The sequence below is a fragment of the Podarcis melisellensis genome (genome assembly GCF_964234715.1).
Source record: "Podarcis melisellensis genome assembly, chromosome: 4".
In the NCBI taxonomy this organism is placed as follows: Eukaryota; Metazoa; Chordata; class Lepidosauria; order Squamata; family Lacertidae; genus Podarcis; species Podarcis melisellensis.
The window spans coordinates 85113858-85248136 of record NC_138531.1 but is presented as its reverse complement, the minus strand read 5'-3'; the positions used below and the strand labels follow the sequence as shown (position 1 = coordinate 85248136).

The 134279-nt window shown below is 44.1% G+C and overlaps 5 protein-coding genes and 1 long non-coding RNA gene across 11 annotated transcripts; 1 reads left to right on the top strand and 5 right to left on the bottom strand.

Annotated features, from left to right (window-relative positions):
• Positions 1-1894: 1894 nt before the first annotated feature.
• LOC309369374 lies at positions 1895-6591 on the bottom strand. Its single transcript, XR_014168060.1, has 2 exons — positions 4310-6591; positions 1895-2571 (listed from the first exon to the last, which is right to left on the bottom strand). It is a non-coding gene; the product is annotated as an uncharacterized lncRNA (long non-coding RNA).
• A 697-nt stretch (positions 6592-7288) lies between these two features.
• On the top strand, positions 7289-20347 carry BIRC2 (baculoviral IAP repeat containing 2). 5 transcript variants are annotated; one of them, XM_081909842.1, is made up of 9 exons: positions 7289-7556; positions 11070-13160; positions 13285-13384; positions 13904-13982; positions 14846-14891; positions 16449-16502; positions 18185-18436; positions 18659-18700; positions 19555-20347. In XM_081909842.1, the coding sequence occupies exons 2-9, from the start codon at positions 12185-12187 to the stop codon at positions 19746-19748; spliced, it is 1743 nt and encodes a 580-aa protein (XP_081765968.1). In that variant the 5' UTR covers positions 7289-7556; positions 11070-12184; the 3' UTR covers positions 19749-20347. The 5 variants fall into 5 exon arrangements, with proteins under 5 accessions (XP_081765968.1, XP_081765967.1, XP_081765966.1 ...); XM_081909841.1 differs by having other exon boundaries at positions 7293-7556; positions 12262-13160; positions 16260-16502; XM_081909840.1 differs by having other exon boundaries at positions 7293-7556; positions 12205-13160; positions 16260-16502.
• Positions 20348-25650: 5303 nt separating this feature from the next.
• On the bottom strand, positions 25651-52784 carry TMEM123 (transmembrane protein 123). The gene is made up of 6 exons (XM_081910129.1): positions 52418-52784; positions 41971-42027; positions 36134-36343; positions 34390-34543; positions 28010-29713; positions 25651-27954 (listed from the first exon to the last, which is right to left on the bottom strand). Exons 1-5 carry the CDS (start codon positions 52767-52769, stop codon positions 29689-29691), a joined length of 798 nt encoding a protein of 265 aa, XP_081766255.1. The 5' UTR covers positions 52770-52784; the 3' UTR covers positions 25651-27954; positions 28010-29688.
• An 11427-nt stretch (positions 52785-64211) lies between these two features.
• On the bottom strand, positions 64212-73644 carry LOC309369307 (interstitial collagenase-like). The gene is made up of 6 exons (XM_081910144.1): positions 73409-73644; positions 71725-71945; positions 71492-71637; positions 67925-68050; positions 66635-66796; positions 64212-64901 (listed from the first exon to the last, which is right to left on the bottom strand). The coding sequence occupies exons 1-6, from the start codon at positions 73511-73513 to the stop codon at positions 64888-64890; spliced, it is 774 nt and encodes a 257-aa protein (XP_081766270.1). The 5' UTR covers positions 73514-73644; the 3' UTR covers positions 64212-64887.
• An 8090-nt stretch (positions 73645-81734) lies between these two features.
• LOC309369289 (collagenase 3-like) lies at positions 81735-88337 on the bottom strand. The gene is made up of 6 exons (XM_081910102.1): positions 88159-88337; positions 86123-86343; positions 85625-85770; positions 84073-84198; positions 83245-83406; positions 81735-82299 (listed from the first exon to the last, which is right to left on the bottom strand). The coding sequence occupies exons 1-6, from the start codon at positions 88264-88266 to the stop codon at positions 82286-82288; spliced, it is 777 nt and encodes a 258-aa protein (XP_081766228.1). The 5' UTR covers positions 88267-88337; the 3' UTR covers positions 81735-82285.
• A 16905-nt stretch (positions 88338-105242) lies between these two features.
• LOC309369187 (matrix metalloproteinase-20-like) lies at positions 105243-122222 on the bottom strand. Of its 2 annotated transcripts, XM_081909949.1 has the most exons (10): positions 122086-122222; positions 120996-121240; positions 117392-117540; positions 115744-115869; positions 115429-115590; positions 112854-113004; positions 111086-111222; positions 109114-109270; positions 107218-107321; positions 105243-105851 (listed from the first exon to the last, which is right to left on the bottom strand). In XM_081909949.1, the coding sequence occupies exons 1-10, from the start codon at positions 122209-122211 to the stop codon at positions 105751-105753; spliced, it is 1458 nt and encodes a 485-aa protein (XP_081766075.1). In that variant the 5' UTR covers positions 122212-122222; the 3' UTR covers positions 105243-105750. The 2 variants fall into 2 exon arrangements, with proteins under 2 accessions (XP_081766075.1, XP_081766076.1); XM_081909950.1 differs by lacking the exon at positions 109114-109270 and having other exon boundaries at positions 105747-105851.
• Positions 122223-134279: the final 12057 nt, after the last annotated feature.

The following is a 134279-nucleotide window of genomic DNA, read 5'->3' as shown; positions in this document are numbered from 1 at the left end:
TCAGCCTCCCTACTAGAGAACTGGAAAGTAGCCAAAGCAATACCAATTTTCAAAAAGGGTAACAAATGTAAGATAAAGGACCACTGGACAGTTAAGTCCCGTCAAAGGCAACTATGGGGTGCAGCGCTCATCTCACTTTTCAGGCTGAGGGAGCTGGCATTTGTCCACAGACACCTTTCCGAGTCATGTGGCCAGAATGACTAAACTGCTACTGGTGCCATGATGAGCACACGGAAATGCCATTTACCTTCCCGCTGCAGCAGTACCTATTCATCTACTTGCACTGGTATGCTTTTGAACTGCTAGGTTGGCAGAAGCTGGGACAGAGCAAGGAGAGCTCGCCCTGTCACATGGATTCGAACTGTCAACCTTCCAATCAGCAAGCCCAAGAGGCTCAGTGGTTTAGACCACAGCGCCACTTGCATCCCCTTTTTAAAAGGGATCTATTTGGGGATCCTGGAAATTACAGGTTAGCTTAACGTCCGTCTAGGGGAAATGGGTGGAACATGTATTTAAAGATAAAATAAGTAAACACGTAAAAAAAGAAATATTGTTGAAGCAGAACAGGCATGGTTTCTGCAAAAGCAAGCCCTATCTCCCAAACCTATTACAAGTTCTTTTAAAGTGTTAACAAGCATATAAATAGACATGATTCAGCTGACCCAGTGCACTTGGTCCTTATCAAGGACTCCTGAGTAAGCTTAGCAGTTAAGGGATATGAAGAGAGATCATCTTGTGGATCAGGAATTTGTTAAGTAGCAGGAAACAGAGAGAAGGAATAAATGGACATTTAGTCTAGAGAGACCATCACTTTGGCAAAAAATCTTAGTGCATTATTATTTTATATTTCTAAATTATTTTAAATTTGAGGGTCATTTCTTAACATAAGAATGAATGTTTAGTCATCTCAGGAAACTCAAAACACACATTATTCATTTCCAGTTTCTTTATTATTACTTAATATTTATCCACAAGAATTTCCCCACCACCAGTTGGAGAAGCAGAAAACAATGTAAAAATTGTGCCTGGGGTTCATTTGTGTGGGAGGATTTGACCTGCACTGCAAGACATATAATGGAAAAATTCCTAAATCTGCCTCTAATGACCTTTTGGGTGGGCAGCAAATACTTGTGAGACTATGTGGAGCTGACTAATCATTATGGTATCCCTGTCTCCCCTTCTGCAACCAGTGAGAATGGCTAATGCACAACCATGGAGTCTTTATGCAAATTTGTATGATGCTTTCCCATTTGTCATGTGCCTTAATGCTACTGTATTAGGAAGAAGGCCCTTGGCTACAGCCTAAATCACTTAATATTGCTTTACATTTTCCAGAACTACACCCCAGGAATAAACAGTTCTATCTCTAATCTTTTGTTTGCTGTGGCACAAATTACACCCTGAAAAGAAATTCAAAAAGTGAAAAGGCAAAATAACTGACTCCCTAAAATTCCTACCCAGAGGTCATTTCTTAGAAACATTACAAGCATGCTTTAAAACTGTCATCTGCAACAGTGTGTGTGTGTGTGTGTGTGTGTGTGTGTGTGTGTGTGTTTAAAAGAATAAGGACAGCTATTTGAGGCATCTATTTCCTGGATAAAACTCTAGAATTTTTTAAAGCCTACTCTGCACAGGTACAGAGACCACAGATAAGGATAGGCAATTGTTATACAGGTAACATGAAAGCAACACTGGATTTTGGAAGGCTGGACCAAACATACCTGAGAGGTGGCTATTCTAGGCATATGGACTGGCATGTTTGCTTGTTTATTGTATTTGTTATGTCTTTATTATATTCATTGTTTTATTTAAATGAAATTTTAAAACAAAAAAAACCCATATGCACAAAGATGAGACCGAATCAGTAAACCACAGACCAAAACTGGCACAGAGAGTAAATATAGATTATTTATTTATTTAAAAGCATTTCCAAACTGCTTAATATTAAAAAAAAATCTACATGGTAAACAAAAAATGCAACATTTTAAAAAATATACACCATAAAGATCAGTAATGAAGATAAAATCAGTATCTTATGAGTTAGGTAGTCTGGGCAAAAAGCAGTAAGTCTTTACAAGACATCTGAAGCAATCAATGACTAATCAAAGAGAATGAAAACAGCATTTTAATGCAGGGGCTGCCATCCTGGCACCCATGAAGACTTACATTAGTGACCCAGGGCAGGTGCTCCAGACTCTGAGCTTTCATTTTTTTTAAGTGTCTAACTTTCCTAGAAAGAAAGAAATGGGGGCAAAATATGCAGGCACCTTCTTAGTGATTTTGTGAAATGAGTGAGTGAGGTCTTGGGCTGCCCCTGCAGCCAGGGTGGCTTTCTGGCAACACATAACATCAGCACTAAACTTCACCAACTGCCACTATGTTACTGAGCTAAATGTAAGGTCTTACTGCTAGTGTATAAAGCCCTACATAACTTGGGACCAGAATGTGAGAGATTACTTTATCCCTTCTATACCTGCCTATTTACCGTGGTCGTCTAAGGAGGTCTTCCTTGTGGTGCCGTGCCAGAGGTTCAATCCATGGTGGTTGCTCCTTTAGTTCAGTGGCACCTGCCTTGTGAAACACAGAGCATTTTGAAATTAGACAATCTCCAACACAGTAGACCTTCCACTGGATACTAAAAGTTCTATTTCTGCAAGCTTTCTCAAAAGGATGAATGAGTGTGCAGATAGTATCAAATTCCTCCTTGGAAATAGTTTGTTTTGCCTTATATTTTCTTGTTGTTGTACACTGCTATATGTTGCTATATTTCAAATAAATAAAATGACAAAGTTGCTTCCTAGCAAGAAATGTACAATAGAGTGTACGGTTTTCTGCTAGTCATTTAACTGGAACTCACAGCAATGACGTTAAAAGTTCCATTTCCTTTGTTTCCTCCTTTTCTGTACTGCACCATGTGTGACCCTGTTGCTCTTGCTTGCTCCCTTAGCAGCTTTTGATACCATTGACCATGGGCTAATACTGGACTAACTCCATGAGTTGGTAGCTGGAGGAATGCACTGTTATACATTTGTTCCTCTCCTACCCACTGGGTCAGTTCCAGAGTGGCGTTGGGTAAGTCTATGTCAGGCCCCTGGCGGTTACACTATAGGGTATCACAAAATGTCATTTTGTCCCCAATGGTGTTTAACATCTATATGAAACTGCTAGGAGGGACCATTATGGGAATTAGAACACGGTGCCATTGATATACTGATGACACTCAGCCCTATTTCTCTCTTCCATCTGAGTGAGGTGAGGTTGTACAAGTTCTGGACCAGAGCCTGGATGCAATGGAAGACTAAATCCCAAAAAGATGGAGGTCCTGTGGGTTGTGGTTCTCTTTCCAGGAATTTGGTAATTTCTTCAGAAATGGGGCTGCAATTCTCTCTAAAGGAGCAAGTACATAGTGTGGGGGTGCTCCTGGACCCATCATTGCCACTGGACATTAAGGTGGCCTCAGTGGCAAGGAGCATTTTCTACCATACTTGGCTGGTTTGATACACAACTATAATCATCCCTGGACAGAAATGCACTGGTCACCTCCGGACTAGATTACCCTGTGGGGCTGTCCTAGAAGCTGCAGCTAGTGCAGAATGCAACAGCTATTCTACTGACTGAGGCACCTAACTGTGACCATGTTACACCACTCTTGAAAGAGCTGCACTAGGTACCAGGTTGGTTAGCTGTACTTAGGCTTAGGTACAGTTACAATAGTGTACTACGAAGTAAATTATTTACAGAAATTGCTATTAGGCAATACTGAAGAAGCTCATCAAATTTTTGAAAGGTCACTTATTCTAACCCTTTGAATCTACAAATAGTGTATTGGCTAGACACTTGAAATCTGCTACTTCATTATCTATGAAAGAGTGTTTAAGTCATGTCTTAGGTACATCTGAGTTGGGCAAACCTACTGTCTGTATTTTAAAGAGATATGGGATTTGGCCTCAAGTATCAGTGTCAAATTAATAGTCACAGAAAATTACAGAAAATTACATTGTGATTTTAATTATCTATACAGAATCATTGACTTTTAAAAATGTCCCTTATTTAATGATTTAAAAAATACACAATTATTATCATTTACCTATATTGAGCTCTGTCATGGAATTTCCCCCAAATCTTACATGCAGAAAGAAATTTTGTCTAAAATATTCACAAGATTGCTTTTTCTATTTTACTGGATTTCTCATTTTGATATTTTACAGTGATCCTATTAAAAGGTTTATTGTTGATCAAAATTCCCCTTATGGGTTGGGGGGGGGGCAATAAGGACTGATACTGTGCCAGAAGGATTAAAGTTCACTACATGGCAGCAAAACTCTCTTTTCCCTCTCCTAGGCTTCCTGGCAATATGGGCTGAGAAATGGGTGATTTGCCTCAAACCACATCCTTGTCCTACAGATGCATTAAAATTTAAAGGATAGTAAAAAAAGTAAATAACAACAGCAGCAGCAGCAATTAAAATATTGCATTTTTAAATTACTGTAACCCACTCTTGGGCCCTATAAAGGGGAAGTATGAAATGGAATAATAACAATAATTCACAACTAGCATGAGAGATCTTAAATATACTTTTCACTGTTGCATATAAAACCCCATAAAGTCAGATACTGAAGGAAGAAAAATGATTGTGAAACCAAAGGGATAAGGGAAAACTGGGGAGAGTCCAGAATTTTATTAAAAAGAAACTTTTAGTAGTCAGACAATCTTTTTGTATGTCATTTCAAACAAATCTTCAGCATTGTAAAAGAAAAAACCCCAAATCTGGCTGTCTGCCAGAATGACATGACACACAGGAAATAGTTCAGGGAGTGGAATTCCCCCTTTCGTAAAAGGTCATGTGAAGTGAAAATATAGTTCAGCTGGGTTTCCCCTAGACAAAAAGTACCTAATGTCCTGGACAAATACTGCCAAGCTGGTACAAGATTAATTTGCATTGATTTAAAAGAAATAATGGTGTTTACTTTCTCAATTGAATTTCCCCCATTCTTTGTTTTACTATGTAGCAGTGACAGATTTTCACTGTATTCACCCAAACTCTTCTCAGTTTCTTTTCCCATACTGGAAATTTTCTGAAAGGAAAATTTCACATGAACTCACTGGGCAGCCGTATGTAAGCCACTCTTTCACTGTAAGCCCCATCCCATCTATAACATGCAGACAGTAACACTGGCCTACATTACAAGGTTGTTAGGGTTATGGAGAATGAAATGTCTTTGAGCACAGAATAAATATGCTATAGGGGCATAAAAAAATATTGTAATGACTATCTTGTTATTACAGTGATTTACAACTACAGATTTTTGAACTGCACCAAGAAATACACAGGTTGCACCTGTCAAGGTTGAGCTATCCTGTCCATGTAAATAATCACTGTTGCCTAGGAGCATTACATCCATAGAGTCCTCCCCCTGCCTCTCTTTCCTCCAGTTATGTCACAGATACACAAAATTAACAACTGCACATGTCTCCATTTGTAAACTTCATGCTTTTGGGCATATGCAGAATTCAGGCAACTAAAAATTGACTGTTTTTTCAGGTATGCTGCAACATGGCAAAGAGTTTTGCAACCCACACAAAGCATTGACCTTGCTTCCAAGCTGCTGACAGAATAGCAGGAAGGCTGACGTGCGCAGGGGATTCTAGGTTCCAGGAAGACCCTTGCACCATTAGCAGGATGACACAACATGACTAGGCTAACTGCTTCCTTATCTCCTAAAAGCAGAAGATCACCTCCCACTTCACCCCTGCAAGTGTCCACTCTTGGGTCTTGTCCTTCAGTCTGAGAATCTGACAGCCCAATCCTATGCATGCTTATTCAGTAGGGGTTAACACTCACCAAGGTTGAGTGCAATTAGCCTTAACTGATAAAATATACTTTTAATCTCTGAAGTAAAGGGGTAGGGAAAAGTGGACAGGAGTAAGAATTAGAGCAAGTGTGTGTTAGACTGTATTTGTTTTTCTTGTCGCTCATAACAACTTGTGGTCCTCCCCGTGCATTGCCAACCTTAATTTAGCAAACATACACCTCCGTCCCCCTAAAAAGAATTACAGCACAATCATGTATGTGTCTATTCAGAAATAAACCACCCTGATTTCAATGGGACCAGATGCAGAGGAATTTGTGTCCCAACAGATGTTGCTGGACTCCCATCATTCCTGACCACTAGCCATGCAACCTGAGGGTGATGCTCCCAATCCAAAGACTCTGGAGGGACACAGACTCCTCATCCTGATAATACTGGAATTCAGCCTCAAACCACACACACACACACACACACACACACACCAGACTAAAGAGGAAAGCCATCACCAAAAGAAAGGGGAAAAGACTTGCACATTATACATTTCGGAAAGGCCACAGCTCAAGGGCAGAGCATCTGCTTTGCATGCAGAAACTCCAAAGCAGGGATGGGAATGTCCCCCTGCCTGAAACCCCAAGGGGAAAGCAGCTGCCAGTAATGCAGAACAACCCTGAGTTCGAGGCCCCAACAGGTCTGACTCCGTATAAGGCAGCTTCCTGTGTTCCTCTACGTCTAGACACAAATGGAGAAACAGCAACTGCAATCCAGAGAGAAGCGGGATATATCTCACCACGGAGGGGGAAGTGTGTGACCTGCATGTGGCTGCGGAGTCTGCCGTCCAGCTGGTCACTCATGATGGGCAACATCAACGCCCTTCCTGCTTCCCCCTTGCTTATTACGGCTTCTATCTTTTTTTAAACGTGACTGGGCACCAGGGCCGGCCCACCCGCGAGACAAGGTGAGGCGACCGCCTCAGGCGGCAGGGTCCGCAGGGTCGACTTCCGCTCCCCGCTTCTTCCCTGGCGGCGGGGCGGGAGAGGCGCCATTTTTGTGGTCCGCCTCAGGCGGCAAAAGGTCTTGGGCCGGCTCTGCGGAGGACGACCCCGACAGCGCTTCTTCATAAACAGCTTCCGATAAATAAAAGACTCCCCTCAGAAACGGAACGCCTCCTGGCCTAAACAGGGTTCCCGTTACAAACGCAGCAGCAGCAGCACTCAGGAACTAGCAAGCAAAGCAAAACATAACGTGAAGGCAAAATAATAAAACAAAAACATAAAACCCCACACACCACCGTCAAGCGTCGTGTGCAAAGGCCTGGCGTCCACCTGAGGGGACGATACTTCAGCTACTGCCATGACCCTGGACGCCGCCGCTGTTGCTCCTCCCTCGGATCCAGCCAAGCCGCCGCCTGAGGTAAATATAAAAACAGGCCGGCCTCCCGCAAGGCGCTTAACCGCGCATGCGCCGCAACGGCCGCAGAGCCTGGCTTGTTCGGCTGCGAGGGGCTTTTTCCGTTTGTGGAAGAAACCCGAGGCCTGTGGAGGAGGAGGAGACCGCGGTTGATGACAGCAATTTCCGTCCTCGAGTTATTTCCTTTCCCTCCTTTGGGGCGGGCCCCGCTCGGCTTTCTGGCCCCGCTCCTTGGTTCTTTCCGACCTTCGTGAGCTTCCCTTTCCCACCCTCCCCCAGTATATAGGGGCCGGGAGGCGGCCGGCGGAGACTTCCAAATCCGTCTGGGAGGGCCTAGCGGTAAGTGGGGCCGAGGGGTCGGGGTGGGGCCTTATTGTGCCGCCTTTATTGTGCCGCCGCTGCTGGAGGGCGTTTGTGTGTGTGTGGGGGGGGGGGTTGTTCTTTTTACACTTTTGCTACTGCTGCTGCTATCATTATTATTATTACTTTTATACGTTATTTCTGTATAACAACACGCTCATATTACTGTATAACAATATACTAGTAATATTACTGTATAACAATATACTAGTAATATTACTGTATAACAATATACTAGTAATATTACTGTATAACAATATACTAATAATATTACTGTATACTAGTATACTACTGTTCTTCTTTTTATCATTATAATGCTGTTATAACTACACATTACTACCATTACTACTACTATCATCATCGTCATCATCCGTAGCTCGCCCGTTGTTCACACGACGGTCCCAGGGCTTTAAAAATGCGAAAAATTCGGTTTAAGTGCAGAACAGTGCGATGTATCTCCTTGTGCCGCTTCAGCTTTAAAAGGAGGAACCTCAAAGCGTTTTGCAAAAAGAATTAGGGCGATGAACTCGGCCGTTAGGAGCAGTTTTATTTTTTAACACGCACACGCAGCTGCTTAAGCGAATATTTTTTTAAAAAAATCGGGCCACTGCCAACTATCGCGATTTAAACCGGGCGGGGAGCTGAAACTTTAGGCTCGTAGGAGGAGGACACGTAAGTGCCCGATCAAAACAGGCGTGGTGTGCATTTATATTTTTTTTGCGGGGGGTGGGGTACGAAATTAAAGCCGCAGAGCTTTGCCGCAAAGTTGACAAATCGGCAGTGCACGGCAGTTGATGGAGAGAGAAAGGGGTGGGGGGGGGGTGGGACTGCAGTCTTCAAGCTGCCCCGTGAGCAAAGCCCCATAGAGCACAGTGGGGCTTAGGTGAGTAAGCATATTATGTAAGGGCTGAGCTTACTATTTTGTTGAGTTCCCTCAAAGTAAGCTTACGAAGTTAACTTGAACATTTATTTACTTTAATATAATTTATATGCTGCTTGATTGTTTAAAAAGCCCCCCCCCCAGCAGATTACAAACAGAACTGGGCAGTCATTTGAAGACTAGGGTCTTAGAATATAGCCTCTCTTTCTGCAGTTGTTGTACATTGCAGGAAAATGCTAGTTAGAGGTGGTCAAGTTCCTTTTCTGAGAAGTTTGTCTGTAGTTAATGATAAGTTTCCTAGAACAGTTTGAAAGTGGTTTCATGTTACTGTGATGACTAGGGAGAATTGCTAGGAACGGGACATGAAAGTGGAAGACATAAATTGGAGGCTACTACGTATTGATGCGACAGCTGGATTCAGAGATGAAAAGAAATTGATGTGCTAATGCTAATGATAAAATCAAGGGATGGCCAAGCACTTCAGACCTGGGTCTATCAAAGTCTGGCATTCTGTTTATAAACAGCAGCCAGACGGATACTCTTCCAGTGGTCAGAGCAGGACATGAAGATAGCAGTAGATGATGGGTACCTTATCACTTCATTCCTATCCTGCTTTAACAACTGCTACTAAACTTTGCTGGTACTTTGATTCCACTGTTCCCTTTAGTTATTACTTTTGGAATGTAACTATTGTTTCTCCTCATTGTCATCTAGCACAGTCTGTTGACATTTTATTCATTCCTCCTTTAATGGCCTCACACTTGTAGTTTTCCATTTGATCACACCAGACCTTTAATCCTTTTGTTTGATGTTCCTTTGACCTATGTGGACTGCACTGTTATTTTGCAATCCTGCAGTGCAAGTCTAATAAATAGGTGCTCTTTTATATCTTAGACTGCTGTTCCACTTAAGTTCAGCTGAGTATACTTAAAACGTCTTAAAATAATATTATTAATTTAGTTATTGAATTTATATACTGCCCTATTGGAGGCTTCAGGGCGGTTCACATAGTAGGAACACAGTATAGGCAAATAGGTATATACTTGTAGTACAGCCAAAGTTACTTGATAGACTTGTCATATGTCTGTTATTGTGGATATTAATGTGTGCTGTTCATCTTTTACTGTCAGCCCATTACTAGTTTAGACATTCTGGATCTTTTATTGTTTGTCCCTAAATCTCATTTTGTATTCTGTAAATCATCCCTTGTAACTTTTCTCCTTTTGACCTCACTTTGTTTTATTTTTATAATACCTTTTTTTCTTCGCACACTGTGCTTTATATACCTATCCTCTGAAGTTGGCTCTTCAAACATCTGATGGATGTATGAAAGGTTATGCTGCAGTACATGTGCTAGCCTTATGGTGCCAAATAATAGAATAGGCTAATAAGTGTCTGTAATTTAATTTGAGTATGGGATTTTATCTAGACTATCACAGACAGATTCATAGGAAATAAAAAATAACTTTATTTGAAGATGCTAAAAATCCAAAGTGCCATTTATTTTTTAAAGTCTGACATAACCTTAGAGTTGTCTGTCATAGGAAAAAATGGATCCCTGCTGACAGCCAATGGTGTATTGCTATGTTAAAATGATTTGCTAATTACTCAGAAAGTGTAGGTGTACAAGACTTGAGTATTATGGATGCCTACCCACATCAGGCACTTAAAATATGCCTTAGCTCCTCCAAAGAGGCAGTAGCTGAGATGCACTTAATTTACGGCTGCTAGCTCATTTAGATACTACTTAACAGACTGTTTAGTTTTCTAATTAACTCATTAATTTTCTGTGTTCCCATACTTCAGAAATGCTATTTTTTGAGTTCTGAAGAACTGTGAACTTAAGATCTCTTTCTGCCCTGGAAATAAATATGCATGTGTTCACTCCATGATGGTGTGTGATACATCATGCAGCACAGGCACTTTCCTAGATGGAAAGTCTGTGTATAAAAAGTCACATGTTAAGCATAATGGAATTCTGAAAAGTATTGATTGTTTGTGACCAAAGCACTGTGAACCAAAATAATTTTGATATAATAATACCTGTAGTAATCGGCAGTCAATTCCAGAACAACTTTTGAAATAGTTAAATACACTGCGCAATTGGAAGCGTTGACCTCAATGTCAGTAAGCTTTCAGAGGAAGCATTGACCTCAGTGTCAGAGCTTTCAGAGAATGCCTTGTTTTCCACATAAAAATCCCTGCGTAGAAAGCTTACACACTGGCAGATATGAGTGCTTCCTATGTGCAGGTGAATATCAATTTATGGGAGCCTTCATATATGGCCTTCTCTTGTGTACAGTTAGCAGGGAATCTTGATCCCCGCTCCCCGCCACCTGAACTGCTCAACTCTACATCAGTGGTGTTAACACTGATTCCTTTATGGTCTTTCAGTATAGGCACAAAGGATGCTTTGTGGGCTAAATTGGCTTCAGTTCAACACCAGTCCATTCTAACAGTTGGCATAGACAAGTTATTAGACTCTGGCTAAAAATATAACTGTGAAGTGAAGTTTATTGCCATTGAATATTTGTAGTGCTTTACAACTGTGTACAGACACAGTATACTGTAACTTTTTAAAGAAGCTCATATATCTTTTTCTCTTCATGCAGGTCTTGGTAACCTTGTGTTTATCACACATTACATTTACTGTTTCTCCTTGTGGACCCAATATTGCAATATGGCTGCCTAAGCCCCTTAAAAGGGACATGAGTCTGAAGTCTGGGAGATAGTTTTGTGCATAAATACTAAAATTATTTTTGCTTTTATTAAGGAGAGACATGGCTTGCCTAAATATTTTAGCTAATGAGTATTATTATTATTATTTATTAAATTTCTATACAGCCCTACCAATGTTCCATTTTTCCTCTCCTAAGCAATATAATTATGTTAAACACAATAAACTTCTAATAATAGTAAAGCAACCTGGATAAAATTATGCTATAAAACTTCAGCAACAACATAAGGAAAGAAAATGTTCCAGGGCTGATTAAAGCTTGTTGGTGTCCAGGGCAAGAGCAATAGTGGTTTGCAGAGATCACACTTAGCTTAATAGTTCCAAAACTTCATGGATGTATTTGAGGGGAAATCCTTGAGTATCTTCTTGGCAAGAATTAAACTAATCTTTAGAGGGAGCAGATGTATTTATGTACCATAGTTTCAAAACACAGGGTGGTATCCTATATTTGTCATATTCAGAGTAGCACCACTGAAATCAATGGAGATTTGCATCCACTACTTTCAGTGGGTCTACTTTAAGTAAAACCTAGTTGGGTACAACCCATACATTCCTGGTTTAATTTGACTTTAAAGGGGAAAAGGCTTCTCAGCATATGTAGCCAACTACAAGCAAGTCATACATATGCCTACAGATTTATCTTTTCCTTAATACCCTACATTTCTGCACTTTTATTTTCTACATAGTAACAGGATTTGGAAACTAATGCTGCAGCCTGATACTAACTTAATTTATTTGGACTTCCTTTGATTTGGGTGGGACTCACATCCAAGTTTACAGGCTATGGGCTAAATATTTAGTTTTCTTCTTCACACTTTATTTTTAAGGCTTTCTCACTTCTGCCATAATGAGAAAGGGAACATTAGCACTTGTAAGAAAGAAGGAACTACAGTGTTTTAAGGAAGTGTGCATTTTGAAAAAGAGAACAAATTATGTTTAACCAGAAAGATGAAAGTACTGAATGAAAGAGATACTTTATAAAGAAATTGCATGCAATGTTTTGCTTTCAGGTTGTTATTTTATTATGGCCTGGAAGTTAATCAGATTTGCACAAAACTATCTCCCAGGCTTCAGACTCGTCCCATTCTCCTATCTTATTTCATCGTCATGAACATATATGATTCATTACCGTCCAAACTGAGGAATAGCAGTGATGTAAGTGAACTGACGTACGATCTGTCATGTGAACTCTACAGGATGTCTACCTTTTCGACTTTCCCTCAGAATGTACCTGTATCTGAAAGGAGTCTCGCCCGTGCTGGTTTCTATTACACTGGTGTGAAAGACAAAGTAAAATGTTTTAGTTGTGGCTTGATGTTGGATAACTGGAAAAAAGGTGACAAGGCTCTGGACAAGCATAAGCAACTCTATCCCAGCTGCAACTTTGTAAAGAGTTTGACTCCATTGAACAATCTCGGTTCATCATTTAATTCTGCCTTTTCACCTCCAACTGCCTTTGGCCTTTCTTCTTCACATTCCCCGACACCAGCAACAAACATGGATCAAGTTGGCTATTTCAGTGGAAGCTTTTCAAGCTTTCCTCATGATCCAGTCACATCCAGGGCAGTTGAAGACTTGTCCCATTTGAGACCTAAAACAGTCAATAATGCAATGAGTGCAGAGGAAGACAGACTGCACACTTTTGAGTCATGGCCACTGACATTTCTGTCACCATCTTCTTTGGCAAAAGCTGGATTTTATTACATTGGGCCTGCGGACAAGGTGGCTTGTTTTGCCTGTGGTGGTCAACTGAGTAACTGGGAGCCTAAGGATAATGCCATGTCGGAACATCGGAGGCACTTTCCAAACTGCCCTTTTGTGGAACAAATGTGTGACCAGACCAGTTTCACAGTCTCCAATATGAGCATGCAGACCTACATAATGCGCCTCAACACTTTCAAAAGCTGGCCAGCTGCAGTTCCAGTTCAGCCACCGCGGCTTGCAGATGCTGGCTTCTATTATGTGGGTAAGTGAGCTGCCTATTTTTGGTCACTTGGACTCTATTTAATTTTTTTTAACTGTTTAATCAGTGACTGCTGAACGTATCTTTAAAAATATTATATAAACTGTTTTTCCCCTCCCCTCTTCAGGTCGCAATGATGATGTTAAATGTTTCTGCTGTGATGGTGGACTCAGGTGTTGGGAGTCTGGGGATGATCCATGGGTAGAACATGCTAAATGGTTTCCAAGGTACATCTAAACTTCTTTGAAATAGTAGCAATTATGGTCCTAATCTTAATATATTTGGAGCTGAAAGGCAAAACTAGTATCCTAAAGAGATCTATTTTAAGAGGAGTATTGTTTTTTTCCTGCTGAGAGTTGTACTCCTCTTGGGGCAATCTGTTGGGGGCAGATGCTAGCAGTAAGCAGACTATATTCTATTCTCTTTTTTCACCCTTCTCATTTCTCCCTCCATATTTCCCCTGCTTATACCATCCAGACTTTCCCCTACCCACATGAAATTAGACTGAGGGCTGCATGTGACCTTTCAGACATAGATTGACCGACCGTGGTTTAAACGGAGCAGATTCTCTGTTAATATGTTATGTATCTGGAGGAGTTGTCATGTCAGATTACAAACTCCACTTCAAAAGTGAACATTTAGAACTGGGCATGCATACGGCTTATCTGAGGCACTTCGGTCTGCATGTATCTGGAGCAATGTACAATCTGTATATTAGAATTGAAACACTGCATTTTATCTTCTAGATGTGAGTACCTGCGGCATATGAAAGGACAAGAGTTTGTCCATCAAATTCAAGTAAGATTCCCCCATCTTCTTGAACAGGTATTCAAACAACTACTTTGCTCTGATTTCAGCAGTATTCTTGTGTATTACAGTGGTACCTCGGGTTAAGAACTTAATTTGTTCTGGAGGTCCATTCTTAACCTGAAACTGTTCTTAACCTGAAACACCACTTTAGCTAATGGGGCCTCCCGCTGCCGCCACTGCACAATTTCTGTTCTCATCCTGAAGCAAAGTTCTTAACCCGAGGTACTGTTTCTGGGTTAGCGGAGTCTGTAACCTGAAGCATCTGTAACCTGAGGTACCACTGTACCTCATAGATTTTTAAATTGGACACTTTCAAACTAAGCTCTCTAGAAGAGCCTTTAATTTTAATCTCTTCCCCCTAACCACATAAAAGCCGACCATGTGTTAGGCATGCTGAAAGTGGCTACAAATAAAGGTGTGAACTTGATTAAATGACAAGATCAAAGGATGTGGTCTTTTAGAGAGCATCTGAGTTTTCTATGATTCAGTAGAAACTTGTCAATTTCACATGGCAACTGTGATGGTTTCCTAAGATAGTTTGAGTGACTAAGTGGCTAATTGAGCAAATTGCTTGACGTGTGATCTGTTACTGTGCTCACTGCAGCTAACAATCAAAATTGCATATAGGAGCTACAAGCAGTGGTGATGATGATGAGGCCTTCCCCTTTCTTCTGGCAGTTGACAATGTATTGTGACAGCAACAGTCGGCCCTCAAAGTGTCTGACAAAAACATTGCTGTGGTGTTCAGAACATAGTGCATGCAGATGTTTAGGGTGGCTGTTTAAGTGGTTTAAATTTTGGCAAACTTCTTGTGTTCGCTTCTGTTTTGATACACAAAAATTACATTCATTTTAAAACACTCTTTCTGTGTTTTGTAGCTGTTATCCACCTCAGATACACCTGTGGATGAAAATATTGATCCAAGTAAGTATTTTTTACAAGATATTTAAGTTGGTATGGACACTTGGAATATGAAAGCACTGTTTGTTAATTAGGGAATACCAAAAACACTTAGCACTATCAGGTTTTAATCATTTATCTAGAAGTATTGTGTCTTACAAAGCAACTTAAATATGGATTCTCAAAAATAACTTTGTTGTCACTTGGTATTGTACTCTCAAAGTGAAGAGACTTCTGTTTGTCTTATTCTCATTTGCATTGCCTTGCTTACTAAGTGGAATGTTGATGCAGTTCATATCTTGCCACAACTTGGCAAGAACATAATGAATAACTTTTCCTGCTCTTCCACCAGTAATTGGACCTTCAGAGTAGCTTACAGCAAGTATAATAAATAACAAAAACTGCAAAAACATTCAGCAACAATGGCAAACACTTCAAAAAAAATCCAAACTCAGTGTGCAGTTCCTGAAAAAGCACACTCAGATAAGACTGTCATTTTCTTCTTAAGGTCTTCATTGAGATTGCTAGCAAAACCTCTCTCAACATTTTCATAGGGGCCCCCTAGTGGTGCAAAAAATTATTGTGGATAGCTTTGAAATTACTGTTGGTGATCCAAATAAGTTATACTCTGGGTAAAACCAATGAAATCAGTAGACTTGAATATGATCCACATTAGGTATCATCCTGTGAATTGATCTGACTTAAGTTGGAGAAAGCCAAGATCACTTATGGAGACTGTATAATAGAGGCTAGAAATCTTTGTTTGATAGCTTGCTCTGGACTTTAAAAAGCTACTGTTCCAAAGTAATACAGCTAGTGAATTAATTAGTGTTGCTGTCAAGCATAGTTCCTATATCAGCTGCTGCAACTTACAACCTATCTAGTAAGTTGATTAGTGAGTCTACTTATGGAGTAGAAGCTGGCTGGTTCTTGTCTATTGCAGCAAGATATAGGGTCTGTATGTTTCTGAAGAGGAGGTCTCATTGCTTTGTAGGTGAGCACATTCTTTGTGTGCCTACAGTTCCAGATTCAGTCCCCGGTATGTTTAGTCAAAACATAGTAGTGTACAAATTGATAGTACAATTCAGAAAAGCCTTTGCTGAGATTTTGGATTTCTCTTCTGAGTCGCTGCTAATCTAAATGGATCCGTGGTCTGACTTAGTATAAGACAGTTTAATATGATCACATCTGTAAGCTTCTTGTGTGAAAATGCCTTTAGTATAGCCTAATATAAAAGCGAATTTGCATAAGAGTAAAGCAAAGGTTTTTTCAATGTTGGGCATGGAACCTGATGTAAACATGATCTTATTCTGTTTTAATTTAAATTTAAAACATATTCTTCAAAATCCATATGCATCTAATGAGCAATGCCATGAATTTTTCTCTGAGCAGTTATTCATTTTGGACCTGGTGAGAATGCTTCAGAAGATGCAATCATGATGAAAACCCCAGTGGTTGAAGCTGCCTTGGAGATGGGATTCAGCAAAAGACTAGTTAAGCAGACTGTTCAGAGTAAAATCTTAACAACCGGAGAGAATTATAAATCTGTAAATGATCTTGTGTCCGACCTCATTGCTGCAGGAGATGAGAAGAATGAAGAAGAGAAGGTGGTGCAAGCAGAGGAAGTGACATCAGGTATGTAAAAAGCTCTAGTGATAGAATCTGGTATGTTGCTTCATTCTCTTCATAATCATCCTTGAAAAATGGCTTTCCCACCTTCCACTTGAAAGATTCCCAGAAGGGAAGAGCCCACAGCCCTCAAGGATTTCATTATCAAATTGCTTTCATTAGATCTAGTCCTGTCATCTAGGGTCGCTGGATGACAGTCCATCAGGTATTTGAATTGTGTTACTGTTTCTCCATTCAACCTCTGGGCTAAATACTGTACTTTTCCGTCTATAAGACGCCCCCTTGTATAAGGACAGCCCCCCCATTTGGGGGGACTAAATTTTAAGAAAGTGAGGGGAGATGGCCCAAAGTTGTTGAGCCTCTCCCCCCATGCAGCTTCAGGCAGGAAACACTCCCTAGATTGTTTCCCATGCACAGCGGCATCAGGTGAATTTGCACTCCCTCCAGCCATCCAGTTTGCAGGAGTGCAACCTCCCCCGATGCCTCTGTGCATGGGAAATGATCCAGGGAGTGCTTCCCGTGCGCAGTGGCATCGGGTGAATTTGCGCTCCCATAAAAGAGCTGGCTGGCGGCGCGCAGCTTCTCCCCCCCCCCCCATGCAGCTGTGGCCAGGAAACACCCCCAGATCGCTCACCACGGCATCGGAAGCCATGCTCCTGCCAACCAAATGGCTGGTGCTGCGCCGCTCCCCCCCCCCCCGCTGCCCCGCCATGGCACTCTCTGTGTATTGGACGACCCCAGTTTTTTGACGTGATTTTTGAGTCGAAAAACCTCATCCAATACCCGGAAAAATACGGTATATCCAGTTCCATCAATTTTTCTGCGTAGGACCTACTTCCAGTACCATTAGCCATCTTTGTTGCCTTCCGATCTCATTATTATTTTTTCTACATTCTTCTTAAACTGTGGTACCTGGCATTGGACTCTGTGTGTCAAGTGAATGCAAAATAAAGTTGTGACTTTTACTTCCTGTAACTTGGAAACTATTATTCTACCTTTGAGCCTAAATGAAATTCAGTTCAGGCACGTTGGAGGTACTGTTGTTTGGTGGCTGGTTTACCCAATTAGGTAGTGATCAGTCTTCTCTGGATGGCATTGTACTAATCCTAAAGAAGCAGACTCATAACTTGAAGTGCTCTTGGTGTGCCTTTTGTCATCTTTCACTGATTTGCCAGTGTCAGCCCTATTTGGACAGAACCTTGCTACAGTTATCCATGCTCTGGTAACCTCATAGTTGGATTATTGCAATTTATTAAATGTGGGGCTGCCTTTTAAAATGGCCTGGAAACTTCAGTTGGTCTAGAATAGGCTAGCTACGTAAATATGATACAATGCAAATGCTTTGTTCGCATTCACTCCCAATCCATTTTATCAGTACACCAGACAGTATACTCTTTTTATATGCTAAGTTAACACATAAGAAAATTGTTCTTAAAGCATAATTCAACTTTCTTCCAACCTTTTGGGACATTCATTTTTCAGGTGAAGGAAGGCTGGGGAGGAAGACCTGCAGGCTTTGTGAACGTTGAAATGTTGTATTTTCTTTATCATACCTAAACTTGTTTCAGAAGCATAAATTATTTTCAATTCCATTCTCCCCCACCCTCTGGTGATTTCAAAATTTCTCCTTAAATCTTCCAATGCTAAACAAATTGAACTATATTCATTTTTCATTATTTATATTTTAGATCTGTCCTTAATCAGAAAAAACCGAAATGCATTGTTTCAGCGCTTGACATGTGTGCTTCCTGTCCTTGAAAGTTTATTAACATCCAAAGTAATAACTGACGTTGAATACCATGTTATTAAACAAAAAACCCAGACACCACTGCAAGCGAGAGAACTGATTGATACCATCTTGGTGAAAGGAAACACAGCTGCAAACATATTCAGAAACTGTTTACAAGAGTGCGATTTTGGATTATACAGAGACTTGTTCGGTGAGTTTGAGAAAAGAATGTGCTGGTTAACATCTAATTGCCACTTCTCTGAGAGATGACAGCCTCAGCATGTTATAATTCAGAGCAGTAATAGAGGTCATTGGCCTTGCTTTAGGGATTGTATGCCGGACCCATAAAACCCTGTCGATTAGTATGGCAGCTTATTGCTTGCAGGAAGTCTTACGTTTATTGAACAGAACTATTTTTTATTTATTTTTTTAGAGGAGAAGAAAATGCCTTATATTCCGACAGAAGATGTTTCAGGTAAAAACTGAATTCACTAAAATAACATTGGGCACCTTTTGAAATAATATGGATTGCTTATAAAAATAAATTTTAAAACTCACATTTTAGTTTCAGATACTTGGTATAGAGAAGCACCATATACAGTGGTACCTCGGTTTTCAAACGCAATCTGTTCCAGAAGACAGTTCGACTTCTGAAACGTTCAAAAACTGAAGCATGCATTTCCGGAAGCATTTACATCCGGAAAACTCAATATGGAAGCCACATGGCACGTTTGACTTCCGAAAAGTGTTCAAAAATTGAAGCAGTTACTTCCGGGTTTTCGGCGTTCGAAAGCCAAAACGTTTGACTTCCGAGACGTTCGAAAACCGAGGTGCCACTGTATAAAAGTTTTCCTATTTCTGCAGTTTGAACTCTCAGTTTAAGAACTCTAGGCAGGTGCCATGATTGTGAGTAAATTCCAGTCCTTTCTTCTTGTAACAAGAATGAAATGGAAACTTGCCTTCTGCACATCCCTGGTAGTTTGTTATCTGGAGCATCCACCTCTTTCCCCTATAGGAAATGCCGCCTTCACATTTGCTGCAAGAATAGCATCATGAAGCACACTTTCACATTTGCTTTTTGACTCATTTTTGCGAGCAGTTTCTGAATGGGTACACCTTTGGGCATAGACACCAGGAAAACTATATAGCTCTGATTTTGAAGTCTCTTTGTCAGTTAGAATAACTCCAGCGTGTATTGGTGGATGCAGAAAAAGAAAACAAAGGGAGTTTTTGAGGTGGAGGGGAAGAGACTTGGAAACAGTGGTATTTCTTTCTATTGTAAAATACAGCAATTTGGAACATATATAACATATATTTTCTCCCCTGCAGGCCTGCCCATGGAAGAACAGCTGAGACGATTGCAAGAAGAGAGAACATGCAAAGTTTGCATGGACAAGGAAGTGTCCATTGTCTTCATCCCATGTGGCCACTTAGTTGTGTGTAAAGAATGTGCCCCTTCCCTTAGAAAATGCCCTATATGCAGAGGGACAATCAAGGGCACAGTGCGGACATTTCTTTCATGAAGGGCATAAAATGAGTTTGATCAGCAAGATCCTCACACTGCAGCCCAGTGGGCACTTTTTTGGGTCAGTTATTGTTTCTCAAATGACTGGATTGCTAATCCAGCCTAGCTTTCTAGTGCCTTGGAGCCAAATGTTACTAAAGATGGGGGTGAGCAACCTTGCAGGGTGTGTTACAGTTTGTGGTTCACAAAAGTAGTTGTTGATTATTTGTTAACCTATTGGGAAGCTTGCTGACATGTATAACTGGTTAGTCTGAAATATATTTTATATAGACCACATTTGAGGAACCTGTAGCTAGACCATATTTTGTTTTAGTGTAGCTCCCATTAACCTTAGCCGTAGGCCCTGCTAACTGTGAGTGACGGGGGAGCTGGAGTCTAATGGCTCCCAGGAATTTGCAGGTTCCCCATCCCTGATAACTGACTGAATTATGAGCAGAAGTTTGATAATTGAAGCATCTATGCAGGATTGCTTGAGTTGGTCATAGGACAAGCTATATACCACCAAGATGCAATGCAAAAGACTTGTGCTACGTTGCTTTATACATGATCTGATAATGTTAAAAAATTATTTGTGAAATAAACTTAATATTAAAAGTTGTTCAAGGAACATTGTTGGAATTTATTTTCAGCCTCATTTTCATTACCATCACTAAAGGGAAGGAAAAACTGTTTTTAGACACTGTCCGTATTATAGTTCTATACATGCGTTTTTAAAATCTTAAGTAGGATGCAGCTCCCAAATACTTGTGTTTAAACAATAGCTAGTCAGTACAGTGCCCTCACCCTTGTGTTCTCTTGATTTCAGATATTTGCCTTCTAGTGGCCATATAGACTTTCCAATATTGTTGGAATTGTGCTCCTTGATCATAAAGTCCACTTAAAAATAGCTTTTATAGCATCACCCCCCCGGGGGGGGGGGAATTGATAGCCAATGTAGTATATAATGCATTTGGCTTGCCCAATTTGAATCCCCATCTAGTTATAACATTGTTATGCTGAGACAGCCAGTGACCCATCTTTCAGGCCCCTAAGTGAGGATAATACGCTAGGGCCAGCTAGCCTGTGGTTCTGCAGCTGCTGGACTCAAACCTCCCATCAGCCCCAGCCAACATTGTGAAGAATAATAGTAATTATTATTATTATTTATATCCAGCTCCTCTGGGTGGCTTTCAACTTAAAAACAGCCAAACATGAGACATTAAAAACCTTGTCAATAAGGGGCTGCCTTCAGAAAGTTGTGCAGTTGTCTTATCTTTTTGACACCTGGTGGATGGGTGCCACTACCAAGAAGGCAGTAATGATGGAAATTGCAGTCAAACAGCATCTGGAGAGACAAATGTTAGCCACCCTTGATGCATGCTGTCAGATCATTTGGAAAAGCAGGATTCAGATGTAAGCAGTCATGACCACGTACTGCATCAATTAAACCCTCTTCTGTCTCCTGGGAAGATGTGAGAGATTTGTGTGAGAGATATATGAGAGATATATTTTAAGTCTTGCTGGATCAGAGTAAATGATCAGCTACTCCAATAATTGTGCTCTTGACAGTGGGCAGCCAAATGCCTATGGGAAGCCCACAAAGGGGACATGAGTCCAATAGCACTCTGTGTGCAATGTGAGTGAAAAATTGGAACGGATCCAAAGGAATTTAAGTATAATGTCATGTATGCTACATTGGGCTCTTGCTCATACATATAAACAGTGGCATCGTCATGTGTGACAGTTGCTGAGGCCTCTGGTGCATAAAGGACACGAGCCAAGTAGCTAGCAGTGCATAAGGACAACTTTGAAGGCAACAAATGATTCTAACTCTGAACTTTTTGCTGAACTTCTTAAAATGTTTCTTAAGCACCTAACATTGCTAGATCCTGTGGAAAATTTAAAAAAATTAAATGAGGTGCTGCATCAGGGTGTCAGAAACTAAATAATTCCGTGTTTGTTCTACTGCTACTGCTGCAGCTGCTTCCCCTTATCACACCCTATGTGGTTCCAGTTTAGCACATGCTCCATGTGACAAATTGGTGTGTGGGGTGTGTGTGTTTGGAAACAGTAATTTAAAGTGTCTGGACACTCCTAGACTTGTTTGGGGAGCACCAGATGCATCTATATTGTCATCTTTTAGCTGCCTGCCATTATACTTGGTTGCAGCAGAGGGAGTTCTGCTACTATGAGACCAAATCTATTTGGTGGCTAATCTCCCTCCACTATTTCCAGTCAAAAGAGGTTGTTACAACCACTTTTTAACTTTAACAGCTGTTGCGTGTATGTGTCCCTCTATGGTCTCGATTTTAAGCCTCAGAAGAAAACTTGCCTTCGTTGTTCTTACTGGCTGTGTCAAAGTGTAAGCAAACATACTTTTCTGCATACGTGTCAATAATATTTGCATCCCTATTAGCTGTGATTGCATTAGAGCCACAGAGAAACTAAGAGGAATATATGCTCCTACAGCCCATGTTGCATATTAACAGGGTGTGTGTTCTTGTTAAACTGGTTCATCGCCTAGCAGAATCTACCCTAATGGAAGATGTATCTTTTTGCAAAGTCTTCATATTATATGAGGATTTTTTGATGCTTGAAGCTTAAATTAAAAGGAAAAACTATTTTGATGTTTCTAAATACAACTTAAGTTTTGAACTGCTTTTCATCCCACGGTCTGCATTAGCTCCTGGGCAGCATTTAAAATGTTTCATGCCACTGGCGGAAGAGATGGAAGTGGGTGGAGCAATGAATGTCACTTTTACCTATACTCCAACCATGCAAATGTCAGTGGTTTCTCAACCTCCACCTTGCTCTGTGTAGACAGGCGAGAGGCATCACATTCTAGCCAGACGAAAACATGTAAAAGGTGCCAAAGAGGGCAAAACATTTGCCCCTGCCCTGTGGTTCCACTTCCCTGATATATGTTGGCACTATAAACACACACACAGCCTTTTAATTGAGATCATCAACAATTAAATGAATCACATGAGTTCAGTTTATTCAGTCATTCAGCTCCAAATCTTGAAGGCTTCTGTGTAACTCAGAGCAAGTGACAATCCGAGTAATAACATCACTATCTTGGAAAACTGCCCTAGATGAACTTGGTTTCAAAGGTACTGCCTGTGCCTTTGGTGATTATTCGTTCCTTGTTAATTTCTATCTAATATTCCATGTCTGATCTCAATGGAATATAATCTGTGTTTGTGTTTTCTTTGTGCAGTCTGCATTGGCTTTTCTCCATCAAGGACAGAATAAACACAAGAGCATGGGTAGGCAAACTAAGGCCTGGGGGCTGGATGCGGCCCAATCACTTTCTAAATCCGGCCCGCGGACGGTCCGGAAATCAGCATGTTTTTACATGTTTAGAATGTGTCCTTTTATTTAAAATGCATCTCTGGGTTATTTGTGGGGCCTGCCTGGTGTTTTTACATGAGTAGAATGTGTCCTTTTATTTAAAATGCATCTCTGGGTTATTTGTGGGGCCTGCCTGGTGTTTTTACATGAGTAGAATGTGTCCTTTTATTTAAAATGCATCTCTGGGTTATTTGTGGGGCATAAGAATTCGTTCATTTCCCCCCCAAAATATAGTCCGGGCCCCAAGATCTGAGGGACAGTGGACCGGCCCCCTGTTGAAAAAGTTTGCTGACTTCCACCTAGCAGACAGCTATGTCCTGCACCACCTAGTGGCTAAACTTTATGACACTATCCATACAAGGGGCACGTTTCCCCCAAATGTGCAGGATTGAAAATATGCACATTTATAAACATGAATTTGCAACACTTCCCAGTCGCAGCCTTTTGAGTTTGAGCAGAATGTTGAGCATTTTGGCAGGGAACGGGCTGGAGTGGGAGGGAATGCAGGAATTAGAAGCCTCTTGGGTGTTTCAAGAGTTGGTATGTGGATATATAATCAGTGCTTGGATGAATTTAGTCCCTTATAGCTAGAATGAATAACATATTTAGCTATAGAAATGTTTGTCGTAACTGGAACAAAGTGAATTTCCTTCCCACTCACACGGATGTTGAAAGCTTTGAAAATAAAGTGTCAAAGCTTTGAAAATAAAACAAACCATTTCTGACAGCCCTGCTTGAGGAACTGCTGCAAAAATAGGAATGCTTAACTGCTGTGCAGGACTGAACTCCCTGTGACCTTTATATATAATTTTTTTGCACAACAGTTTTGAACAGACCCAGGCAGACAAAAGACAAAGATAAACACCAGTTTCCTAAGCAAAGGCTGAATGGCTGGGGAAGGTTTCAGAAAGTCAGCATCATAAAACCTCCTGTTTATGTTAAAGGGCAGGAAAGATTAGGCCACTAAGAAACCTCATCCTGAGTGACCATTTCTCAGCTGCTCTTTAATTCGTGTGAATAAGGGATGGGCTGTAGCTCAGTGATGGTCGTGCTGTGCAATGAGGACCCAGATTCCACCACCAGGCAGGGTTTGAAATGGCTTCAGACCCCAGAAAGCCACTGCCTGGCAGTGCAGATATTAATAATATTAGCTCAGGGGTTGGCCAATGTGGTGCTCTCCCGATGCTTTGGACTACAACTCCCATCAGCCCAACGCAACATGGCCAATTGTCAGGGATGATGGAAGACATAGTCCAAAGTATCTGGAGGTTCTCAATGTTGGCTACCCCTGAGATGGTCCCTTGGTCTGCCTTGGTATATGGAAACTTCCCAAGTTTTTCCAGAACTTCCTGACTTCTTCCTTTCCTCCTGCACCCAAGAAAGGTCTGGCTTTCAAGGATGGAAGAGTAGGGTTGGTTCATGTATGGAGAGGCAGTCCTTGAGGTATTGGGGCTTCCTGCATAGAATGAGCTGAGTTGGCATGGCCCTTACAGAAGTCCAAAGAACATTGGGGCAGGGCGGGGGGCTCAGCCAAGCCCGGCTCAGTGAAGACTGAGCATGCTCCGTGAACGTAGAATGCTTACTTGACAACTGCCAAAAGTGGAAGGGGAAAGGCTTGGCTGAAACCCTGAGAAGGGGCAATCCATGTTGTAACGTGTCATTGCAGGTCGCACTTGTGAAACTCTGTACTTTACCTGGCCGCAATACGTCTTATCTTGCCACACGAGGGAGCACTGAGATGCACCAAGGTGACCCATAGTGGCTCTGCATAATTAGCAATTACCAATATGAGAATCAGGCCTTACACAAGATTGGGGTAGAGAAACCTGTTGTCCTCCAGGTTTGGTTTGGCTCCAGTCCCCATCAGTCCCAGCTAACATGGCTAAAGGTCAAGAATGACGGCAGCATGAGTTCAGCAACACCTAGAACACATATGGACACCTCACTCTCTTGAGGAATAAATGTGCTGTTGTTGGCATCAGCCTGTCTCAGGATACAATGGAGGAATGCGCCTTTGGGGATGAAGTCACATTCTGTTGGATGGAGCGACCTGTCTCCAGGCACTGTGGTTGTCTGCAAGGGGTTCCCACATGGTGGGGTTGATGTTGCCAGCCTTTATGAGACGTTTGCAGACATCTTTGTAACACAGAGTTGGTTAGTCAACGCTCCTGGTGCCTGAAGTCAGCTCCCTCTAGAGCACCTTGGGGATTCTGCCATCTTCCATTCTGTGGATAGGACCAAGCTGGCAAAGATGTCGTGAAGTAGTAGTAGTAGTAGTAGAAGTTTGGATTTGATGGCTGGAGCCTTATCACTACCCTAAGGAGTCTCAAAGCGGCTAACATTCTCCTTTCCCTTCCTCCCCCACAACAAACACTCTGTGAGGTGAGTGGGGCTGAGAGACTTCAGAGAAGTGTGAAGCTGCATGTGGAGGAGCGGAGACGCGAACCCGGTTCAGCAGATTACGAGTCCACCACTCTTAACCACTACACCACAGACAGGAATGCAAACATGCTGAGAAGGCATGGGAGTAACCTCTAAGATCCCTTAAAACATTCAGATTGCAAACAAAAGTTTTCATTAACCTTTATTTCTGTGAGCAAAGGGCATCAGGAAAAAAAATGAGATATATCAAATATATATTGCATGTAGGTGACAACAAAAAACCGTCAAATACAGAAACTGAGTATTTCTTACCAGCTGTTGCAAAATGTTGAATAAAGGCCCTCAAGTTTAATTGAATAAAGCAGTGGTTTTCAAACAGTGTGTCTCCCTTCCCTCCCTCCTCGGATGCCCTCTTGCGTCTGCCTCCCAAAGGCTTGCACAGCTGTTTGTTGCAGCAGCCCTGGCTACAAGCTCCCCAGGCAAATGGTGTCTCTAGGGCTGGCCAGGGGGTGCTTCCCAGGCCCCTGTGGGGCAGTGTGAGGAGGCACCTCTCTTTGGGGGGAGGGCAGCTCAGAGATGGGGCAGCAGCTGTGGCAGCTCAGAGGACTCCCAAGGAGAGGGGAGGGGAGGCTGAAGGAACAATCCACAAGGGAGGGTATTCGGAAAAGGGTGAGAGGCTGCCAGCTCTGCAGGCAAGGGAGGACATAATTGGGCTTCTAAGGCTCAGAGAGCATTTCTCCCCAGGGCAGATGCAGAAAGAATGTAGTTGGTCCAGGGAGCCGTGGACTCAAAAATGTTGAAAACCTCTGGAATAAAGCTGGCAACTGTTTGGTAGAAAAAAGAATGTTGATTACAATTACTCAGAACAATTTGCATCCTTGTCACATCAGGAAAAAAAAATGGGGGGGTGGAGCTTCATCTATCTGATTGTTTCATCTTTTTAAAAATAGATGGAAACCTAATCCCCAATCTTCTTGTTCAATGAACAGACTCCATCATTTTAACAGTAAGCACTCTTGCATATTAAATATTAAACTTTTTTTGAGGGAAAGGGGGGGGAAGAGGATTAAAAAAAAAAAACAACTCCCAGAAGCCTGTTGACGAACAGAAACCAGCTTTACACCACTTCTAAAATTTAGGAATTGCAATATGGGGATTGGGAATGGGAGATGTACTTCCTAGTTGCCAAGATTATTCAGGAAGAAGCAATGTCCGTTGAACTGGTTTAAAACTGCTAAATAGAGCAAAGGGTTTTCTAAGTAACTCAAAGGCACTTGCAATATTGAGATATGCTTACTGGAGGGATATTTGTCAATCATGAATATCCATCCCTTAGCAGTGGTTCCTATGGGTACATGGAGACTGGATGCATCCACAACAATCACCATTACACAATGCTTCTATATATAGTGCCAGCTGCTTCCCTTGGGAAGTGTTTGTTCAAAATTCACAGACTCGCCCATGGTAAGTATAGCATTGCTCGACAGCCTTTAGCTATTAACCAGCCCCGTGATGCTTTCTTTTGCTGCTTATATATTGGAAACATTGCAGTAGTTTCAATAATCTTCCACCGCAGATGTGGTGAAAAGCTAGTATGTCCTTTTCTGAGATGAAACAGATGCATCAATTGCCCCCCACCAACTTCAGAGAACTTTCAATATGCAATCAGAGACCATCAAAACAGTGGGCACATTAACAGCAAGCAAACAAACAAGTGCATTGGCTAATTACTCTTTGTGTTTGTTTTTAAAAAAGAGAGATTTCAAAACAACTTAGGTATGAACTCCACTGCAATCTGTACAGTTAAAAAGGTAAAGGGACCCCTGACCATTAGGTCCAGTCACGGACGACTCTGGGGTTGGGGCGCTCATCTCGCTTCCAGGGAGGCAGCGTACAGCTTCTGGGTCATGTGGCCAGCATGACTAAGCCGCTTCTGGTGAACCAGAGCAGCGCACAGAAACACCGTTTACCTTCCCGCTGGAGCGGTACCTAATTATCTACTTGCACTTTGAGGTGCTTCCGAACTGCTAGGTTGGCAGGAGCAGGGACTGAGCAACGGGAGCTCATCCCGTTGTGGGGATTCGAACCACCGACCTTCTGATCGGCAAGTCCTAGGCTCTGTGGTTTAACCCACAGTGCCACCGGCGTCCCATAATCTGTACAGTTACATCCATGCAAAAAGGGAGGGAAGTAGAAAAAGCCTTATGTGCACCTGATGTCGGAGTCATGAAGGCAAGAGAAAGTTTGCTGGCTACATTCACAAGCTTGGGAGGAAGTTTTGTGTCCTAACTAGGAGGAAGAGATATCCCACCCCTAACAACAACAAATGAAAGGAGTTTAAGCTTCCCTTCTCTCTGTGAACAATGCATAATTTTTCTCAGTAGCAAGCAAGGCTGGAGACAGAGAACAGCTCTTTTTAGAGAGTTGAAATTACTTTGGTTTGCACACTATGCTAAGCCATAGTTTGTGACAGCTTAATCGTCAATGTGCTTCCCAAACAACTTCTGCTGGTTCCTGAGGGTGCAGCATGTGGCACAACTAAGCCACAACATGGCTGGACATGTCATGCAAACCCAGATCGTGCTTCGATTGTTCCAAACACAACGTGAGCGAAAAGCTGGAAATAAACCCAGAACAAATATTGGCTTTCCCCCCTTCTGTTTCACGGCTCGTGGTTTTAGGGATGGGCTACGGCTCAGTGGTACAGCATCTTGCTTTGCACACAGAAAGTCCCAGGTCCAATCAGCAAGAATCGCGCCTCAGATTAACCTCATTGGCTACGATGCTGTCACTGCGCAAAACTAGAAGGTCCCAAATCCAATGACTGGCATCTGCAGGAAGAGCTGGGAATGTCCCCCGTCGAAACTCTGGAGAGCCAGCTGAGCTTAAGGCACCACAGGTCTGAAACAGCTTCCTATGAAGCACAGTCCTTGTTTGCGCAACACAAGCCATATTATGGCTTATTTATGGTAGCTGCTGGGGTCTGCGATGAAGCCACGGTTTAAAACAAACTGTGGCTTAGCGTGACAATGCAAACTAGTTCATTGGAAGAGGAATTACGGCTCATGGACAAGCCTGCACTCCCCTCTTTTGCATCTGGTAAATGTTACGCTATGAAATAAAAAAAAGAACAGAGGCAAGAGCAGGAAAAGAAATATATATTGTGTACGCCACACAAAGCTTCTCTCAAAACAGTGATTCGTCCTTTAAAAAACACCCCCAGAATGTATTCAAGTTTAAATAATCCCCAGTGGAAGCTTTCTTACGAATCTGCCTTTCTTCTCAACGACATTTAACAGACACAAGCCTGAATTCAAGCAATGAACAAGTCAAGGAACTGTATATATCAGGCAGGCTGGCAACATGTATTCCACTGCCCCACACAGCCAATTCATATGACACACTGTACTGAACCTGATAAGATTTCACCACACACGGAACCAGCGGAGCAATTATTCTGGTGTACCTTGCCAAACACGTCTTTGCTTTTGTGGTGCAAGGTTGCGCTGAAAATTAACTGGAATTATATACCTCCAACCCAGCAGGGACTAGCACATAGACGATGCATCATTATAAAAAACACACTCAAGGTAAACGAAAGAAAGCAAACAATTCTTCTGCCTGAATGAAAAAACCCTTTCACGCACCCTTGTACATGCTAAAAGTAGAAAAATATTTTCCTCAAAAATTCAAGGCACATGCAACGTCAGATCATTAACAAAAATACTTGCCCAAACAACCTCATTCCACAAATTGAAGAAGAGCCACGTGAAAAAGGTTGCTTTTGGATTCACCTGCCATCTTGAAAACAAGAAGCTTGGTTTATTTGCTGAACAGAAGGACAATGTAACTTTAAGAGTGGTAGACATAAGCATGTTCACAGCATTGTGTTCTGTTGTGGAGCCCACATCCCCTGATTTTCAGCGTGTAATGGCTAAGAAGTCGCAACTTTTAACTAAGCTCATGTCTTCAGTCCCCACGTAGGGACCAATTGTGTAGACGGTCCTCAGAACTCTCCAGTGAAGGCACTTTGAAATTTCCAGCATCCTTGCGGAATCTGGGTGCCCCATAATTTTACAGAAAGGTACACCCCCCAAAAAAAGCAATTAAGCACCCAGTGTAGGCCCTGGACAGTTTAAGGCTTGTTTTCCATAGGGGGAAGAGATTGCTTCTAAAAGCAGGAACAGGAGTGGGGTTTCATCTTTGTCTTCTGAGCGAAGGCTTTAAATTATGGCATCGTGTTCGTCACTGGAAAAAAGAAGACAACATTAAGTATTAAATTTACACTGAGGAAGCATCACTCCATATATTGTGTGTAGGAGACCTTCTTAGTATATGGCTTACTTGTGGTGTTCTGGCTTTTTGTTTTTCATTGTTTTTATTTTTTAATTCCCCCCCCCCCCCCAATTTTTCAAACAAACATCCAATACAGTGGTACCTTGGGTTAAGTACTTAATTCGTTCCGGAGGTGTGTACTTAACCTGAAACTGTTCTTAACCTGAAGCACCACTTTAGCTAATGGGGCCTCCTGCAGCCGCCCCGCCGCCGGAGCATGATTTCTGTTCTCATCCTGAAAGCAAAGTTCTTAACCTGAAGTACTATTTCTGGGTTAATGGAGTCTGTAACCTGAAGCGTATGTAACCTGAGGTACCACTGTACAAATATCCCATTTGGCTTCCCTCCCCCGACTTTTGTGGTTCCTTCGGTTATACTTTTCTTACTGCAACTCCTCAATAGTCCAATTTTCATTTATTCTCTCACTATTTCTTAGTCAATCGTTTTAACTATGAGTTTTAAGATGATTCTATTTGTACACAATAATTTTCCAAACAGTTTACACAATCCCCCCGTTCTTTATTAAAAGTTGTTTCTTCCTGGTTTCCGATTCTTCCAGCGCGTTTTTGACATTTCAGAATAGTCCATTAGTTTCATCTGCTACTCTTCCTTGGTTGGAATGTTTTCCACGGTTTTTAACTGGTTTTAACTGTTTAGGGAAGCTTTTAATGTTTAATAGGTTATTGTATTTTGGAAGCCACCCAGAGTGGCTGGGGAAACCCAGCCAGATGGGCAGGGTATAAATAAAATATTATTATTATTATTATTATTATTTTTTCAGTGTTAGTTGCTTACACTGTGACTAAAAATGTCATAAATAGGAATAGACTCAAGTTACCTAGGGTATCTGTGACATCTAAGCAGTGAAGTCTTTTTTATGATAGTCTTTCTCAATGCAGCGCTTGCCAGATGTTTCGGCGTAGAACACACATCAGCCTCAGCTAATGTAGTTGTAGTCCAAAACATCTGGAGGGAACTCCCTTGGGGAAGGCCACCTTATGGGTTCGAGCCACAGCCCATGGTGAGTGACCACTGTTCAGCAGTGTGCATTGTACAGTTGGACCCAAACCTTATTCTCTAACACTTTCAAAGATCCAGTAGCAGGGAATCCCAGAGGTTTACCAATGGACTAATTATGTGATCTGGTATAAGGCAGCTGCTCATGTTTCTCAAGCCAAGACATCTGGAGATAATGCTGCACTGTGAAGTGAAAAAGCAGGAAGTCACTGACCGATCAACGATGCTCAAGCCTGTAGGAAGGGAAGGGACTACCAACGGAGATCGAACCCAATTCATGGGTTCCCTTTCTTACAAAATTGGGTGGGGAAGGGGAGAGCAGCAAAATAGCCCCCCTGCGTCACAGTACTGTGTGCAGCCTTGTTGATGGTGCTCCCACCAAGGTCTCCCTGGTTGGTGCCAACCCATGACAGGGCCTTTTTAGTGGTAGTCCTCTGCTTGTGGAATGAGCTCCCTAGTAAGGTGAGTCTGTCTTCATCATTATTAACCTTCAGGAGGAATTTGAATTCCAGTTTACCCAGGCATTTGGCAGCAGAAAAACACCGTCCCTGGCAAGTGGATGGAAGAATGTTTATAACTTCTTTTAGAATGTTTTTGCCTTGTTTTTTTCCTCAATATTTTGTCTGTCTGATGCCCTGGGCTCCTTAGAGAGGAAGGGCGCGATATAAATTCAATAAATAAATACTGCCATGTGTGGTTCTTCCCTCTGTCCACATACCCTCCACAATCCTTGGTATTTTCCTACTTAATATGGGGGCAGAGGTAGCGGACACATGAGGGATTTTTAAGCATTAATTAAAAAAAAGAAAAGGGGGGGGGGGAGTGGATGACAGAGCCAGCTACGTTAACAAGGAAAACATGTCAATGATATATACATGCGCAAGAATGTCGGAAAGATCTTGCACACAGGCGTACAAATGTGCATGAATGAACTGGCAAAACACAGCTTGATAACTACAGCACATCAAAGCGAAGTGCAAGGAAACCTCTGGATGGTTGAGATTAGATGGACCCCCCCACTACTGAAGGCTAAGCCTGCCTTGGGCTGAGCATTCCATGCATAAATGGGAGTCCGGAACTGCAAATAAACAAATGCAAAGATAAAACAGGCTGCGTTCGCTGAGAAGGAATGGCAATGTCCGGCATGCCAATTCTTCTTCCTTTGTCCCAAAGATAGTTGACTTTGGAGCAAAGCTCCAATTCTCCCCGCAGAAGAACGAGGAGGAGGTGTGCCCGGGACATGGCTTTGCACATTTTGAAGCAAGTGGAATAACACCCCTAAGCATCTAAAGGTGTGGGGATTCGTTGGCCCTCCAGATGTTGCTGAACTTCCCATCATCCCTGGCAGTATACCTGAAGGAGCGTCTCCACCCCCATCGTTCTGCCCGGATGCTGAGGTCCAGCGCCGAGGGCCTTCTGGCGGTTCCCTCATTGCGAGAAGCAAAGCTACAGGGAACCAGGCAGAGGGCCTTCTCGGTAGTGGCTCCCACCTTGTGGAACACCCCCCCCCCCATCATATATCAAAGAGATAAACAGCTACCTAACATTTAGAAGACAACTGAAGGCAGCCCTGTTCAGGGAAGTTTTTAATGTGTGACATTTTAATGTATTTTTCATCTTTGTTGGAAGCTGCCCAGAGTGGCTGGGGAGACCCAGCCAGATGGGTGGGGTACAAATAAATTATTATTATTATTATTATTATTATTATTATTATTATTATTATTATTATTATTATGCTTGCTAAGGCTGATGCGAGTTGTAGTTCAGAAACACCTGGGCATAAGATGAACTTGTTGGTCCATCTAGTATGTCACAGATCAGGCTTCCTCAAACTCAGCCCTCCTAATGTTTTTGGCCTACAACTCCCATGATCCCTAGCTAGCAGGACCTGTGGTCAGGGATGATGGGAATTGTAGTCTCAAAACATCTGGAGGGCTAAGTTTGAGGAAGCCTGTCATAGATGACCCTTGGGTCTCTTCCACCTCTTATGATTCTACGGCATCCTGTTCTCAGTGGCCAACCAAATGTATGGGGCAAACCTGCCAGCAGGACACGAGTGCAGAAGTACTCTTTTGTGTGGTTTCCAGCAAACTGGTATTCAGAGGTATGCAGCCTTTGACCAGAGAGGCTGAGTATAGCCACCATGGCTATATTATTATTATTATTATTAGGTTACCCCGGCCATTCTGGGCGGCTTCCAACAAAATATCAAAAACACCATGAAACATCAAGCCTTAAAAACTTCCCTGAACAGGTCAAATAGTTTTCTATCTCATTGACATCTGATGGCAGATGTCATCAGATCCTACAGGGTGGGTGCCACTACCGAGAAGACCCTTGGAGCTGGACCTCAGTGTCTGGGCTGAACGATGGGGGTGAAGATGCTCCATCAGGCATACTGGGCCGAGGCCGTTTAGGGCTTTAAAGGTCAGCACCAACACTTTGAATTGTGCTTGGAAACATACTGGGAGACAGTGCAGATCCTTTAGGACCTGTGTTATATGGTCCCGGAGGCTGCTCCCAGTCTGGCCTCCAAGAACTTATGCAAGAAATCTGGAGGGCCGAAAGTTCCCCACATCCAATCTAAAGAGCTCACCAACACACTCCTAAACGTTCAGAGTCCAACAGCACTGCTGAGGAGTTTAGCTTTGTTCAAGGGCTAACGCAAGAAGCGATTCTGCACCAAGATGGGACTACGTGCACATTCGTAAGGTGGGGTTTTTTTACGAACAGCAGGGAGGGACGGAAGTTTATCGCTGATAAGCAGCAGAAGCTAAGAGGGCAGCAAGGTGGCTGAGGGAGTTCAAAAGAGGGGATGTCACAGAGAGTCTGGCCTCTCCTGATGCCGAGAAAAATCAAAGGAAGGCATCAAACGAGGCAAGCAAGCAAACAAACAAAAAAAGGGGCTTTCATGGTTAGACAGGAGCACAAAGCAACGTGGCATTCGTGCCGCTCTTGCCTAGAACAGGGACAAAAACTGCAGCATGGATGAAAACACAGACAGGCATTTGGGTCACTAGAGAACTTGTTCCTGCGCTGCATTAAACGTGTGAAGATTGTGAGCCCAGTCCAAGGGGACGCCGGGAGGGTGAATCTGCAGTCAGAGGCCGTATAATGCCATTTTGGGGGCCCAGGAGTTCTGCAAAAATGTCGCAGGAGGATACTAGCACAGCACTGCCAGGGCACACGCAATGGGCTGCATTCAACTAACTACAATTCGGAGTAGACCCACGGACCTTAAGTCCTGCCCATTAACTCCAGTGGGTCTACTCTGAGTAGGAGCAGCACCGAATACACCATATGCTTTGGATGCTCACAGGCTATGAATGCAGAGTGTTGCCTTACACCGTGCCAGACAATTTAGATCCATTTAGATCCGTTCGTGGGCAATGACTCCCCAAGGTTTCATACATGGAGCTGCCAGGAATCGAATCTGAGACCTCTTAGGATTGTTTTGTTGGAACTTATTAGTCACAAAAAAAGTGAACTCAAAGCGACTTACAATGCAATACAAAAATTAAAACCAACATAATCTAGGTCAGCAAAGAAACACTCCACTGACTTCTACATACATGGTTCGGTACTGGACGCCCCGTTTCGCGTGGTACGTCCTGCATCCGATGTAGCCAACCGCAAGAAGTCCCAGCGTCAAGACGATGCCGCCGATGAAGCTGCCTGCGCTGAACCCCGAGGATGAGACTTGAGCCGCTGCACTTTTGGGAGTGACTGAAAGAAGACACATAACCAGCCGACATGCTTATTATACGAGGCGCATTCCCCAAAGTTTTATGCCCCAGAATGCTGGGCGATAGTCATGGCACCAGGGCACTACTTCACACCGTCATGGCTTCCCCCAAAGGATTCTGGGAAGTGTAGTTTGTGAAGCATGCTGGGAGTTGTTAGGGAGACCCCTTAGACAGCAACAATTCCCATAATTCCCTGTGAAGAGATGGTTTGTTGAACTATTCTGGGAATCTCAACAAAAATGCCCTCCTTTTAAGAGATAGTCCTGCCCTTTGGAGCAACGGAGAACAAGTCTTTGTCCTCTTCGGTGTGATGGTCTTTCAGGTATTTGGAGGGTGCTATCATGTCCCCCACTCCACCCTGGTATTCATCTTCTCCAGTCTGAACATGCTGCTCCTTCAAACCCCCTCATAAAGTAAAGGTAAAGGGACCCCTGACCGTTAAGTCCAGTCGCGGACGATTCTGGGGCTGTGGCGCTCATCTCGCTTTACTCTCCGAGGGAGCCGGCGTTTGTCCGCAGACAGCTTCTGGGTCATGTAGCCAGCATGACTAAGCCGCTTCTGGCGAACCAGGACAGCACATGGAAATGCCGTTTACCTTCCCACCAGAGTGGTACCTATTTATCTACTTGCACTTTGATGTGCTTTCAAACTGCTGGGTTGGCAGGAGCTGGGACCGAACAATGGGAGCTCACTCTGTCGCAGGGATTCGAACTGCCGACCTTCTGATCGTCAAGCCCTAGGCTCTGTAGTTTAGACCACAGCGCCACCCGCGTCCCTTGAACCCCCCTTATAAGACCACTTTTATATAGCATCTTCACTGCCTTCCTATAAGCCTGTTCAGATTTGCCTATATCATTCTTAAAGTGTGGCATCCAGAACCAATTACAGTACCCATGACAATGTCTGATCAGTGCATAATGAAGTCTATCGGTTCGCATGACTTCTTTTACTGCAGTCAAATCACACCACTGACTGGCTACAGTCCTAAGAGCTTTATGACATGTCTTCACCCCTGCTTTTAATCTTGTCTTTATTTTTTTTTCCACCTCCCTTTTTCTGAGGGGCTTAAAACTGATGAGCTCCTCAGAAGACTGCCCAAATGAACCTTATTTCTCACAACCAACTCTCAACCTGGCCTATGTACCTGAAAGAGTGTCTCCACCCCCATCTTTCAGCCTGGACACTGAGGTCCAGCTCTGAGGGCCTTCTGGCGGTTCCCACACTGCGAGAAGTGAGGTTCAGGGAAGCTGGCAGAAGGTCTTCTCGGTAGTGGCACCCACCCTGTGGCCATCAGATGTCAAGGAAATAAACAACTATCTGACTTTTAGAAGACATCTGAAGGCAGCCCTGTTTAGAGAAGTGTTTAATGTTTGATGTTTAATCGTGTTTTTATATATGCTGGAAGCCACTCAGAGCGGCTGGGGTAACCCAGTCAGGTGGGCGGAGTACACATAATAAAAATATTACTATTATGATGGAACAATTCCATGGAGGATAAGTCTACTGAGGGCTACTAGTTTTCAGGATCTTTTCCTTTCCTACTGGACCGTAGCTGCAGATCAACACATACCTGTCACAGAAGCAGAAGGCAAAGTAGCCTTGGAAGTCGCTGTGGTCACACTAGGAGACACAGGTTTCACTGTGGTGGGCTTTGCGCTTGTTTTATTTTCAGGGTGGGCACTGGTGCTCATGTTGGTGCCGACTGTGGTGGCAGGTGCAGTCGGGGTCGTTGCGTTTGTCACATTGTGGGCAGGAGTGGTAGTGTTCGGTTTAAGAACACCTGCGGACATGGCAAAACAGCAGGGTTTTTTTTTCTTTTTTCTAAGTTTTTATTATTATTATTATTAAATTTTAGTAATACAGAAAAAGAAATGTACCCTATCAGTGCAAAGACATACAAAAATAAGGCTATTTACATATACATAAATCCTTCCCACCCCCTTATCTTCCCACCACCACTCCCTTTGACCCCCCCACAACATCTCGACTTCCTTATCTTGCACCTTCAATACTATCATAGCAATTCTTAAATTTTGATCTCATTATGACATTCCTAATTAATAATTTCTACTTTACTCCTTTAATCTAGGCATATCAACATAGTCTTTCTTGAACAGTGTTTGTCCATGTATTCTTCGAAACACTACCATTCTAGTCTGAGTTTTTGGTTTGTCTGTCTTCTTATGTATGCAGGTAGCTTTGCCATTTCTATAAATTGACTTAATTTGTATAGCCAGTCTTCTTTTGTGGGTATTACTTCGCTCTTCTATTTACTGGCATATAGTATTCTGACAGCGACTGTAGCATGTAAGAAAATTCATTTCTTTTTCTGCGGTATGTCTTTTCCCAATAAGCCTAATAAATATGCCTCTGGTTTCTTTTGTAAGTACAGTGGTACCTTGGGTTACAGATGCTTCAGGTTACAGACTCCGCTAACCCAAAAATAGTACCTCGGGTTAAGAACTTTGCTTCAGGATGAGAACAGAAATCATGTGGCGGCGGCACGGCAGTCCCCATTAGCTAAAGTGGCACCTCAGGTTAAGAACAGTTTCAGGTTAAGAATGGACCTCCAGAACGAATTAAGTTCTTAACCCAAGGTACCACTGTATGTTTTTAACATTTTTTTGAGTTCTTCATGAATCATACCCCAGTAGATCTTGGTTTTTCTGTAGTTCCACCAGATATGGAACAATGTTCTTTCCATTTTTCCACATTTCCAGCATAAATTAGACTTCTGACAAAACAGTAGCTTTATGACTACCCCCGTAGCCAATGTTAAAAAGAGACTGCATGGGACTCGATTTAAGCAATAATTCATTTTTTAAATATTCTGCAGGAATTTATTATTATTTTTTCAATTTGCCTACTGCCCTACAGGGGGGCCAACTTGAATAAAATACTGGGGGGAGCGGAGATGCAAAACTGGTCACATGACGCAATGCACGCACACCATTTGAATACAGAACAACTGTGCTGGCTGGAGCTGATGGGATCCAATAGACTGATCCACCATAATACTCATGTTGTGTATTTAGAGACTGCACTCCACATTTTGACTTTCCCCAATCTCACCCCCCATGGCATTTTGCATATCAAACTGTTGATTACCACTTAGCAAGGACTCAATGAAGATAAAGCATCAGATGTCAACCACAACTTGTGAAACGCATTCCGTTCCTTGTTTTAACCTTGGAGAGCCAAGCTGAGCCTTTGGGAAGGAGACCCACAAACACCTCCCCCATCCCTCTCTGCTGCAGCTGAAAATTTTCATCAACGGGAAGAAGATGGATTGCATCAATGCTCCGAGAGCAGGGAATGAAATTCACACCAAGTATGCATTCCTTAGTGATGTGTTTTGAATAGCAGGTAGAAAATAGCACAGCAGCTTGAACAAAGGTATGCGCTGGCTGTTACACTAAAAAGCAGCCTTGGTGAATGTTGATTGATTCCTGTTAATTATCCACATTTTGGGAGGATACTGAGGAAAATTCAGTGGATTCTCAGGAATTTCCAAGTATCTTTTGCCGATCCTCAAATTTCTTTATTTTTGCTATTATTTACATCAGAGGTGGAGAACCTCAGACCTGGAACTCAAGGCTCTATCTGACCCTTAGGGTTAGCCTAATGAAAAACAAAACAAAACATTTGTTGCCTCCCTGGCGTGTGACCACCGGGGTTGTTCAGGGCTCATGTGCCTAACAACACAAATACTGAATTAGATTTTAATTGTTTTGGTTAAGTTTTCTGTCAAGATGGCTACTGTTTGTATGTTCGTTGCTATATTTCAGATAATGTACCTTTAAATTTCCTGTAATTCTATATGATTCACTGCACCTGTTGAGAGCCATTATAATGCCACTCGGGTTTTGCCAACAGCATCAGCTTACTACACTTTTTAGTGATACCTGATCCATGGCCATTTTATGCACCTTTGGGGCTATTAATTTGGTATGTATTTATTATTGGTTGGTTAACACTCAGGCCTGCCATTTCTTTCACTAGGCTGTGTTTGACTGTAAAGGTTTTCATTTCATATTATTACTAGGTGATGAAGATTTATCACTAAAACAGTGCATTATCCTGGAAGAACTGTATTGTCTGCTGCTGTGCAAAGAGAATCCTATTGTGACGTTTGGAGCACCCATCATCTCACATTTGTAGAATATTGACTGTGGAAAGGTATTCTACCTCCATTTCAGTGATCTCTGACAGTGACTTACCACTCCTACCATTCCTGTTCATGGAACGTTTATTTGATTCTTAGTCGTTTGTGACTCCATGAACATATTATATGTCTTCTGTTTGTGAATTTTGAAACAGTATAGCGTTATAAAAATATTGTCAGTATCTTATTAGCCGATGTGTTGCTTGTTGTTGTTCTTCAGTGTGTTCGGTTTTGCAACACAGGGCACTTTCTTTGGTGCCTAACAACACAAGCCTGAACAAATTATTGCATGCCAAGCCGAGTTCAGTACAGTGGTACCTCTGGTAAAGAATTTAATTTGTTCTGGAGGTCCGTTCTTAACCTGAAGCACCACTTCAGCTAATGGGGCCTCCCGCCGCTGCACAATTTCTCTTCTCATCCTGAAGCAAAGTTCTTAACCTGAGGTACTATTTCTGGGTTAGCGGAGTCTGTAACCTGAAACGCCTGTAACCCGAGCTACCACTGTAGACATGTTTTAGTGAGGGGGAAAGGCCTGTTTTCAAACGAGAAGCTAACAGGCCTGTTGCAGAAACTGCTCTGAGGCATTTTGAAGCAAACCTTTAAAAAGGAAGTACTTCAGCAACCTGCAAGCTGAGGTTTCTCAAGTGAAACTGCACACATCCTCAAACAAGTCTCATCCCATCCATCTCTCGCGTTGTACAAGAGTGTGCTTAATGACACCCCCCCATGCAAAAGACAGTGTTAATTAAGGCTTGCTAGCCATCGGGCTCTTTCACTGATGTACTCACCTTGCAGCAATTAGGAAGCGGCGTTCCTTTGCAAAGCATGCGTGAAATATAGGAACACATCAGATACATGGGGCAGACATGGAAAGCAAAACTCTCCAGAAATAGGATGGCCCTCACTAACATTGAAATGTGCTCTCTTTTTGGGGGGTCAAAACGTACTTTATTTCATGCAGCACTTTCAATGCTCGTGTTAAACCCGCAACGAGTCACGGGTCAATGTAGATGCTTGAAGCTCCTCAAATAGGTGTGAGAACATTTCACAGATAGACTCATCGATGCTCTTCACCTAACATAGGCAATGTTTGTGTTTGTGAAGGAAGTGGAACCATAGTTTCTGCCCCTCCCTCACTACTTTTATTTATTTTATTTATATCCCAGCTTTTCTCCAAAGAGCACAAAGGTGGTATACGTTGTTCTCTCCCTTGATCAATTAACCCCCAAACAACCCTGTGAGGTAAGTTAGGCTGAGAGGCACTGACTGGCCGAAAGTCATCCAATGGCTGAATGGGGATTTGAACCCGGGTCTCCCAGGTCCTAGTCTGACATCTGAACCACTACACCACACTAGGTCTCCAAAACAGATGTGCCAGAAATGCAGTTTGAACCCAACCCTCCATCTGGAGACCTGAACACCCAGCACTGTGATGGGAAGGCCTCTGTGATCTGCCTTGAGTCTGGTGAATTTGTCCATTCAGCCCTTGTGACACATTCAGAGCAACTCGTAAAAGAGCCTGAGCATGTACAGAGGGCTTGTGTGTAGGCTCTGTTTGTACAATTTGGGAATTTGCAGAGTCAAGCATCCCCAGTTGCACAGAGGTTCCTTCACAGGTTAAGGCTGCCTCTTGGTTCCCTCTTGGAACATGTGCAAAGTTCTGAGATTAAAATATCAACATTTAGCACGTGCACACACACACACAGCCTTGAGGAATGGGGCTGTGGGTAAAATTAAGCTCAATACTTTTCAATTGCCAAGCTCGTTTTGCAAATACAACGCCTCAGTCACATAATAAAACATCAAGGTTTACAAAAGCAGCAAAATTAACCCAAACCGGACTTAAGCAGCAACACCAAAAGTAGCACCAGAGCGTTCAAAAAGGAGGGAGGACAAATAATAGAATATAGAAAAGAAAGCATTTCACAAATAAAAGGCAACTTTTGCTTTTTGCCAGTGAAAGGCACAGGAACGATGACTTGCGCCCCATCTTGCCTTAACTCGCACATGGCAACATGCCCAGCTGTGGTTTCTCCGAAGCAGGTACTTAATCTATGATGAAACATTCAAAAGCTGGGCTGTTATGAGTTGGGGGGGTTCCCTCCCCCCTTTTCGTTTTTTTGCCCCCCCCCAGTACCTTTGTTCTAGGTCCAAACACAGAAACGGGAGATAGATGTTTGGAACCAACAACTCCAAAATAAACGTTTCTCAAAAGTCAGCAGAATATTTAAAAACGAACCAACCAATCAAGCCTACAACTTTAGATCAGGGTCATGGATTTGAGTCTCCCACTGGGAGAAATTTTCCTGCATTCCAGGGGGTTGGAATAGATGATCCCGATAATCACTTCTAACTCTATGATTCATGGGGCTGGGGTGAGAAAGAAAATAACTTTTAAAAAGTTCTTCTGAATAACAATAAGGTCGTTGGAGTGCCATGTGTGGATTTCATTGGGTGCTGGGCACACAGGGAACTCAGTTATTCTTAACTTGTATGTATTTGGGCTTTAGATACAGAAATGCATATAATTAGATCGTTTTCAATGTTCTTAATGTTTATATTTCTAATTGCATTATTTTATTATGCTTTTGGTTTGCTGCCTTGGGCTCCTTTGGAAGGCAGGATAGGATAGGATAGGATAAATAAAGCTTAAAATACAACTGCAGATGTCACTCCAGAATATACCAACACACCATTATTTCAGGCATGCACTTTAAACCATCATGGCTTCCTCCAAGGGATTCTGGGAGATGTAGTTTGTGAGGGGCGCTGAGAGTTGTTAAGAGACCCCCATCCGCCGAGCTGCAATTCCCAGAGTGGTTTAATGATCAATCTCAGAGGAAACTCTGGAAATTGTAGCCCTGTGAGCAAGATATCTGCATCCCAAGGCTCTTGCCATAGGGTTGCTCCCTAAATGGAATAGCTTGCAAGGGTGCTTTATTGGAATTGCAACCTTAAGACTCTCAGCCAAATAATAATAATAATAAATCTGACCTGCCCAATGGGTTAAAAGTATATCAGTCATTCCTGAGCAGCAACTCCAACAAGGATGTCCTTGACTTCTTCAACACAATCCAATTTCCCAATGCCAGTTATGCAATTTCTCAGAACAGAGAGGCAACCCCCCCTGCCACAAGCCGTTTGGATAAGCAAATCGTTTGCCTTGGATTTGGGGGCCACATATGCAAGTGCTTTCATCTTAGTAAAGCAGAAGGGGAAAAAAAGATTAAGTAGAGACCTACTTGTTATTGAACTTGAATGAGGAGCTGCGGAGGTCACGTTCGGTCCTTCAGCAGTCACTGAAAGAAACACACATAACATAGTGATAAATACATTTGCATTATTTTACCCTTCAATGCCCCATGTCTGAGAGGTGGGCAGAACCCATCCACCTATCAAAGTTACCTGCCAGAGGTGGGGGAAGCTAGGATTCAAAGTGTTGGTGCTGACCTTTAAAGCCCTAAATGGCCTGGGCCCAGTATACCTGAAGGAGCGTCTCCACCCCCATCATTCTGCCCGGACACTGAGGTCCAGCTCCGAGGGCCTTCTGGCGGTTCCCTCACTGCGAGAAGTGAGGTTACAGGGAACCAGGCAGAGGGCCTTCTCAGTAGTGGTGCCAGCCCTCCCATCAGATGTCAAGGAAATAAACAACTATCTGATTTTTGAAGGCATCTGAAGGCAGCCCTGTTTAGGGAAGTTCTCAATGGTTGATGTTTTATCGTGTTTTTGATATTTTGTTGGGAGCTGTTGGGTAAGGGCCAGCCTGTTTCTCTGGTCTGCGTGCCGCTCCTGAAATCCATCATTCTTCTTCCCGATGAGATTCTGTGACTCATGTCCAGAGACACTGAGCACACGTTAGCAGAGAAACAACATCAGCAGAAGCCAGGCCTGAGGTGTGAGCACTAAGCTAGTTTATTTACATATACAAATCAGGACAAAGCAAAACATGGCTCCTCTCCTTGCTCTTGGAGGGAAGAAGGAAACAAAAGCAATACAGAACGGAACTTCCGCTCACAAGACTCCGACAATCAGTGCTGGATTGTAAAACACAGACATGTAATTAAAACAATCCCACACGTCTGCACAACGGGGGAATGGAATGCCAACAGGAGCCGCCCAGAGTGGCTGGGGAAGTCCGGCCAGATTGGGGGGGGGTATAAGTAATAAAATTTTATCATCATCATCATCATCAGATCTAGGTTGCCAGCTGTATCCACATCCTTGGCCCTGATCTTGCTCAACCCCATGCTAAACACAAGTACCTTGCAACTACAAGTACTATGGTAAAAGGCTCATAAAGCTTGGGATATTCACGACAATTTCCAGGAGCTTGGAATTGGCAACGTTAACACTATGAACCGAACCGGTCCGAAGAAACATCTTTACGCCTCCAGCCTAGGTCTTAACGCTCTGAGATTTTGTACATACACTGAAGCTGAATGTCCACTGTGTCATATGGAATGTCTTGTGACAGTTATCGTGTGATGGGATCTGTCATGCCCATGAAGAGGAGTTCCTTTGGAAATGTATGCTCGATGACTATCCTGTTTGATGGGCCTTTCACCAGAGCAATGCAATCTTACACACACTTAAGATCCCATTGACCCCGGTGGGATCTATCTGGGGCTACGTTGAGTGAGGCCCAGTTCAGACATCACATCATTTATCATCCTTTCTCGGAAAAAGCCTTGCGTCTTCGTGCTTTCTCCCCATTAACCATGGGCCCCACACTTTCCTTTGAGAAGATATTGTGGTTTGCTGAACTGTTGTCAGTGACATCCGAATCAGGAAACGGATCAGATTTAGATTTCTTACCCTTGTTGGAGATGGGGAACCTGTGCCCCTCCAGATGTTGTTTTGGACTACATCTCCCATCTTCCTTGACTACTGGCTGTGCTGGCTGGTGCTCATAGGACTCCAGCCACCTCTGCAGGAGGTCTACCTGTTCCCCAACATAAACCACTGTTTCCCTGTTTGGTTGCCACTGGAAACGTTGGCTGAACAAACCACAATATCCTCCCTAAAGCCAGGAACACGAGGGGAAGGGCAGAGCACATAGACATTTCACCCCCAATATCTCTCTCCTAACGCTTTTAGGAACAGAGGGCAAGGAAGGGGTGCCCGGGCAACCTCCAGAGATCAGCTTTGGGATAGACACAGCAGCATGCAGATCTGAACGTAGGGAGTCTGTTCTCCTGCACTGCTTGCTAAGAGCTTCTGCAACCCACGCTAGGTGTGCGGTAAGTGGACTGTCATGCCCTGCCCTCAAAAAACGACTAAGCGGAAAAAGGAAGAGATGCAGATTAGATAAAGGCTATATGCAGAGCATGTATAAGGAGAGAGGGCAAAATACTGCAGTTAGGAACCGGCACTCTGCTAAACACAGATTCCTATGCTGGCTGGGACACTGGGAAAGCAACAGCATCCCTCTTCCCTATGCCAGGAGAGGGGAACATGCTGTTTTCTCCAAAGAAGTTGGTAAAAATAAAGAAATGAGGGTTTGGGGAGGGGGGGTAAGTCTGAGAAAAGAGCGAAATGAGAAAACCTGGTCACCTTTTGTAAGGTATATGAAGCAGAAAACTGCCTTCTCACTGCCAAGATTTTAAAAAATGAGACATGTCATCATGTCTTGGTCCTGTATACCTGAAGGAGTGTCTCCACCCGCATCGTTCAGCCCGGACACTGAGATCCAGTGCTGAGGGCCTTCTGGCAGTTCCCTCATTGCGAGAAGTGAGGTTACAGGGAACCAGACAGAGGGCCTTCTCGGTAGTGGCACCCGCCCTGTGGAACACCCTCCCTTCAGATGTGAAGGAAATAAGCAGCTATCCTATCTTTAAAAGACATCTGAAGGCAGCCCTGTTCAGGGAAGTTTTTAATATTTAATGCTGTACTGTTTTTAACACTTGATTGGAAGCCGCCCAGAGTGGCTGGGGAAACTCAGCCAGATGGGCGGGGTATAAATAATAAATTTATTATTATTATTATTATTATTATTAGTGTAGATGTGTATATGTTAGAGTCACCATATTTCAAAAAATGAAAATCTGCACACAAAGGATATTGAGCTATTTTTAAGGAATTTTGCCAAAATCTATGCTTCCGACGTGTGTGTGTGTCTGGGAATCAATGTGTTTTTACATGATTAGAATGTGTCCTTTTATTTAAAATGCATCTCTGGGTTATTAGTGGGGCATAAGAATTCGTTCATTTCCCCCCTTCAAAATATAGTCCGGCCCCCCACAAGGTTTGAGGGACAGTGGACCAGCCCCCTGCTGAAAAGGTTTGCCCACCCCAGTTATAAAGGGTTGCAGCCTAAGTTATAAAAGTGATTTGCTTATAGTGATGTGTTTATTTATACCAATTCTTAAATGAAAAAGTTAGAACTGTGACCACTTTCATACTATATGTGAATTTTATAAGTGCATGCATATTAGTATCTATTTGTATGTTTATGACAACACAAAATAAAAAAAGTAAATAGAAATTAGGAATGCTGGCTTTCTCGAGAAGAGGTTCAGTGTCGTTAATCATTCTGATGATTCATTCAACTGGTACTTTCCCAAACACAGAAACGACACCTGTTGCTTTTCTCCACCTGTTAAAGGTACAAAAAGCCTGCCCTCCTTTTTAAGTTCTGAAGTGTCTGTTGACACTAGGAATCTGGGGCACCGTCTTGTTTCCATACCCACAGAATAAGGTGCATGTCTTGCCCTCATGATGTTTGTGTCTATATTTTGGAGATGTGGCGAGGGATCAAGGGTCCAACTTATGCCGCAGGGCACAGTGAAATTGCAGGCTGGTATGCTCCATATCTAACCCACCCCTTTCAAATACGTCTAACATTCTCTAGGCATTTTTGGTAATACTCATGGCATGCAGAAAATCTCTCCCCCACCCCATCACTTTCCCCCTTGCCCTCCCCCCCACTCAGGAATCTCTAAAATTAAAATTGCTCTCCTGGCTTCTAGCCCTCCTTCTAAGGTATAATATATATTTTTCCCCTTAAAGAAAACTTTACCTAGGTACCTGGGACACCTGTGAAATGACTGTAGGGTGGCCCAGAGACAAATTAAGCAGGTGCCACTCACCCTATCAGTGCAAAATCACCTTGGGAGAAGCTGCAAGGTTAAAAGCAGACAAAGGCAAACTCGGCCCTCCAGATGTTTTCAGACTACAATTCCCATCATCCCTGACCACTTGTACTGTTAGCTAGGGATGATGGGAGTTGTAGTCCCAAAAATATCTGGAGGGTTGAGTTTGCCTATGCCTGGTTTAAAGCAAAGAGGGGGCAAAGCTTAATTTCAAAATACAGTGGAACCTCAGTTTTTAAGCATCTCAGAAGCCGAACGCTTCGGAAGCCAACTGCCAAAAACCCGGAAGTAATTGCTTCCGTTTTCGAATGTGCCCAGAAAGTCGAACGGCTTCCACTGCAAGTTTTTCTCTTTTTTCTCAATGGATTTTGCCAACCGCCCATTGCTCCTCAGTTTTCGAACGTTTCGCAGGTCGAACAGTCTTCTGGAACAGATTACATTCAAAAACCAAGTTTCCACCGTTTGGAAAACTGGTTTTAAGAGGGGTTTAAAAATGCAATGAACAATGTTCTCCAAAATAATCTGCAGTGTAAATCTTCCATTTCCTCCTAAGGCTGTTTGCTGCAATTGTTTCCCCTACTGCTTTCTAACGCTTTCTATGCCTATGTGGTGAGCAAGACCACCTCGCAATGCTACCCAATTCGATTTGGCTACCTGCTGTTGTTTCTGAGCACGGACAAAACCAGTTCAGAGCACTATTAATACTTCCAGCACTGGTTGCATGAGAGATCCTACTCAATCAGGGATCATTATTCTCCCCTACCAGTCAAGGATACCCATGCAGAGTGAGAGCCGTGCTTCCTAAAGAGGCAAACTTTTCCGTTTTCCTTTGCAGCAATTCGGGGAGTTACCCAAAGGGATGCCTTTCTTACACTGACGAAAAAAATCACGAGATATCCCCCTTTGGCTCAGCCCTACTAACAATGTTTCTGCAGTTCAATGAAGTGGTGAAAGTATGATTTTTATCAGTGCTTCTCAAGCTATCTGATGTGCTGGAGTAGGATTTCCCCCACCCAATGGGCCAGGAACCAGTACCAGTGAGAGCCAGTGTGGTGTAGTGGTTAAGAGAGGTAGTCTCGTAATCTGGGGAACCAGGTTCGCGTCTCCGCTCCTCCACATGCAGCTGCTGGGTGACCTTGGGCCAGTCACGCTTCTTTGAAGTCTCTTAGCCCCACTCACCTCACAGAGTGTTTGTTGTGGAGGAGGAAGGGAAAGGAGAATGTTAGCCGCTTTGAGACTCCTTAAAGGGAGTGAAAGGCGGGATATCAAATCCAAACTCCTCTTCTTCTTCTACCAAATTTGGTCCTTGAAGCATCCCACCCAAACTGTAGTGAAGACATTGCGGACCAGCACTGGTCCATGGATGACACTGTTTCACAATATGTAAGAATAGCCACCCTGATGGATCTGTTGGTTCCTATACAGATGCTGCTCTCTGGCACACAAGCTTGAGAAAGATTGTTGGAACAGTAAACTAAAATACCCGGGGAGGGTGGAAAAGGAGTAGAAAGACAGAGGGAAGTATATCAGGAGCCAAGCATAACATTGGATTTATCGTTGTGGTTTTCAAAAGTTCTAGCCAAAACTTGCAAGCTGTGTTTAAATTGTCTGTTTACCTCTTGTCAACCGGGTTTCCAAACGAAACCTGCAAATCCCCAAACCTTTTCGAAGCCACTTGACTTTTCTAGTAGATGTTACAGGAAATGAAACCACATAAAATGGCTGATGCACATCCATTTCGTTCCGTCTACTTCACCTTGTTTACCTTGTGTCACGATGTTCTGCACTTGCCTGCATATGAGGCTCACATTATTATCTGCTAATTTTGGGGGTGGGGAAGATACAACAGGCCACGTTATCCCCACTGAGATGAGTTCCATTAAACATCACCTAGACTTGCAGTGGCCGTTTACAACCCACTGGGCCTTGAGATGAGCTCAAAGGGTCATAAATTCTTTTCAGATACAGGAAGGCAAGTTATGTTTATTACTAGCAAGTTCCCCCCCTTTTCACAAATGAATCCTGAGTCAGTGTTAGAAACTCAGATATAAAAATTAGGCGCCAAATGGCTCCTTCAACCAGGGTTGCTGTCGCCAAAACAGAATGCCTAGTTGCCATTTTGGGGCCAGACGGCTCGAATGTTGTATTTTTCAACAGGACTTTTTGGTTCCTGTAATTAATTCTGATTGTGCAGATAAGCTACCACTGTTAGAATTCTACAGGATGTGTAGCTACTGTGTGAAAACAGCCCAGATTCAAGAATCCCCAGGCACACACCTCCAGATGGTAGAGACGCCAGGCACTATCCTGACACCCAGGTATCTTCACTTGGTTGCAAGTGGCCAATAGGCAGGTGCAAAAATGTGCCTGGCAAATTTCGAAAGCTGCCTGAGATGCTACATTTATTTCAGAGCAACTGTGCTACCTCCCTCAGCTGCTAGATATTTCACAGCACATTAAATTTAGCACAGTTCCCTTCAGGCTTCTCAAGGGTCAAGGAAGACTGATTTACAACCCAGGAAGAGATAAAGTTATCTTGAACTATCTTCTTAGCCAATATTTTCTACCTAGTTCTTTTCCAAGGTCAGGCCAGCTGTTCCATCAGCTCTATCTGTGTGGGGCTAATTCATCAGAGTCTTATATAGCAGCAAGTTCACTGAAATCATCCAGGGGAACTACGTCAGTGTTTCAGAAATCCATTTGGCTTCAACCAGAATTTGAGGGTTTAGTGCCACTGGTCCCATGCTGTGGAACACTCTTGCAGCACACATCTGGCAGGTACCCTACCTTTTGATCTTCAGGCATCTCTTCAAGATTTGTTTTTTTTATGTCAGCAGGCCAATTCAGCGGCTTAAACTTTCAAGAGGAGCCAGCCATTTTTATGCACATCCTGCATTGCTTCTAATGGTTTAATTGTATATCTTTTGAAGGCTTTTAGGGGAAGAGGAGTACCTGTGGTGGGGGGCATGTTATGCTCCTTCTGGGGTCCCCTACCCTGCACTCAGCTCTCACCTGTGGCTCACAGAAGCTGTCAGCATGAGACAGTGGACACACCCCAGGAACGGCTTTGACTGGCTGGCTAAACCAGGTGAGGGGTAGCCGACTGCTCTCAAACCCTTGGTGAGGGACTTCCCCTGGCATGCGAAGACAGGCGCTGGTGAATTGAGCTGACAAGACCAATAGTGGCCCCAGGAAGGTGGTTTATGCACTTGCTGTAGAGGGAAGTGAGGGGCAGATCAACCTGGGAAGGTAGCCCATCCAGGAGAAGGAAAGGCCAAGGAGTAAACCCTACGCAAATCTGGAGTAGAGTCCCTAAGATGGTTGGAGGGTGCCTTGTATGCCTCCTTCTGGCAACTCCTCCAGCCAAGCTGGTACCGAACGTATTGCTCTGCTTTCCTTTGGACCACATCAGTGCAGTGGCATAGCGTGGGGGGTGCAGGGGGGGCCGGCCGCAACATCTGGGGGTTAGGGTTAGGGGGCGCAAATCCACGGGTTAGGGGGCGCAAATTACTTGCCTTGCCCCGGGTGCTGACAACCCACGCTACGCCACTGCATCAGTGAGGCCAAGAGAGGGGTCTTGCCGTCTGGCCAGCCCAGAAACTCCATACACACTGCCCAGGCTTGTGCCCCAGAGAGGTCCCTTCGGTGCTGCTAATGCAGTCGTTTAATTTCACCCCCGGAGGCGGACTCCACTCTCTCTCAAGACAGATGGATGCCAACAATCTCTCTTGTTATTTTTGTTGTATACCGGCCAGATATACGAGGAGCAGTCTCTAAACAGTTTTTTATACATCAACACACTTCTATATTCTCAGGGGCCCTTCTACACTCCAGGCACTAATCTGGGGACCAAATGACCCAATGTCCTTGTGGATACTCAGACTTGCTGGCACCACCAGTCTGACAGGTTTCACAGGAGTGGCGCACATGCCCCCTGACTGTGTGGGGTCACCGACCGGGGTGCTGAGCACCAACTGCGGTTCCTCCAAGTTCCCCCAAAGACACGAAGGCAGTGGACCTTTGCCTTCTTCCTCCAACGCAAGTGAGAGTGCAACACAGAACTGTGTTCTCATGTCATGCTAAATTTAAACCATGGTACACTGCAACATGTATGACCTGCAGCAAAACCAAGGTTTGGTACCCCCCCCTCCACCCTCTTCTGCATCTGGGAGAAGGACTTTGAAAAATTAACTTTTGGTTTTGCCCAAACCAGGAACCATGGTTAACATTACCTATGGCTCGTTAAAGGAAGCCAGCTCCGTAACCTATGGTTTAAAGTTGGTTTAACAATTAACAGCAGTCGGTTTCAAAACAAGACCATTTTAAATCATAGCTTATGAAGCTGGATTCTTTAAACCAGGCATAGGCAAACTTGGCCCTCCAGATGTTTTGGGACTACAACTCCCACCATCCCTAGCTAACAGGACCAGTGGTCAGGGATGATGGGAGTTGTAGTCCCAAAACATCTGGAGGGCCGAGTTTGCTTATGCCTGGTTTAAACTAATCATGGGTGGTGTTAATCATGGATGAAGCAGGAAGCCATGGTTGACTGAAAACAAGAGTAGAGCTTCCTACATAAATACAGTGGTACCTCTGGTTACATATTTAATTTGTTCCGGAGGTCCATTCTTAACCTGAAACTGTTCTTAACCTGAAGCACCACTTTAGCTAATGGGGCCTCCTGCTGCTGCCTCGCCACTGCGATTTCTGTTCTCATCCTGAAGCAAAGTTCTTAACCCGAGGTAATATTCCTGGGTTAGCAGAGTCTGTAACCTGAAGCGTATGTAACCCAAGGTACCACTGTAATGCTAATACAAATTATTGCCCCTAAAAGTAGACCGTGTCATTAAGATTTAGTAGGTCAAGCTATTCCAGACTTCGGCAACCTGGTGCCCTTCAGTCCAGATGTTTTCAATCACAGCTCTCATCAGCCAGGCTGTGCTGGAGAAGCCTGATGGAAGTTGTAGTTAAAAACATCTGGAGGGCACAGGTGGGCAAAAGCTGCTCTAGAAAGCAACACTTGCCCTTTGTTGGCAAATAAAGGAGAGAACAGAGTTTTGATTGGTGAGATTCTTATCTTAGCAAACATATCCTAAGATCTGCAGCCTTACTTGGAAGGGTTTACTTCCAAGCCAATGCTTTGCCTCAGCATGTCAGTCTTTTGTTTACATGCTCTGGCCTTTGCTATGATTTCGCACAGATTTTACAGTTTACACTTCATCCCCCAAGAGCCTCCCAAGGGCTAGAAATGAAACGACCCTCTTTCTTTTGGTAGCAACAACAAGACCACGCTGTTTGTTACTCACGGAACTCCAATAAAGCCACACAGATGGATACAAACCTCAGTGACCTCAATCCTCCCTAAACCTATTTTCCAACAAGAAGCAAACTGCTTGCATGGTGGTAGGTCAATTTCTGGCTGCGTTCACACAAAGGTTCCTTTGCTGTACAATAAAGGATGTAGGAACGGGATGGAAGAAAGGCGTCCCAGTTCTATCTGCTCTGAAAACATGAAACAGCATCTAAGACCCATTGCTCCATCTGTTCTGGCACTGTCTATTATGACAGGCAGGGATTTGGGGACCAACCTAGGCAGCATCTTAAAAAGCAGAGACATCACCTTGCCGACAAAGGTCCGTATAGTTAAAGCTATGGTTTCCCCAGTAGTGATGTATGGAAGTGAGAGCTGGACCATAAAGAAGGCTGATCGCCGAAGAATGGATGCTTTTGAATTATGGTGCTGGAGGAGACTCTTGAGAGTCCCATGGACTGCAAGAAGATCAAACCTATCCATTCTGAAGGAAATCAGCCCTGAGCGCTCACTGGAAGGACAGATCCTGAAGCTGAGGCTCCAATACTTTGGTCACCTCATGAGAAGAGAAGACTCCCTGGAAAAGACCCTGATGTTGGGAAAGGAGAAGGGGACGACAGAGGACGAGATGGTTGGATAGTGTTCTTGAAGCTACCAGCATGAGTTTGACCAAACTGCAGGAGGCAGTGGAAGACAGGGGTGCCTGGCGTGCTCTGGTCCATGGGGTCACGAAGAGTCGGACACGACTAAACGACTAAACAACAACAACCAGACCTGCTGTTCCCTCCGCTTTTTTTTTTTTTTTAAGAGAAAGATTTGGTTTGGAACTGCGCTTGAACTGAACCGGGGACCTTCTCCCTGCAAAAATTAAGATAAACCACGCGCACTTCCTTTTCTGCGGTCGGCTGTGCAACCACGACGGCGCGCACAACACACACACACACACACACACACACACACGAGAGATACCCCGAGGTCTCCAAATAACTTTCACGGTTAAGAAAGCGTGGGCTTTTCAAAACTGGCGACCCCACTTCTTGAGCTGAGCCGCCTCTGCGGCGGGAGGGGGTGGGGGAAACATTACAAAAATCCGTGCAAGTTCCCGCTTGCAACAGAGAGGGAAATGAGCAAACCTCCTTCGGACGCATCCCTTTCCGAAAAGCAGAGGGCGTGGGAGGGGACCTGATCCGTGGAGAGGAGCGAAGGCAACTTTCCCTTTTCCTTTCTCGCTCGCAGCGGGGGGGTCTTCCCCGCCGTCGCAGAAGAAGAAGAAAAAAGGCGACTTACCCGACAGGGCGGCAAAGCAGACGAGCAGCAGCGCGGCCACCAGCAGCTTCTTCATGGCGGCCTCGTGGAGAGGGAAGGGAGAGCGAGGAGCACAAGGTCGACGAACAGGAGGCGATCGCAGGCGCTGCTCTCCGACCCCACGCGGCTCTGCCCCTGTTGCTGCTGCGAGGAGCCGCGGGGCTCTCTTCCCACGTGACGGGCTAGGAGGAGGCTGGGCGGCGGATGCGGGCCTGGGCGGGGAGCCCGGAGTGGCGCGCCATTGGCCTTTTGTCTCCGGCGCGCCCCGCCTGGAGAGGGAGAGCCTGGCCACTTGCAGCGCCGAGCGCGAGCAAGCGGGAGGGAATCGTAGCATTTGGGCGGGGCCTCGAGGGTCATCTAGTCCAGCCCCCCTCACCCCGCGATGCAGGCATCTTTCGTCCGACGTGGGGATCGAACGCGCAACCCTCGGGAGGTTGTGGACTCTCCTTCCTTGGAGGTTTTTAAAGCAGAGGTTGGGTGGCCATCTGCCACGGATGCTTTAGCAGAGTTTCCAGCGTCGCAGCGGGTTGGGCTGGATGACCCTTGGGGTCCCTTCCAACTCTGCAGTTCGGCGAAGATTCTCGCGCTCTGCGGGCTGAGCGAAGGAAGGAAGGAGGCGGTGGTTGCAAAAGTTGTGCATTAAGGAACAGCGGTTATTGTTGATGAAGAGCAACAGGGTCAAAAGTGTGGGAGGAAAACTATGAATTCCTGTGACCGGTGGTGGTGGAATAATAAAATAATGACTGGGTGACCTAAATCTTCCATCATTCGGCTTCGTTGCCTGCCCATGAGTTCTAGCATTATGAGGGAGGGAGAATAATAATAATATAAAAGGTAAAGGGGCCCCTGACCGTTAGGTCCAGTCGTGGCCGACTCTGGGGTTGCGGCGCTCATCTCGCTTTACTGGTCAAGCGTACAGCTTCCGGGTCATGGGGCCAGCATGACTAAGCCGCTTCTGGTGAACCAGAGCAGCACACGAAAACGCTATTTACCTTCCCGCTGGAGTGGTACCTATTTATCTACTTGCACTTTGACGTGCTTTCGAACTGCTAGGTTGGCAGGAGCAGGGATTGAGCAATGGGAGCTCACCCCATTGTGGGGATTCGAACCGCCAACCTTCTGATCAGCAAGTCCTAGGCTCTGTGTTTTAACCCACAGCGCCCCACCCATCTGGCTGGGTTTCCCCAGCCACTCTCCACTTTCTCCATGCCATTGTATAAGCTGCTAACTCACCTTTTCTCATCATTACAGAAATATCACAAGTGGTCCTAAGCATTAGAGAAAAGCATATCAAGGAAGTATACGATAAAATGAAACAAGCCCAACATAAAAAAGTCTGGCACTAAATATTTTTTTTCGCAAAAATTTAATACCAAGAGCAGCAGAAAGTAAGCTCCTTGAAAATTAAACACTGACCCCCAACTTTAAACCCTTAAACAACATCCCACCCCCACCCCCAAGAGTCTGTAAGCATCCTCTGTAGCAGATCCTGCAGGCCTCACAACAAGGATGACTGCTTGCTTCTGCAGCATTTTGTAGCTGGAGTCAGTCAGGGCCCTCCCAGGCCTGGTGGAAACAGACTAGCAAGGCAGGGAGCAGGTCTTGTATCAGTCCATCAATTTTATTGTTTATAGCCAATGGCCATCGCAATATAGGATGAGCACAAATCACACAGCTACAAAACGAAAGACATTGCATGGACTTGCAACAAAGATGGCCTCTCTACAGTTTCTTGAAAATAAAATCTTTAAACTGGATGTGGAATAGACCCGTAGTCATTATACTTTTCAGGCCCATCTTTAACCCAAACAAGGGTTTGGGGACTCATTTCATGTTCTTGTTTTTTTTTTTTTTGACCCCTGTATCTGTTTGGTGGTAGTGCTATTGCAATACACCTTCTGCCAGCCCTAGCAGTGGGTACCATCCCATCTGCTGAAGGCCCATGAAATGAGAGGGCCGGCATCATCAACATCATGATTATAGTATTGCATGTCACCAGTCCACAAAAAGGAACATGCTCTAAGCAGTTTACAGCAAAGGAAAAAAAGGAATATGCCTCAAAACCAACGGTTGCAAGAGGAGTTTCGTAATAACATAATAAAACAGGAACTTGATAGTGAAAATAGCAACATGCAAGAAAACATTTCGGTACTATAAATACAGCAAGATTACACTCACAACATTGCACCTCCTGGTAACAGCAAAACAGCTGGACGGTTTCACCTTGGTCCTAGAAACAGCCAGTGTTAGAAACTGGGATAGAAAAGCTAGGAGCCAAATGAGTTATGGGTGCCAAAACAGAATGTCTAGTTGCCACTGGGGTGGGGTGGTCGGCAACACTTTTCATTTATTATTTTGATGAGCATGAATTAATAAACAATTCACAGAAGCGAAACATTTTTTGTTGTTGTTTAGTTGTGTCCGACTCTTCGTGACCCCATGGACCTGTCTTTCACTGCCTCCCACAGTTTGGTCAAACTCATGTCAGTAGCTTCGAGAACACTGTCCAACCATCTCGTCCTCTGTCGCCCCCTTCTCCTTGTGCCCTCCATCTTTCCCAGCATCAGGGTCTTTTCCAGGGAGTCTTCTCTTCTCATGAGGTGGCCAAAGTATTGGAGCCTCAGCTTCAGGATCTGTCCTTCCAGTGAGCACTCAGGGCTGATTTCCTGAAGAATGGATAGGTTTGATCTTCTTGCAGTCCATGGGACTCTCAAGAGTCTCCTCCAGCACCATAGGTCAAAAGCATCAATTCTTCGGCGATCAGCCTTCTTTATGGTCCAGCTCTCATTTCCATACATCACTACTGGGAAAACCATAGCTTTAACTATACGGACCTTTGTTGGCAAGGTGATGTCTCTGGTTTATAAGATGCTGTCTAGGTTTGTCATTGCTTTTCTCCCAAGAAGCAGGTGTCTTTTAATTTCGTGGCTGCTGTCACCATTTGCAGTGATCATGGAGCCCAAGAAAGTAAAATCTCTCACTGCCTCCATTTCTTCCCCTTCTATTTGCCAGGAGGTGATGGGACCAGTTGCCATGATGGGACCAGATGGGACCAGTTTTTTTGATCCTGAGCTTCATTGTTAATATCACACTTTTAGCAGAAATTGTTGATGCATGTTTAATTTGGTGTTTGCAATAAAAATATTGGTACCATACTTTGGTTTTCAAAGCACTCTTTATTGTTAAACTCTTTCGCATATTGTCTATCCTTAGCTTATACCCTGAGGCTTCAAAGCACATACGTTTCAGTAATCCTTGAGTGTCAGCCAGGCGCAAAAAATGGCGCCAGGCTTTTTGAGGTGCTTGCAAATGGAGAATCTCGAGGCGCAAAATGCGTCTGGCGCCCTGCTAATTTCGAACCCTGGAAACACCCCACTCATGATGTTGCTCCCAGTCCCTCTCCTGCAGCAACTCGCAAGGCTTCCAAAAGCAGCAGTGGAGAGAGCAGGGAAAACCCCTCCCATGATTGTGCTCTGAGGTGTTGTTGACCTCAGACATTTCTTTCAATTGAGCGCTGCCCTCTGTATATAAAGGCCAGGGGGGCCACCCTAGAAGTAAGGTGAGGGCTCAGTAGGTCCTGGCCTCAGCCACACTTGCCCAGAGTAGCCTAATGCCCACATATGCACTCACTCATTGGCATTGGGGTGAAGTCAAACTATTGGAAAGTTACAGCGCCTGCTGTGGCTGTAGAGACCGATACGGGAGAGACATATTTTATTGCAACTGGGGCATATGAAGGCACCCAGTTTTGCTGCTGCAGATGCACCATGGCGTTTCTTCTCCCTTCACATTTATTGATTTCTGTGTTACAAAAATGTACATCTTCCTTTTTTCCTCCTCTGTACACATTCCAGTTTGTCAAAATCCTTCTTAAATTGTGGCACCCAGAACTGGACACCATATTCCAGGTGTGGTCTTACCAAGGCAGAATAGAGTAGTAATATTATTAATCAGTTCATGAAGTTCAGCAACGACAGATATTTTCCCGTGTTTGTGTGGGGTAGGTGTGTAAGTATGTTGATATGTATAGTATAGGTAGGTATTATATAGAGTAATGTAGGTATGTTTTATGTTATGAAGATAAGGTAGTGCGTTGTCTACATGTATTGTGTAAATGTATATGTATGTGTTTTATGCATTAATAAAATATTTTTTTAAAAAAACTTGAAATGTCTCCAAATGCCAGCAAGACACAAATAGAGGGTATGATACCTAAAACTTTGGGGCAAGGAGTTCAACATAGGAGCATTTAAAATACTTGTGTTTCACTTTATAGTCCTAAGGGGCTGCCAAAGCAGTTTTCAAAGAGTCTTGAAAATCGCATGCACAATCTAAAATGGGCAGAAATTGCATTGCGTGGTGTGAATAGAGAGCCAAGATACTTCAAGTTCTCTCCCCCCCAAATAATATTTATTATTTTCAGTAGATAAACATAGGGGGAAAAAAGATTAACAATAATAAAAACAAACAAAGAATAAAAGAGAAAGAGGAAAAAAGAAAAAAGATACATACAGCATATTACCACTTAATCAATTAAAATTAAGTACCATACATCTTCATAAACATAGTATTTGACTTCCTCGAATCTCTTCCATCCGAATTTCTTAGTAATTATATGTAGCAGTTTCCAATATCAGTGTTTCAAAAGACCATATCACAATCCTAATCATATTACATAACTTTCCTTATCGTACATTTTCTTATTTATAAATTTAATTCCAGTTTAATCCTAGGCCTAATTGTTTCTTTCAAGTGGTTCCATATCTTTAATATTACAATATTTATTCAAATAGTCTTTAAATTTCTTCCAGTCTTCTTGATGTTCCTCTTCTTTCTGGTCGCGGATTCTTCCGGTGAGATCAGCCAACTCCATAAACTCCGTCATCTTCATCTGCAAGATACTTCAAGTTCTCATGCCAGACAGCATCCTATAGGAATGTAGGAAGCTGCCTTAGACTGAGCCAGTCCATTGGTCTATCCAGCTTACTATTTTTAACCCTGACCGGCGCCTGCTCTCCGCTGTTTCCAGCATGGGTCTCTTCTGCCATTACCTGGAATCACTAGGTACTGAACCAGGACCTTTTTGTGTGCTGAGCATCTGCTCTGCTAAGTTTCATCCCTGCCCTTGCCAAAATCTTGGAGCTGAGCAGCTGGACCTCACGCAGCCCGTGATGGAAGCAGTCTTGCTTTTTCTGGGAGTTGGCAGGTCCTCTGAAGAGAGGGAGCGGGGCTGAGCGGCTATTGATTTACTGACAATATTTGTGCACTGCCCAAGGACAAAAAGTTCGCCGGGTGGTTTACAGTCACTTGCAGAACCATAAAAGGTTGCAAAACAGAACATTAAAAATCTAGAACTATAAACAGCCGCAAAAGCAAAGTAAAACCGGCAAGGGCAGAGGGTTGGTGCAGAATGTGGCTGCTAGCTTGTTTGTGGGGAGGGGGAACTACTTTCAGAACGTAACACCCTGTGGGATTTGTCATGGCTGGCAACCTGTTCCTGGGCCAAGCCCAAGGTATTTGTACTAACATATACAGCCCTATAGAGCTAAGGACCAGGTTACTTGAGAGACTGTTTTGTCTCCTACACCCAGTAGATTGCTGCAAGCTGTGTTACAGTTTTCCCTGTAAGTTCCAAAGATCTTCAGGGGGTCCTCTCCACAGTAACTTGGAGCAGGGCTTTTCATGTAACTGTCCCTGATCTCTGGAATACCTGTCAAGATGCAACAGGCATTGCTTTCTGGAAACAATTGAAGACAGTTTTGTTCTGACAGGCTCACCCCCCCCCCTCGGAAACTAGGTCTTTACAAGAAAGGTCCATATATTAGGTTATTAGACTTGTTTGATATGGGTTTGCTGTTTTAGTGTTTTAGCTGTTTTTAATTATCTCGTGCAAATCACCTTGAGATAGTGGTTCAGAAGGTAATTCAATAATAGCAATAACAGTAATAATAATACAGCATTTTTAAAGACTGAAAGAACTGAGAAAATACAATGATTCTCACAATGCCCTTTTTTCTGGAAAAAAGGTTGTGGGGACTCATCATGAAGTTGTTGTTGCTGTTGTTGTTGCTGCTGGCCCTCTCACAGTGCCACCCCCTCTCCACCTCAGGCAGAGGCTGAATGTAAGATGTGATTAATAAACTCAAGCAGACCACTAGCACTTGCAACAGAAGGCTCGCTTTTCATTTTTTAACCACACACACCCATTTTACAGCTATCGCCCCTGGAGGGGCTCAGGGACTGAATGTCTAGATGTCCTCTTTGCTTTTGTTGTATGTATTCTGTATTTCCTGTTCTTTAAGTGCTGTGTGTGTGTGTGAAGTGACAAGCCTAATTTCATCTTGGTACACCAAGTATACTTGGTACATCTTTGCACAGATAGTATTCTCAGGGGTTTTTTTTCCTGAGGCAGTGGTGCGAGGGGAATGTGCCTTGATTTACTTATCTGTGGCATTTATATAGCTTCCTTCATAGTATTTATCCCAGGATGTTTTAAGTACCAATGAGAACAAAGCAATAAGAAGATATACAACAACACAATTCAAAGCAGAGAACCCCCAACCCGAATTCTGAACTTGTTCATCCGGGGAGAACCTTTGCCCATGAATTCTGCTGATTTGTATGAAATGGTCTTCAGGTAAACAAAATGTTTTAGTCATGTAAATAATCGGATTTGATTATTTTGATTATTTGCTGCCACCTAGTGCAATAGTGTTTTTATCCTTTTTCATTCTAGGAATAGATTCCAAGCATAACATTCCATCCCACTTGGTTCTTGTGGAACAGACAGACATTTTTTACAGTGCAATTCTCCCTCCATGTAATGTGTACAAATATGGTATACTGGAGAAAAGTGTGCATATAAATGCATATATTAGTGGGGGCGGGGGAACATACAACAAGAATATAGTTTTGGAAAGTGTAAATTAAATAAGTTTACCTTTAAATGCAAAGTGAATTAAATTTCTTCCCAACCCCTAAGTTCAGCTGATTCCTAGATTCTTCCTTGTTTGTCTGTTCTTTGAACTAGAAGGTCCCTGCTTCAGGGCTGTGTTTTAGAACAAGGCCACAGAGCTGTATATAACCTTGAAAAAGAGTCAGTTTTGTTATCATCATCTGTGTGAAGGCTGAATCCAATAGTCAAGGTTTAACAGACAACACATACTATTTATAATAATAATAATAATAATAAATTTTATTTATATCCCGCCCTCCCCAGCCAAAGCCGGGCTCAGGGCGGCTAACAACACCAAAATAGTGCGACATTATAAAAACATTATAAAAATTAATTAAAATCAAGATTGATGGCAGCCATAAAGTTTTGTAAAGGTTGCCAGAGGAGGGAGTCAGGCTGCGCCCTAACCAAAGGCCTGGCGGAACAGCTCTGTCTTGCAGGCCCTACGGAAAGATGTCAAGTCCTGCAGGGCCCTTGTCTCTTGTGACAGAGCGTTCCACCAGGTTGGGGCCAGTACTGAAAAGGCCCTGGCCCTAGTTGAGGCCAGCCTAACCTCTCTGTGGCCTGGGACCTTCAAGGTGTTTTTGTTTGAAGACCGTAGGTTCCTCTGTGGGGCATACCAGGAGAGGCGGTCCCGTAGGTACGAGGGTCCTAGGCCGTATAGGGCTTTGAAGGTTAAAACCAGCACCTTAAACCTGATCCTGTACTCCACCGGGAGCCAATGCAGCTGGTATATGAACATAGTGGTCTTAATACAAGAAATGAGGGATCATGTTCTGGGAGAAAAGGGGTCCTTAAAGTAGTTATGTGTGGTGTCTCTCAGAAATTCTTAACGGATGTGGACCACTGGTGTATTTAGTGAGAAAAAGCCCACTTAGGTGGTCCATAGAAAGGTTGTGGAGCAGCTGAGTATATCTGCATTTGGTTGATTGATTCGGACAACAAATTTTGCAGAACTTTGCTCACCCAAAGCAGGGAGATTCATTACATTAAAAATGGAAGATGTCAGCAATTAAAATATGAATTATGCACTTTGGTTTGTAGAACGAAAAAGGTCTAATACGTGGTTCGCAATTTTCAGGCTGTCATTGAAGAAAACAAAAGCTTGAGAATCTAGGTAAAATGCTTATGAGACAAGGACTGCGTTGTCCATCAGATGGCAGACTGAGACTAAGAAATCTCTATCTAGGCAAAACATAGTAGATTGCTGTTTTTTTATATCCAGGAGGGCAGTTGTTTCCCTATGGCTTGCAGTTCTGGACAACTATTTAAGGCTCCATCCGCACTGTACACTTAAAGCAGTATCATATCACTTTCCCCAAAGTATCCTGGGAACTGCGGTTTGTTAAGGGTGCTGAGAGTTGTTAGGAGATCGCTATTCCCCTCGGAGAGCTACATTTTCCCAGAGTTCCCTGGGAAAAGCAATTGATTGTTAAACCTGTATGGGAATTGTTCCCTGAGGGAACGAGGTCTCCTAACAACTCTCAACACCCTAATAAACTACAGTTCTCAGGCAGGTAAAAGAAGTGGAGCTGGGGGTTATGGTAGATAGCTCAATGAAGATGTTGCCTGAGTGTGCGGCAGCAATGAAAAATGCAAATTCCATACTTAGGATCATTAGGAAAGGACTTGAAAATAAAACTGAGAATATAATGCCATTATACAAATCTTTACAAAGTGAGCAGTACCTTTCTCAGGACCAAAATTGAGCATGCAAGCTTTTGAGTCCTCCAGAATGCTTCATCAGGCAAGGTGTTTCAGGAAGGAAGAGTTTAGGGGGTGGGAGGAGGACGGGGGTAAAAATAAATAAGGCTGGATTTTGAAGGCATGAGATTTGCGTTTAGAATCAGTCTGAAGATGAAAATTACAGACTCATACCCAGACCCATAATAATAATAATAATAATAATAATAATAATAATAATAATAATAATAATATATTTATACCCCTCCCATCTGGCTGTGTTTCCCCAGTCACTCTGGGCGGGTCCCAACAGAATATTAAAAACATGATAAAACATCAAACATTAAAAACTTCCCTAAACAGGGCTGCCTTCAGATGTCTTCTAAATGTCAGATAGTTGTTTATTTTCTTGACATCTGACGGGAGGGCGTTCCACAGGGCAGGCGCCACTACCGAGAAGGCCCTCTGCCTGGTTCCCTGTAACTTGGCTTCTCGTAATGAGGGAACTGCTAGAAGGCCCTCGGAGCTGGACCTCAGCGTCCAGGCAGAATGATGGGGGTGGAGACACTCCTTCAGGTATACTGGGCCCAGGCCATTTAGGGCTTTAAAGGTCAGCACCAACACTTTGAATTGTGCCCGGAAATGTACTGGGAGCCAATGCAGGTGGCAGGTTGCATCTGGGATTCTGCGGTGGAAGAATAATGATAGGGATGTGGGAAACATTTCATAGAATTATAGAGCTGGAAGGGAGTCCGAGGGTCATTGATCTAGTTCTCCTTTAAAGGAAGCTCTATCTAATTCATACCTTCTGAAATAATACGTGAATCGAAACACAGCTGATGGGAAATTCACGCCTCTGAAATTTGCACTTCTCCAGGTTTTGCAATTCAGCCAAGTCAGGTGTGCATAAAATGTATATACCAAAGTAAAGCATGCATAAAAGTGCATATATTAATGAAAATAAATCACAAACTGATGTTGAAATATAGCAGAACTGTAAGAGTAGAAAAATGAGAAACTGAAGGAAACTGAAATGGACAGATTCACTCATCCCTAATGGCTGGTTTCCATATTGGAAACATAAAGCGTGGCTGCTACCTAGAATTGTATTGTTCCTGTTTCCCGGTAAGACAGAAAGCAGACAGAAAGATAAGCAGGGCCATCTAGCCTGCGGTTATCTGAACTCCTCCATTGCATCACAGTACTGGCCTGTGAAATCCCACGATGCACAGACATGCATTGTCCTATAAGATAGTACGCCTTATGTAACCGTTTCCCATCCTGCACAAAGCAGTACAGTGCAGCAGCTTGACAAATAGAGGGAGAGACCTGCTGCCAAATGCTTAAATCCTAAAGCTCTATGTGGATCTACTAATTTCCTGGTATTTTCTGTTTGTCAGTACTGGAAGGCATCACACCAGTCCTTCCAGATGACTGAGACATTTGCAGTGGAAGCTGGGGCAAGATGTGGAAACAATGGGGAAATTTGCTGGGTATTTTCTGTTGATGCTGCTGTTATTCAGACCTGTTAGTTGCTTGTCATCTGAAGGTCTGCAAGTATATATATAGCAATACATGCATACTATATGTATATATATGCATTGTATCATAAAAACAAAACAAACCCCCAAAGTCATGACTTCCCCCCAAACTATAGTTTATTACAGAATTGAATGCACTCATTGAGAGCCAGTGTGGTGTAGTGGTTAAGAGCGGTGGACTCGTAATTTGGTGAACTGGGTTCGCTTCCCCGCTCCTCCACATGCAGCTGCTGGGTGACCTTGGGCCAGTCACACTTCTCTGAAGTCTCTCAGCCCCACTCACCTCACAGAGAGTTTGTTGTGGGGGAGGAAGGGAAAGGAGAATGTTAGCCGCTTTGAGACTCCTTAGGGTAGTGATAAAGCAGGATATCAAATCCAAATGCCTCCTCCTCCTCTGTTTTGTTCTGCATTCTAATACCTTCTGCTGCAGGGACCAGCTGTATGCAAAGGATCCCTCAGGGAAGAAGGCTCAGAGCCTGGGATTGGTGGTGGGACAACTGTGAGTGGTTAGAGGGAGCAGGCTGGGAGGAGGAGGTCTCAGGAGCTAAAGAGGTAACACAGCTTAGTGAGCAAGGGGAGTCTGAAGTGGAAGCAGCTGAGGAGGGAGATCACGAGGCAGAGATGAGTCAGGCTGGTGAAGAAGCCAGGGAACCTTCCCCTCCTGCTGCGACAAGCTCCTCTTCCCCCTTTCTCCCAGGGCCAGGAGAGGCATGAAGTGAGAAGACCAAAGACAGGTGCACTGGCATAGTCTCAGATTGCATGGGAGGGATCCAGGAGAGGAGGGCACTTAGCTGTGGGAAGTCAGGGACCTTCAGTCTCCACAACAGCCTTATGCGGCAAGACCTACCGAGAAGAGTTGCTGTGCTCTTTAGGCCTGGCAATCCTGAGCTGTCTTTGTGTCTTCTAATAAAGAGTTAACTTGACTTACACAGTGTGATTTATTGCTGGCTCGCTCCTGGCAGTAGGCAAGTCCTAGTTTGGACTGTGTGTATGTATGAAGGAAAGGGACACAGGTGGTGCTGTGGGTTAAACCACAGAGCCTAGGACTTGCCGATCAGAAGGTCGGCGGTTTGAATCCCCGCGACGGGGGGATCCCATTGCTCGGTCCCTGCTCCTGCCAACCTAACAGTTCGAAAGCACGCCAGTACAAGTAGATAAATAGGTACTGCTCCGGCGGGAAGGTTAACGGCATTTCTGTGGGCTGCTCTGGTTGACCAGAAGCGGCTTAGTCATGCTGGCCACATGACCCGGAAGCTGTATGCTGGCTCCCTCGGCCAGTAAAGCGAGATGAGCGCTGCAACCCCAGAGTCGGCCATGACTGGATCTAATGGTCAGGGATCCCTTTACCTTTACCTATGTATGAAGGAAGGACTGTAGTTCAGTGGCAGCGCACCTGTTTTGCATGCAGAAGATCTCAGGTTCAATTCCTAGCATTTTGGGGTCAGGCTGAAATCCTGGAGAGCTGCTGGCATTCAGTGTAGACAATACTGACCTAGGTAGACTAATGGTCTAACTCGGTATAAGGCAGTTTCCTGTTCCCCAAACATCTAGCTCCTGTGCCAGATAACAAACTAACCCTTAAAAATGCTTACAGACATTTTTAATAAATTAAACTGCTTTATTTGAAGCTTATTTTTCCGATCCCAAAAGAGCAATACATTAACCAACCGTTCCTTAGCCACTCCTTTGAAACATAACAGCAAAATTTCACTTGTGCATTCTCTTTTTAGAGTTACTAGAGATTAAATTTGTTGAAAGGATCATATAACATTCACATTTGCATCATTTCCACCAATTTCCTTAATTTTATTAAAAGAGCAATGATGTTGATGCCAGAATCACAAGACACTGTAAATATCAAGTTGTCTGCAGTTGTCTACTCAACACAGACCTACTGAAATTGTCGGGCGTGAGTAACTTAGGCACGTTCATTTCAACGAGTCTACTCTGAGTACAATTTAGTTAGATATAATCGGTTGGATTAAGTCTAGCAGAAGTCATTGGCCTTTTAGGGTCATCAGAAAAAAGAAACCAATTCCCTTAGAACTCATCCTTCAAATCAGGGTAGAAAAAGGTCTGCAAATTTGCATATATATTCTGTCTGCTGTAAGCAATATACATACTTAACTTACAAAGCTTAAGTGATTTTTTAAAAAAAGATTTCACACTTCCCTATTCTGCAGTTTTGCTTCATTAAAATAACAATTTAAAAAAAGAAACATAAGAGCAAAATATGGACATTTTGTTTCTTCTGGAACATGTTGTGAGGGGATTCATTTTCTTTTACCTGTGTGGAAGCAATATAAATAAAATTAAATAGAAATTCAGAAAGAGGTATTTTTAAAAATCCATATAGATCACAACGGACAAGATACTCTCAAATGCATACATTGTGTACATTACAAAAAAGGGAGGAAATTGGTATTGTAGTTAACCAGACTTTTACCTAATAGGGTATTCATAAAAATACACAATATCTTTTTCCCTCTGTTATGTTTTCTATATGGGTACTATTTCTTGTTTCTTCTTTTCTGGGTCTTATCTTACGCTGTGCACTTGCAATTTTGCGCTTTTTACGGTATTTTTCAATAAAAGTCATCGAATAAAAAAAGGTAATCTCAAATGTAAGACGACTGATGTAATCTTACTCAGTGCTCAAAAGGAAATCTCAGTGAGTTCAGTGGGGCTTGCTCTCAGCTGAGTGGGTATAAGATTGCCCTTACTTCTTTTGCAAGGGCATTTCTCCCCCAATCCTAGCCCTCTTGCAGCAGGACTTTCTTAGAGCAACTTTGGACAAACAGACAAACAAACAAACAATAACAATAGAATTTATACCTTGCCCTTCTCCTGTATAGGAGAGCCTGTATAGGGTGCAGGCTGCCTTTAAAAGCCGTCCAGAAATTTCAGTTAGTCCAGGACAGACCTGTGAGATTGCTAACTGGGAATGGGCGATATAAACACAGTGGACAGCATGTTGGGGTGGTGTCACTGACCTGACCTCCCAACAGCTGAGTTGCTACGGCTTATTGGGAAAGAAAGGGAAAGGTTGCAGAAAGTTTGGTGCGGTGCAAGAGCATTGCTGGTGTGTTTGCGCTGCGCTGACCTGCCCACCGCCTTGCCCAGCTCCCTCCTTCCTGGTAAACAGCAGTGACTAACCCTTCGGGAGGTCAGGCGAGCACAGCTGCCCTACCACACAATCCGTTACTGGCCAGTGTTTGGTCTTCTTTACTAGGTTCCAAGTCCATTTCTCCTGGAAGGTTTTTGTTCCACCAAGTCATTAGTCAAATGAACTGCTATGCGTTTTATGTAATTTGAAATTTGCAGGAAGGGTTCCTGTGCTGCTGTTCATATGTGCAATTTGGATGGATATTGATTGTTATGTCGATGTTATTGTTCCTTTATCATTTTGGTAGCACCTCCGATTGCTGCACAGACCCACATTTGAAGGAAATAAAATGCAAGCCTAATCACCAGTGTGTTCAGCTGGATAAACTGGCTATAAATGAATTTTTGAGCCCTCCAGGTATCATTTCACGAAACGTAGATTTCGTTTGAGTATTTCTGAACTTGGGGAGATTGGTTATTTTTTGTCCCAGGTTGTTAATTCATTTTACTGCTAGAGTGAGTAAGAACAAGTCATGAACTTCGTAAGCAAAGCCTGTTCCTGAAATAGCTGCTTTTAGCATACATTCAACACGTGTGTTTGTGATCCTTCCATTTCTTTCTTTTTTAATATAATATTTATTAATTTCTTTCTTTTTTCCTTTATAACAACCAAATAAAATTTCTTCATCACATATACCTTTGCTCAAATTGAGCTTTGACTTCTTCCTGTCCGATCCTTCCATTTCTTGAGCAGTTCCTGTGCTCATCAATAGTTGCATTTTTTAAATGTCACATAATTAATTCATATATATATCTATATATATCAGACTTCAATTTCTCTATGAAACCACACTAATTGCAGACTTTGTTATAACTAATTTAACACAGGGAAGGAACTTTAGACAGTGTATTTACCGTATAAACTCTGGATTCCGTCCCTGTCGTCATCTGAGAGACGGAAGTTAATTGGGTTCACATAGGAATAGGTAGGATACATCAAAGAGCCATAGACATTTGAATGAGCCAGCCCCAAAGAATGGCCAAATTCATGTGCAGCCACAAGGAACAGGTTGACTTCTAAAACACAGAAAACAACTCAGATGAGCAGTGCGTATTAGCAGGGCCGGTCCTATCATTAGTCAAAGTGAGGCAACTGCCTTGGGCATCTTATGCTGGGAGAGGCAGCATTCCCCTGGACTAAGGCTGTGTACACACCATACATTTAAAGCAGCCTCCCCCAAAAGAATCTTGGAAGCTTCACAGAGCTTCACCCTTCACAGAGCTACAATTCCCAGCACTCTGAACCTACTGCAATTCGCAGGACTTTGGGGGGATGGGGAAGGGATGCGCTTTAAATGTATGGCGTGTAGGGAGCTGGTGACATTCCACAGAGCATTTTATAAGCACAGTGCTACTGAAGGAGACCCACGTGTGTCAAAGTTGCTGTCAGGGATTCTTTAGATGGGATTCCTGCATTGTGGGGGTAGGACTAGATGACCCCTGGGCTCATCCTGCTCCCTACAGTTGCTAGCAAGTGCTTCTGGAAAGCATACAGATAGGAAGTGTAGTCAATAAAACCCCCTTTTCCTGTTGCTCCCTGCCAACTGCTATCCAGTGATTTCTGAATCATGTCTAGAAGCCATTGATAGACTGATCCTCCATGAATTTGCCCAGTTCTCCTTTAGCTGTGTATACTAGGTGCTGTTCTAGGGATGTGGGTGGCGTTATGGGTTAAACCACAGAGCCTAGGACTTGCTGATCAGAAGGTCGGCGGTTCAAACGGGTGAGCTCCCGTTGCCTGGTCCTTGCTCCTGCCAACCTAGCAGTTCAAAAGCACGTCAAAGTGCAAGTAGATAAATAGGTATCGCTCCGGCAGGAAGGTAAACGGCATTTCTGTGCGCTGCTCTGGTTCGCCAGAAGCGGCTTAGTGGTGCTGGCCACATGACCTGGAAGCTGTATACCGGCTCTCTCTGCCAATAAAGTGAGATGAATGCCGCAACCCCAGAGTCGGTCATGACTGGACCTAATGGTTAAGGGCCCATTTACCTATAGGTGCTGTTACCTGCGTGTGACAGCGAATTCCACGCATGAATTGTATATAAAACAGTGCAGAGTTGTTGTTTTTGAGGGGTCGTATTTGCGCACAACACATTGATGCCCCAACGGGACCCGGCTCACACATTTTGAATATATATATATATTTACCTCTGTTGGTTTCTGACCAGCGTTCGGCCTCATCGAAGTGGGCATCTCCACCAAGGCGTGGCCCAGGGGCAAAAGCATGAGCCAGAACTCCGCTCCTCCCATCGAAAGGGATGTTGTCACCATGCTCTGAGTTGGAAAGGGAAAACGAGGTATTACCAGCAGTTCAGTCTCATCCATTAGTCTTGAAGTACACAGGTTGCAAGGACAGCCTCTTCCTGGCTGTCTCAGCCCTATTCTCAGCCCTATTCCTTAGCTCAGACTCATTCAACTATGGCAACTTCCGGGTTTGTTGTAACTTCAAGATCTGTCTGCGCTATTTGTGTTCAGTTGCCCTGCCATGATGAGTTTTATAATGTAATTGTATTATTATTATTATTTATACTGTATTTTAATAATGCTTAGGTATGCTGCTCAGAGCCATTACATTAAATTGCACTAAAAAGAACAACAGCAACAGCAGCAGCAGCAACAACAACAACTTAGACTTACTACACCCAATCTCAAAAAAGTCTTTTGGTTTTTGGGATTGCTGTGTGTAGCTTATTTGCTTGTGGAGTTATAGATGTTAAAAGCACAGCTTGTCCAGTTGGAATTTACAGGATTATTATTTTTTTTAAAAATGAAATGGAACAATAGTCCACATAGTCACGGTTTATCATGCCCATTAAGCAACTAAGCATGGGTAAAATCAGCTAGCTCCTACTATAGACTTGCCTTTCTAATAGATTTCCATAGAAAAGTTGTTACTGGTGGCAATTTAAACTTGGATCATATATAATGGGGGAAAGGGAAGGGTAGACATCATGTGAAGATTGGCATAAATCTATAGAAGCCGTTTTCCAAAATGGCCACCTGCCATAACCCTGCAGTTCTTTGTACTCCATTTTTGTTCTTAATATCACCCTGTATAATTTGGATACATCAGTAACCCTGGCTGCCTTATAGCTTAACCCTACCTCCAAGTCATTTATGAACAAGTTCGAAAACACCTGTCCTGTCCAGATCCTGGGATCCATTTTTTTTATACATCCAACCACTGTCCATTTAATCTTAGCCTCTACTTCCTGCCCCTGCACCAATTACTGATTTAGAAGAGGATGTGCCCTTTTATTCCACAGCTGCTATGCTTGTCGGAGGTTTCGGCAAAAGCTTTTCGAAAGTCCAAGTACACGGTGTCTGCTGGATCATCCCGATCCACAAGCTTGTTGACGCTCTCAGATAATTTAGAAAGCTTAGTCATGCTGTATCAACATCACGGCAGCCACTTCCCCATGCCCTTGTCCTATGTCACTCCAGTAGTGTTGACAGAGGAGAAGTGTGGGGAGAAAGAATCACATGGCTGCTTCCACTGTGAATGTCAGCAGATGGTAACATACGACCTCATCCTGCAGTCGGGAAATTGGTATGAATGAGTCTGGTGCAACTCAGTACAGAGAAGAATTGTGGCTGGCAGGTCCAGCGTTTGGGGGCAGTTGTCACGGGTGGAGTTTAGATGCAACAAGCTTTGGAGTGCCCCAGGATCTGCTAGTTAGGTAGCACTGGTGAATGGTAGTGTACAGGGCCGGATTTAGGTTTGATGAGGCCCTAAACTGCTGAAGGTAATGGGGCCCTTTATAAGTCCAGCTTATATTTTGTCAACAGCAAATCGTCGCTGTTTTTTGTGTGTGTTGAATATATGCTATATGGTAATGTATGGACCTAATAGGTATCTATGGGACGTGGGTGGCGCTGTGGGTAAAACCTCAGCGCCTAGGACTTGCCGATCGCATGGTCTGCGGTTCGAATCCTAGCAGTTCGAAAGCACGTCAAAGTGCAAGTAGATAAATAGGGACCGCTTACCAGCGGGAAGGTAAACGGCGTTCCGTGTGCTGCGCTGGCTCGCCAGATGCAGCTTGTCACGCTGGCCACGTGACCCGGAAGTGTCTGCGGACAGCGCTGGCTCCCGGCCTATAGAGTGAGATGGGCGCACAACCCTAGAGTCTGGCAAGACTGGCCCGTACGGGCAGGGGTACCTTTACCTTTACCTTTTTAATAGGTATCTAAAGCCATTTGCACATAACAAAGTATGTACATCACAGGAGCCTACACAACACAAAACACTGTTGCTGTATGTAGGTTTTATTTTATTTGTTTTTTATCTTATACAGTCAAACCTCCATTTACGTAACCCTCTGGTTATATAAACTTCGGGATGTGCGTGTGGCAAACCTGGAAGTATTTTACCGCTTGTGCAGAAGCAGTCTGCACATTAGGGCGGTTCATAAAAAAACTTTTTTTTGGAAAATGCCTGCTCCAAAGGACTTATCTAGGAATTACATAGCTATATCTGAAATTTCATGCATATTGGTTAATCTCTTGACCCTGCTCCATGAAAATAGCTGTTTACTTGGCCGTTTTCCTATGTCAGGAAGGCTGGAATTTCAACTCAGTGCAGCAGGGTCAAGGTATGCATGAAATTTCAGATATAGCTATACAATCCCTATTGTAGTAAGACAAGACCTTTGGAGCAGGCATTCCCCCCCCCCCAAGTTTTTAATGAACTGCCCTACTGTGCATGCGCAGAAGTAGTCCTCTGGTTGCAGAAACCTCGGGATCTGACCGGACCTCCAGAATGGATCCCATCTGCAACCAGAGGTACCACTGTATTTTGGAAATGTACATCCAGTTTTCCCCTTTAATTTTTTTGGGGGCCCCCAAGAGAATGGGGGCCTAAGCTATAGCTTGTTTAGCTTATATGTAAATCCGGCACTGGTAGTGTAGCTATAGGGCATCAAACAGGTGTGAATGGCTATACAATTGACCCTGCCCATGTGGCTCTTCTTCGTTCATGCATCCCCGCCCCAGCGCTGTAGGATTGCATCATGGGGGAGTGGCCTCAACCATCTTGAGGACAGATTCCTGCAACGATCCCAGGATGGGGCTGTCTTTGGAGATTGTTTGGAGACTGACACCATGCTCCTTTAGGGCATGATTCTTTGTCCCATAAAAGGCTTTAAAAGGTGAACACTGCATAAACAAGGCATTGCCTCCTATCCATCATGGTCACTGCAATCTGCAGAGGCTTCTTGGCAGTGCTATACACAGTGCTATACACTGAAGAAGTGTGCATACCCAAGAACAAACTTAGTTGGTCTCTAAGATGCTACTGCACAATTTTTTAAATTTTTAAAATATATTTTGACTGTGTCAGACCAACACGGCTACCTACCTGAATCTAGTGCCTTGTGTATAGTAATGCAGAAAGGTGTTATAGGAACTAAAAGTGACATGAAATTAAATGAAAGATAAATAGTGTGAACGTATATAAAGGCAAAGCTGACGGCGGCTACTTAGCTACGAAACACCTTCCTCTGAAGGTCCTTCATACCAAATTTCAGATATTTCCCCAACACACACACACACACACACACACACACACACACAGTTTCAAAGGCTTGAGCAAGTTTTTAACGGTTGGGGATATTTTTTTAATTGCATTTCCCCCTGTAAAAATAAATAAATATCAGGTTCTCTGAAGAGGTATGAGACATAGACATGAACAAAACACATCAGCCAAGGCAGCCTTACCATTATATGCAAAAGAAATTTCAATATCAGCAGGTCCTGTTGTTTTCCTGAACTGCAGGGGGGTCACATCGCTCCACACCTGAAATGCCTTTGCTATGGCTGCGTCCACCTTGCTTCGAGTCATATCGGGGGTGTAGTTATTAATCCTTTGAGCAGTGGAGGAAAATACAATAATAGTACTTAGCCAATTTATTTATTTTTTGCATTTTTCAGAAAGGTGAAGCTCAGCTAACCTGTAAGTCAGTAAGTTTTTATTCCATCTCTCAGTTCCGAAAGTACGATACTCCAAGACATCTGGCACGCCACATCTGGGCTGATCCATTACCTGCACAGTCTCTGTGTCGATCTTTCCTGTTACCTTCAAGTGAAAGAATTCCTGCATTTGTCTGATTTGTTCTTCCAGGGTATGCTTCAATACTTTTTTCACAGCTGGGAAAAACCTGTTCAGGTAAGCCTGGAATAAAAAAGGGACCATTTAGTTTGGATCTTTAAGAACATGTGAAGAGCCTGGTCTCACAGTGGACAGCTAGATGCCTATGGTAAGCAGGCAAACAGCATTCTCTCAACTTCTTCCCATTCTGGCTCATTGCTTGCTCATTGTTTATCCTCTGAACATGCCAGTTCTCTCGCTGGCATTTATTTTTAAGTCTAATCTACATTCCAATCACCCTCCTCCATCTATTGCCTAAAAAAAGAATACTGCACCTGCAGTGATTTTCGAAAAAAGCACAGAACAGAGAGAAACCATTCGTTGCATTCTGTGTACAGAAGCCGTGGAAAGAAGTCCAGTAATGAAAAAAGGTAAAGGTAAAGGTACCCCTGCCCGTACGGGCCAGTCTTGACAGACTCTGGGGTTGTGCGCCCATCTCACTTAAGAGGCCAGGGGCCAGCGCTGTCCGGAGACACTTCCGGGTCACATGGCCAGTGTGACATCGCTGCTCTGGCGAGCCAGAGCTGCACACGGAAACACCGTTTACCTTCCCGCTGGTAAGCGGTCCCTATTTATCTACTTGCACCCGGAGGTGCTTTCGAACTGCTAGGTTGGCAGGCGCTGGGACCGAGCAGCGGGAGCGCACCCCGCCGCAGGGATTCGAACCGCCGACCTTTCGATCGGCAAGTCCTAGGCGCTGAGGCTTTAACCCACAGCGCCACCTGTGTCCCCACCAGTAATGAAAACGTTCCTCAAAATTAGGGATGGAGGAGAAATTCAATTCACTTTGCATTTAAAGGTGAACCTACCTAATTCACAGTTTCCCAAACAATATGCGACCCCAAACCCAACTATGAGAGCCAGTGTGGTGTAGTGGTTAGAAAGGGTGGACTAAGATATGGGAGGCTAGGGTTCAAAACTCCCACTCAACCATGTAGATAACTGGGTGACCTTGGGCTAGTTGCTGCCTCTCAGCCTCACCTACCTCACAGGGTTGTTGTGGGGGGTAAATGAGGAGGGGGAGAACAATGTATGCCACTTTGAGCTCTTTGGAGAAAAAGGTGGGATATACATGTGATAGATTAGATGGGAGGGGGGAGAGAGAGAGAAGATACAATTTGCTATTCTCTGAATTTTGCAATGCAGTTCTTCAGTCAAATACAAAAAAGCATATATTAGTAAAAAGACTATGCAAAAAGACATTATATTAGGAAAAAAATCTTTGCAAATTCATGTCTAGTATGGAATATTATTATTATTTTAAATGTGTACATTAGGAGGAATCAGCAATAACATGCTGATGAATCTCCGTGAAGACTTGAAAATTTGCAAACTTATGTGGAAATGTGGAGAACTAGATTTAAGACTGGAAAAATGAGAAACCTAAATTGACAGATTTGCCCATCTCTCTACACCACATAACAGTAGCAGGGCCCTTGCTCTATAGTTCTATGGCATTATCTGTTAATGCTGCGATGGCTACATACCTCAATGAATTTCAGATCCTTGATTTTCAATTCTGGTTTTTGAACTGGAAAGGTGGAGCTGCAAGGCAGAAGCATCACAACCCACAGGAGCACCACACGCCTCATAGTGGAGGTTGTTGAAAGGTTGCCTGCACCAAAAGAAGAAAGCCTTTGGTGTATCGCATCTTGGAGCCCAAATGGGCAAGCTTATATATGCCTGACCAGTGTGGCATGTTGTAAAAATCCAGGTGACTCACTTTATGGCGCTCGCCTGCTTTTTGTGTGTGAATGGCCCTGGATGGTCAAATGTCACAACTCCAAAATGATTACGAGGAAACATTAAAGGCATGTCTTTCCTCCCCTCCTCCTCATTGTTGACATTTCCACTGATGTCATTTCGCTTTGTCCCCATCCCATCTTTCCTTTCACTCTCTAAAACCACAGGACATAGGGAAGTTGGCTCTTCTAAATCCACCCAAAGCATCTACCGTACGACCCCACCCTCTTTGGCTTGCCCAATCTTCTTTGTTTGCCGCTGAGACGCATTGCAACATTGTCTTCTGCGTTGTCTAGCTTTCCAGGTGGAGCACTGAAAAGCAGGTGACTCGTCCACAGCTTAGGCTGTGTGGTTAGAATTCTGCACTTTCGGAAAGGTTTCTGTCGAAGGGGTTCCGTCTGAGGATCCACTGTCAGTCGAACCGCTGGAAATCTAGAAGAGGCTGGTTGTTGTAACGTGCTTCCTCCCAGAGCACAAGAACAGGTCAAAGGCCCATCTTGTCCAGTATTCTGTTCTCACAGTGGCCAGCTAGATGCCTGTGGGATGTTCACAAGAAGGACACGAGCTCAATGACACTAATTAATTAATTATTTAATTATACCCAGCTCATCTGGCTGGGTTTCCCCAGTCATTCTGGGCGGCTCCCAACAGAATATTAAAAACACGCTAAAACATTACGATCAAACATTAAAACATTAAAAACTTCTCTAAACAGGGCTGCCTTCAGATGTCTTCTAAAAGTCAGGTAGTTGTTTATTTCCTTGACATCTGTTGGGAGGGTGTTCCACAGGGCGGGCGCCACTTACTGAGAAGGCCCTCTGCCTGGTTTCCTGTAACCTCATCTCTCACAGTGAGGGAAACACCAGAAGGCCCTTGACGCTGGACCTCAGTGTCTGGGCAGAATGATGGGGGTGAAGACGCTCTTTCAGGTATACAGTGGTACCTCGGGATAAGAACTTAATTCATTCTGGGGGTCCGTTCTTAACCTGAAACTGTTCTTAACCTGAGGTACCACTTTAGCTAATGGGGCCTCCTGCTGCCGCCACGCAATTTCTGTTCTCATCCTGAAGCAATGTTCTTAACCCGAGGTACTATTTCTGGGTTAGCAGAGTCTGTAACCTGAAGCGTCTGTAACCTGAGGTACCACTGTACTCCCTCCTCCTGTGGTTTTCAGAGGCCTATTGCCTCCGACAAGGAGAGGGGTGTCCCTTGAGTTGTGCTATTTCCTCTTTTTTTTTTGGCCAAAAAATTTCTATTAGTTTTCCAAATGAGTTGTGCCACTATCCATTGCACTTTCCATGCAGTGCTCACAATTAAATTGGACGCTTGTATTCTTATTGCTGCCTTTGTATCTGGGACACACTCACCATGAAAATGGCTACAGCTTCTTCTTACTATTATTGCTGCTGCTTTCATATTTGGGACGTGCTCGTCTTCGTTTCCACAACACCCCCTTTAAATATTCTTTGAGAGGGACCCAAAAGCACTGGACCTAAAGTACATAAGAACCTCAGAAGATCCCTACTAGATCAGATCAAAGACTGATCTAGCATCATGATTTCTGCAAAGACCAAGTCGATGCCTTAGGACAGGGATCTGCAGGTGTCTATGTGCCTTCCAGTACTTTTTACGATACCTCTAGAACAGAAAGAGACAGAGAGAGCTCTTCTTATGTCCTTAATTCTGCATTAGAGGGGTCAATGGTTTGTCTCTATCTTCAGCATTTGTCCTTCTGGAAATTAAACATAGATGCTACTGATTTCCTAATATTTTCCATTTAGATGATTGACCTTCAGCTGATGGTTATGAATGGTGGAAAGCACCAGTGCCACAGCCGCCATTTTTATTTTTTTAAAAAGGGAAAGAAAGAGAATTATGGAGAGCATAAGGAGGCTTAATTTAGCAGAGACTTAATTTATCCCATTGATTTCAAGGGCTCTTAAGCATTTTGAATTTTCTGGGGCCATGGACCCCACTATAAGTTGTTCCAATGTTGCAGTTTCCCTAGTCTCAATGGTGGACTACAGGCCTTAAAGAGTTGAAGGCAAGTGATAGAGATTAGACATTTCAGGGTTTCGTTTGGTCAGCTTTGGTGGCATTCTGACTCAAGGTAAGCTCATATTTTAGATAAAGCCAAATGGTGAGTGTCTGTATCTGGTCTCTAAACAATCTCTGAACCATCTTGTGGGAACCAGACTGTTTTAATTACCTACCGTCTGAATGAGACTTGGAAAATCCTTTCCTCACAAGGAAGTGCTGGGGATTAAGTTACTTCAAAAAGAACAACAATGTGCCCTTCAGCTTTATTTGTTTTGGGAAAGTTAAATGTTCATGCTTAAACTTTAAATTATTAACAGTTGCATTGTTTCATCCATTGATTTGTATGCTGTGGAATACCTTTCAACAATGCGAAGAAATTGATTTTTTAATTAATTTGTTTAAAAATACCACAATGACTAATTATTCTGGCATTTCATTCTAAGCAGTGATGTGCTCATGATCACTTTGGAAACGACAAGTCTGATTTACAAAGAACGCTTCTGTGTAGGAATGAGAGTAGGCAGGAATGTGTAGGTTTTCATCTTAGGGTGGTTGTAGAAGTATGCAGTTCACTCCGGGAAACAACAAGTGATCACAGGTTAACAGCTGAGTTAAACATGGAGCGAATATTCATTCATTCATTCATTCATTCATTCATTCATTTATATTGTGCCTTTTTCTAAATGGCCTAGAGGCACTAGTACAGCATTAAAATGCTATAAAAGGAACAATAAGCCTACTAAGAATGGTAGGCAAAACAGTTGCACCAGCAAATAGCTAGGGTTGCCATATTTCAAAAAAGTGAAGAAAAGTGAAGAAGCTTTTTGGGGGGGAAATCTCAAAAGGAAGAAGTTTTTGAGCTTTTCTTAAAATGAAATTTGCCAAAATATACACTTCCGACATGGGTTGCCATACGTCTGGATTTTCCCCGGACGTTGTTTCCAATGGCTGAATCCTGGCTATGTCTGGGAAATTCCGGATGTTTGGCAACCCTAAAATAACTCACTCACATACACACACAGAAAGAATGAAAGAGGGAGAGAGAGAGAGAGAGAGAGAGAGAGAGAGAGAGAGCGCCAGCACAGTGGGAAACTAAAAGGCATTTCAAATATTAGGAGGAGCATGAGAGAACAAGATGACTACTAAAATTAGCTAAGAAAGAATGAGGTGTCGTAGTCTAACAAAATCTGAAGGGCAGCACGTCAGTTACCTCTGTGTTTAGGCCTGGGGAACAGCATTTTGGTGAGCATGCTGAAAAACCTCTCTTTAAGATGGCTAGCACCCTCTCACCTCACAGAACAAATGTTACCAGAAACAGTTCTGGTTGCCTCACCTCGGAAAGTATATTGTAGAGATGGAAAAGATTTAGAGAAGGTGACATGACAGAAGTTTATAAAACCATGCATGTCTTGGAGAAAGTGGATAGAGAAATGTTTTCTCACTCTCTCATAACACTAGACCTCGTGGACATCCAACTAAGCTGATTGTTGGAAGACTCAGGACAGATTAAAAAAAGTATTCCTCCATGCAGAGCATTGTTAAATTATAGAACTCGCTCCCCCAGGAGGCAGTGAGGGTCACCAACTTGGATGGCTTTAAAAGTCGATTAGACAAATTCGTGGAGGTTAGGGCTATTGATGGCTACTAGACATGATGGCTATGTTTTGCCTCCATGGTCAGAGGCAGCAATGCTTCTGAATACAGTGGTACCTTGGGTTAAGTACTTAATTCGTTCCAGAGGTCCGTTCTTAACCGAAACTGTTCTTAACCTGAAGCACCACTTTAGCTAATGAGGCCTCCTGCTGCTGCCGCGCCCCCGGAACATGATTTCTGTTCTCATCCTGAAGCGAAGTTCTTAACCTGGAGCACTATTTCTGGGTTAGTGGAGTCTGTAACCTGAAGCTTATGTAACCCAAGATACCACTGTACCAGTTACTGGAAACTGCAGAGTGATTCAGCAGACTCTTCTTATGTTCTTTTTTCATGCAGTGGTCCAGTTAGATCCTTGACAATGATCTTAGAGGACCATGTGCATTTTATTAGTGGTGTGATTTGTGAGGAGACGTAGGGCCTGAAAGACCTACATTGGCTCCTAGCACGTTTCCCAGCACAATTCCAAGTGTTGGTGCTGACCTTTAAAGACCTAAATGACCTCGGCCCAGAATACCTGAAGGAACGTCTCCACCTCCATTGTTCAGCCGAGGTCCAGTGCCGAGGGCCTTCTGGCAGTTCCCTCACTGTGAGAAGTGAAGTTACAGGGAACCATGCAGAGGGCCTTCTTGGTAGTGGCGCCCGCCCTGTGGAACACCCTCCCATCAGATGTTAAGGAAATAAAGAACTACCTGACTTTTAGAAGACATCTGAAGGCAGCCCTGTTTAGGGAAGCTTTTAATGTCTGATGTTTTATCATGTTTTTAATTTTCTGTTGGGACCCTCCCAGAGTGGCTGGGGAAACCCAGCCAGATGGGTGGGTTATAAATAAATTAATTCTTCTTCTTCTTCTTCTTCTTCTTCTTCTTCTTCTTCTTCTTCTTCTTCTTCTTCTTCTTCTTCTTCTTCTTCTTCGCCACTGACATCCTCCTGGTCACAATGTGCTTGCCAGGACACAGATGAGGCAAGGCAGCAATGTTGGGAGAATTCTGGACTAGTGCCACCAGATCAGGGCTTTCCTCACCGCTACCTATCAGGAAAACACCACTGCCTCTTCTTCTGCCCCATTTCCAACCATGAGCCACTGTAGCTTAAATCACGGCACCATCTTGACCCGAAAATTGATTGTGCTTCTTTTGCCCACATTGATTTGAGATAAAGCACCACCTTCTGGTAGAAAATGATTTTATATTATCTAAGCGAAGATAATAAAGTGAGCACCTGCAACTATGAACACACCTAGCTGGCTGCCTCCTGAACATAACATTTGTTTTTAAAAGAAGGATGTTGCGGCAACCAGCGTTGGTGTATCTGGGTGCTGGCATGCCCAGGCTGACTCTGGTGATGATTTCTGACCTCTTTGTTGCTTCCCCATCATTTGCTACTCTCTGGATGGTCATTTGGGATAGCTCAGTCAGCAGAGCATGAGACTCTTAATCTCAAGGGTCAATACCCACATTGGGCAAAAAGACTCCAGGATTGCAGGGGGTTGGACTAGATGACCCTTGTGGTCACTTTCAACTCTAGAATTCTATGATTTTGGGGGAGGCCCTAGGCTATACTGCACTGGACTCTGATGCCTAGCCCCTAGTGGGATGCCCTGTGTAAATACTGATGAATCAGAAATAATAATAATAATGGTTCCTGCCTTGCCCTTCCTGTTTATAACCAGCACAGTCTGTATCCACCATATTTGCTCTTGCATTAACTATTAGGCATTAGCACATTTCCTTGATCTCAGATGAAAATGATCCGCACTCTTATTTCGTGCTTAATGCTTCACACCAGATCTTGGTGGCTGCCCATTGTTCTGTCTGCAAGCAAACATAAGGCTTTGAGGTTTATCCAGGAAGTTGTGGTGCCTTGCCTGAAGGAAACAAGATGTTTGTTCTTGGTCTTGGCTGGCTCTCAGATGACCCCTTCTCTCTGGACATTGCACAACATTACGGCATGCAGATATATAAGAACACAGGAAGATCTCTGCTGGCTCAGGCCAAAGGTTCTGGCCATTTAGTCCATTGGCCAACTAGATGCCCTAACCTAATGGAAAGTTCACAAGCAGTACCCACGTGCAGCAAGCACTGTCCCTATTGGTCAATCCCAGCACCGGCATGTTGCCTTTGAGGCTGGAAGTATTAGTAGTCATTGTATAATCTGTCTTTCAAAAGTAGTAAACAGGTGAAATAGAGGTGTAGGTATATTGCAATTTTCTTGCATGGATAGAAATATTCCCTGGGTGACTTTATGATCAGAATGCAGTAACAGCTCATTAATTTCATTGCATCTGAGGGTTTTGTTTTTCCAAAAAAGCAGCAGGAACCACATTGACCCTTATAACTTATAATTTAGCAGAAGTGCTAAATCACTTTTTGCGCATGCGCAGAAGGTCAAATCACAACCTGCGCATGCGCAGACTCGCAGACGTGGGTTGTGAACGCTGCGGGTTGCCAACGTGCATCCCGCACAGATCACGTTTGCAACCTGAGTGTCCACTGTATAAAGACAAGGAAAAGTTTTTTACAATCCTTTTTTATTTCAATCTTTACAGACACAGGCTATAGAACCCAGCCTCTTGGATAATGGCGTTGTTCTGAGTGAATCTCCACCCCCCCATCTCTCCCACTTCCCCATTCATCACTTCCCCATTCATCAGCACCAAATACTGACATGTATTTTAAATGGTATAATGATAGGTGCACTTATCTGATGATAATTCAGCCTTCAGAACTACTGTTTCGACTAAGCTATAACACTTCATTAACTGGATCAAAGCAGTCTCAAATACTAAGAATATAAATAAATATAAATATATATGATATACATGTGCATTACTGTAAAGTTTATTTTCAGTGCTGTTTTTAAACTTTCATTTCCGTAAATACCTAAACATGAATTCTTTATATTAATATTTTTGAACTTTCTGTAGATTGTATAAAGCAGTAGATGTGATAAAGAGCCAGTGTGGTGTAGTGGTTAGGAGCGGTGGACTCGTAATCTGGGGAACCGGGTTCGCGTCCCCGCTCCTCCACATGCAGCTGCTGGGTGACCTTGGGCCAGTCACACTTCTCTGAAGTCTCTCAGCCCCACTCACCTCACAGAGTGTTTGTTGTGGGGGAGGAAGGGAAAGGAGACTGTTAGCCGCTTTGAGACTCCTGAAGGGGAGTGAAAGGCGGGATATCAAATCTAAACTCTTCTTCTTCTCTTCTTCTACAGGTGCCACTAAGTGCTCTCTGTCTTTGAGCTCTTTGCTCTCCTACTTTTAAGGCTCGCCTGGTTCTGGGAGATGGAGGGTCTAGAATACCTTCTAATGATAACGTAACAGCCGGGTGTTGCTCTGGATCTCCCATGACTTCCCAACTTTCCCCCTCATCTGCCTCTGAGCTGCAACCTCCCTTAAACCACTGTTGTAAATCTACACTGTCTTCCTTTTCCTCCTCCTTGGAAGGGTCAGAATAGAGAGGCAGTCTCCACCATTCCTCCTCTGCCCAGTCCCTGACAGGTAGCAAAAAACACTAAGGTTTTCAGCAGAGCTCCCTCTTTGAGTCCCTTCATCTTTGAAGGTGTTGGAAGTTACTGTTAGGATTATGATGTTCCGTTCCACCTAAACAGATGTGTGGAGCTGTTGTATGTCACATGTCTGCTTACATTCCAGCATAGCTTGCTGGGAACTTCTGTTTGTGTATTGCTTTTGCTTTGTGCTTCCTACTTTTGTTTGGACATGAAGGGGAGCAGACATGTTTTTCTTTTGTCCTGATGCTGAATAAAATGCTTGTAAATATGCTTACATATGCCTCTGTCTGCCTTTCCGTTGCAAAGAGTTCTTATCTCTGCAGGTTCGCGTGCTCAGTCTCTAAAGGTTTCTGAGGCTTGAGTTACAGTTTTGATGCTGTTCCGAGAACCGGAGTTTGCCCAGCTGCCGGCCGGTGGGCTGGAGCCAGCTGGGGCTGCCAATTGCCCCTGTCTCCCAGGACGCACCCCAACAATTATTGGTAAAAGGTCTTCACAGTGGCTGGGCAACCACTGGCCAGAGGGCAGAATGTGGGTCTCCAGGCCTCTCGTCTGGTCTGTGAAACTTTCTCCAGTCTTTGCTCCTCATTGGGTCAAATGGTTTTACATAACTGAGTCCTTAAACTCCAATAATGCCTCTTGCTTATGGAGGATAAAGTGTGATGAAACTAGCCCAATAAAGTCTACATTCATTGCTCCGCCCACTGTTAGTTCTGGCCCTGCCCACCACTGGAATGTGGCCCTTGGAAGGTTCTCCAGAAGGAACTCTGGCCCTCTGCTTTAGTTCTGTCTTGTAAGCTGTGCCACAAATTTCCTTGAATAGTGAGGTAGAAATTTCCGCAGGAAAAAAATTATGTAAATAAATAGCACAAATTTAAGATATTTTGCTTTATTATTAAAAAGGGCTTTCCTGCCCTAAAACAAATGTGAACTAAACAAGGTGGAAATAATTCATGGTGTTGAAACACATAATTGGTTCGTCCGTTACAACCCAGTTTGTGGGTGGAACTGAACAGAGAACTTTAAAAAAACAGCCTTGCTGTGTGTGTCAAAGTTGAACAGGCCTGAGACACACAGCACAATATTTTCTTTGCAAAAGGTAACACAGTGATATCAGGACAAGCAACCAGAACATAACCCGGTGGCTTCCTTTGCAAGTGAATACATAGATAAATAACCAGACAGAAAATGAAAGTTCAAAGCTTCATCACTTAATTAAGTATTGCAGATTTTAGGACTTTTTCTCCCTTGTAAAGGGAAGCCTTGGAAAAGGGGAATAGAGACTAGAGTGAAGAAATTCCCCTATATGTGAATATATCGTAAACATAAATGTCTCTAAGTTGGCCCTAGTGCTACTTCTTGTTAGGTTTGCCAAAGATGTTTAAAGATACAAGATGAATTTTATCCGTGATGCTTTGAGGATTTCACTTTGGCAGTCCTGAAGAAGAAAAATAAGGAAATTTAAGAGACAACAAATAAATTATGCAATTAAGTTAAAATATCCAAGGAAATACTACCAATATCTACACAAGTATCTTCAGACAAAATTTGCTCAGTAAGGAAATATAGGTTTCCACCCTTATTTCTCATACATATCAATGGGGCTGTATAGATGTATAGGATTGCAGACTTACTATATTTTATGTTTGGTTTTAAGTCTTGTGGACACAGCCATAAGACTTCTGTACGCAGTATGAAAAATTTCCCTTTTACCCTGTATTCAGTTTTGTGGTGTGTGGTACCAGTAAGTATACTACTACTACTACTACTACTACTACTACTACTACTACAAATATTTCCATTATTAGTAATAAATAAATTAATTTTATTAATATTCTGGGTGGCTCCCAACAGAATATTAAAAACACAATAAAACCTCAAACATTAAAAACTTCACTAAACAGGGCTGCCTTCAGATGCTTTCTAAAAGTCAGGTAGTTGTTTATTTCCTTGACATCTGATGGGAGGGCGTTCCACAGGGCGGGTGCCACTACCGAGAAGGCCCTCTGCCTGGTTCCCTGTAACCTCACTTCTCACAGTGAGGGAACCGCCAGAAGTCCCTCGGCGCTGAACGATGGGGGTGGAGACTGAATGGTCCAACATGAGCAAGTGGGATTAGTGCCTCTTCCAGTGATAATGTGCAAGGCAGTCATGCTCCCTAGCCAATACATTATCGCATGGTGGGCACTATATGTAACAATGGAAAGTTAGATGATGGTCAATTTCCATGGACCAAAAAGAAGATCCGTATTCTAACATATTCTTACAGCTTTGCATAGATCTCCTTTGCTTGATGGGAGCCACCGAAATTAGCTTGAGGTTATAAGGTTGGGAGGGGAGTCCAATTAATATGGAATTAATTGTGGGAAACAAGGGAACTTACCGTATAATCTCTGAATCCTTTGCCTGTCGTTGTTTGGGAGGTTGAAGTTATTTGGGTTCACAAAGGAATAGGAAGGGAACATCAAAGAACCACGGACATTTGAATGGCTCAGTCCCAAGGAATGGCCAAATTCATGTGCAGCAACAAGGAATAGGTTGATTTCTAAAAGATAGAAGAAGAAGAAAAACAGGGAAGGGAGTAAGGTGAGTGTCAAGTACGTATTCCAAGGGGATATATGGTGGCATGTGTCCACCTCCAGCCCACAGACACATTCCCCATGGCACATGTTGAAAAATGAAAATACTGCACATAGAAAACTGTCATAGGGACATAACAATAGCCTGCTAGATCAACTCAAAAGCTCATTTAGTCCAGTATCCAGTTCTCACGGTGGCCAACCAGGAGGGAGCCCCATTCAATTCAATGGAATTTACTGGGGAAGCTATGACTAGGATTGAGTTGTTGGTTCTCATCCTCATATCAGAATTCAGAAATAAAGGTTTTCTGAATCATCCCTAGGGGCACCTAGAACTTGGAACAATCTCCCTAGAGGGGCATGCCTGACCCCATCACTGCTCACTTTTGGACAAGCAGTGAAAAGGGTATTATTCCAGCAGGCATTTTCAGGTTACCGCTTTTCTCAACTGACTTTTGTTGCTTCGCCTAATATTTTGTCATTGCTGTGCATTTATCTCTGTAAGGTCTATTTTATAACAATTTGATTGTTGCTTGTGCTTTCAAGCTGCCTTGTTACACTGGGGGTTGGAAAAGGCAGAACAGAAATGAAACCAACCAACCAACAGAAATGCTCAGCAGGAAATTGCTTACCTCTGTTGAATTCTGAAAAGCGCTCGCTGTCATCAAAATGAGCATCTCCCCCTATGCCTCGTCCAGGAAAATAGGCATGAGCCAACGTCCCTCCTCTTCCATCAAAAGGAGAACCGTCGCCATGGGCTGCATTTGAAAGGAAGTAACAGCTACTGTCAGCGCAAAACTTGCAGTTAGGTTAGCAGTCACCATACACTGACATTTTCCGCCTGCTCGTGTAGCCCCAATCACCCTGCGGCTATTTGGCTCTCCAAATGGCCATGTATGGATGCCATATGGTTCACCTCCTGACTGGTATTTCATTGTAGGTATATTCTGCAGCATGTTCTTGTCACAATAACAAGGCATCAGTGGTGGATTCATTCTGCTTTATTAGTTGAATCTATACTGGACCCTGCTTAGCTTTGCAAATATGCTAGCAGTTTTATTGCTGCACCACTAGGAGGACCTGAGATGCTGCCATAGCACATTATGGTTGTCCAGAGGAGCTCTAGCACAACAAAATCAGAACCGAACATTTATAGTATGAATTAGGAATGCCTGAGTAAAGGGAGTGATAGGACTAGACTGGGGAGAAGTCAATGTGTCCTCCAGCTGTCATTGGAAAGCAACTGCTGCCATCCCTGATCACTGATGCCGCTGAACGGGACTGATGGGTGTTGGAGTCCCACAACATTGGGACGGTCACAGGTCTAGGTGGTAGTAGTTGCTTTTTGGGGTGGCGGTTTTGGGATATATATATATTTTGCCCCTCACCGACCCACTTCCTTTTTAAACAGAACTATACTGTCTCTAACTGAGCTAAAGGGACTCCTGACCATTAAGCCCAGTCGTGGGCAACTCTGGGGTTGCAGAGCTCATCTCGCTTTACTGGCCAAGAGAGCTGGTGTTTGTCTGCAGACAGCTTCCGGGTCATGTAGCCAGCACGACTAAGCCACTTCTGGCGAACCAGAGCAGTGCACGGAAATGCCGTTTACCATCCTGCTGGAGTGGTACCTATTTATCTACTTGCACTTTGCCATGCTTTCGAACTGCTAGCTTGGCAGGAGCAGGGACTGAGCAACGGGAGCTCACCCCATTGCGGGGATTTGAACTGCCAACCTTCTGATCGGCAAGCCCTAGGCTCAGTGGTTTAGACCACAGCGCCACCCACGTCCCTCCTAACTGAGCTAGTCAGGGCTTAATTTTTTTCATAAGGACTTACAGGTTCCGGACACCACTAATGTTAAAGATAGGGCCGACTCGACCATGCCTCAGGCTGAAACAATCAGCTCAGGTCTGAATGGTGCAGCAAGCATTTCTAAAATGTTAGCTCTAGCAGAGGCAGGGAGCACCATCGCAAAACATATTTGCTCCTGTTTATGGACAAAGAAGGCTACTTAGAATTTGATCAGTGAAAGCATCTCCCCCCCCCCCGGTTAACTCAGAGACAATTTTCTGATGACTGTTCCTGAGTAATGTTCCAGAAAAGGCCCCAGTCACTCTATGTGGTTTTTTTTTAAAAAAAGTTCATGTTTTATTTGGGTAGTTCATAAATATAAACATCTCTTACCACCAGTCGCAAACCAGATTTCAATATCGGCAGGTCTAGAAGTTCTCCTGAACTGCAATGGGGTCACATCGCTCCACACCTTGAATGCCTTTGCTATTGCCTCATTCACCTTGGACTGCGGCATATCTGGGGTGTAGTTATTAATCCTGTGAGCAACAGGGAAAACCAAAATATTAGTATCGAGGAAATGTCACTTCTGATATGTTATGTACTGAAGTTCTCACCCTGGGCCAGCAGGGGGATACTGTAGATAGTTATGCAAATAAGGGATCGAAAGTGACATTCAGTGATTGGATAGTTTTAGAAAGTTGTTACAGTAACGTTGTACTGGAGCTCTATATAAGCAGGCTGACTGAACCCTTCAGTTCAGTTCTGTCCTGGCCTGTGAATAAACAAGAGCTGTTTGAAGAATCGCTGTGTTGTCTGATATGTTCACCCACAACTTAACATGATATTTCAAAGGGAGAGAAAGAGAGAGGAGACTTTAGCAGGGCTAACCTGTACGTCAGCAATGTCTTTCCCCATTTTACTGCAGATTTTTCTGAGATATCTGAGACTCCACACCGAGGTTGCTCCATTGTCGCCATCGTTTCTTGGTTCATTTTCCCAGTGACAGTCAAATGAAAGAAACTCTGCATTTGTCTGAGCTTTTCCTCTATGCTTTGACCGCCACTTTTAAGATGTGATGATGATGATGGGAAGTACTTATCGAGATAAGCCTGTACCACAAAGCAAGAAAGCCAAATTAAGAGCCCTTCATCATGCATTTATTGCACCTTGCAAATGACATTTTACTGATGCTGTGGTGGAGGCACCTGGGCCAGACATTTGAGTCGTTTCCTTTCTTGCAGGAAAATGAAAGGTTTTCATCGGCAGAAGGGTGATTTCTTTTGGCAATCTCCCTCCCTTCGCACCATCTCTGGAAGGTCCTCTAACCCAGGATGATATGCACACCAACACATAAAATCCTGCCTACAATAAGAACATAAATACGGTGCAATTTTATAAAACACATTGTTTAGTGGCCTCCACCAATCATCTCAATAAACTCTGCACCTTTCGAACGGTGATGGAAATATGATACTAAGGGGGACCAATGGTACTTCCAATTGGATGGCATCCCACCATTGGGACAGCCTCGCATCACCTTGTAACAGGCAGTGCCCATCCCTGGTACCACCAGACTATCCTTCTTAAAGCCTGAGCATTCAAGGAGATATGGGGCTCCACCAAATATTTGGGTCCATGAAATTCAGGGGTTTTGTAGACCAGAGTAACACCCTCAGATCAGGTCCAGTAGCATAAAGGCAACTGGTATTATCAGAAGGATGCTGTCCCATTAAGGGAAATGGGGAACTGCCCCACCTATCCCCAGTCTGCCCTCGGTCAATCCCCTGTCTCCTTATTTACAACCAGCTGTGGGGCTGCTCTGCCTGCCATTGGCTCTGGCTCCCCCCACTGTTGGTCTTGTGCCCTACCAGCCCTAATGGGCACCAGTCACTGCTCCACTTTGGGATACTGTACAGCAACCAGACTGCAGCATTATGCTCCAGCTGCAGCTTCCTGGTCGCCTTTAAGAGCATTGCAGCAATCCAGTTGTGATCACCATGTTTGATTAATGTATTTGTCTCATTTGCATATAAAGCGGGGGGAAAGGGGGTGGAGAGGAGTCCCATTTCAACACGAAAAGGGACTTATCAGTGAGAGGAACTGAACTTTCTTCCCCTGCTTAACTCTTCCGTGCTCTGTTGCCCCTGCCACTTTGGTCCAAACTCTGCAAAAATGGCCTATTTGTTCGAATAATGTAATGGCGATGATCATGGCAGGATCAGACCCCCACTATGAACACACATATGTAGATGCATGGCTGCCGCCGTCATATCTAGGTTGGCTGTAGTTTGGACAAATTAGACCACCACATCCTTTGCAATTAAAACAAAAAAAAAATCCTTCCAGTAGCACCTTAAAGACCAACTAAGTTAGTTCTTGGTATGAGCTTTCGTGTGCATGCACACTTCTTCAGATACACATGCACACGAAAGCTCATACCAAGAACTAACTTAGTTGGTCTTTAAGGTGCTACTGGAAGGAATTTTTTTGTTTTGACTATGGCAGACCAACACGGCTACCTATCTGTAACTTTGCAATTAAAGTTTGTGGATGCAACCAATTCCATTGCAAATCTCAATTTCAGACTAGGACTGTGGACTGAAGGCAGCTGCTGTTGCTGCCTTGCAGTAATTAAGCGGGTCTGGCCTTGGTCAGTGCCTGGATGGGAGATCATGTGACAAAGTCCACTATACATTTATTTATTGAATTTACATCCCACCCTTCCTCCCAAAGGAGCAGAGAGCTGCAGCTTTATGTTGGAAGAGATGGTGTACACCTAGAAGCAACAGGTCACATGCTACCCACAAACATTTACATCCATCCTTCACAGCAACATAATACATGATTAAAAATAAAGCCTTCCCTACAATATAGTGGCAGGACAGCTATTATTTACTGCCGATAAAAGCTTTGACGTCACATACCTCTACAAACTTCATATCCTCAACGCTCTGTGCTTCAGGGTCGTGAGCTATTGGGACAGCCAAGCTGTAAGGCAGAAAAAGTGCCATGCAGATCAGGGCGCCGTTCATTGTGGATCTTATTGAAGGACCCGTATCAGAGGAGAAGATCTTCAGCCTGTGATGTCTGCCAACAGCACATGGAACCTTTATATAGAGACATTGCACATCTGGTGGTAGCCCCCACTGACTCATGCCATGTTGTCACATTGTCTGTGGCTTTGTGAGTTTATGTCATACTTTTATTTTTTGGGGGGGAGGGAAACATGAAGTGGTAACTCTCTAAAGGAAAAACCCCCACCGCTCATCAAGTGTCAGTCTTACATAGGAAGCAACCTACCTTATTCCTCTTTATTGCGTTGTCAGTTGAAACCTCAGAGTAACAAGGAGACTTCCCCAAACCCATCTGCAGACAATTTCCTTGCTAGAGAGATGGTCAGCTGAGGTTGTTTCTTCTCCTCCTCCTCCTCCTCCTCCTTTCATCATCATCATCATCATCATTATACAACCATCTCAAAATAATGTTCTATAAAAACAGCAAAATAACAGCTGAAAACACAAATATAATCAGAAATATATTTTAAAAAACTAGAACCAAACAAAACAAACAATTGTGGCAAAGAGCCATATAGCCAACTGAGAAAGTCCATTGGGGGAAAAATGTCTTCACTTGGTTCTGGAAAGTGCAGATTGTGGCCACCTGCCACATACCCTCCAACATTTCTGCAATGAAAATAAGGATGTCTTATTCAATAATAATAATAATAACAATTTTACTATTTATACGGCACCCATCTGACTGAGTTGCCCCAGCCACTCTGGGAGGCTTCCAACATATATAAAAACACAACAGAACATTAAACATTTAAGAAAACTTCTCTATACAGAGCTGCCCTCAGATGTCTTCTAGAGGTTGTACTTATCTCCTTGGCTTGGGGGTCAGATAACTCCATACCCTTCAATATTTCTCCCATGAAAATAGGGATGTTCTAAGGAAAAGCAGGACATTCCGGGATCAAATGAGAAACCAAAATGGCTTCTGTAAATCTGGGGCTGTCCCTGGAAAGCAGGGACACTTGGAGGGTCTGCTATCATCTCTTGATATTCTGCAGAACAGGGGCAACCGCACTAAAATCCGTGCTCTGAATTACTGCAGAGCAGGCTTCTGAAATTATTGGAACTTGCAAAAGAAACTCCCCTGCAGACTGCAGTGACCTACTGGGTATGTAGCAGGTAAGGCAGTCTTTCAAATAACCTGATCCTGAGCTGTATAGGGCCTTATCTGTTGCCAACACCTTGAACTTAGCCTGGTGGCATATTGGCAGCCAGTGCAAATCTGTCAAAGAGAGTGTCATGCTGGTAGTAGTTTGCCCATGCAAGCAATAGGAGCTAATGGGTGGGTAGGAGATCTTTGGTAATCTTTCCCTTGCATTTGAACAAGATACCCACCAGAGCTTGTGGATGGAAATGCACCAGAACCTGCTTGTGGACTTCCTATAGGCACTCTGAGAACAGGACACTGAGCTGGGCTCCCCATTTTGTGGAAAAGAAATTTGTGAGTTGCAAATAGATCCATGGTTCTCAAACCTTTGAGGGAGACTTTATTCACCAAGTCTGAACAACAACAGATGCGGAACTCATCTGCTGCAATTTAGATGGATACAGCCAGAATTGTTGATATTATACCTATTTTGAAAGATCAATTTTGCCTGCCTCTCTGCTTCTGAGCTCAGATTTATTTCATGGTAAACTACTTTAAAATAAAGCAATGCCTGTGTTTGCCAGTTATGTACTGTTTGCTGATTTGGTTATGTGCTCTTTCTGTATTCCTGGATTTTGTTCAATGGGTTGGATACTGTCAACCCATTAATTTGAGCCCATATTAGATTTTTATGAGATTATGTTTGCTTTCTCCTGTTCCTGCTTTCGATCTGCCTTCAGTCCCTTTGGAGAAATAGTTAACTAACTAGATAAACTGACTAAATAAACTGTAGATGCAATCTAGTATAGGCAGTTTTGCAGCGTGTAGAGCGATCGTGTTACTGCAAAGCATATCGCTGCACATACAATTGGTTGCAAAACGTTGGAAGGAAATGGTGACAAACACAAACGACTATACTTACATGCTTGGAAAAGGCTGGGGAAATTGAAGGGGTAGACGAGTCACTTTCTTCAACCGTTTTATTATTTATGAGACAAAAGCAAGGGGTTTTTTTGAGAGCCCAACGCAGGATAAATAATATAAGGGATAAATAATAATGATCTGCATCCTGCTCTCCTTATTTGTCCACTTCCTTTTTGGAAAGGGAGATGCCAAAGGGTGTGCTATAGTGCATTTCTGCTGATCCGTGCAATTGAAGCTTAATAATTTTTGCTCTGCACATACAGCTCCAGCATCATCACTGGCAGACAGGCGACATTCCTTATTCTCAGTGCTTGGAATGAACCAGTTCATGCAGTTCAGCGAATTAGTTCAAAAATCTCTGAATGACCTATATCCCTCAAAACCGTGATGGAGGGAAGTCAATTAATGTTATGTTATGAATTGATGTTTTTCTTTGTTGTTTGTTTATATGTCTTTGTTCTTTTTCTTGGTATGTTCGTGGTTTTGTTTTACTTTTTGTTGTCTTTCTTTTTTTTAAAAAAAACAGCTTAATAAAAAGAATTAATAATAATAATAAAAAAAATCTCTGAACGACAGCTGGAAGTAGTTCCCATAATTGCTGGATGAACTGAACATAGATTACCGTATTTTTCGCCCTATAGGATGCACTTTCCCCCCTCCAAAAATGAAGGGGAAATGTGTGTGCATCCTATGGGGTGAATCCAGGCTTTCGCTGAAGCCTGGAGAGTGAGAGGGGTCGGTGCACACTGACCCCTCTCGCTCTCCAGGCTTCAGGAAGCTCTCTGCAAGCCTTGGGAGCCCGTGGGAGTTCCCATCGGGCTCCCTAGGCTTGTGGATAGCAGCCTGCATCTTGGTTCCCTGACCTGGTTTGGAGGCTGGCAGCGGGGAGAAGCATGTTTCTCCCCGCCTCCAGCCTCACAAGCTCGGGGGACAGCGGGGAGGTGGAGCGCCGCCATCCCGCTGTTCCCCGACCTGGTTTGGGCTTCAGGCAGATATCCGCAAGGCATGGGAGCCTGGTGGGAAGTCACGCCGGTCTCCCAAGGCTTGCGGAGAGCTGCCTGTTCTGGGGGCTGGGGTCGGGGGAAGCTCGAGCTTCTGTGCCTGGGGAAAAAATAATTTCCCCCCTTTATTTCGCACCCCCCCAAAACTAGGTGCGTCCTATGGGCCGGTGCGCCCTATGGGGTGAAAAATACGGTATGTTCATTTGGGGTAGAACTTTGAATGATGTCTACTTCACTCAACTTTGAATTCATTCAAATCCAAATTACATTTTTAAAAACTCTTTAGGAATGGGGAGCCTATGGCCCTCCAGATGCAGTTGGACTACAACCCCCATCATCCCTGACCACTGGACATGGTGGCTGGGGCTGATGGGAGTTGTAGTCCAACAACATCTGGATGGTGACAGGTTTGCTATCCTTGCTTTTTTCAGACTCTTTGGGGCTTCAGGATTAAAGATTATAATAGTTGAAACAAACAAATTGAGCAATTCACATTCTACCGCACAGGAACTTTATAGGAGGATGAATACTTTCAAATTTTTCTAAGCATTGTTTGATGTGACTGTTACTTTAAATCTGTGCTGATGTTGAACAACAGATTGTTCAATTACTGCTCTTCTCGCTTTCCTGTTCGGGGTGTGATTTTATCTGACTGAAATTGCCAACTTTACCTAAGAATTTTCGGCGAGTCATCTTGGAAAGTTGGCAGGTTTATGCACTAAACCAATAAGGTAGAAACACTTCAGATGCCAACATACCTTGATATTTGAAATGAAGAATTTCATCATGACTGAAACATCAGCCATACGTAATCCCTTTGTGCAATGTTGAGAAACTGTAGCTATCTGTTAGCCACAAACCAGGAAAAAATAGATATGAGTTAGTCTTTTGTCTACCAAAGTCTAGAGTGGATTCCTGCCATCGTGCTCCATCGTCATCAAGAAACCACTTTATTTTATAACCATCTCAAGCCTCTCCACAGATCCTCGTGACATTTCTCATTCCTTCCTTGTAGCCCCATGTAGCTGACTGAAATGGAGGAAAGACATTAAGTAGCAAAAGCGTGAAAAGTCATGATCTGACCTAACAAAAGCCCTGTGTGAGTAAGCGATGGGCAGCTGAGTCTCTTTCTGAACCAAGTCAATTTCACACATGATAGTTCATAAGTCTGACCTATCCTATTCATGCATTAAAGTCATTTAAACAAAAAAAAATCTACATGAAAATTCATATCTAAATATGAACTTAATTGCACATTTTATAACAAAATCATATTTTATTATATTATAAAGTGATTTTGGATGTGTATTTAAACTCATTGTGCACATTTTTAATGACATTTTATCATGAAATAATCATTTCAATGCATTTTGGCACTTTTTGTGATGAAAAAGTACTTCTTTTCAAGCAGTGCATAGTTAAAACTAAGCAACTCATCCCCACAGATGTCTTCTAAAGGTCTTGTGGTTACTTCCTCCTTACCCACGCACAACTCCATACCCACCAACATTTCTCCAAGGAAAATAGGGATGTCCTAAGGAACTGATGTCCCATGGACTGCAAGAAGATCAAACCTATCCATTCTTAAGGAAATCAGCCCTGAGTGCTCACTGGAAGGACAGATTGTGAAGCTGAGGCTCCAATACTTTGGCCACCTCATGAGAAGAGAAGACTCCCTGGAAAAGACCCTGATGTTGGGAAAGATGGAGGGCACAAGGAGAAGGGGACGACAGAGGACGAGATGGTTGAACAGTGTTCTCGAAGCTACCAGCATGAGTTTGACCAAACTGCGGGAGGCAGTGGAAGACAGGAGTGCCTGGCGTGCTCTGGTCCATGGAGTCACGAGGAGTTGGACACGACTACATGACTAAACAACAACAACAAAGGAAAAGTGGGACATTCCAGGATCACATCAGAAACTGGAATGGCTTCTGTAAATCTGGGACTGTCACTGGAAAATAGGGACCCACCAAGGTGGCGCTGTGGGTTAAAGCCTCAGTGCCTAGGACTTGCCGATCGAAAGGTCGGCGGTTCGAATCCCTGCGGCGGGGTGCGCTCCCGCTGCTCGGTCCCAGCGCCTGCCAACCTAGCAGTTCGAAAGCACCTCCGGGTGCAAGTAGATAAATAGGGACCGCTTACCAGCGGGAAGGTAAACGGCGTTTCCGTGTGCGGCTCTGGCTCGCCAGAGCAGCAATGTCACGCTGGCCACGTGACCCGGAAGTGTCTCCGGACAGCGCTGGCCCCTGGCCTCTTAAGTGAGATGGGCGCACAACCCCAGAGTCTGTCAAGACTGGCCCGTACGGGCAGGGGTACCTTTACCTTTACCTTTAAGGGTCCCTGGGCATCTGGTTGGCCACTGTGTGAACAGGATGCTGAACTAGATGGTCCATTGGATTGACCCAGCAGGTTCTTAATATGTTCTTGTGAGGGCTGTATCTCAAAATTTGGAGCTGTGCAAAATCATTCTGCTCCTATCTGCCCATTACTCCTCCAAATGCAGTTCAGTGGCTTACCTTCTCCAACAGGGAAGGGCTGTAGCTCAGTTGAAGAGCAAATGCTTGGCATGCAGAAGGTCTCAGGTTCAATCCCCAGTATCTTCAGGTAGGCCTGGGAGAGAACCTTGTCTGAAACCTTGGAGAGTCACTTCCAGTTACTGTAGGCCAGTGGTTGCCAAACTTGGCCCTTCAGCTCTTTTAGGACTACAACTCCCATCCTCCCTAGCTAACAGGACCAGTGGTCAGGGATGATGGGAATTGTAGTCCCAAAACAGCTGGAGGGACAAGTTTGGCCACCGCTGCCATAGGCCATGTGAGCTAGGTAAACCAATAGCATGAGGGCACTTTTATATGTTCCCATGGATTCTTCCATCAATCACAACAGTCAAGTCCAAACGAGGCAACTACTTTTTGAATCTGCTCCAGTTAAAATGGCCATGAGGCCTTCCATCTAGGATTCTTTGAAAAGTTGGTTTTGCAGGGTTGCTTCCTAAGGTGCTTGCTGCTACTTTTCTCTAGCAAATTAGTGTTGATTGGTGGCACAATCTTAGTTAAATTAAGCAATATGAAAGCACCTTAAACCACAGGACTGAGTGAGATCATACGAGAGAAATGAAGGGTGTGTTTGAGAGAGAGAGACGGGTCTGCAGTTTATCTTTCTTGCAATGTGAGCAAGAAGTTTGAATATGGTGCACACAATACTTGGGGCTGGTCCAGCTGCCTTTGGTTTTTCGCTTGATGAATCACAGCTGAACTGTTTCTACTGAAAAGCATTGTACTTGAGGTGAGGTCAGATGATTCGCAAGTTAGGGCTGCCATGTTCAATCTGAGCTGAACATAGCTGTGTGAATCCAGAACTGATCTGTCAACAAACCCTGCTAGCATGCCCATCTGGAGTGGACCACATTGGCTACCCCTCAGACATGAGATATTGTGGGTTGGATATATGCTACATTAGAAGTAGTCAATGCGGTACTCTTCAGATGTTGATGAACCTCAGCTCCCATCATCCCTGGCAATTGGCCATACAGGCAAGGGATGATGGGAAATTGAGTCCAAAGACACATGGATGGTAACCGCATTGTCTACCCTTGTGCTGCATGCCTTTTATCCTAGTCTCAGGGATAAGCTGGAAACACGCGTCAACAATTGTATTGGAGGATGCTGAAACATGCAAATACTACACTGCTGAGTCAGCCCTTGGTTCATCTAGCCCAGAACTGTCTCCAACGACTGGCATTTTGTCCCCAGGGTCTCAGCCGAGGGAGTCCAGGGAAAGAGCCTGGGCTTTGTGCACCCTCCTTATTGAGGCCTCTGCATTTGCTCAGAGGGAGTAAGGTGGTTTCCCCCACCGACTTGGACAGACAGTGAACATTTAGGGCCATAGCTCAGCGGTGAAGCACATGGCTTACTTCCCCTAGGAAGAAAGCTTGCAGGGTTTGGGACTTTTTAGTTTAGAGAAGAGGCAAGGAAGAGGAGACCTGATCAGAAGTTTATAAAATTATGCATGGCATGGAAAGAGTGTATGGCGAAAAGTCCCGTCCCCCCCTTGTTAACACTAGAATTCATGGGCATCAAAAGAAGCTGAATACAGTGGTATCTCAGGTTACATACGCTTCAGGTTACATACGCTTCAGGTTACAGACTCCACTAACCCAGAAATAGTGCTTCAGGTTAAGAACTTTGCTTCAGGATGAGAACAGAAATCGTGCTCTGGCAGCAGGAGGCCCCATTAGCTAAAGTGGTGGTTCAGGTTAAGAACAGTTTCAGGTTAAGAACGGACCTCTGGAATGAATTAAGTACTTAACCCGAGGTACCACTGTATTGGAAGATTCCGCAGGAAGATTCATGAAGTACATAGCTAAACTATGGAACTTGCCTGACAGAGGGCATTGATGGCCACCAACTTGGATGGCTTCCAAGGAAGATTAGATGAATACATGGAGGAAAAGGCTATTTATTGGTGGTTACTAGCCATGACTCCAGATGCCTCCACAGCTGGAGGCAGCAATGCCTCTGAAATCACAGGAGGAGAGGATGTTATTGTGTTAGGATCCAGCTTGTGGGTTTCAGATAGGATGCTGAATTTGATGGGCCACTGGCCTGATACAGCAGGCGCTTATTGTATTCTAAAGCAGTAAACAGCATGTGCCACTCACTTGACCTCCCTAATGTACTTCAGAATGGAGGTAGGCATGGTGTAAATGTGCCAGCTGGAGCTCTGGATGGGTTTTGCTTCTGTGTTTGCACTGCACTGCCCTCAACACCATCTTGTGCCAGCCCCTCTCCATCTAGGCAGTGCTGACTTGGCTGAAGAGTGCTCAGGTCAGCGGCGCAGCCCTGTGACAACATGTGTCTGGGGTTTGAATACAGAATGCACCAATTTCAGATGCGGTTGGGAAAGGCTGCTGTCTGCATCGCTGGAGAGCTGTTGCCCATCATTGTCTCCCTGCCCTGTGCAATGCCCTCCCATCAGATGTCAAGGAAACAGAAAATTATTTGACTTTTAGGGAAGTTTCAAATGTTTGGTGTTTTATCGTATTTTTAATATTCTGTTGGGAGCCACCCAGAGAGGTTGGGGCAACCCAGTCAGATGGGTGGCATACAAACCGTTGTTGTTGTTGTTGTTGTTGTTGTTGTTGTTGTTGTTGTTATTATCATCATCATCATCATCATCATCATCATCATCATCATCAATGTTACTGAGTTACATCACACCCAACAGCATGACTTGTAGAAGGCAGCTTCTTCTTTTTGTACAGTGGTACCTCGGGTTAAGAACTTAATTCGTTCTGGAGGTCCGTTCTTAACCTGAAACTGTTCTTAACCTGAAGCACCACTTTAGCTAATGGGGCCTCCTGCTGCCGCCGCGCAATTTCTGTTCTCATCCTGAAGCAAAGTTGTTAACCCGAGGTACTATTTCTGGGTTAACGGAGTCTGTAGCCTGAAGCGTCTTTAACCTGAGGTACCACTGTAGTCTGATATTTCTTGCATAGAGATCTGCCTTTCTTCCACTGTGGAATGGGGCAGCCCTGCATATATTCACAGGGAAAGCAATGTAGGTCTGCAGACTTTTTGTTCTTGAGGATCTGCCTCATCAACAGCAAGCAAAATGGGAAATTCTGGTTGTCAGTGAAGCTCCACATGTTGACTGGCATTTCCACACCGTGTAAAGAACTACGGCGCACAAATTCTTCTATTTTGCAATGGATCCTCTGAGGTAAGTCCTGTCTTAATGCTACTGCTACTATTATTTTCGTGTCATTGCTAATGTGGGTTTGTTTCATTTTTTTACTAAGTTGTAGTGGCGATATATTGTTGGAAGCCACCTTGGCCACACTGAACCCTAAAAAGCAGCTTTTTAAAAAACAAATACGGTAATCAGCTACCGCTAAGCCTCTAGCACCCAGAAGGAACTTAGCTACATGTGTCACAATTTGTCAATTTCCCATGCAGCCAAGCTGTTCTGCATTTGTTACGGCTGTTAATATGACTCAGCAGCCCTTAACATATTTTTTCTGAGAAGTCTCCACTTGCTCAAGAAAACAGCACCCAGATGGAGATTAAGGAAGCCTATTTTTCCTGCAGACACGTCCTTGTTAGGACATAACATGTTACAGTGCAAAAAAAATTAATTTCAGCTTTTTTTTTTTTAATTAGGGATGGGGAAGAAATTCAGTTCAGGTCTCATCCAAAGCCAGATCTATCAAATTTGCACTTTCTGAAGCAGCACACGAACCAAAACACAGCTATCCTTTGAAATTTGCACATCTAAATTTTGCTGTGCAGTTCAGTAGACAGAACTGCACATGTCCTTTTAAATATGTTTGTGGGAGGGGGTTTATTGGTTTGTTCTTGTTTTTTATTATGTATTTTGTGTTTTCTTTTTGTATTTTTATGTAGTGAACCGCCCTGTGATTTTTGGATGAAGGGCGGTGTACAGATTTAATTAACAATAATACTAGCAGCTGTTTCCTTTCTAAAAGGAATAGCCCAGCAATGTTTTGTTTTCTTGCCAACGAAAAATAACAATTTCGTTCATTTCAGCACCTTGTCATGGCTTGTCTGAAACTCAAAGGAATGAGAAAAAAACTCAGAGTGAGGTCAGTAGACATTTTCTTGAGGTTCCGCCTGGTAAATTGCTGTTTATATGTCTCCAGCTCCAGAGAATCTGACCATTCCTGTAGGGGCAACGCCAGAGATAAGAGTTCAACTGAACATAAACATTCATAAAGGCAGCTTTTAATACCTAGGTTGAAAGATCAAACCAAGAGGGACGTTTCTCTGTACACAGTGCATTTTCATGCCCAGCACGGGCCTGTGCAGTTGGGTAGCTCTCAGGTGTTTCTGGAATTTGCACGCTGAGCAAAAAAGCTGAAAACTTGTCTCTAAAACGCCTTTAAGCTGGAAACGTATAATTTTTGTCTTCCAGTGCTCCATCAAAACAGAGCACACTGAAAAGAATTTTACAGAAGGCACTGGGTTTGTGGTTAAATATTCTGAAGCATGGATGAGTTAAAATCACGAGGCAGGCTTTGGGTTATGGGTCCTTTGCTTTTCTCTGGAAGGAAGCACTTTCTTCTGCCCAGTATGAGGCAGCCCATGTGATTTTCTTTCTTTCTTTTTACTATTGATTTTTAGAGTCCCTGACTAGAATATAAGATGGTCTGTGGGCACCAGGAGTTCAAAAGTCAGCATCCAAGAAATCAAAAATCTGCAACAAAAGAAGCTGAATTTTGTTCCCCTAGTTCTTCAATTTTTGCTATTCTGCATGATTTATTTATTTACTATATTGATTAGTCTAATAATAATAATAAATGTTGCTGTTGAACTTCTTCTGCATGTGAAATATTCAGCAGCTCAGCTCAAACTGGGAATAAATCAATCCTAAACTGCAGATCCTAAATAAATCCTAAACTGTAAATAGAAGAAACGAGTTTGCATGCAGCTGAGGTTTATATCGACTGTTTCCATACTTCCAGAATTTATTTTTGGAAGAATTTAGTCCCTGGCCACAAAGTCACGAAATGCAGAAATTAAATCAAAGCACATACTCAGATGAATGAGTGCACATTAATCACAGTTGTGTACTAAAGCAGTTACATTTAAGGCCTGGAGTGGCTCCTATGATAAATGTCTATTATTTCTTAACAAGTGAGACCTGAAACAAAATGTTGCACTTTTCTAGAGTTCCAGCCATTGGTGGGATTGTGGATATTTAAAATAAAAAGTACATTCAATAATGTTCTACTGATGACATAAGATGGAATTTTGTAAAGCAGTCTTTGGACAAATCAGGTGGCCACTTATTCATTTATCAGCCTGCAAGATAGATTTTTACTACGTCTGCAAAAATGAAACCAGACCATGCCCTATATTCCAGTCCATTTTGCAAGAGAAAACAATGAGTTTCATAGACTGAAGAAACGTACCCAAGTAGACCCCACATCCTCTGGTGACAATTTATCTCTCTGATTGTATCTCACAGCTTTACTGCAGTTGATGTGCTGTTGCCAAGAGTGACTCAGGCATCTCTCAGGCATGTTGAAATCCATTTCTGAGCAGCTGGCTATTAGGGGAATGACAAGGGGGGGGGGGAAGGATCAAGAAAAAAAGGATCAAGAGATTTTAGGTAGAAAGGACTGCCAGTAGCCTCAAAGGACCCCAGTACATGCTAAAGAGTAGACTTGAAGTATCATGAAACTAGCAGATGAAGAGAGTTCTAATGAATGCAAGACAATGAGCGCCAAGCAGATACCCAATTCAAGGATGGGAAACTGGTGTCCTTCCAGATTTGCTGAACTCTTAGCTCCCATCATCCCCAGCCAGCAACAACAATGGTCAGAGATAATGGGAGAAGAAGTCCAGCAACACCTGGAGGACAAAAGGTTGCTCCACACCTGGTCTGATTCTTTTACAGTGACCTACATGTGGGTTAATTTTGTTGTTTACAGAAACAAAGGGAGCATTGCTCAGCTGCAGAGTGCACCAAACTTTGCATGCAGAAGGTCCCAGGTCAGGGATAGCCACCATAATGACCTCCAACATGGTCAGGGATTATAGGATCTTGTAGAGCTGAAACATCTGGAGGACACTGCTTTGGCTCCCCCAGCTAAAATGGTGCTGTTGTTAGTGATGATCTGAGGCTGCTACACTCCTATCCATCTTGCAGGCTTCCCACAAGCATCTGTGAGAACAGGATGCTGGGCTAGATGGGATATTGGCTTGGACTACTGCAATGTGCTCTATTTGGGGCTACCTTTGAAGGTGACCTGGAAACTATAAGTAATCCAGAATGCGGCAGCTAGACTGGTGACTGGGAGCGTCCAGCGACACCATATAACACCGGTCCTGAAATACCTATGTTGGCTCCCAGTATGCTTCTGAGCACAATTCAAAGTGTTGGTGCTGACCTTTAAAGCCCTAAATGGCCTCAGCTCTGTATACCTGAAGGAGCATCTCCACCACCATCGTTCTGCCCGGACACTGAGGTCCAGCTCCGAGGGCCTTCTGCCTGTTCCCTCACTGCATGAAGCGAAGTTACAGGGAACCAGGCAGAGGGCCTTTTTGGTAGTGGCACCCACCCTGTGGAACGCCCTCCCATCAGATTACAAGGAAATAAACAAGTATCTGATTTTTAGAAGAAGGCAGCCCTGTTTAGGGAAGTTTTTAATGTTTCATGTCTTATTGTGTTTTTAATATTCAGTTAGGAGCTGCCCAGAGTGGCTGGGGATACCAGCCAGATGGATGAGGTATAAATATTAAATGATTATGATTATGATTGTGATTATTATCCAGCAGGCTCTTCTTACATAGTTATGACAGGCCTTTGCCTCAGACCCTGCTGCCAGTCAGAACAGTGTAAATTCTGAAAGCTATAGGGATGGTGGAAATGATTCAAAGTCTGTAAAATTACATGAGAGGGGGGAAAGAAGGAATTTGTGTTATTCCTCTTGCACAAGAGAGAGACCAATGAGCCATTTCAGGCACCCAGAGTTGCCTAAAGGAAGATGTCACTCAGTTCTCCTTGTCTACCAAGAACTATATGAGAAGTAACAGCTCATGGGACAGCTGATCAAGCAGCCCGTTTTGACACAATGCCAAATGTGTTTGTGTTTGTGTGTGTGTGTGTACATGGGTTCATTTATTAAAGAATGCATTAAGCACACTTCAAAATAATTCATTAGCACAAAGCCACTGTCAACAACAACAACAAAAAGATTAGAAGGGAGAAAAATAAGGAATAAGGACCAAGCAGAACAGAAGTGTACTGGAGTTTTAACTAACTGTCCTAAATTAGAACGGATGGCTAAAAACCCAGCAAAAATGGATTTATACATGTCCTTCTAGGAAGCAAATTCTGAAGAACAGGCCTGGGCAGTAATACTATGAAACAGGAGTGGGAAACTTCCAGTCAATGGTTGACTCTTGTTCTACCAGAGGGTCAAAATTTGCTTGCAAGGCTGTTTTCCCCAAACCATGCTTGTCAGAACTTGTGATGTCATCCATAATCCATCAGCTGTAATAACTTGTGGTGTCATCCGACAAGTGGTTGGGGTTAAATCCTGCAATGGCTGATTGCACCTGTTCCCAGCAATCGAAGCGACATGGTTTAACTGTAGTTTGCTAAAGTTGCTCCAGGTCGTATCTCTGTGGGGGCAAGCTGCAGTTCCCCCTCTTGTGAGGGGAGGGAGGGCATGACTCTTAAGGTAGCTTTAAAATGTGCTTTAAATGTGTGGTGAGCATGCATGGGAAATGGCAGTAGGATGCTTTAAAAAATGAGTCACTGACATGGCATGGAAGAGAATGTCTTTCCTCCACACCTGGCCATTTCCTGGACTCACTCTGTCGACATGCACACCAGCACACAAACGCAGGTCGCCCACTGATTAACTGATTAAACATTCCACAACCCAAGCAATTGACTAACCAATAAGAGGCTCATACTGAATAGCTCAAACTAAACCCCAGGATCAGGAAATACTTTTTTAAAAAAAGATTTAAATACCCTTTTTTTTTAAGGCACCACCTGTTCCTTATGAAATGTTGGGTCATGCCTAGTTCTTCCTTCTATTTCCCTAAGAACAGAATCTTACAAACATTAAGCTCACCAAAAATGGCCTTTAAGGCTACAATCCGAAACATGTTTGCATCCGAGAAAGCCCAGGGGAGGTTAGGTATTAGGAAATATGGGGTACTGCTGCACCAATCAGAGGCGCCAAGTTGCACCCAACATTGGGGGGCCCATCATGCGTGTGTGACATCATACACATCACACATGTGATGTGCATGACTATCACATCAAGAGGAGGCTGAGTGCGGACTCTGGTTGCAATGTATGGCGTTGCACTCAGCTCCTGGCTTGCTGGCCTCACCACGCCTAGCCCTGTAGCTTGGTGGATGAAGATGATGGGGCCGAGGCATCATGGGACTCATTGTCCCCACTTGCCTTGCCCTGGACTGGGAGGCACAGAAGAGGCAGTGGGTGACCCATTGGGAGACAGAACAGCGACAGGGCTGGAAAGGGGAGCCATCCTTTCACTGCCACTTCAAGCAAACTTGTGATGCCCCCTGTTAGAATTCCTGCTCCATGATTGCAGTTACGGGATTGTTGTCTTTCACATGATGGTGTATGTTTTGACTCCACAGAGTGGGAAGTGACGGAGACAGGATGTTTGTGTTACTGTGTTCCGTGAAGTGGGACTATTGTCCTTTGTTTTTTCTCTTTGCTGTCTGATGCTTGAGAAAGAGGGAGCCATGTTGCAGTGCTCCATGTGTATTTATATGTTAATAAAGTAGATTAGCCAAAATGCTGAGTTGCTGATGTCTGTCACACGAACTGCACAGACTCTGCGGATCCCTAAGTGTGCCAATGTCTGTTGGCATCGGAGGCGGTGATGTTTGGGCTGAAGAAAGCTTTTGAAGCTCCCGAATGATCGACCTGGAGGGAGAAAACATGCCAGTTGGGCATATATCTCTGCCAGGGTCCTACTCAAGTGTAGGACAAGCTTCTGGTGAAACACCTCCGGAACACTCCGAACAGTCCTGGCTGCCCCATCACAAGAAAGGGTCTTGGGTGGAAGAGGCTGACCACCAAGAGGAGACCAAGCACAGAGCCTGACTCTGCACTCAGCCTCCTCTGTTTCCTCAAGATTGAGGGGGCTCAGCCCCATCCCAACAGACTTTGCAGGGGCTGAAGATTCCTCAGTCCTATAGAACTGGTTCCTATGTCACCAACTACCATCCACCCGTTGCCTGCAAACTTGCAACGATTATATCATCCTTATATTTTCAGTTCCACCCACCTACTGTTTGGGCTCCCTGCATTTTGCCCTACCGTTCTCAATGGGCCCCAGCCGTCACTGAGTGAGCCCCATTGAATTTGGTGGTCTTGCTTCTGAGTAAACATGCCTAGGACCAGGGCTGCTGTGCCTGAACACTGGTACGGTTTAGAGAGCTGCAGGCGGGGGAAATTTGTACATCTCTGTGGCTTGGGCAAGGCTTTCCAATGTAGTGTTGCGGTTTCCCCTCCTCAAGTGTTTGGGTTCTTTATCAGGATTGCTCAACTTCCGCCATCCCTGCAGCTTAAAAAACCCCCACAGTAATTGAGGTTGCAATCACGGCAGAGACAGTGAGCATGCTTGCCATCATCACTGTGATTCTCAGTACAGATTGTGTTAGGTTACTTTCCCCGCTATAATAATCTGGAAAGCATGAAGAAATGCTTCCTTTCTTTGATGTCAGGCCATGCACCCCACCCACCCCGACTTGTTCGTGAAAACCAAGACTTGTTTTTCTAGGGGGGAAAAGCACTGGGTACAAGAATCACCACTAATGTCCACCTGCCACTGAAAGGTTGCCCAGGAGCGAATGCCACCCTTAGACTCAACACAATAAGTTCTCTACTCTGGTGTAGAGTGCAACCTGGCCTGAGGTGTAGTGTAGTGGTTAAGAGCGGTGGACTCATAATCTGGGGAACCGGGTTCGCATCTCCGCTCCTCCACATGCAGCTGCTGGGTGACATTGGGCTAGTCACACTTCTCTGAAGTCTCTCAGCCTCACTCACCTCACAGAGTGTTTGTTGTGGGGGAGGAAGGGAAAGGATAATGTTAGCCGCTTTGAGACTCCTTAGGGTAGTGATAAAGCGGGATATCAAATCCAAACTACTCCTCCTCCTCCTCTTCTTCTCCTTCTCCTCCTCCTCCTCCTCCTTCTTCTTCTTCAGGAATGAATACTCACCTGTGATCTGAAACTAGAGTGGGGTGAAAATGGCCACCACAGACATGTCGCCCCATTTGCAAGGAGTGAATGTGGGTCATGTGCTGATTTTCTTTTTGCAGGAGGAAGTGGGGAGATTATTTTCCTGAGATGGCGTATGGGGTGGCAGCAGGCTTTCTTTTTTGTTACTTCTGTTGCAAGCAGCAGCTGTGACTTGGGATGGGTGACTCTGACCATTTCTCATTCCCCCCCCCAATCCTAAACCCAGTTCCCCACATTTTCTCGTCAGTTTTATGCAAATTTATTTCATCATGAAAACTCTCCAGCATTTTAATGCACTTTTCTATGCAATTTTGCCTAATATGTATACACATTTTTGAAAAGCAGTTTCCCCAATATAATACATTTCTATATGTTGTTTTCATCAATATATTATTTATTATTTATTAATTTCATACCACCCTTCATCCGAAGATCACAGGCCGGTTCACAACATAAAAATCCAAGGATTAGGCAAGTCGTTAATCTATACTTTCCCTCGTGAATTGTTTTGCATCCATTCCTCTGGGTAACAATTTGGTTTGCTCTCCCATCTCGTTTGCCCTAGACATTTTTCTTCCTCATTTTCAAGGCAAATAAAAAGCCCCCTCACTGCATTCCAAAATTTTAGAGGGACATTCCAGCCTTACATATGCATTTGTTTGCACACTTTTGTATTATTGTATACATTTCTTGGGAGGAGAAGGGCAATGTTCCAAGGATGGCTTTAGTTACCGGTTTGTGTATTGTTTCAGAAAGCATGACTTAGGCAAATCTGTCTTTAAATATTAACTGAGGTGCCATCTGCACTATCCATTTAAAGTATTATCGTACAGCTTCAAACAACCACAGCTTCCCTGCAGACTGTGGTGTGTGAAAGTTGTTTGGAGTTCCCCTCACAGAGCAAAAAAAAATCCAAGAAGAGGCATTTTACAACCATTCTAAGAATTGTAGAACCATGTGGGGAAAGGGACCTTCTAACAGCTCTCAGCACCCGTACAGTTCCCAGGATACTTTGGGGAAAGCTATGATGGTTTAAAGTGGCATGAAAATGCTTTAAATGTATGGTGTAGGTGGGGCCTGAATGGAACTTCTCTCCCATCCTTAATAATAATAAAAAAAATTTTTTATTTATATCCCGCCCTCCCCAGCCGAAGCTGGGCTCAGTAATCCTTGACTGAAACACACAACCAGTTGCCATCATTTGCACTTCAACACATCATCACACGCTTTCAGTGATGCTATGTGGTGCTTAGTGTGGTTCCAGGGGCATTATGGGATGGAAATGGCATCCCCTCAGTGGTGGCGACCATCCCCTATCCCTATCCCCTGGCATAATGCGACTGTTGTTCTGAGGAAACATTGTTGGGGTAGAAGTGTCAGCAGAGCATTGGGGTCCATCTTTCCTTTCTATCCCTGAAGATACCAGACTTTTAAAAGCTGAGTACATGGAATTTTCCCCCCTAGGGATTTCCCCAAGCTATCTCGAAATGCTATTGTGTCATTTATTTCGATGCTTTCCCCCTCTTCTTTTTTTTTCTGGGCTTGAGCAATAACGGCACATCCTTTTGCCATTGTGCTTCTGGAATCAAATCCACAGAATGTGATTTTGGCTGACAGGCTCCAAAGTTTTCAGTTATCTTCTAGCTCACTGTGATAATCCACTTCCCACTTCAGTTCAGCAGCCCACCCAGGAGCTGGATTTCACAATATTAACCACATCTTCCTTTTCCTTGTCATATTTATAGGCTTTGGGGCCTGAGAAGAAGTAAATGTGACCTAAAAAGGAAAGGAAACAAAAGTAGGAACTACTAATACAGTATTCGAGAAACCTAACAATACCATAGACTTCTTTGTACAGTTGTGAAATGCGACCTCTGTATCCCCACTCATGAAGTTCCTTCTTTTCTTTGTTTAATCAGCTGATGTACCCATTTTCCATAAAAAAAATAACCAAGCAGTGAACAATAACAAAAAAAGGAGAGGCAATGATAAAATCGACCTTTAAAAGAAAACTATGTAAGAACATCCATCAAAGTAACACAACAGCAGCAAGGAAATGTTCATGCCAAAAGTGTGTCACAAGCTATGCAAAACTGTAGAGGTGCGGCTTGACAAGCCTCCAGGAGGATGGAGGTTCCACAGCTTTTCGGTGCCACCACTGAAAAGACCAGATTTCAGATGCTCACCAGAGTACTTTACACGGGTTCCCTGAGGAAAGCCACTTGAGATGACATCAATTCTGCACCCACACCAAATGGGGTAGGTGCACTGAAATTATATAAACCATATGGAATTATTACACGGCCAAACCATGGCCCCCAATGCCACATTTTAACTGGGCCTGAGAAGGAATTGTAGGGGTAGTAAGATGGATGAGTCAGCCATGCGTTAGTAGGCTATGGGTGCCTTGGTTCTTAGCCTAAAATATAGTTCAGCCAACTATGTGATGGTGGGCTGTGGCCTCTGGGACACCAAGGCCATGTGTCTGACACTCCTAGGAGCAGTTGGCATGCCTCCCTGCCCCCTACTGGGATGGTACCTCTGTCCTACCCCACTGCGTCCTTGTAAGTGGCAGTGATGCCTTTCCAGGAAGTCCTGCTTTTGTCCAAGATGGGGCTGCTAATGTGGTACCCTTTGCTGTTGGACTCCAGTTCCCATCAGCCCAAGCCACCTTGGCCATTGCCCAGGGATAATGTGAGCTGTCACTCAGTTGTAGTCTGCAGGGCAACATTAGCTACCCTGTATTGATGATGCAAGGGGCACAGGTGGCACTGTGGGGTAAACCACAAAGCCTAGGACTTGCCAATCAGAAGGTCGGCGGTTCGAATCCCCATTACGGGGTGAGCTCCCGTTGCTCGGTCCCTGCTCCTGCCAACATAGCAGTTTGAAAGCACGTCAAAGTGCAAGTAGATAAATAGGTACCGCTCCATCGGGAAGGTAAACAGCGTTTTTGTGCGCTGCTCTGGTTCGCCAGAAGCTCTTAGTCATGCTGGCCACATGACCCGGAAGCTGTACGCCGGCTCCCTCGGCCAGTAAAGCGAGATGAAGGCCGCAACCCCAGAGTCAGCCACGACTGGACCTAACGGTCAGGGGGGAAAGCATCGAAATAAATGACACAATAGCATTTGGAGTAACTACTTACCATTTACTTCTACTGCTGCATCAATCCTGCCGCTGATTCCCGAGAACTCGTCCTCGATGCTCTTTGGGAAATCCTTCTCCATTTTTCTTCTGGCTTCGTCATAGCTTTTGAGAGAAAGGAATGCCATAAAAGGAGAAATTCAAACCTGTTGCTCTTGTATATCAAGATATAAATAGGTTTTGACTCACGCTTTAGAAGGTTTATTTTTATACCATATGCAAGACGTTCTTGGAAAAGCAGTTTCGCTGTAATGATTGCAACGGGACAGCAAGCTTTGAGTCAAAAGCGCTTTTAATTGCGTGAAAGAATTGCCTAGCCAGGTCTCATCTACTTTGCTGTTTTGTTGTGACTTGAGGCTTATCATTGCCTGATCACTTAGTTTGTCAAAATAGACTAAGGTCCATCTTAGCACACAGTTAATATTTCTTTGTAGAGGGGCATGGAATAAATCTAGTAAACAAACAAACAAACAAACAAACAAGCCCAAGCCTGCCATTCTGTTTTTAACAGCAGTGAGCCAGATAGCTTTGGGTCTTCATAAACAGAACATGGAGGTAGTGATACCTACCTTCTGTTGCCTGGTATATACAGAGCTATACTGTGTCTGTACTGTATTTGGAAGTTCCATTAGGTACTGTGACTAATAGTTGCTGACAGAAGCATCTGTGTCAATGGGCATCACTGTATCTTGTGGTAGAGAATTATGCATTATGCGAAAAAGTACTTCTCTTTGTTCTAGGCAAGGGGCAGATTTCTCACATTCCATCTTGTTAGTCTTCAGCAGATCAGTGGTAACCTACCTTTGATTCCACCTGCCCTTGGATTTTTTTTTTTTTGGAAAATGTCTAGGGTCAATCTGGAATTTGTGCATGTTTAGTTCTTCCACTAGTCTCTCTCTCTCTCTCTCTCTCTCTCTCTCTCTCTCTCTCTCTCTCTCTCTCTCTCTCTCTCTCTCTCTCTCTCGTGACTGTGCACATTAAAAAGTGTGCTTTGCAATTTTTACCTAATCAAAGGTTTAATTGTTAAACGGAAGCCCCAATCCATGCTTCTCCTTGCAAATTCTCCACTGAGAAGTGTGGATTGGGGGAGGGGGGGGGACATAATGTGATAATTAATGCTAGAAAAGGGGAAGCCACTTTCATGGTTCCATCCTGATCAAGGCATGGAAATCTGTATCTGACATTTCCACTCAGAACTAAGCCCCACTGAGTTCAGTGGAGCTTGTTCCTAGATGAGTACAGTGGTACCTCGCTTCAGGTTACATACACTTCAGGTTACAGACTCCACTAACCCAGAAATAGTGCTTCAGGTTAAGAACTTTGCTTCAGGATGAGAACAGAAATCGTGCTCCGGCGGCGCGGCAGCAGTGGGAGGCCCCATTAGCTAAAGTGGTGCTTCAGGTTAAGAACAGTTTCAGGTTAAGTACAGACCTCCGGAACGAATTAAGTACTTAACCCGAGGTACTACTGTATAAGATTGCCATCTGAATGTCTGTTTAGCTGCAGCGAAACACACTCTCACACAATTTAAGGTGACTAGCATAGCTGTAAACGTGTTAAAAATACAGCCCCAGGGCAGGGAACGGGCATGCAAAAGATAAACTTCCTGAGCATTTCTCCCCCTTGCTCTCTTTTTTGAAAAAAAGGATGCTTACAATTGCATTCTCCTCCATGCATAGACCTGTTTTGCGGAGGGGCAGCTGAAAAGAACCCACCAGAGCTTACCCTTAATTGGTTCTGAACCAATCACCTTAACTAGGTGACTCCAAGTTCAAATATTATGAGAAAGGAAAGCATGTCCTCTTTCCCCTCTCTCCTTTTCAGCACCAAGCGATGATGTCTGGTTTCACAAGTGACCCCCCCAAATGTTTGTATTAAGAGGCAATAATAAAGGAACCTGTAATAGTCATCTCCTACAAAGAAGAGCGTCTTCTTTTCATCCCTCAGGTAGACAGCTGCATCTATTTGTAGCACATTCCTAGGAAATCCAAAGTCTGCGATGGCCCGCGGAGAGCCCTGCATTTGGAACCCGCGAGTTGTCCAGTAATGGGGGCCTGGCAAACAGGAATCAACAACAGCAAGAACAACAACAACAACAACACAACAATATATTTGCTTTGAGGACATTTATAGCTTGAATCTCCCAACATCTAACCTTTGATTTATTTACTTGTGTACAGTACTTATAGACCACATAACCACAACAATTTCAAAGCAGTATATGGTAGAATACAAAAACCAGCAATGTTAGCAATATTATAAAAACAACAACAACAACAACAACAACAACAACAACAACAACAACAAATAATAATAATAATAATAATAATAATAATAATAATAATAATAATAATAATAATAATAATAGGGACACAGGTCTTTGCTGATTTGTGGAGCCTGCAAACCCCCTTCTGTCTAATATATGATGTCAGATAGTTGTGGTTTGCCTGAACTGGCCTTGTGGGGAGTTCGAATTAGGCCTGTGGTTCCCCATAGGTGAATTAGAACAACAGGACAACTAGTTTATGATTGAAATGTAGCTAGGTTGCTAACCCAGGAATGCTTGGGAATTGTTTTTTATTATTATTAAGGGCTTTAATATGTGTTGAAAGACCAAAACTGCTGACACATGTCTGATGCCAATGCGAAGAGTATTCTACAAAGTGAGTTTGGATTTGCACCTAATTCCATCAACAGAAGAACCCATTGAGTTCACTCACTGGAAGTGAAGAAAACCACAACCAATAGAAACCCATTAAATTTGCTTGGGGAAGAGCGCTGCCGAAAGCTTCCTTCCTTTCCCATTGCTGACCACATTCTGAGGAGGCTTGGGGAAATCAAAATGGCGTCCTGAGGTGGTGACCTCCATTATTTTTCCAGAGCCCTCTTCTCAGAATTGTGTAATGTCAAGGTTATCCATCATAGTGCCCCCTTCCAGATGTTGTGGGGCTCAAGTTCCCGACAGCCCCAACTAGCACGGCCAGTGTTCATGGAGGATAGAAGTTGTAGTCCAACAACATCTGTATGGCATTCTGTTCGCTACTCCCTGCTGCACCATGCAGTCTGCTAAGCTGAATGCTGCTCCCAGCTAGGCATGGCAATTTCTGAGTGGCTTAACAAACTGACAAAACCATTTCCGAACTTGAGAGGAGGTGGAGTTGCGATCTTCACGCCCTCTCCACGTGTGTGGGGGCTGGCTCTCAGCCTCCCCGCAATTGAGGGAATCCCCGGCCGTGTTATCCCCTGGCCAGCCAATCGGCTGACCTAGGGGGGCGTGGCTTGAGCTATATCACACTGGCGCGGCCGGGGATCTCCCTCTTTAGCTGCCTCAGCTCATTGGTAGGGGTATTGTCATGTAGATGAAGGGGGGGGGGGAGGAAGCGCCATCACCTCCCCCAAATATTGAAGGGTAGTCCGGTAAAGGATTCCGGGGGGCATGGCCCTTTCCGAAGCCTATGGAGGTGAGGGCCTAAGGCACGCCCCTGAGTGGTGACCCCAGGGGAGTTCCTAGTTGTTGTGCATCAGTAGGTCTCCCCCTACTGGTGGTTAACCCTTCCCGGTCTTCAAGCAAACGGGCTGAAGACGGATAGTCGATTAGGACCAATTCCTAAGCCAATACCACTCATTCCTGTAACCAATAAAGTTGTGGCCATTTTTTGCCTATTAACCTAAAGAATTCTGTCATGTGTCTTTATTTCCACCTGGGGGAGGCTGGAACTCGCCACGCAATAATGATATTTCTCACAATGCTGTTTTCAGGATGAATAAGAACCTTAGTAAGTGCTGTCAATATGGAAATGATGCACAATAATCCTTGGTATACTTAATATTCTGGAGCCAAAGTGCAACAGCTTTCGAGAGTCACTCACCCTTGAAAAAATAAGCAACTCCTCTGTCAGCGACTTCGTAGGCAGCGTCCACATTCGACATGAGCTGAGGGAAAGAGCTTGTGATCGAAAGTGGCTGTACACTTGACTTCAGCTGAGCCTGCCTTCTCCAGAAGAGCCTGTTCAGGAAGGAAGAAAAAAACAAACTGAACAGAAAACGTTTGCATATTTCCTCTCAGTCTCCTCTTGTTGATTTTTAAGCGAGAGACCTGAGGTGAGTAGATAGCGCTTTTTTTGCTGTTAGAAGCTGAAACATTTCATCCATCCCTATTCCTAGGCTTGAGCTAACAAATGTGGGAGAAGAGAGTAGTCATTTTGACAACAGGAAGCAGATAAAGGGAATGCAAACATGAGATGCATTCTTCAAAACCAAAAGCTGTATATGAAGCAATGTACAGTGGTACCTCAGGTTACAGTAAGGCTACCAGTGGTTGCTAGACACGAGGGCTCCACTGTCAGAGGCAATAGGCCTCTGAAAACCACAGGGGGAGAGAGTACAGTGGTACCTTGGGTTACTGATGCTTCAGGTTACAGACTCCGCTAACCCAGAAATAGTACATCGGGTTAAGAACTTTGCTTCAGGATGAGAACAGAAATTGCATGGCGGCATCGCGGTGGCAGTGGGAGGCCCCATTAGTACCTCAGGTTAAGAACAGTTTCAGGTTAAGAACGGATCTCCAGAACGAATTAAATTCTTAGCCCGAGGTACCACTGTGGTTTCAACAACAAGCCCGCTCACCCCTTTTGCATGTGGTGGCATTGTGGGACGGAGGAGGCTTCACTGGGGCCCCAACATGGCAATTCAAACTGCTGTGCCTTTCCTGATAGGTGGAGGGGGCACGAACCCTCTCCGTCTATCAGGAACCAAATCCTAGCCTGCCCCCTGCTTTGACAAATGGGGCTTCAGGCTGGGACTTGGGCTGTGCCAGGGGTGGATGGAGGCAACGGTGGGCAGATGGAGCCAATGGTGGGCTTCCCTCGGATCCGCCCCTTGCTCATTTTAGCAGCCAGCACCTGGGGCTCAACCTGTTTGTTCCTGCCTCCCACCTACCCTCAGTTTAAGCCGATATTCAATGACTTTGCTGTGGCTATGGTGGTCGCCATCCTTCAAGGGGTCAGGTAGGAATTTGCCCACAGGGCTAATTGGCACTGAATTGGTGGTTTTGCCTACCTCATAGCAATTGTCACAACTGGTTGGGCATTGGGGCAATCCTTTGTTTTGGATGGAGGGGAGGTTGTAGTCTCCGCCTGCTCCTCCAAATGCTGGGGTACCCCGTTAAAGGGATCGGGAGGAGTGGCCATATCCGTGTGCCCAAGGGGGCCAGGGCCGAAGTCACTCCCCCAGACGGCGATCCATGTGAGGGTCACCGTATTGGATGTAAGTCTTAGGAACCCCCACCTGGATTGGCCACGCGTCACTTCTGGTGGGTGGGCCGGAAGTATTTATATTGCCCCATGCCCAAGCCAAACCTCTTTCATCTGTATTCAATAAAGTTGTGGCCTGTTTTGACCCAAAACCCAGTCTTATTGATCTCTTATTATCCAGGTTGGGATATGGGAAGTCCGATGCCTGGTCCTGCAGTCAAGGGATTATTTCATTTTTTTTTGCAAAGGAAGGACTTTGAACTCAATTGCCATATTTGGATAGCAGAGTTGGGAGCTTCGTTAGAAAAGCAACAATCCCAAAAAGGCTTGGAAAACACAAGTACTGATATAGCCTCTTGCAAGTTAGATCAAGCGGGAATCTCACCTATCCTTGAAGAAAAGAAGTTCTTTCCCTAGCATCGTAACAGCATCAAACGAAAACGTGGAGTCACAGTGGTCTGGATCAGCTGGAGATGGTGGTTTGGGAAGAGGCGGATGCGGAACTTGTGGTACTTTGGATCCAGATAGCCGTGACCCTAGAATACGACACACAAACCAAGTTAAAACTGCACTTAGTACATATATTGACTTGCCTGTGGCCATGTATCCTGAGTGAGTCCCATTTTACCCCATCCGATATATTGGGTTGCATTCAACTAAAGTTTGCTCAGAGTAGACCCAATGCAATTGATGAACCTAGGTTAGTCATGTTCATTCATTTCAATGGGTGTACCCTGAGTAAAACATAACTGAATACAACCCATTGATTCTACACTCAACATCATTTGCAGTTCTTGCTACACATTTTTATTTCTTCTGCAGTATGTTTAATACAGTGGTACCTCGGGTTACATATGCTTCAGGTTACATACGCTTCAGGTTACAGACTCAACTAACCCAGAAATAGTACCTCGGGTTAAGAACTTTGCTTCAGGATAAGAACAGAAATTGTGCTCCGGTGGTGCGGCAGTAGCTGGAGGCCCCATTAGCTAAAGTGGTGCTTCAGGTTAAGAACAGTTTCAGGTTAAGAACGGACCTCCGGAACGAATTAAGTACTTAACCCAAGGTCTGTACCAACTCTTCTCCTTTTTTGCTTTTCAGGGTACAAAAGAGCAATTTTGCTTCGCACAGAAAAACTTGTTTGGCAACTTCTATTGGCACAGACCCAAGGATTCTTCTTTAATCAATATCAACATCTTTTGTCATGTTAAGGCCTCTATCCCTGACCTGGAAAGGAAGCTTAGCCTGTATTTTTACTTGCCTAGAATCTTCCCTTCAGTACTCCAGTATTATTTAAATTCTACCATTTTACTACTTTCTGTCATTCACTAACTCCATATCTATAACAATACAAAAAACTGGAACTTCTGGTGGATCGTGATACTTGAATAGTCAGGCTGTGAATTTTATGAAACACTGCATGGAAGAGGGCTGGTTCACACATGTTGACCATAACATCAAATTATAACTTGTTTGTAAGAATAGGTCATCCCAGATTAACCCAACACTTGTCTTAAAGTGGAGATAATTCTGTACATTTAGCTGAAAGCTATTATGAGTTGTGCAACTAAGTGTTGGAAGTGTATTCATTGTACGTCTTCCTATGAGGCCCATTGAATATGGTTCTGTTGGTAGAAAATATTCAATAAATCCCAGCCGACAAGGACTAGTTGCAGGATGGAAATGAACACAGGAAGAAGGCACCTAAGGGGTATAAATAATTACAGGAAGACTTGTAATTCACGAGGTTGGCCGCTGCTGCTGTGCTGTCCTCCTGGTTCTGATGCCAAGGGCTGAGGCTGGTGGGAATTTATACCTGAGGAGTGGACCCAAGAGAAGCCTGTTGGCTTGGCTGGGCCTGCCCCTAGGGTAGAGCCAGCCTAGCAGCCTGCCTGCAATTGGCCCATTTGTGGGCAGGCTACAGTCTGGCTTCCTAGCTGATGTGAGGTCCCTCTAGGGCAGGCATAGGCAAACTTGGCCCTCCAGATGTTTTGGACTACAATTCCCATCATCCCTGACCACTGGACCTGTTAGCTAGGGATGATGGGAGTTGTAGTCCCAAAACATCTGGAGGGCCAAGTTTGGCCATGCCTGCTCTAGGGAATCATGACAACCGGGGAAAACTCCAAAACAACTGCGCCCTTGCCGGATGCAGCTGGGAGGAGGTGCCATCCCATAACACGGCCTGACCTTGGAAAGGTGAGCAGATTTGTGGTGGTCCTGCTGCTTCCTGGAATGGGGCGGGGCAGGGTGGCAGCAAGGGCAGGGGAAGGTGAGCACTGCCACTGCTCCCTTATTCGGACTTCACCACCGCTCTGCTCCATCTTAGTCCTGACAAGTGGCAGCACTGCCATGGCCAAGAAGTTTTCGCTGCCCCGTCTCACTCTCGGTGGCTGGATTTTTAAGCAAAGGTTGGAGTTTCGCCTCAGTGCTGCTGCTTTTGTAACTGACATATGATTTTATTCTCTGTAGTTTTTAAAACAAAATTTAAAAATTCCTTCCGGTAGCACCTTAGAGACGAACTAAGTTAGTTCTTGGTATGAGCTTTCGTGTGCATGCACACTTCTTCAGATACACTGAAACAGAAGTCACCAGACCCTTATATATAGTGAGAGGGTGGGGAGGGGTATTACTCAGAAGTGTGGTGGGAATGGGGGATTGGCTGATCGGTGTGGTAAACCTGTTGACAACTGTTAATGACTGCAATTGGTCTTACAGGAAAAAGGAAGGGGTGAGATGGCTAAAAATAGCTTTATCATGTATAATGAGACAAGAATCCAATGTCTCTAGTGAGACCAGGTCTCTCCATGGCTTTAAGTTTATAATAAGTTGCAATTCAGCAACTTATTACCAAACGTTTGCTGTTTATACTGTATGCTGCCCTCTAGTTTGATCTGGAGGAAGAACGATCTGGAGGAAGAACTCTTGAAATAAATAAAAGCAAGCATCTACGTTATTACCGTATAGGGCCTGGATCCCTTTCACATCATCTTTGGGGAGATGGAAGCCATATGGATGTTGGTATCTATATGTTGGATACATCAGAGCTGACGGGTCGGCCGAATGGGCAAGGCCCAAGGCGTGGCCAAATTCATGAGCCGCGACAGTGAACAGATTAAACCCTATATGATACAAAACAATATATTTCATATAAGCAATGGTGAGTTTCTCTCTGATACATATTCAGTTGTCTGTGAATTTTGCCATACTTTATTAGCTGGGTACAAATTGCTTCTTTTGGGTGCTTTTGGGTCATTGTGTGGCTTTGCGCCTACCATTCATTCCCATCGTCCACTTCTCCGCATTGTCGAAATGAGTGTCTCCGCCCAGTCCTTCCCCAGGTGCGAAAGCATGGGCTAGAGTCCCCCGCGGGCCGTCAAATGGGTAGGAGTCCCCATGATCTAACACAGAGTACAAGAAACACCATGTGACTTTGCAGTCATGGCAGGTGGTGTAAAGGTTAGATCAGAGAGACATAAGTTGCAAAATGCGTTCCGTTGTGGTCTCAGCGGCTCCCACAAACAAGAGCATTTCAATGGAATCTGAAACATATTGCAAAATCCCTTACAAATCTGCCAGTGTCTGGGTACAAAGACCAAGCTACTATGTGATTGCCTGAAATGGTCATTTTTCATATACAATACATGCAAGGCTTTGATGCCCCTAATGCAGAGGTTTTCAACCTTTTTGAATCCATGGCTCCCTTGACCAAGTACATTCTTTCTGCGGCACCCCTGTGGGGCTCAGGAGCCCAGTTATGTCACCCCTTGCCTGTAGAGCTGGCAGCCTCTCACCCTTTGTTGAACACCTTTTTTTGAACACCCTCTCTTGTGGAGTGTTCCCCCAGCCTCCTCTCCCTTCTCCTTGGGAGTCCTCTGAGCAGCTGCAGCTGCCGCCCCTGGTCTCTCAGCTGCCCCCCCTACCCCAAAGAGAGATGCCTCCTCACACTGCCTCACAGAGGCCTGGGTCTTGTCTGTCCATTCCCAACAGCAAGGACTGGCAGACTGGCTGGCTGGACTCCCCCACCTGCTTGCTTGCTTCCTCTGAGGCCACCTCAGCTCCTGGCAACCAGCACCCCCTGGCCAGCCCCAGAGACACCATTTGCCTGGGGAGCTTGTAGCCAGGACAGCTTGTAGCCAGGACAGCTTTGCAAGCCTTTGGGAGGCAGAGACGTGAGAGGGCATCAGAGGAGGGAGGGAAGGAAAGAGGGTCAGAGGCCAGTGTTGCCTGCTGCATCGTTCAAGGCACCCCAGGGCGCCACGGCACACTGGTTGCACTTCTTTCAAATATTCCCTGTTAAAATCTCAGGTCAACAGCAACAAAATCAAGGTCAGCCGTACAGTATACGCCCACATCATTCCTGTTGTACTTCTCTCTCTCTTTCCCTACTCCCTGCCTCAATTCTCTCCCTAATGTCAAATTTTGGATTGAAGCTCCTCAGGGCAGGTTCTTCTCCCTTTACTTTAAAAATGCAGCTTACGTTGATAATGCTCTATGGATACACTACTGTTGTTGTGACTGCTGCTGCTGTTGCTAAGAACTGAACTCTGGCCCTAACACTGAGTGAAGACTTGGGGGGGGGGGAAAGTAGCACCGCTACAGGAATTTAGGAGTTTGTACACATGGAGGCACTTCCATGTCACACAAACAGCACTTCCATATGAGCTCTGTCACAGCCTTCCTGAAGCACTCTCATGCAGAACTGTGCAATGTGTTTGCCCATGCTTTAAAACATATTTAGAAATGTTCCCTTTTTGTTACAGCTGCCCTTTCATCCTCTAGCCATTTTTCACACTTGCCACTTTCCAAGGGACGGTTCCATGCATCTAAACCAGCATAAATAAATTGCCTTATTATTTTGCCCAGCTTAACCTCTTCACAATAGCGCAAAGGTTGAGCAGCTAGTGTCGCGATAACAATTACCTCCGCTTTGGAACGATATCATGATATCCGCTTCTCCCGAGGTGGCCTTTACAAAATTCAGAGGGGCAGCCGCGCTCCAGGCTTTCAACCCCATCTCCACGGCCTTGTCAACATCTGCGTGACTCAGGCTTGATGTATATTTTGTTACTCTGAGGAGGGAAATGACACATTTCAGGATGCAGATATGCAACGATGGCAGGAGCGGCCAGAGGGGAAGAGTGATGCAGTAGACTGCCCCCCTCTCACCTGTTGCTGTGAACTGGGATTGCGAGCAAGGTGAGACTGGGTGGCAGTGGCGATGGGGTTGTTCAGGTGTACCGGCATAGCCAACCTGGTGCTCCTGCCAATATGCCTGAACCATCCTGGCCTCACCACAGCCCTACCTCACCCCTTCCTGGTTTGCCAGCAGCGATGTGGCTGCTGGCAGCCTAGGTCCCCAGTGGACCTCCTACTGCCCCCTAGCTGCTCCTGAATGATGGGAATGATAAAACCAGGTTATCAAGATAAAGGGAAATCCAACACATACAGTAAAGAAAGAGTAATAATCTGAACTAGGAATGGAGGAACCTGCAATTTAAGTTTCTAATTTCACTCACATTTCTGCACTCACTAGTTTGCATTTTTTTTAAAAAAGAAATCTCATAAAAAGTTCACCAGGATTTTATGCAATTTTGCCTAATATACACATTTTCTCCTAAAGTAATTCATTTTTGCAGGTTGCCCTTAAATCCACACTTTCTTTAGATATATGCATAACAAAATTTGGAGAAGTGTGATTTTCGATGGATAGCTGGGTTACGGCTGGTGTATTGTTTTGGGAAGTGTGAATTAGGTACTTTTAAAAATGCAAAATGTGAGCCAAACTAAATTTCCTAGTCTGATAGCAATCTTTGTAAAGGTAAATGAGCACTCCCATAAAACAGCTATAATAAAGGGCACTTTCCATGTAAAATGTTAGCGGACAACAAGGTCTGTGGTGCTTGGGTATATTTTCAATTCATCTTTGTTTAACAACATTGGTTGAGAATACAATGCAATCTTTGTTGTGTAACAACTCCATATAGCAATCAGAATGAATGCTCCGTAAAGACTGGACATAGTCTAACTGCTGCAGAAACTTTGTGTGAGAAAATCAGGACAAACGCTTGATAAATACGTTGTCATCCCACCCCCCATGTACCAGCTGCATTCTACAGAGTGGTCTCCCACCATACAATTTGCCTCCCTAGTACTGCAAGCTGCTTCCAAGGATAGTAGGTAGATCATGGAGCTCAAGGAAGGTCTATGCAGGATCCATAATTGAGTTGGCTGATGGCCAGGACACGTTGCTTTGCTGTCAAGCATCCTTCAGGTGGGGCCATTGTCATTAATAAGAAAAGGGAGTAACTTTGTGGTCAGCCCTCTATCTCATTCCAAACATGACTGATGACTCTTTTGCACCGCTGTTGAAAATCCACATTTTCTAAAGCTGTTTTGTTGATTGCAGCCCTCCATGGTTCCATACCAAGGCTGGTTGTTCACTGTTCTCATATTGCACTGTACTAGGACTACCCACATTTAAGGGACGCGGGTGGCGCTGTGGTCAAACCAGTGAGGCTCTTGGGCTTGCCGATCAGATGGTCAGCAACTCAAATCCAAGCTACAGGGTGAGCTCCTGTTGCTCTGTCCCAGCTCCTGCCAACCCAGCAGTTGGAAAGCACACCAGTGCAAGTAGATAAATAAGTACCACTGCGGCGGGAAGGTAAACAGCATTTCCGTGTGCTCTGACACTCATCACAGTGTCCTATTGCACCAGAAGCAGCTCATCATGCTGGCCACATGACCGGGAAAGCTGTCTGTGGACAAGCACCGGCTCCCTTGACCTAAAAAGCAAGATGAGCACCACACCTCAAAGTTGCCTTTGACTGAACTTATCCATCCGGGGTCCTTTACCTTTTTACTTTACACATTCTGCCAATTTCTATTCCAGATCAAGTGTCATGTTGATGATTTTTAAAAACCCAACCATGGACCCTTCATAAGCAGCCCATCAGCACTGTTGAAACAGCCTTCTGTCTTGTGTTTCCAGACAAAATAAGGAAAACACATGCACTCTGTTTGCGTCTCTCTCTCCCCATCACCACATATTTTTGAGACATTGTTAGGTTGCTACTACGCTCTGACTTTCATCCCCGCAACTCCCTAACAATGTGTTTCAGCAGTCAGAATTGCTATATCACCCTGCTATCAGCTCTACATTTGCTCTGAGTACATTCATAGGAGAATAGCACATCATTTTTATTTTTTGGGGTGGGGGAAATATGTGTCTTACAACAGCTACCATCCAGTGAATAAAGGAAAATCCAGCCTGCGTTCTTTATTGACTAACACAACTCACAGCACAATCTTGGGCATTCCTACTCAGATGTGAGCCCTATTCAGTGCAAAGGAACTTCCTCTCAGGTAAATACACCCAAAAAAAGAGAGGAAGGTGCACCCAGAAAAGAATTGCAGTGGCTGAAAAAGAAGGCGGGAGGGTGTGTGTGAGAGAGGACTGCATGCCGTGGTTATGGGCACCAATGAGGAGGCAGGGTCTGAAAGCAGACAAACCCAATGTAATCCAAAAACCACAATATGCCAAATGCATGAATGTAATTGTTTTAGAAAACCTTTTTGCGCTGCTAGCGGTTAGGCAAAATGTGGGTTTTAGTTACAAGAAAACTGACATGCCACCTGGATAGTTTCATGTAGTTCAAACAGGCAACCCACAAGGTGAATTCTGATAAGATAAGCTCAGAGTCAGTTGCATAATTTTGCCAGTAGAAAATGAATGGTGTACACAGGTGACAAGCATTTAGTGCAGAGATTCAGTTTGCAGCCGACACGTGTGTCAGTGGAGCGTGCCCTGCCCCATCTCGCCCCAGTTTTGCCTTCTTCCAGGTCCCAAAGGACCCATCCATTGGCGATGGCACATAAATTGGATACGCCAGGAAGAACCCAAAGGTGGAGCTATCCTGCCCTTGGCCCTCCCATTCAACCCTGCCTCTGCAGGAAATAAATCTCCTGTTTTGGCTTCTTGACCACTTGTTGTGGTTGTTTCATTAGCCTTTTGCCTTTTTACCTCTTCCTTATTTGTTTGCCATGTCACCCCCTCCCTTCTTCCTTTGTTGAAACAAGCCAACCAACACAAAAAGGCCCTGGGTGCACACCCTAATGAAATATGCTACACACTACCTAATCACCACCGTCTTTCAAAGCCGACCAAGTTGGTGGCCATTGCTGCATCTTACGCAGATTGCCAGACAACGAGAAGAAAACTCCTGGGGAGAGGGGACAATCTAAAACATTTCAAGTACAGTCATACCTTATGTTACAGACGCTTCAGGTTGTGTGTTTTCGGGTTGCACACTGCGCCGAACCCAGAAGTACTGGAATGGGTTACTTCTCATGCATGCGCAGAAGCACTAAATCGTGCTTTGCACATGCACAAAGCACCAAATTGTGACCCGCGCATTTGCAGATGCAGCACTGCGGGTTGCGAACGCTGTGGGTTGCGAATGTGCCTCCTGCATGGATCACGTTCACAACCTGAGCGTCCACTGTATGCTTGATGTCAGCCTGTTACCTGTATGTCAATGTGCTCTTTTTCCACTTTGGTTCCCCTGGGAAAAGGCGATAGTTTGCTACGTCAGGGACGCCACACCGAGGCCTCTTCATGACTCCCATGGTGCTGTAGTCCAGTTTCCCTGTGACACGTAAGCCAAAGAACGCCTGCATCTGCTGGACCTTCCTGGTCATGGAATTGCTACCGCTGGTCATTTCTCCAACGTGATGTTCTCCTTTTGGTGTGTAATATTTGTCCAGGTATTCCTGGCAGAGAGAGAGAGAAAGGGGGTAAGGAGGATATTTTATCCCCACCTTTTTTTTTTTTTTGCTTTGATATCCATACTTATGGAAGGCAGGGCACGGCTGAGATGTTTGGCTCATGACAAGGAAAGTCCATATTTTGGCTTCTCCATCTCAGGTTAAAAGGAAACCAGCACCAACTTTGTATTCAATTAACTCAATGCACAAATGAATTGACTTCTGCTTGCACGATGGGACTCCCCACCCACCAGCCATACTATAACTGTGCTTTGTGAAGAAGGACTGTTGTCTGTCTGTGCCAAATCTTTGGCGTTCAATTTCACAGGGTGCCCATGAATTCCATGACATTGGGGGAATGGGGACACCTTTCTCCAGCCACGCATAAAAAGTGAGGGGTGGTATTCCACTCAGTGTAGTGCAGAAAATAAAAACCCCACCATTCCTAGCATTTCTACTCTGCCCGGAGTAGCTCAGCTGGTTAGAGTGTGGTGCTGATCACGGCAAGGCTGCAGGTTCAATCCCTGTAAGGGACAGCTGCGTATTCCTGCATTTCAGTAGGTTGGAGAAAATAATCCGCAGGGTCCCTTCCAACTCTACTATGATTCTACTTGCCTTTTCTCTAAACGAAAAAGCATCTGACGTTGCAACCTTTCCTCAGGAGGAGATGCTCTCCAGGAGTGTGGTCCATGAGCTGGACCTAACTGCTGCGCCAGATCTAGGCTAATGCAGTGGTTTGCCTGTGTACGTGAACATCTCCCACCCTGGCTGCTGCTCTGCAAAGCCTTGCTATCCTAGGAGGGACTTAGTATCGCTCCCCAAGCCATTAAGATGTGCAAAGCACCACCAACCTGGGCCAGGTAGAAGTCTTTCCAACCGGCTGTCCGTGGCAGTGCAAAAAGAGCAGGGGCGGCAGCTGAATACGTCAACGAAAGCACGAGAAACCAAAGTGGGCACAGCATCCAACAGAGCTCCATTTCTTCCTAAATGTGCAACGGGTGGCTTGAGAAGAGCAGGTAGAGGGACCCTGCAGCCCCTTTTATAGAGGGAAGCAGCCCTGGGCGCTCAGAGCCAAGGTGACTCATGTCTCAGAAGGTAATTACACAGCTCAGTGTTTTGATGAAGGGGTAACACAATAGCACTTAAACAGGGGGAAAAGCTGGATTCCTCTCGAACTTATCCAGAGGACCAGCAAGAAAGAAACATTGTATAGTAGCCAGGGAGATGCAACAGCTGGAGTCAAGAGCAGCGCTTCCACAATGGGGCTTTTCCACCTCTCTGTTCCTGAAACAGCCACTTTGGCCCCTCCCAAACAGCTGCTCCTGAGGGTCTTCCTGAACTACAGGTGTGGTGAACCTCAGGCCCTGGTCTTTTGAACTCTTCCCAGTCACACCTGCTTTCTGTAGGCCACTCCCTCCATGAATGTTTTGCCCGGAATGTGCCCTGGAACTCTGATATTGATGAATACAAAAACTTATGAAGTGCAGTGGTACCTCGGGTTACATACGCTTCAGGTTACAGACTCCGCTAACCCAGAAATAGTGCTTCAGGTTAAGAACTTGCTTCAGGATGAGAACAGAAATTGTGCTCCGGTGGTGCGGCAGCAGCAGGAGGCCCCATTAGCTAAAGTGGTGCTTCAGGTTAAGAACAGTTTCAGGTTAAGAACGGAGCTCCAGAACGAATTAAGTATTTAACCCAAGGTACAACTGTATGCAGAAATGGCAAAACTTACCAGAAGAATAAGAAATCAAGATAACAAACTTTTTATAAAAGAATGGAAATGGTTTATTGAATATTTACAGATAAATTACAAAAGGATAAAAAGCATTGGCAGGATTATTCTAATAACCTGCAGTTTCACAAGAGTATATATTTAAAGTAGATAATTACATGAATTTGGATATGCAGAAGATATTAAAAAATAAATTTAAGGAACCGCAGAAAGAGGGGGAAGTCAAACTTTGAAATCTTAAATTGATCGTAAAACAAATGAAATGCAGGAACTTGAAAAGTATAAAGACAAACTTTTTAAAAAAGAAACTTTGATGTTGACTTTTTCCTGCCTGCATGGAGGCAAATGAAATTAAATGTAGGTGGTTGAAGGTTCAACCTCTAGTATATCCAGGTAAGGCTGGTGAAGAGCTCTGTGTGAAACTCTGGCAAGCAGCTACCAGTCACTATTTTGGAAAGGCAGCTTCCTATATTCTTCAGATAATGCACTTGCCAAATGTGAAGAAGCAACTATCTGTTGTTATAGGTGTCTTGCCTAAAACACACCATTTTGCAAAGCAATTTCCCCAAATAGATTCTGTACAGTCATACCTTGGAAGCCGAACGGAAGCCGTTCCAGAAGTCTGTTCGTCTTCCAAAACGTTCTGCAACCAAGGCACGGCTTCCGATTGGTTGCAGGAGCTTCCTGCACACAATCAGAAGCTGCGGAAGCCACGCTGGACATTCGGCGTCCAAAGAATATTCGCAAACCGGAACACTCACTGCCAGGTTTGCAGCCTCTGGGAGCCAAAGCATCCAAGTGCCAAGGCGTTCAGCTTCCAAGGCACGACTGTATATTTTTGCTAATAAATGCACTTTATAATAAACACTTTGCCCCAATATATGCATTTTTGTAACTATTACATGACTGCAGAACTGTATTTAAAAAATTCAGAGAAAAGCAGATTTTGAAAGATGATTGTGTTCTGGTTTGCATATTGTTCTGGAAAGTGCATATTAGGTAAGTCCGATTTTAAATATGAACTAAACTAAATCCCTCCCCCATCCCTAATGGGTAAACAGATGACCTTTGTGTGTGGCATTCTGCAAGCATTTTATCAAAAATGGAGACATCGGTGTTGGGCAATGACACATGGCTGAAAGACACTTCACGATCACAACACATAGTCAAGTTTGGTGAAATAAAAGATTGCTTTCACTGCATGACATTGCATCTACACATGTCTGCTGCGTTGGAATTTCAGCTATCAGTTACTCAACAATATTCCAAATAGCACTTGCCTTTGCGGAGAAGGGTGGTAAAGTGTGTTTGCTCTTTAAGAAATCTGAAGTCTGTTAAACTCCCGTTACTGTTAATTATCCTAAATGTAAGTTTACTGGGTTATATTCTGAAAGATGCCCATGAACAACCATTACAATTATAGCCGGGTTTGGGTGTGCTATGAAAGAAATCACATACTGGATGCATTGGCAAGCTGTCGGTTCATTGCACCGTTACCAGTCTCCTAAATTATAGGGTACTTTGGCATGTAAATCAGCATTTTCTCTAAGTGAAGTTGACATCTCTCCAGTTGACTTTCAGCACCCTGCTAGAAGAAACTATTTTGCAATAGCTCTTTGTGGGGTCTCGAAAGCCCTGCATGCCAAGGTTACAATCCCCACTATCTCAGCGTGGAGAGGAAGGTTGGGGTTTGTTGTTTAAGCACTTTTCTTCTGAGTACCTCAGAAACAAAGAAATCCTGTTGTAAGAATATAATAACACCAGGGCACCGTAGGGGGTTGTTTTAAGAATTACTGAGGTAGTGTTTGTCAAGCATGTTGTGAGTATTTAGGACACAATTCAGTGCCTTGCTGATTCCTTCCCTCTCCTGTTACTCTCTAGTCACCGACTTCTGTCCTGTTAGGTTTCCCCATTCTCCAGTTGGCACCTCACACACAGATAGAGATACACAAATGGGAGAACTGCAGAAAAGGGATAGCCTGAATTGTGCCCTAAAAGTACTATGATGGATCTGGCATACTTGTATAATGATGTTATTGCCAGTGGGGAGGGAATCTGAATATTCTTCCAACCACAATTTCACTCGCCATGGGATTGTAGCTCAATGATAGAACATTTGCTCTGCATGCAGAAGGTCACAGGTTCAATACCTGGCGTCTCTAGGTATGGCTGGGAATGTTCCTGCACCAAACCCTGGAGAATCACTTTCAATCAGTTTATGCTATACTAAACTAAATAGGCCAAAGAGAGGTCAGTCATACAGGCCTCTCTCACCCCATCAGTACCCTGCTCCTGTGACAGACTCCAGAGGTAAACGTTACTCCAGAATGACATCAATTTCCCTTCTTTCATCAACGGTGCAGCAATAGGTCCAGTGCCGAGGGCCTCCTGGCCGTTCCCTCACTGCGAGAAGCCAAGTTACAGGGAACCAGGCAGAGGGCCTTTGCGGTAGTGGAACGCCCCCCCCCCCCACCAGATGTCAAAGAGAAAAACAACTACCAGACTTTTAGAAGACATCTGAAGGCAGCCCTGTTTAGGGAAGCTTTTAATGTTTAACAGACCACTACATTTTAATACAGTGGTACATCGGGTTGCATATGCTTCAGGTTACATATGCTTCAGGTTACAGACTCCACTAACCCAGAAATAGTGCTTCAGGATGAGAACAGAAATCGTGCTCCAGAGGTGCGGCGGCAGCTGGAGGCCCCATTACCTAAAGTGGTGCTTCAGGTTAAGAACAGTTTCAGGTTAAGTACGGACCTCCGGAACGAATTAAGTACTTAACCCGAGGTATCACTGTACTCTGTTGGAAGCCGCCCAGAGTGGCTGGGGAAACCCAGCCTGATGGGCGAGGTATAAATAATAAATTCTATTCTATTCTATAGGTGGAGCATTTCCAGAGGCCATTTGTGCAGAGCTGTAGTTAGCACACCTGCACGAATTCATGAAGGATGGTGCATGCATTTTCTCCTTGGATTATTTGCATCCAATTCAGAGACTGCAGCTCCCTGCCCCCAAAATAGATATTTTTCCTCTGTTTGGAATATTCCATCTGGTTCAGGATCTATGAGAAGAATCCACAGCATCAAGATGCATTTGTTGCTTATAGCCTGAAACTCTCTTGATGACACCCAAGGGCATATTTTGACGTTCCAGATGCGGGTGTCATTCTTTCATCCACATCCTAGCACTTAATGTACCATCTCAGCTGTTTTCTGGTAGTGCATCTAAAAAAGCAAACAAATTGACAGGCTATCCTTCGCAGTGGTCCATTTTAGGCCTTGTAATTATACCTTGGGGCATGTTTGCGTTTCTGAACCACAGGTTTAGTCACGGTCACGTGCCCTTCCAGAAATGCAGGCATAGATCAAAATGATTCAGTGATGTGCTTTCCCCCCTTTATGCTACACACTTTTCATTAGATCAGATACCTTTATATTAGAGAGAATAAACGACACAGGCACAAGGCCATTATTTATTTATTTACTTCGAACGCTTGAATCCTAGTCTTCATCCCCTGAACTTTCAGAGGCGCTCACATAAAATGGAGGAGCGAAAAACCACAAGGAAAACAACATACTGAAACTGCAGAGCAGCATAAAATGAAATCCGATGCACAGCCATCATAGGCACCAACCCTCACCCCCCCCATGGGACAGGGCTGAGGCTCCCCCCAAAAAAACTTTGAGGGGACGGGCCTCACCAAGCCTCGCTGCAGCTGCCGTGGGCCTTTGCCAGGCCTTGCTAGTACCTTGGACCCTAGGACCTTGGACCTGGCTTGGAGCTGCAGAAACTTCACTGCTGCCACCTGCTGCCTGGAGCCCCTTATTGCAAAGCACTCCGTTGGCTGCGGCAGCCTCTCAAATTGCAACGCTCTCAAATTTTGCATCGACTCCTCGGTTGCATCACCAAACTGACTGTGCCCCCTAAGAACACAGATTTGCTTTGGCACAGATGGGCCTTGGGAGACTCAAATATGTTTTTGTACTGTTCTCTATGTAGCTAATCTCTTGTTGAGCCCCTGTTGCTTGTTAGCTGAATAAAGTCATTGCTTGCACATAGCTTAAGGAATGTGTGTGCTCTGAGGGAAGGCTGCTCCTCTGACATCCATATTGGAGTCTGAAGTTTCCTGGGTGGGGCTTGAGCCAGAAATTTATATAAAAGAATGCCCTCTAGAGCCAGCGGTTCTCAACCTGTGGGTCCCCATATGTTGTTGGACTACAACTCCCATCATCTCTGAGCTCTGGCCTTGCTAGCTAGGGGTGATGGGAGTTGTAGTTCAACAACATCTGGGGACCCACAGGTTGAGAAAGGCTGCCTAGACCAACCTTTCTCAGCCTTGGGTTCGCAGATGTTGGACGACAACTCCCATCATCCCTGACCAATGGTCCTACTAGCTAGGGATGATGGGAGTTGTAGTCCAACAACATCTGGGGACCCACAGGTTGAGAAAGGCTGCCTAGACCAACCTTTCTCAGCCTTGGGTTCGCAGATGTTGGACGACAACTCCCATCATCCCTGACCAATGGTCCTACTAGCTAGGGATGATGGGAGTTGTAGTCCAACAACATCTGGGGACCTAAGGTTGAGAAAGGCTGTTCTAGACACTGACCCCAGACCTGGGGGCTGACCCAAGGATTACATAGTCCTCCATGAAACTATATGCAGAGCAGGAACAAGAGATTTAAATAATGCCCATTCTCAGCACAGAGGGGGGAAAGATGGGGGGGTGGATATGCCATCTGTCTGGCCACTTGCTCTTGAATGTGCAAAAAGTTCTTTATTTTGCAAAATAAAGAAAAAGCTTGCCTATGTTCCCTTAAAAGCACTTGACATGAAAACATTCACAGCAGAGAACCTCATTCCCATAACTTAATTACAGTGTTGGATTTTTTGCTATCTCTTCTCTTTTTTCCTGTTGGCATGTTTACTTAAAAATAATGCTGATCCCCGTACCTTCATTTCCCTTGACATGGACTTTTTCCACATAAGAAAAACATCTGTAATAGTTGTTTGATAACATGTGATTTCAAATTGTTATGTGGTTTTTATTGTACAGATATAACAGTTGTAAACCGATTTGATCCTTTTTTAATGAAATTGCAGTGGGCAAGTCTTTTTTAAAAAACAAAATAAATAGAAGTAAATGATTGTTTTTCACCTTGGGACCTCATGGAGAAGGATGGGCAGGAAATCTGAAGAAGACAAAGTCATAATACAATGTCCCTATTCATAGCAGGGGGTTGGACAGTTCTACAGTTCTATGATTTTTCGTTTGTTTGTTTCTATTCCTATGCAACAACATGTCCGATCAACCCTACTTCAATGTTTGCAATCAGAATGCATTAGCAAAATTATATATTTGCAAAAACACCCAGACCGCATTCTTTTTTCTGATCACAGAGTGCAGGCTTTGAGAATCAATGGTCAAGGAAGGGGAGATTCAGAAGTATCGAATTCCTGCTTCTGCACGGAACACATTTCAGTGGCTTAGACTGGCCAAATGATGAAAGAATTTTGGAACAAACAAGCCCACTAGGTGGCAGAGGAAGATCTTCATATAACACACGGAACCGGAGGAAATTCTTATTGGCACTGACGATGTCCACAGTGCTTTCTGAAAATCAACCTGTTTATTCTTTTGCATGCTAAAATGCTCAGCGATGACACCATCCGCTTCTAATATTTTTGCATGCTATATTTTTGTAGTCATTGTCTAGTCAGGCATTTATGTCCAAAAAAGAACATGGCTTTCCATCAAGACATTTGTTGCACAGCTTTCCTTTCCTTTTTAAGAGTTTATTTTACTTACTCATTAAAAAAACAAAAACATTGATCCAGTGATCAGCATCACTGAGAACAACACACCACATATAACAGATGCAGCAGTAGTTAAATATTTCCCCTAGTCATGTAGATGATAGATAGGGAATCTGGTGCTTTCCAGAAGCTGTTGAACAATTCCTGGCTACTGGGAATGCTAGCTAGGGCTGATGACAATTGGAGTCGAACAATGTCTGAAAGACTTCATCACTGGTATAGCTTATATAACTTTTTTGCAACTTTTTTCAGTTTTGTCATCCATTCAGCTAGGAAGGCTAAATGTAAAGGGAGGCAGAGCAACTGTAAAAGGTAAAGGTAAAGGGACCCCTGACCATTAGGTCCAGTCGTGGCCGAGTTTGGGGTTGTGGTGCTCATCTCGCTTTATTGGCTGAGGGAGCCGGTGTACTGCTTCCAGGTCATGTGGCCAGCATGACTAAGCACGGAAACGCCGTTTACCTTCCTGCCGGAGCAGTACCTATTTATCTACTTGCACCTTGACGTGCTTTCGAACTGCTAGGTTGGCAGGAGCAGGGACTGAACAACGGGAGCTCACCCCATCACGGGGATTTCAACCGCCGACCTTCTGATTGGCAAGTCCTAGGCTCTGTGGTTTAACCCACAGCGCCACCCCACCCCCCCCGCGTCCCATCTGTACTCTCCATTAAAAATCTTTATGTTGTTGTTGTTGATGATGATGATATTGCATCCTTCCCCCCCCCCCAAAGAGCCCAAATTTATGACACTGGCAGCTATGAAAAGCATGAGAACTGACTCCTCCACCCCCAGTGTTGTGATATGGCCATTTGAAGCTTCTGAAATTCCACCTGCTGCACCCCTTCACTGTTATGGAAGCACCTTTTCTCTCTTAGTTATGAAGTTCACTGGACAGGGTCATTCAGTGAGAATTTGGAGTGTGCATCAGCAGACCCTCCAAGTGTCCCAATTTTCCAGGGATGTCCCTGATTTGGAGAAACCGTCCTGGTTTCTGATTTGATCCCAGAATGTCCCTCTTTTCCTTAGGATGTCCCTATTTTCATTGGATAAATGTTGGAGGGTATGGAGTTATCCAACCCTCGAGCCGTCCGAAGATGATCCTGTATAGTGAAGTTTTTAAAAAAATAACATTTAATGTTTTATTATGTTTTAATATATGTTGGAAGCTGCTCAGAGTGGCTGTAGCAATCCAAATAAGATGTTTGGGGTATAAATAGTAAAATGATCATTATGGAATGGGACGGCCCTATTTTCATCGGAGAAACGTTGGAGGGTATGCATCAGTGTGGTGAATCAGGGTTGGCTCTCATGTTCCTGAGTTGGATCACACCATTAACAAGGTGCGTCAAGGTGGATCATGGAAGCCCCAACCTTCAAATTATCTGGGTTGCCTCTGTTTCTGCAAGCAAACAAAGCAAACAAAACACACCTTTCCCCAACATTTGTTGTTTGTTGTTTAGTCATTTAGTCATGTCCAACTCTTCGTGACCCCATGGACCAGAGCACGCCAGGCACTCCTGTCTTCCACTGCCTCCCGCAGTTTGGTCAGACTCATGTTTGTAGCTTTGAGAACACTAACACTATCCAACCATCTCGTCCTCTGCCGTCCCCTTCTCCTTGTGCCCTCCATCTTCCCCAACATCAGGGTCTTTTCCAGGGAGTCTTCTCTTCTCATGAGGTTCCCAAAGTATTGGAGTCTCAGCTTCACGATCTGTCCTTCAGTGAGCACTCAGGGCTGAGTTCCTTAAGAATGGATAGGTTTGATCTCCTTGCAGTCCATGGGACTCTCAAGAGTCTCCTCCAGCACCAGAATTCAAAAGCATCAATTCTTCGGCGATCAGCCTTCTTTATGGTCCAGCTCTCACTTCCATACATCACCACTGGGAAAACCATAGCTTTAACTATACGGACCTTTGTTGGCCAAAGGTTCCTCATCCCTGGTCCTGATCCAGCAGGGCTCTTAAATTTTTCAAGGTTTGGTGGCTCATATTACAGTGGCTTCAGGCGGCTGTAAATTGCATTGTTTGGGTTTGAAATACTTTATTTCCTTGGCCCATCTCTGACTTACGGTACATAGCAGATCAGGCCACACATGCTTAGCTTTATAGAAGCAGCTGCGGCACAACCAGTTGGGGGCTTGGAGGGCAGCCAAATGCAATGGGGCTGCATCCAGCTCCCTGTTCCCTCTCCCAGACAGCTAATCAGTACATAAGAACACAATAAGAGTCTGCTGGATCAGGCCAACAGCCCATCTAGTCCAGCATCCTATTTTCACAGGGAGCCACCAGATGCCTGTGGGGAACCCTCAAGCAAGACCTGAGCACAAGAGCACTCTCAAGCCTGGATAGCTCAGTTGGTTAGAGGGTGGTGCTGAAAACACCAAGGTTGCAAGTTTGATCCCTGTATGGGACAGCTGCATTTTCCTGCATTGTAGGGGGTTGGACCAAAGTGATCCTCAGGGTCCCTTCCAACTCTATGATTTTAGGATTCTGTGATTCCTGAGGTTTCCAGCAACTGGTATTCAGAAGTAGAGGCAGAGCAAAGCCATCGTGCCTAGTGGCCTTTGATAGTTGTCTCCTCCATGAATTGGTCTATTCCTCTTCTAAAGCCATCTAAAGCTGGTGATGCGGGTGGCGCTGTCGGTTAAACCACAGAGCCTAGGGATTGCCAATCAGAAGGTTGGCGGTTCGAATCCCCGCGACGGGGTGAGCTCCCTTTGCTCTGTCCCTGCTCCTGCCAACCTAGCAATTCGAAAGCATGTCAAAGTACAGGTAGATAAATAGGTACAACTCTGGCAGGAAGGTAAATGGCGTTTCCGTGCGCTGCTCTGGTTCACCAGAAGCGGCTTAGTCATGCTGGCCACATGACCCGGAAGCTGTACGCTGGCTCCCTCAGCCAATAAAGTGAGGTGAGCGCCACAACCCCAGAGTCGGTCACGACTGGTCAGGGGTCTCTTTACCTTTACCTTTAAAGCTGGTGACCATCACTGCCTCCTTGTGGAAGGCAGTTCCATCGTTTAACTGCATGCACTTGCAGTTTCGTTGGGCCCCAACAGACGGATTGGAATTTGTCGTGCAAATTCCTCATCCACCTGAGCGCAAAGTTGGCTTCAACATGCACATGAAACACGTCTTTCCTAGCCCGGAGCAGTCAAAGTGACGACTGACTCCTGCATCTTGCCGGTTGCTTCACTCTTTTGACATCAACCTACATGTTTGGTCATGAGTAGAAGCAAGCCATTTGCAGAGTGAGAGGGTTGTTTAAATAGCAATTGCTTACAATGTTATTTAATCTCCCACTCCAAGTTGCTCCTAAACACACTTTTTTCTTTTAGAAAATAGCAACAGCCGTGACTCATAAAAGGCCATGACTGAGCTGTAATTGTATAGGTAATTGTTCTTTTTTAAGAGGATATGTCTGGCTAATGAAACATGATGTTTCATCTGGGAGTAGGCAGAATTACACCTTAAATTTATGTAAGATTACAATGACGGGGCATGGCTGCAGAGGACATGATGCCAGGGGGTGTGGGAGGCTAACAACTGAAGAGGGCTAAAGATTAGCCCAGCTCTCTAAGCTCTGTCTTAATAATAATAATAATAATAATAATAATAATAGTAATAATAATTTTTATTTATATCCCGCCCTCCCCAGCCGAAGCAGGGCTCAGGGCGGCTAACAACAATAAAATAGTGCAACATTCTAAACACATTTCATTATAAAAATTAATTAAAATCAAATTGATGGCAACTATTAAGCTAAAGTTCTGTGAAGATTGCCAAAGGAGGGAGTCAGGCTGTGCCCTGGCCAAAGGCTTGGTGGAACAGCTCTGTCTTGCAGGCCCTGCAGAAAGATGTCAAGTCCCGCAGGGCCCTAGTCTCTAGTGACAGAGCGTTCCACCAGATTGGAGCCGCAGCCGAAAAAGCCCTGGCTCTAGTTGAGGCCAGCCTAACCTCTCTGTGGCTCGGGACCTTCAGGATGTTTTTATTTGAAGACCGTAAGTTCCTCTGTGGGACATACCAGGAGAGGCAGATGCTGTTAAGATAATTCAGTGAAGGTGACAAGAAACACAGCACCTTCCACTGTCTCAAATCCAGTAAGTGGGCAGCTTGCCTATTATCATAGAATTGTGGACTTGGAAGGGATCTCAGGTGTCCTCTAGTACAACCCCCTGCAATGCAGGAATTTCGGCTAAAGCATCCATGGCAAATAGCCATCCAACCTTTGCTTAAAAACCTCCAAGGAAGGTGAGTCCACAACCTCCTGAGGGAGACCATTCTACTGTAGAACAGCTCTTACCATCAGAAAGTTCTCCCTGAAGTTATGATATATAATGAGTTGAAGAAAATGTCTAAATTAATTTTTTTTAAAAACCAGAAGCATTTTTGTTAGGGATTGTAGGAAAAGACCTGCCAAGGAAAATAAAGAATTTATTCATGTATGCGACAACAGCAGCAAGAGTCTTAATAGCACAAGGATGGAAGAATGAGGAAACCCTGACAAAGGAACAGCGGCAAGAGAAATTGATGGATTATGCAGAATTGGTGAAATTGACATACAAACTGCGAGACAAGGACAACTGTGACTTTAAAGAAGAATGGGAACTTTTTATAAACTACTTAAAAAAACAACAAAATGAATTCCTTGGCAGGTTTTGAATAAGCATACACAAATTTATTGATTGTTAACATAATAGACAGATAATTTAAGGATCTTTACAATTTTACAATATGCAGAGAATAACAAGTGCTGAAAAATCAGAGAGAGGAGCCGAGGGAAGTTTTGGGGAGGGTTTTTCTTAGGGAGGGGGGAGGGGGAAAATGGGGGGAATGAAGATGATATGTTTTGATAATTTGTTGAAATTCTTAATAAAAATTATTTTTTAAAAAAAGAAAGTTCTTCCTGAAGTTGAGTCAGAATCCCCTTGTAACTTGAAGCCATTGGTTTGAGCTCTAACCTCTCTGAAGCAGAAGAAAACAAGCCTGCTCCATCTTCTATTGAGATATTTGAAGATGGCTATGGTATCTCCTCCCAGTCTCCTCTTTCCCAAGCTAATCCTACCCAGCTCCTCCAACCATTCCTCATCACTTGTAACTTCCTTATAACTACCAGTCCCAGCCCAGCTCTACAATTGGTTACGACAAAGTGCCTTTGAAACTTACTTTATGATTTATTATTACCCAGCACATTTCCAGAAGTAAGGAAAAGGACAGAGGTCCTTCCCTTAAGGAGCTTACAGACAATGATGAAAACAATAGATGGAAGGATAAATGAACAAATGCAGCCACAGCTACTTAACTGGGAATGATGACACTATGGGGATGAATGAGATCCAGCAGCTCAGCCACACTCCCTTACCCCGGATGAATTGTTACCTGCCAGCTGTCAGCAACAGAAGCTGCTTCCATCATGGGCTGAGCAGGATCCAGCTGTTTAGCCTTATTCCCTTGCCTCAGAGGACCCCAGAGGGATGTGTTGATTGGCAACCATCAATTG

Excerpts from the sequence above, each read along its gene's own strand:
- BIRC2 (XM_081909838.1), top strand. The coding sequence starts at position 12,185 with ATGCAATGTTTTGCTTTCAGGTTGTTATTTTATTATGGCCTGGAAGTT. Across the intron at positions 16,503-18,184 it reads AGCAGAGGAAGTGACATCAG|ATCTGTCCTTAATCAGAAAA; the intron begins GTATGTAAAAAG and ends TTTATATTTTAG. Across the intron at positions 18,437-18,658 it reads ATTATACAGAGACTTGTTCG|AGGAGAAGAAAATGCCTTAT; the intron begins GTGAGTTTGAGA and ends TTATTTTTTTAG.
- TMEM123 (XM_081910129.1), bottom strand. The coding sequence starts at position 52,769 with ATGCTACGATTCCCTCCCGCTTGCTCGCGCTCGGCGCTGCAAGTGGCC. Across the intron at positions 42,028-52,417 it reads CTGCTTTGCCGCCCTGTCGG|TGACTGCTGAAGGACCGAAC; the intron begins GTAAGTCGCCTT and ends TGTTTCTTTCAG. Across the intron at positions 36,344-41,970 it reads TCATTCAAGTTCAATAACAA|GTGTTCTTAAACCGAACACT; the intron begins GTAGGTCTCTAC and ends CCATGTCCGCAG.
- LOC309369307 (XM_081910144.1), bottom strand. The coding sequence starts at position 73,513 with ATGAGGCGTGTGGTGCTCCTGTGGGTTGTGATGCTTCTGCCTTGCAGC. Across the intron at positions 71,638-71,724 it reads AAAAACTTACTGACTTACAG|GATTAATAACTACACCCCCG; the intron begins GTTAGCTGAGCT and ends CACTGCTCAAAG. Across the intron at positions 68,051-71,491 it reads AATTTCTTTTGCATATAATG|AGCATGGTGACAACATCCCT; the intron begins GTAAGGCTGCCT and ends TTTCCAACTCAG.
- LOC309369289 (XM_081910102.1), bottom strand. The coding sequence starts at position 88,266 with ATGAACGGCGCCCTGATCTGCATGGCACTTTTTCTGCCTTACAGCTTG. Across the intron at positions 86,344-88,158 it reads AGGATATGAAGTTTGTAGAG|GCTTATCTCGATAAGTACTT; the intron begins GTATGTGACGTC and ends TTTGTGGTACAG. Across the intron at positions 84,199-85,624 it reads AATCTGGTTTGCGACTGGTG|CCCATGGCGACGGTTCTCCT; the intron begins GTAAGAGATGTT and ends TTTCAAATGCAG.
- LOC309369187 (XM_081909949.1), bottom strand. The coding sequence starts at position 122,211 with ATGGAGCTCTGTTGGATGCTGTGCCCACTTTGGTTTCTCGTGCTTTCG. Across the intron at positions 121,241-122,085 it reads AAGACTTCTACCTGGCCCAG|GAATACCTGGACAAATATTA; the intron begins GTTGGTGGTGCT and ends TCTCTCTGCCAG. Across the intron at positions 105,852-107,217 it reads TGCAGCAGTAGAAGTAAATG|GTCACATTTACTTCTTCTCA; the intron begins GTAAGTAGTTAC and ends TTTCCTTTTTAG.